At 47.1% G+C, this 144,179-nt stretch overlaps 2 long non-coding RNA genes across 3 annotated transcripts; one reads left to right on the top strand and one right to left on the bottom strand.

Moving 5' to 3' along the window:
* Positions 1-39,624: 39,624 nt before the first annotated feature.
* LOC111848941 (uncharacterized) lies at positions 39,625-114,833 on the bottom strand. 2 transcript variants are annotated; one of them, XR_002839426.1, is made up of 3 exons: positions 114,752-114,833; positions 80,170-80,313; positions 39,625-39,692 (listed from the first exon to the last, which is right to left on the bottom strand). It is a non-coding gene; the product is annotated as an uncharacterized lncRNA (long non-coding RNA). The 2 variants fall into 2 exon arrangements; XR_011993659.1 differs by lacking the exon at positions 39,625-39,692 and adding an exon at positions 77,644-77,743.
* Positions 114,834-126,438: 11,605 nt separating this feature from the next.
* LOC111848916 (uncharacterized) lies at positions 126,439-135,482 on the top strand. The gene is made up of 4 exons (XR_002839419.2): positions 126,439-126,537; positions 134,768-134,867; positions 135,201-135,280; positions 135,383-135,482. It is a non-coding gene; the product is annotated as an uncharacterized lncRNA (long non-coding RNA).
* Positions 135,483-144,179: the final 8,697 nt, after the last annotated feature.

The raw sequence follows: 144,179 nt of genomic DNA, 5'->3' as shown, positions 1-144,179 counted from the left end.
GATGCTAATCTGATTAGCATATAGCTTTTTAATTAGAGGATGAAGCCACCAACAGGTTTAGTGCAAATAACAGGTTTGTCTTTGTGTTTGTCCTCATGGTAGGAAAGGAGCATCAGAAGGGCTTGTGTGTGTGATTTACACTCATGCCCAGACCCTAACGTACACAGGCAGACACGTGACAGAAGCCTCCTAACAATTCCCTGTACTATGTGATCCCCTGTGTTTACCTGGGTTTATGTGCCAGCATCCACATTTACCATGTAGCCAAGATTAAGTACAGTCCTGGTGTGAGATCAGAGTCTGGAATGGGTTAGAAAGGCTTTAAATCGAATAAGGACAGGCGAGAGCGAGCACAGAGCACAGCCAGGATAATTGTCTGGCAGCACTGACAAGACAGGTAGGCTCTGTGTGGTGTCAAAACGAGAAGGTATTACTGGCTGGGTGTTTGTTTCATATGCAAACCGACAGTCGTGGAAAGGTGCCTGAGCCAATGTGGGAGCCTAAAACACACACACACACACACACACACACACATTGACGAAGCAATAGCCTGCAATTGGAGCATATTAATCAGTTTGTAGCTCAAGGTGAGGGATTTATATTACCGTGTCTGTGTGGCTCACCGTCAGCTATCTCAGAGTGGGTGCAGGCATGAAATACTGCATCTTACACAACCTTTGACATTGACTTTTGTATCCTAAGGGGATACCCAGTCATGGCACAAATAAAAATAGGCTGCGCTTTTACAGCAAGGGAGTAATTCTGAGAGCTGTGAGTCACAACTTCAGAGAGATTTGGAATACAGCTCGGTATAGAACTGAACGGGTCACCCAATCAAATAAGCAGCGTGCATCAGCACGAACACAGTGACAGCCAGACATCTTGCTCCCTGTTTAGGTCCTGGCTGGAATGGGATTGCACAGCCTGTTTGGAGAAGGGCACAGTCACACCGGAAAGGGGCGTTCTTACCAGGGGCACGTTCCGGAATTTCTGCAAATGATGCGTTCTGAAACATGCTGGGAGCTTGTCTGGGAGTCACACAGTGCTGCTGGATCACATGCTAGTAGGATGCTTTCTATAAAAGGGGAGGGAGCAGCAGGGGTGGGCTGCAGCCATTCATGAAATTTCGCAGCAGAACTTGCAGAAGGAGCAACCACTGGATGCTTTTGGCAGACGTGCCAGCAGTGGGGATGCACTCTGTGTTTATTTTCTGATCTGACCTCTTTTTTCCCCTTTTCCAGAGGCTCGGAGGAACACTGTAAACATCCAGCATGCCTGACCTTGGCCCTCATGCCTGGACACATCTGGGGGTATGGGGGACTCCACCCAGCCCCCCAGGACAGGTTAATCACTCATTTAGCAGCAGCTGAAATAAACAGCTCTCTCCGGTCCCTTCACACATCTTCTGAGAACCTTAATTTTATCACGGCACTTTCCACCACACCCTCCTCCTCTGTCTGTCTTTTTTTTATTTATGTCCATGTTCATAGACTGAGTAATGAAGCTGTATTTTAATTGACATTATTCTTCAGATGGGGTGTAAATGAGGAGGCCATAGAGAGAGGTAATTAATGCTAATATTCATTATTCTAATGCAAAAATCTGACCACTTTAGTTAGATTGGGGCTTTAAAAACATGCATTATAATATCCTTTCTTGGTATGAATTTATAATCCATCTAGTAATCTAGTATTTTTTTGCACAATAAGCAACTCTGAATGTAATTAAAAGGGACACTCATCTTTGGAAAAAAACGCAAGGTTGCGATCCACTGGCCAAATGGTCTTGTATTCAAATTTGTAGCATTTTCAAGGGTGGGTAAAGATGTATAAATGTTCAGCTGAAGATAATAATGTGTGATTTCAGGTACAGACAACTTATTTGGCATGAGGTGAGGGAGAGTGGCAGAGACAGAGAGAGCAAAAGAACATGACAAACAATGCAGCAGACAAGCTGAGAACATTAGTCATAGAGACAGAAGTCTCAAAGCCAGGGATCTGAAGGATAAATGACTCTTTCTGATAGTACAAATATAGAATAGCTATCTGAATAATGTGGAGGTTCAGTTAGAGGTAAGCATCGCTGCGTTTCCTGCTCAGAGCTGAAGCAAACTCATTGTTTCTACCTTTAGATCACATCAGCCACCCTTTTTAGATTTTACTATCCCTGGCTGTTCTGTAAAAATCCAGTGGTGGCTGTGCCCTGTGTGGTCTCTATTCCTTTCTTAAAATCCATTGTATTGATTTACAAAACTACAACTATGTGAGATATTATTCTGTCGTCCTAAGCGTTACATTTCTTTCCCGGAAATCTGAAACACTTGATAGCGACGTCTGTCTCCGAACAGTTTAAAAATAAATATGGAGAAATAAATTCCTTATTTTGATGTAGAGAGGAGCGCACTCTCAAAAAGACCAGCCTGCAGTGTGCACATCAGAGTGTAGCCCTCATGGGGAAGCGGGGGTTGGCGGGGGGGAGTGAGGGTGGGGGAGGCCACAGGCCCATAAATGTCAGCTTTCATACATCTCCTGGGTGAAACTAGCTTGAGAAGAAAAGCTCGAAAACAAGACTCCAGTGAGTGTTTCACTCCAGTTCCAGGCACTCAAAGAATCAGGCTCCACTGTCCTGAAATGTCCTGAATACAGAAATAACAATCTACAGCCCCCCAGCCTCTGGCGAGCAGCTCGACATAACGGTGTAAATTCAGAGGCGGGGCCCTGGCCAGCGGTGTGTTTCGCGTGGTGAAAGGCCGAAGGGAGCAGTGTGGCTGCAGTCTCCACAGCTGCCAGCAGTTCGCACTGGACCTGCGGGTCCTGCAGTCTTGGCAACGTACACTGGAGCATCTCGGTCAATGATAGTGTCTCCAGGATGCTATAACAAAGCCCAGACTGCCACCTGCATTGACATCCTCACTTCACCAGCTGGAGGAATACCAGATAGGGCAGCAAGCGAGTACCCCGACAGCCCGTGCGATTCCAGAATACCCCAGTGCATTCAGGCGAAGGCTTGAAGCACAATAATGCTGTGTCTGAGTGTGATGCGGACCGTATGGGGAGAGAATGAGAGGGTTAGGGTTGCTGGGTGAGTGATAGGGGTTTGGGTAGCAGATGGGGGGGTACACCTATGCAGTGTGGCTGGCTGGGCAGCAGGAGCATCGAGTGCTGCATCGCTGAGGGACGAGGCCAGTCACACAGCGTCTGTCTTCATCACATGCATGCAGGTACAGGGAGGTTAGGGGAAGTAGGGAATGGGGGGAAACTCAAGATTAGCAGCAAGGAGAGGATGAATGGAGAGGACAGACTCCGCTCAAGGGGGGACTCCTGATGTCGGCTGTAACACCCTCGATCTGTCAATTAGCAGAAGCAAACACAGGCCTGGCACTGTGCTTGGTGGCCTAAACCCAGCTCCGCAATGCCAGGGCTGCTCCACTGCTGCCCGCAAGAGTACTGGGCCCCATGTCGCACTAATGCCGTTACATAAAAGGAATTGGAAGGGAACAGTCATGACAACCCATTACAGACATTTAACAGCAGTGTTAACGTCACAAGCAAGAGGCTTCTAAAAAAATCTAAATGACCCCCCATCGGTCACCCCTTGTTCCAGCTGACACACTTCTCCCCTTATGTTAAGCCCCAGACACTCCCGGGTGCTTACTGTGGAAGCTCCTTCCGCACACCCCAGCCTACGTCTTTGTGCCTGCGATGTGCAGCAGATCACCCTTGATTTGTGATTAGCAGGAATAGGCTGTCCCCGGCACACTGCCCACCATTAAGAAACCCAGTCGGCCTTTTTAAAATGACTGTTGAACTACAGAGCTTTTAGCAGAAGCCCTGGAGTTTACTGAGCTTAGTCTGTGTGTACTCTCTAGTTAAAGTCTTAGAACCCACTATTAAAATTCACGCTCTGCACACATTAATGTGATGAAGAGAAGGCAAGAATCCAGCAATCTTACAGGGAGTTTGTATGCTAGTATCTGGTGCTGTAGGGGTGAGGAGACAGAGCTGGGGACTGATAGAAGCTGCAGTGAGTGGGAAGGACGGGCAACACTGGCATCTTCCTCTTTGGATATAACAGAAAAGGCAGGCATGAACTGCAGCACACTGAGTCCATTCTCCTTCCAAAGCCCGTCAGTGTGACCTACTTGCTCATATCTCACCCCGCCTGCCGATGTCTGTGAGCCGTAGTTGTCTGCCCCCTGTCCCCACATGGCTGTGCACATGCACAGCCTTTGTCAAGCATGGCTGAATACATAATTAACACACGGTACGTATCATGCGTTCACTGCAAAGCAAAAACCTGAAATGCTTATAAGGCACTTGGGGTTAAAGGAATGTCATTTCTGTGGGGCAGAAAATGCACATGATGAATGGCAGGATTTTTGGGTTGTGTACACAGGAGCCTGTGTATATGTGAGTCCTCTATTCCACATAGAGCACATGATGGTGACTGAAAGGGCGACATTTTGGACGTACTGTCACTGTGCTTCCATCTAAGTGCCACAATACAGCCGGAAAAAGCTGGAAAGCCAAGGACAGGACTGAACAGGGCAGATGCGGATCTCCAGGGAAGGCATCTACAGTGAGCAAGTACAGTGGACGTCCCGTATGCACAGGAGGCCCAAACTGCAGGTGGCCATGACACGTTAGAGAAGCCTGCAGCTGAGAGAGAGTACCTAACACAGGAGGGGCCCCATTAGTCAGTGGGATAGTGTGTGTCATGGAGCCATTAAAGTACAGCCTTGCAAGGGCTTATCTCTACAGTCTAATTAGCTAGACCAGTAACATTAAAGCTGAAATACATAATCCAATGGTACAAATAAAGGAAGGATCAGAAGCAAATAAGTCTACAATCCCAACAAACATGAAATAAAACAACACATCAGTTAAAGTTAATTAAATAAATGAGGAAATCAAACCAGCCGCTGCCTTTCATCCAGTATGTGGCCAGTTGAGGTTGGTGAGGACACTATCTGGTTAGTTCTCTCAAACAGCACTGGACATTGAGATCCTGAGCTCTGATCTGTTCTTCACTCTACTCTGGATTGTATTGTAAAATTCGCCAGAATGAATTTGAGCTCATAATTGCAATGTGCCTGGTTCTCATCAGTTCGTTTTTGCGTTCTGTCCCTTGGCTAGTATATGAACTGCCTGCCTGATTGACTAACGGACTGAGTGACTCCAGCACCCAGCTGAAGCAGCCAGCACAAAACAGAAAGTGCATAAAAAACAGTGGCACACGCTTTCCCCCAACGCCGACTTTTTAACAGAACATAGAAATATACACAGACATATAAACACAGCTACAAAAGTCACGGCAGTTAGCAGTATGTGTCAGCTATGAAATGGGTCTAACAATCAGCCCTTTGATGTGTGAATTTTCAAATCAACATAAGGAAACACATGGAATTCCAGAGGCTAAAGAGTTGGTGCCTCAATTGCTGTTGCATCAGTCACAAAAACTGAAAAAATGATTCATTGTCAAGGGGAACCAACTCAGAAATCATGACAGCGTGTGCTAAACAAAGACAAACTGCATCAGCAAAGAAGAACAAAGATCTCAAGTAAAGCTCACTGACCATGACAGATGGACATTTGACAGGATAGTTGCTAAACACCAGAAAAGGCCTTAAAAATTCCCACAGAACTGAATCAGCACCTCTTTCTCAGTCTCAACAAAAACTGTACATTGTGAGCTTTGCAAAGCTGGAATTTCTGGCAGGGCTGCCATTCTGAAACCACTTATATCCAAGGCCAATGCAGAAAGACCCATAATCTGGTATAAGGAGCACAAAAGCAGGAAGCCTGAGCAATGGGAAAAGTGATACCGCCTGATTAGTCATCGTTCGTCCTTTTTCACACATCTGGACGGTTCACATTTGGAGAAATCGAAAAAATTACTTCAACTCACAATGTTTGTTGCCAGCTGTTAACCATGGTGGGAGATCCATAATGGTAAGGACAGCGATCTCATGGGAATTTTATTTGATGATTGATCTGTAGGGTCGTATAACAGCTAGGGGATATAAGACCATTTTACAGGACCAGGTATACTTTATGGTGCAAATATCATTCCATCATGATGTTCTCATGTGCACACCAGGGTGAGGTCAAAGCCCTACCATGGCTTCCCCCATGACCATATACAAAGATCATCAAGCTTTTTATGAAACTGTTCTGGTACTCAGAGTAAAAAGTAAAATTCTACCTCATTTATCCCTCAAAGAACTGGAGACTTTTATTTTTGAAGAAAGGACCAATATCCCAATACACACAGCTCAGACAAAGGGTGACTTACTCCTAATGAGGTCTTTGATATGACTGTATCGTTCGGTGTTACCATTATTTTGTCCACACCCTTTATATTCGCATATCAATACAAAGAGGAAACGGTCAGCTAGACCTGATGAAAGCAAAGGTGAGGGTTGCATCTTTAACACCAGGGTTGAAGCAATGGCATGACCTTGAGATGTAGTCGTAGGGGACAACAGGTCGTGTCACTACAGAATCCAATAATGAAATCTTGTGCTGACATCTCACTTTTGCCATGACAGGAATACAGCACCTTTCACTGAATGTTACTTTCAGCTCGACATTCAGGTCAGTAACACGAGCCTGATGAAGTTTGAAATAACTGTGCTGGATTAATGAAATGTGATTAAACATGATACAAATACATTTTCAGTACCTTGAAAAGACTTATTGATTTTTAGTTACATGATAATTATAACAACAGTGATGCCCCGTTCAAGACCCCCCCCCCCGTGGGAAAAGTCACACCACGAAGTAAAGGCTGAAGGCATGATTAATCTATCATGAAGGAGTTGGCTGGAATGGACTTTTGAACACTTGGCAAACATTTTCAAATATGCTTTTAGCTGTGGTTTTGACAGGATTGCAAAGAAACAAACAAGTAAACAATCAACCAAGAAATTAGCAGACATGTACATGTACTGAATGTGAGGCAACAGAATGGTGCAGTCATGTGAGTGAATGGATGAGGAGGCTAACTGACTCCTGAAGAAGTGATCATATTCAACCAGAATGGTGCAGTCGTGCGAGTGAATGGAAGAGGAGGCTAACTGACTTCTGAAGAAGTGATCATATTCAACTTTCCCATCTCTTTTAGTTATACTGCTAGTATAAGCCAGAAAATACTTGTATGCATCTAAGCTTGTATAACTAGCTGACAATGTCATAATACAGAAATACTGTGTTTGTGTTGATATCTGGTATTAGTTGAGATGTATAAGTTATCTAACAGACTAGATAAAGAAAGATCATCATCAACCACAGGTGTGTAACTATTACAATTCATTTTTTTTTTACAGACAAAATGATGGGGGGTGGGGGGCTTGGAGACAATCTTGTCCTTGAGCACAAGCAAGACACACGATGGGTGGTGCTCCTTACCTACCTGTACTTCCCAATGTACCTTACCAACCTTACCTTACCTATTTGTGTGACCGGACACCCTCAACACCCTGGCTGCGCCTAGAAATTCTGTCCATAAAGGTTATGAACAGAATCGGTGATAAAGGGCAGCCCTGGCGGAGTCCAACTCTCACCGGGAACGAGTCTGACTTACTGCCGGCAATGCGGACCAAGCTCTGACACCGGTTGTACAGGGACCGAACAGACGTTATAACACAGTCCGGCACCCCATACTCCCGGAGCACTCCCCACAGGACTCCCCGAGGGACGCGGTCAAATGCCTTCTCCAAGTCCACAGAGCACATGTAGACTGGTTGGGCAAACTCCCACGCACCCTCCAGGACCCTGCCGAGAGTATAGAGCTGGTCCACTGTTCCACGGCCAGGGCGAAAACCACACTGCTCCTCCTGAATCCGAGGTTCGACTATCCGACGGACCCTCCTCTCCAGCACCCCCGAATAGACCTTACCAGGGAGGCTGAGGAGTGTGATCCCCCTATAGTTAGAACACACCCTCCGGTCCCCCTTCTTGAAGATGGGGACCACCACCCCGGTCTGCCAATCCAGGGGCACCGCCCCCGATGTCCATGTGATGTCGCAGATGCGTGTCAACCAAGACAGCCCTGCAACATCCAGAGCTTTGAGGAACTCCGGGCGGATCTCATCCACCCCCGGGGCCCGGCCACCGAGGAGCTTTTTAACCACCTCAGCGACCTCTGCCCCAGAGATAGGTGAGTCCACCCCCAAGTCCCCAGACTCTGCTTCCTCATTGGAAGGCGTGTCGGTGGGATTGAGGAGGTCTTCGAAGTACTCCTTCTACCGACCCACAACGTCCCGAGTTGAGGTCAGCAGCGCACCATCCCCACCATAAACAGTGTTGATGTTGCACCGCTTTCCCACCCTGAGATGCCGGATGGTGGACCAGAATCTCCTCGAAGCCGTCCGGAAGTCATTCTCCATAGCCTCGCCAAACTCCTCCCATACCTGAGTTTTTGCCTCAGCGACCACCGAAGCCGCGTTCCGCTTGGCCCGCCAGTACTCATCATCTGCTTTCGGAGTCCCACAGGCCAAAAAGGCCCGATAGGACTCCTTCTACAGCTTGACGGCATCCCTCACTGCCGGTGTCCACCAGCAGGTTCGGGGGTTGCCGCCACGACAAGCACCGACCACCTTACGGCCACAGCTCCGGTCAGCCGCCTCCACAATGGAGGCGCGGAACATGGCCCATTCGGACTCGTTGTCCCCCACCTCCCCCGGGACATGGGCGAAGTTCTGCCGGAGGTAGGAGTTGAAACTCCTTCTGAAAAGGGATTCTGCCAGACATTCCCAGCAGACCCGCACTATATGCTTGGGTCTGCCAGGTCTGACCGGCTGCCTCCCCCACCAGTGGAGCCAACCCACCACCTGGTGGTGATCGGTTGACAGCTCTGCCCCTCTCCTTACCCGAGTGTCCAATACATGCGGCCGCAAGTCCGATGACACGACCACAAAGTCGATCATCGAACTGCGGCCTAGGGCGTCCTGGTGCTAAGTGCACATATGGACACCCTTATGCTTGAACATGGTGTTCATTATGGACAATCCGTGACGAGCACAGAAATCCATTAACAAAACACCACTCGGGTTCAGATCGGGGGGGGCGTTCCTCCCAATCACGCCCTTCCAGGTCTCACTGTCATTGCCCACATGAGCATTGAAGTCCCCCAGCAGAACAAGAGAGTCCCCGGGAGGAGCGCTCTCCAACACCCCTTCCAAGGACTCCAAAAAGGGTGGGTATTCTGAACTGCTATTTGGCGCATAAGCACAAACAACAGTCAGAACTCGTCTCCCCACTCGAAGACGAAGGAAGGCCACCCTCTCGTCCACCGCGGTAAACCCCAACCTACAGGCACCCAGCCAGGGGGCAATAAGTATGCCCACCCCAGCTCGGCGCCTCTCCCCGTGAGCAACTCCAGAGTGGAAGAGGGTCCAATCCCCTTCGAGGAGACTGGTTCCAGAGCCCAAGCCGTGCATTGAGCCCAACTACATCTAGTCGGAACCTCACAGCCTCGCGCACCAGCTCAGGTTCCTTCCCCACCAGAGAGGTGACATTCCATGTCCCTAGAGCTAGCTTCTGCAGCCGAGGATCGGACCGCCAAGGTCCCCGCCTTCGGCCACTGCCCAACTCGCACTGCACCCGACCCCTATGGCCCCTCCTACAGGTGGTGAACCCATTGGAGGGGGGACCCACGTGCCTTGTTCGGGCTGTGCCCGACCAGGCCCCATGGGTGTAGGCCTGGCCACCAGGCGCTCGCCATCGAGCCCCACCCCCAGGCCTGGCTCCAGGGGGGGGCCCCGGTGACCCGCGTCCGGGCAAGGGAAATCGTGAATCCGTGTTTGTCTGACGAGCCGCACTTTGTCTGGTTCCTCACCCAGGACCTGTTTGCCTTGGGTGACCCTACCAGGGGCTTAAAGCCCCGGGCAACTTAGCTCCTGGGATCATTGGAACACACAAACCCCTCCACCACGATAAGGTGTCGGCTCCAGGAGAGGCTTGATATCATTTAGCAATATGTATTGTCTTTTTGAAGATGGAACAAACTATATGTACAGATGCACAGTATATTGGTTAACATACCAATATTGCTGGTCAATATTTAGGCTTAAAGTTGATCAATATTCAAGGTGCGGTAAAGTAGAACTAAAGACACAACCACTGAAATAATGGAGATGATTACACTGGACGACCAGCCATTTTCCGTAGTGGACAACAAGGGATTTTGTCGGGTTAATCACCACATATTAGAGATCTCAATGCACCAGCCCATGATGTTTATAACCCATTATTAAATCTGGCTCATAGATCAATTTCTAATTTTACACAGGATAAAAAACAATGTTATGTCATTACACTCATCTTTTATTTGAGTAACATTTTGCTGTGGTATCTGTACTTTTACTTGAGTAAGAAAGTTGAGTAAATTTTCACCACTGCCTCAATGTTTGTGTTGCACTTGTATATAGAAGAGTATATGCCCACTCATTATGTCATCAAGTTTCCAATTCAGGGTCAAACTATTTCTTCGTTCTCAAAGCGAACTGGTTTTTTGGTTTGGAACCTGTTTTTATTTTATCGGAAATGCAAACTGTTCAAAAATAGGTTTGCAAACTGGAACGGAACCGGTTTCCTGTCAGTGGAAAATCACTGTAAGTAATGTTGTGGCTGGTTCATGCCCTAGGGTCAGTGTCCTTAGCACACAGATACAAACTACTGGGTACCACTAACTGTGCATCAAAGCGGCACATGCTCTACACACCTATGCAGCTCCATGCACCCATGCATCTGTGATGCATCAGGACAGGCGTTTGCCCTGTGATTCTGGAGCTAACAGTAGACCCTTCCCCCACTCCTCTTCCTCCACTCCTCTTCATCCTCCTAGACCCTTTCCTACTTAGTCTTATTCATAGGCTATTGTTGTTTTTGCTGGTTCCCCCTCTCTGCACAAAGTGCCATTCTTTTAAAAAATAATCACCCCCTATAATTGCCCAGAATCCACATTTGTAGAGGTTATTATTATTATTATTATTATTATTATTATTATTATTATCATCATTATTATTACAATAATTATTATTATTCCTTGCATGCCCTGCATCGTGCCCTGGATCAGAGGACTGCAGCACGAGTTTGTCAGCGTGGGTGTCTCTGGACTTGAAGAATAATTCTTCTCTTCTCTTGCCCCTTAGAATTAGTAATCCGCTGAATATACATCAGAGTATTGCACTGGGTTTTTAAAGAAGATTAGTCAGTGAAAGGTGACGTGAAACAAGCTGACAGAAAGGGGGCGACGAACAAAGGGAATTACAAAAAACACCGTCTGGCTCAGTGTTTCCATGAGAGTCTCTCTGTGAACTGTAAAGAGCACAGCTGAGACTCCGCACCCAATTTCCGTTTTTTTTTTTTACCCTTTTTTAAAATTACAGTGAAGCAAATTTAACCATCACTATGCTTTAAAGGCGATTTAGGCTCAGAAGAATAAGCTGGTATCACCATTATATTTCTCTTGTATTTAAGGACATGTAACTGCTTCCCTTTGAAACACCTTCACAGAGAATGCTGAAAACAGTAAATCCTGCAGCAGGGTGACCCAAAAAGCATTCCTTGTCCAGGACTACCTAAAGTATTTCTGAGGCTCCGATTACGAGAGACCTTCCCCTCAGGTAATTACTGCATTTTATGAATAAAGCCTTCCAGAGGCTGAGGTGTTCCCCCTATGACATGTGTCAGGATGAGAGTAGCCATGTCATCATCCTTGCCTACAGAAGCAGGAATGTAATCACACAGAACCTGAGGTGTTCCCCCTATCACATGTGTCAGGATGGGAGTAGCCATATCACGCGACCAAGTGGCCAATCAAGCTCACACCTACAGTCTGTGCTGTAGTGGGGATGTTCAAGGTGGAAGGCCAATCGAGCTCACACCTACAGTCTGTGCTGTAGTGGGGATGTTCGAGGTGGAAGGCCAAGCAAGCTCACACCTACAGTCTGGGCAGAAGATTACAGACACTCTATAAGATAGCTTTATCTGTGTAAAATCACGAGCAAGAACACCTCAGCAGTCAAATCAGGTACGGAGGAACAGTTAAGAATTCACTCAAAGCGTTTGTGTGCACAAACACAAATGCTGGAACAGCTGAAAACTTTGAGGTGCAGTGGAACATCTCAAATTAACATCAGCCTTATATTTCATATTTCCAGTTGTTTTAAAAAGATATAGGAATGAAATCTCCTTCTATCCTGTCCCAGGAACACAGCGTGATTCCACTTAGTTTACTTGTATTTTATTAAAGGTTTAAAACTTATGGCCTGGTTGAATTGTTCTCACTTATTTTGCACAGTTGTTCTGCCGTCTTTTACCCTGTCCTTCAATACCGTTGAACGTTTTGCTAGAGATGTAGGCATATCAGCATTTAGGGGTACTGGAATTGCACAGATGAATGCAGTTTAGACTCTAATCCAAGCCAGAATGAGTTCTTTCGGGACACTTGGGTTGGGCGAAATTGAAAATCCACCTGCCCGAGATTGGTAACATATTGCAGATGGAGGAATTATTCAGATTCACCAAGCCGAAGAGAGCTTCAAAAATCACATCACCGAAGAAATGGTTTGTCTGTGTTTCTCTTGAGGTGAATGAACTTGGCTTTCTCTTGCATTTCTGAAATTTAAACAAGCATTGAATGTAGATTATGGATTGTCATAACCGCGTATGTCTTTTACAGCCCCAAGAGTAACAGATGTTGGTCCACTAACAGAAGGCACTGACAACACTACCTGTTAGTAATGGTGGCTCGATCAGGAATAAGCTTGCTAGTAAGGAAAGGGATGTTCTGTGGGAAATACTAGTTAAGAGCCTGATGTATCTTGGGGCTGTTCTCCACAGTTCAGATGGATGTTGTCCTTGAATAAACAGTGACACCTCACACCAGTGTGAGGGACCTACACGAAAAAGGTCACGGCATTAACATTTCCTGTGTACAAAAAGTTGTATTTTTTTTCAACTCTTTAATCAGGATCTTCTTGATAATGTTAATTACCACTCTGACCGTACATGTGAGACTTGGTGAGAGGTCAAATGTGGATGGATGTTATTTGTAGAATTGAGAGCAATACCCTGTAGCATATTGCTAATAAGATCACCGCTATGATGCCTGTGGATCAAATGAAAATAAGCGTGAGGCTTTGGCATGCGTTGAAAATTTCAAATTTAATAAGCCGAAACGGCCTGAGGTTCGCCATTACTCTCCTGTAAAGTGAAAGGCATCCTTTGGAGACCATGACTGACAACGGTTTTAATTACCTTGAGTGACGGCACCAGTGAAATGCTGATTAAATGAAAAATGACTCCCACCAAAATAAATACTTACTTTAGAGTGAGCCATGTCATCACTGGAGATTAGGACAGGAGATAGTGGCTGTCTACATCATGTCATTTCAAGGAATGCTGAGCTACTTGAGCTAAACAGAGGTTGTTTCGAGTTCTTGTAGAGATCTACTGGTTAGATGCAAGTGGGCCTCCAGGGAAATCTTTAACACAATTTCTCACAAGAAAATCTGCTAAATGTGACCCAAAGCACTAGATCACAAATGTTTGTGCTGTTTTTGCTTTTCCAAATCCAGAGATCTCACTATGCTTTGCAAAAATACCCCACATATCATTTTGTCTGAGAAATCCCACAACATTTGGAAAGAGGCATTTTATTTTCATAAATCGATCACAGATTTCCTGAGGTGGATAATTGAGGTCCAGAAAGGAAAAAAGTTTTTGTTTCAACCAAACAGTTGAGTACTCTCTTTGACTGTGACTATTTATACTCAACTAGTTGGTTGAAACAAAATCTTGGTCTGGATTTTTACTTTCTGGACCTGAACTATCCATTTCTGCATATTTCAAAGATTACAGCTGTACATTCCCAGTATTAGTGCCCACATTTTTAGTTGTCCCACTCGCAAACTATTTTTCCAGTAATTTCTGCGGCGACCTCTTGCTGGAGTCGGCTCAGTGCACATGTCCTTGTTCTGCTTTGACTCATGACCCTGCCATCCTCAGCACTGCAGTCCACCAACAGATCTTTGCCTTCCTATATACCAATTAAAGCACGACTACAATACTGCTAAATCCTCAGCTGCTTCCCGGTGTCCTTTGTGGGATCTAAGTCTCTGTTTCTGACCTAACAGGGTGAATCATCTGAAGTCATGAAATCACCTTCATGGCTCTTTTTTTGTACATTAGGCCGTTTGAAGGTGAGGATCAAAACTTGTCATAAAATCAGGCTGCTCAACTCAGCTGGCCCTCTTTAATAGATGAGTTATTCTCAGTTATCTGTTTTGTCTCATTTTTTCCTCAAAATTTATGCCCTGGGACAAAGAGAACTGCCCGTGTTTGATTTCCCAAGATGGGAGAATCTCAAAACGAAATGTGCTATGGACCCATCTAATTGGACGCGCGATCGGTCACCGCCTGCTTCAGATTGCTAATGTGCCATTAAGATCTCACGGGAGGAACTCGGCAAGGCTCACACAAAGATGATTTCAAGTGCATGGGCGTGTTTTTTTTTTGTAACAATTCACACATCTGTCATGTCCGAAATCCTTTGGACCAGATCACATTTTAGTGAGAAAGACCATGTGTGATTTCCATCACGTTCCGCAGCCTGCTTTTTTGTTAAAACTGAATTTGCTCAATCGATTCGTGCATAATTTAAACCTTGATATCTGTTCCATATCTTTGACAAGCAGTCCTATTGTAATTAGAGGCTGCACAGTTTATTATGATTACAGATTGTGGGGGCACAGGGGGGGGGGTACATTCACTGAATCGTTCCAATGATATGCTTAGAGGGGAGATATACTCACAGATCTTCTCATTTAAATCCAGTGTTGTCATTTATGGGAGCTCAAGACGATTTATTCAGCTGACAATGGCGAGAATTTAAAATGCATATCGCAACCGCTAATGAGGTGAAGGGTAAAGAGAGCCTCTGCACAATCACGCCGAACATCAGACCGTTTGCTCTATTCTGATGCATAGATTAGAGAGTACAAAAAAATCTCGATCATCATTATTTTTGATGATTTTCCCTTCTTCTGTCTGAATTCCATTCCTTTGATTATTCTCCACGTTCCCTGCTCTGCACTGACTTTCAGAAACAGGAGTTTAGGAGAAGACGTAACCCAGAGAAACTGTTTTCTCCCTCTCTCTGGAATTTCACCTCTTTTTCCTAGTTTGAGAAAGAGGAAGTCTGCATAATGGCCACATCGGTTCCCTGATGAGGACTTGGAGACTGTTCTCTCGGAGAAGCCTTCTGCAGGAAGTGATTAGTGGCATGCACACTTTGGCGGCTGATCTAGCCTGATCAATAAGAGCTAATTACACTGGCAATTGATCGAAAAGGTTTGATAATTTAGGGCTGAACTGCAGGCAGACAAAGAAGCCCTGCAGTAGTGCAGATCTGAAACACACTCCTAACATCTCACTTAGTTAACATACCCTTTCAGTTATTTTTACATAGTTGCTGGGGCAACATGGTTTTTGCTCCCACTCTTTCACGATCTTCTCCCTCCCTTATTTCTCTCATTGCCTCTTTACCTACTTTTCATTTTCATGTTTCATCCTCTTTGTTTTCAGTCACACCCTTCTCATACACAACAGTATAACCACCCCTGGTTCTTCACTCCCATCCCTTGTTCCGCACCCAATCGATAGAGACCTTCTTCTACGAATACGCCATGGGTGTCACACACTCCGGTTGCAGACAATCCTCCTTCTGTGACCCGTGTGGTTTTGAGAGTCCGGAGAATGCTTTGAAACCTACTTGGGATGCTTTTGCCAGGTTGTACTTACTTTGAGGAAAGGAGCTGGTGTATGAAAACCTTAGACAGCGCTGAAGCTGCACATGGGCTTTCTCCCCTCCAGCAGGCCTTTGGATGACGCTGCTCCCAAAAAACAACTAACAGACATGTGCCCCACAGCCACGTGCCTGACAGATGTGTGCCTCACAGACATGTGGTTCATAAATGCATGCTTCATAAACGTGCCTCACAGATGCATGTCTCATAAATGTGTGCCTCACAGATGCGTGCCCTATAGACACGACTCATGTGTCCCTCACAGATGCAAGCCTCATAAACATGTGCTTGTCAGACATGTGTCTCACAGACGCAAATCTCAGAAATGCCTCAGACACGTCTCATAAACGTGTGCCTCACCGATGTGTGCCTTACAGATGTGTGACTCATACACATGTGCTTCACAACCACGTGCCTCACAAAAAAGTGTCTGTTAAACATGAGCCTCACAGATGTGTGCCTCAAACATATGCTTCACAGATACATCACAGATGCGTAACTGATAAACGTGTCTCACAGACACGTGTGTGACAAATGCATGCCTCATAAACATGTGCCTCACAGACATGTGGCTCACAACTGCATGCTTCACAGATGCGCGCCTCACAAACGTGTCTCACAGATGCGTGCCTCATAAACGTGTGCCTCACAGATGCATGCTCCATCGACCACCACCCCCTGCCCCCTCCAGGGGTCCCTGGGGCGTGCACCTGGTGGCTCTTCCTAGAGGGCCCATCGGGACTGCTACTAGGTTGCATTAGGTATACGTGATCTAGGTGTATCTCTGCAAATGCCCTTTGAGTGTGTAACGTTTCATGAATGAATGCCCCCCCCAGGAGCAGAGCAGGAGCAGTGGTGAAGAGGTAGGAATCATGTTAAGAAGGTGATGACCAAAAAAAGTACACCTTCTAAGCACACGTTCAGTGAAATGTACATTTTTTACACATTTTGTCTTTGCTAATGAGAGATTCAATTTTTCAATAGTTTAACTTAATAAATCACCATGGCAAATACTTAAGCTACCAGTGGTGCAGCTCACTGCTTTTATTAATAACTAAGATGTATATCAGATTCATGCATATTCATCCAACTTCAGTGGCTCTGTTCTGTGTTACAAGCCCTGATGGAGCTGCAAATGCGAGACCAAAAAAATATATTTAGAATATATTTAGGTGTAGAATAGGGTCCCGTGGTTCCCCAGCCCAGAATGGACCGTGACCGCGATGTGGCATGTACGTGTCTTTGAAATCGAGCATCAGCATGGCAATCATGACGGATACTGCCGTCATTATGCCTGGACGATGGCCATTTGTTAGCAGCTCAAAAAAACTGCACTCTTTTAATTTGTTGATATTCAATGGCAGAATTCACTGCAGCATCATTGCTCCCTCTGCCTCCACACGTCTTCCTTCCCTCTTAATGTAGTGACACTCTGCCCCTTTGTTCCTCTTCCTCCTCCATCCCCTGCCACACATAGCCCCCCCCCACCACCCATGAGGAGCGGGCCCCAGGACCCAGGCACTTGAGTTGAATTGAATCAAGGCGCAGTGCAAGAGATTGGCGGTCCCTCTAATGACAACTTAGTACCTGCTCCCACTAATGGGCTGTGGTGGCCCACCATTATGTACCGGCTGAATGCCCATTATCAGGAAAATGCTCTGCAGTTCGGGACACCCTGCAGGGCCCAGGAGCCGAATGGAAATCAGAGAGCAGTCCCGGGGAACGGGCTGATGAGGAGGGAGTATGAGTTCCAGGCTGTGATTGGCTGGCGGGGCTGGCATGCGAAAAAGGCCCATCTCCACCCTCTCACCAGGACGCCCCACAACAGAGCAGCCATTTCTAGTCTGCTTAAAGTGACTGCATTAGGCAGTATTGAGCTTGACATTATACCCAGCATTGTTACTTAACTTTTTTTATAGCTTCGAACTGAACTCAGAACTTTCCATAAAAATCCAAATCGGGTTCACCGCCCTCGGCAGTCCTATTAGATGGCCAGAATTTGATTCACTGGGCACAATTTATTGCTCATTAAGCCGGCACGGTTTACCATATGGGCTAAGTCCCATGTGGCCGCACACCAAAAAAAATGTGGCCATCTAACTGAGAAATACAGTGATGAGAGAGGACCGTGTGGAGTACAGTGGTGAGTAAGGTCCGTGCTATGGACAGTGATGAGAGAGGACTGTGCGGAGTACAGTGATGAGTAAGTTCCGTGCGGAGTACAGTGATGAGAGAGGGTTGTGTGAAGGACAGTGGTGAGAGAGGGCAGTGCAGAGTACAGTGATGAGAGAGGGCCGTGTGGTGGACAGCGGTGAGAGAGGACCGTGTGGTGGACAGCGGTGAGAGAGGGCAGTGCAGAGTACAGTGATGAGAGAGGGCCGTGTGGTGGACAGTGGTGAGAGAGGGCAGTGCAGAGTACAGTGATGAGAGAGGGCCGTGTGGTGGACAGTGGTGAGAGAGGGCAGTGCAGAGTACAGTGATGAGAGAGGGCCGTGTGGAGGGCAGCGGTGAGAGAGGACCGTGTGGAGGGCAGCGGTGAGAGAGGGCCGTGTGGAGGACAGCGGTGAGAGAGGACCGTGTGGAGGGCAGCGGTGAGAGAGGGCCGTGTGGAGTACAGCGGTGAGAGAGGACCGTGTGGAGGACAGCGGTGAGAGAGGACCGTGTGGAGGACAGCGGTGAGAGAGGACCGTGTGGAGGACAGCGGTGAGAGAGGACTGTGTGGAGGACAGTCGTGAGAGAGAGTCGTGCGGAGTATAGTGGTGAGAGAGGGCCGTGCGGAGTACAGTGGTGAGAGAGGACTGTGTGGAGGACAGTGGTGAGAGAGGACTGTGTGGAGGACAGTCATTAGAGAGGGCCATGTGGCGTACAGTGGTTAGAGAGGGTCATGCAGAGGACAGTGATGAGAGTGGGTCATGCAGAGGACAGTGGTGAGAGAGGGCTGTGTGAAGGACAGTGGTGAGAGAGAGCCGTGCGGAGCACAGTAGTGAGAGAGGGCCGTGTGGAGGACAGTGGTGAGAGAGGGCCGTGCAGAGTACAATGCTGAGAATGGCCTGTGCGGACTCACTTGCTGGGAGGATGGCAGAGTTTCACTGTAGATCCCATTAAGTCTTTTGCTAGATGTACTTTATGTTATTGAAATTCACTTCTTTCCCGGTGTGGTGATAGGGTGACAGGGATAGCATTGGAGAAAATGGATGGATGTGGATAGAGACAGGGATGGCTGGCACTGAGTTGCATTTTGAGCAAACATATTACACTGCTGCTTTATATTTGCCCTCTGCTTGCCGTAGATAATCCACTTTAATTGCCGTGTCACAACCCTTCTGATTCAGTCCACTTAGGCGTGCTATGGGGTGCACTAGCATGTGAGTCCTGCTGTCCCCCGTCCCATAAAATTCGGGATCTTTCAGGGAATGTGTATTCCCCAAAACTGCCAGCATGAGCAGCTGGAAAGTGTTCACACTCATCCATCCTGAGGCTGGTTCTCTCACCGGGACAATTTCGGAAGGACACCGTTCTGTATGTACAACTAAACAAGCACCAGTGATATGTGCAGTCTGAATGTACTCTAAATATTAATGAAGATTGCTAATAAATAATTGAGGTAAAACATCCCTGCAGAGTGCAAACTTACTATATAGATTCTGGAAATACACTCTCCGTGCTCTAGAGGTAACAATACGAACACCTAGTCCAGTTCCTGAGATCTGCTAGCACTGAAGTCCTTCACCAGGTGAGACCCCCTCCCCAAACAAGGGAATGCATTTCCATATGAAAAGGCCAAAACAGCAAGGTGCACAGCGCGTAGATGCTCCCTGTCTCCAGTGCCATGGGGACCCCCTTAACGAGCAGCTCCGGCAGGCCCGAGGAGAGGGGGGTGCAGCCGGTGCACCGCTCCGGGGCCCATGACACCCAAGGGGGCCCATGACGCTCAAGAGGGCCCATGAAGCCCAAGGGGGGCCATGACGCTCAAGGGGGCCCATGAAGCCCAAGGGGGGCCATGACGCTCAAGAGGGCCCATGAAGCCCAAGGGGGGCCATGACGCTCAAGGGGGCCCATGAAGCCCAAGGGGGGCCATGACGCTCAAGGGGGCCCATGAAGCCCAAGGGGGGCCATGACGCTCAAGGGGGCCCATGAAGCCCAAGGGGGGCCATGACGCTCAAGAGGGCCCATGAAGCCCAAGGGGGGCCATGACGCTCAAGGGGGCCCATGTTGCCCAACTCGTCCCATCATTTTTATTATACAGTGATCCCCAGCTATACTGCGGTTCAGCTATTGTGCCCCTGCTGTATCGCGGATTTTTCTGTGGAACATATGTAATTTTCTATCGTGGAAATCTGTGGTGTTTATGTGATCGTTTTTTATTGGTTTTTGACAACTTTTTACGTTGAAATAAGCATTCTATGCTAAACTATTAATAACAACAATGTATTACTGTAATTATAACATATATATATATATATATATATATATATATATATACCTGTACTGTATATAAATAAAAATTCAGTAAGTGCATCCTACCTGTAGTGCACTTTGCAGCCTATTCATAACAAACCATACGGCCAGGAAAGCACCTTTGTTCAACAGACAATAAATGCTACTATAAGCATCTTTTACTATTATAAATATATTACTTTATTATTACACTTATACCTATACATACTTATCTAAATGTATCAATGTAATCTACAATTGTTAGAAATAAATAATAATATACATACATACATGTGTGTAGAATTTTGTATAAGGGCCCACACACCTCCTTCGTACCGGGGCCCGGATTTTCTCTTGGCGGCCCTGGGTGTAGGCAGGGTGTCCACCTGGCTCCGGACACAAACAGAAGGAGGCGGCCCGCTTAGTTCCCATTCGCTCATAAACTTATTTACTTTAGCTTTCTTCCCATGTTCTGCAAATGGAGCGGGGACTCTTTTCAAGGGCAGTCTTCGGGATTCGCCGTGGGACTGTCAGTCCCATTTACTTCAAGTAATTATCGCCAGCTTCATATCAGCTCAGTCCAGGTGTGTTTCTAGAAGCTGCTGCAATTGCTACGTTTGTTCATTTCGTACCAGCTGTACTTTGTTGTGCTGCACTGTGCTTTTTTTTGCTGATTTGAGTAGAAATTTCAAGCAAGCTGGAACATGATTAATATGTACTTGACAAAGCATTACAAGTACATTTGTATTCTAATGCAGGTTAAGTTCTCCTTAGCTGAGCAGAGGATCAGAAACATAAAGAGCCTCACACCTCACATCCCATGAGCTGGTCTGGGCGTGTAACACTGCATACTATAGCATCGTTAATTAGGTCATGTTTATATTTAAGCCAAATGCTTTGGCTATGCAGCAGGGAGAGCATTTTCACAGTTTTAAAAGTGATTAAATCTCGTGTTAAAAAGCCAGGGCCACTTGACTCCTAGTCACTTAGCTCACGACTGGTAGGAGTGACAGAAGGGGGCGCTGACACAGAATACGTGCTCCACGGTGGTGTAGGGGGGGTCAGCGCACCAGGCTGGGGACCAGCTGGCCGCCGCCTCTGACTGCAGCTCCACACCGCTAAACCGCCTGCTTACAATGAAGCGGCCCTCCACAGTGCAGACTCGGTTGCACGGACAAGGCAGGAAGGCGGCACATGGGCTGTCAGGTGGTCCTGAGAGGGGACGTCCGCAGCACACAGCCCTGCAGCACTCCTGCATACGCCTGCCTCCCTCTCATGCCCTTCAGAGTAATTATCGCATTCTGCCATGCGATTGCACTGCCGAGAGAATGCAGCTGCTTTGCCCCCCCAGCGCCCCCACCGCACGAAGCACAGCGTGCCGCTCACAGATTATGAGGGACTCTGTGGCTGAGTGCCGCGTGCACTGTGAGCCCGTCTGCTTGCTGATTCCTCCTGCTCGGATAATTAATGGTCTTCACCCACCAGTAACCCTTAGATACACAACACCCCTCCCCCAAAAAAAGAACAAACCGGACTAAATTAAAAGAGGTCACAAAATGGGGTTTAGCCACAACTGACAAGGGACGAGTGAGATCTCCATCATTGCTGGCTGGGCAGTCGGCCGCTTGCTACATCCCGCCTGTCTGGCCTCTAACGCTAAATGTCACATGGCCCCTTGTCAAAAGGCATGTGCTGCACTTAGCATCCGGCTAGCTGTGTATTAACCACCAAAGTCACCTTAGTTATCACAGCCCTTTGAACGCCAAGACTTCAGCACTGCAGAATAGCGTAGCTGTTATTCTCTTCAAATAAACACACGTATTTAGGATGGACTGGATCAAGGAGCCATTTTCTTTCATAGGTGACACAACAGCTGCTCTTTCTTTCTCTGTTTTCCTGTGTGTTTGAAGCTTTACATGGAATTCCATCATTGGCCAGCATTCATTATTATCCGGGGAGCTGGATATCAGTGCTAGTCTTCATCAATAAGCTTGTGATCCCCTAATTGTTCCAGAGGGGTTCGTTCAGCCAACCCTAACCCTAACCCAGCTGAATCTGCCGGAGGCACCCCTGCTTGGCTCTGGGGAGCCGGGCACAGAATAATTACACGCTACAAGCAAACAGATGCCATCAGTCAGTGCTGCTTTAAAGATGCATGGCACAGAGGCGCAACCCCCATCCGCGAAACATCAGCTTTAATCTGACGCCAACCTGGGGCCACCAGAAGCACACAGACATGTGGATCTCCTGCGGATTTATCATCTGCACAAAACTGAATCTCCGGATCAATATTTCCTGTGTTGTATTTATCAAAACAGAGTGTCCCTGGACCCCTCTCTCCCCCACACGAGGCAGCATGTTTAAACCTGTGGATTTGTGCGTGTCTTATGTGGGCAGACAAAAGAGTGAAAGATTAGTTTTGGACCTACTTTCTGTCACTTCACAAGCCAATCTAGTGTTTTCAGATACCAGTAGCAGTGTTAGCCACACAGCCTCAGATCTCAGACATAAACAATTTCAAGAACCAAGGTAATATGCACATAAGACATGGAAACACATCCCTAAACGAACCTACTGCAGGTGAACAGATATACAGTAATGTTCCAACATCACTAACCTGATCAATCACTGTTTTTGGTAGAAATTATATTCCTACATGGCAAATTTACTAGTAGGTGTAGTAGAGTAATGGAAAACCAACAGACCGAACAGTCATGACATGCGTGCTGCTGATTCTGTGTAATTGAATCATTCATTGAAAGGGGCGTATTCAAAATAATAGCAGTGTGAGGTTCAATTAGTGAGGTCATTCGTTCTGTGAAAAACCAGGTGCCAATTATGGGCTTTATTTAAGGAAGGAAGGCAGCAAATGTTGTACATGCTGGTTATAGTGTACTTCTCTCTGAAATTCTGAGTAAAATGGGTCGTTCCAAACATTGTTCAGAAGAACAGCGCACCTTGAATAAAAAGTTGATTGGAGAGGGGAAAACATATAAAGAAATGCAGAAAATGATAGGCTGCTCAGTTAAAATGATTGCAAATACTTTAAAATGGCAACCAAAACCTAAAAGACGTGGAAGAAAATGAAAAACTACTATTCGAATGGATCGAAGAATAGCGAAAATGGCAAAGACTCAGCCAATGATCAGCTCCAGGAAGATCAAAGAAGGTCTAAAGTTACCTGTGAGTCCTGTTACAATCAGATGACGCCTATGTGAAGCCAAGCTATTGGCAAGAAGCCCCCGCAAAATCCCATTGCTGAAAAAAAGACACATGCTGAAGAGGTTACAATTTGCCAAAGAACACATTGACTGGCCTAAAGAGAAACGCCGCAACATTTTGTGGACTGATGGAAGCAAGATTGTTCTTTTTGGGTCTAGGGGCCCCAGACAGTTTGTCAAATGACCCCCAAACACTGAATTCAAGCCACAGTACACTGTGAAGACAGTGAAGCATGGTGGTGCAAGCATCATGATATGGGGATGTTTCTCATACTACGGTGGAGGGCATATTTATCGCAAACCAGGGATCATGGATCAGTTTGAATACCTCAAAATACTTGAAGAGGTCATGTTGCCTTATGCCAAAGAGGAAATGCCCTTGAAATGGGTGTTTCAACAAGACAACGACCCCAAACACACCAGTAAATGAGGAACATCTTGGTTCCAGACCAACAAGACTGATGTTATGGGGTGGCCAGCCCAATCCTCGGACCTTAACTCAATAGAAAACTTGTGGGGTGACATCAAAAATGCTGTTTCTGAGGCAAAACCAAGAAATGTAGTCCAATCATCGTGGGCTGGAATACCTGTTCACAGGTGCCAGAAGTTGGTCGACTCCATACAACACAGATGTGTAGCAGTTCTCAGAAACAGTGGTTAAACAACTAAATATTAGTTCAATGATTCAAAGGAAAGCAAAATCTTAAAACATTTTTCAGTTGATACAGTTAATCTTTGAGTTTGTAAAGAAGAATGTGGACACTGCTATTTTTTTTAACAGCCTAATATTCCCTTTCCTTCACTTTCTGTAAAGGAGTAACACAAATGTGATGAATTTCTCTTCTTGTTTTGATTAGGAATAGAATTTGTAGTGTTCCTGATGCATTTGGTGTTTGGAAATAAAAACTATTATAAGGATTTTCAGCTTTATTCACTTTTTTAGACACACTGCTATTATTCTGAACACAACTGTATGTTATTGATCCCAAGAAGAAAATCTACATACAGCTAGGGAGTCCAGTGTGGACTCTTAGGACACTGTCTCCCAAAAGAAAATACTATGATTCATTAGAGGGAAATCTTTGCATTTAAATCAAAGCATTAATTTGTAATAATTTTAAAATCAAATCTTCTGCAAAGATTTTACCTAGAAACCACATTTCCAGGAAGCTTATTCCCAACCATTAGGGTGAAGAAATAATTACTCATTTCAGATATTTTTCTACACGTCAAATGAACAGGTTCCACAACTTCATAACACCAGAGATGCCTCTCGGTGAGATGGCCAGACAGACATTTCTGGGTGACTGTCGATACTGTGACTGCAGACAGTGACTGCAGACAGGCGGCTGGTGTGACAGCCCACCGTGCAAGTGCCAAACGCAATCCAGAGAGAACCTAACATGTGCCGCTCCTCTCGCTGCAATTCGCTAAACGCATTCTTATGTATAGTAACAGATTCCATTAGCGGATGCCGCGTGATTCCTCGCCTCGGTGACAATGTGATTCCTTTCCATTACAGGGATGTGAAAGTGACCCACGGAGACTGTGGCACATATGATGGACCACCGGGATGGATCCGGAGCGGGCGGCTGGCAGTGGACAGCTCATGCAGAGGAAATTACCGGGGGGTCGGGGGCACTGGAACCGGCTGATGGTCTCTTTAGTACTCTTCTGAAGCGCACACACACAAACGTACGTGGAAAAACGGGACACCCCCACTGGTTCCCCTGGTTCCCCTGAAAACTGCTCCAGCTCTCAGTGTGCAGCCACTAAATCCCAAGTCCTTAAGCTCCAACTTCGCAGATTTCTTTATAATTAGAAAAGGTCCCAAAAAATGGCAAATAAAGCATCACTGACAACAGGAGTAAATTTCAAAGAGCAGAATCCTAATCTGTTATATTTCAAATGTGTGGATGTCTAATGTAGCCGTGATTCTATATCCTGTAAGCAAAATCATTTTCTGGGTGTTTTATGAAGCTAGACATATTGGGGCACATTCACGCTTTGTTAAGTTTAAGCATTCGTGTTTTAGAGGTTTAGAGCACATTCTGAGTCTCTGTCTTTGAAGAAACGGTCAGACGTAATATCCAAGCCTGTCAGTTAACAATATATCACAGATGAACAGTAAGTAGTGGCATCACACAGAATGGACATGCATGGGAACAATGATCATTGCAGACAGTAAATAAAAAAACAATGATGCAAATTGACACAAAACATCACAAAACAGAGGTGGAGCAAATAACTGGAGCTGAGGTACAGAGGCTGATTTTCTAGCCCCCATGGACAGTGCTGGTCGCAGCCTGTGTGCAGCATTTTCACCTCCACATTTGGTTTACCTGCTTCCCACTTGGGGGTGGGGGGAGGGGGTGCTGCTGGTTCTCTAGGTGGGTGCTGCACCTACTTAGTATTTGATCCGACCTCCTTTTGCCTTCTTCAGCGACTTGATGGCATCGCACAGTCCTTGCTTTCATGCTTGTTCATGCTGCCAAATGCAGTATCATGCTCATAGTCATCTGGCGAATTACGCATGCATTATTAAGTGCTACATGTGCATTATGGAACTTTATGGCTACATCTATAAAGCCTTATATAGAGCCTATTCATAGGGGCTGTTAAATTAGGCCTGAATTCCAGGTCATCAGCATGTTACGCAGGTTCCCTGCACATCGCCTCCTGCTTCACCTCCTAAGCAGCTTATTAAAACATCATCTGGAGCAGCACGGTACCCCGGGACACTCACACGCTGCCACTTACCGCCGACCGGCGCTAATGCTGCCCTTGTCACCGTGTTGGCATGTAGGACAGAAGCCAAAGTGGCCCCTCCCTGCAGAGATCGGCTCCCGCTGCCTCTGACACAAGGCACCCAACATGACAAGACGGAAGCAAGATCCATCTATTCATATCATCCCCTGCCAACAAAAGGTCTATTTTGATCAGCTCTGGGCTCCCATTACATCAGTATTAGAAGCGAGACACTTAAGACGGCTCTGTGATTCGAAAGTGCCGACATTCTGACACGTTGCACTGCTGAAATACAGAGCCTTGTCTCTATGTCTGCCACTGAACCCCAACAGGTAAATCGCAGGCATCAGAAAGGGGCTGGCTGAGTGGCTGTGGGGAGAACGGGCTGTCAGCTGGGGGGGTGTGGCCATTCTTTTACTCCCCCTAGTAACGCCTTAACTTAGACCCCCAGTGCTCAGCCACTGCGGTGTCTAATGTGTCATTTTCGGAGCACGGCCCTCAGCCCAGATGTCTGTATTAATAAAACAGCAATTAAAGCCAGCGGGGGTTTTATTTCCTGCCTGACAATTACATCTGTTAAAGTTTGAAAGCGTTAATGCTTAAGAAATATTAATTAAAGTGATTGATCTGAATGTTAAAATTCTATTAAACAAGAACCTTATGCCATAAAGCATGGGAGCTGATTAGCAGTAGATTATGAGCTGCCCGCTGCCCCCATTTACAGCGAGCCACGGCAGAGCGGCCAGCTCGCACAGCGGGACACAAAATGTCTCCTAAAAGTAAACATTCTTTGCAGGTTTCTCAGATTAACTTACACCCACACCCTTCTATCCTAAAGTGCTAAAGTTCACTCAACAATCGACAGCAGTGGTGTCATTATCCCACAGACTTCAGCTGTCACATAGTGACAACTGGGTAAGATAGGACTGAAAATACATAATAGAATTATGTCAAAGAAGCCGTTATTAACGAACGGGGACGCAACACACAGCTGTAATTATCTGAGGGGTCTCCTTAACAAGCCGTCAGTATTCCATAAGCGCGTTCTAGGAAATCACTCCCAAGCTTGTCTTTAGGATTTCTCAGAATAGGAGAAAAAATATAATAAAAGTCCAAAGATAATTTCACTTGATATGGGGAGTGAGACTCAACACACATATTAACACTGAAAAAATAGTTAGATATGCAAATCGATTAAAGTTTGCAGCATTTTTGAAGCACATTCAATTTTATTTAAATTCTCTGTAGTCTCTGTGTTATTTAAATTCTCTTTTATTTGAAATTCTCTGTAGCCAGGTGGTTAAACAAACATTATTTTTCCAGCCTGACCGGTATATGCAATTGTCACCTTAGAAGGAAGACAAAGTCACTTTCACAGCATTTTTCTCCTTGTATGTCTGTCTACGCTCCATTCGTTGGTCCAGGGTGGGCAGAGACACGCTAAAAACTACTCAAAGAAAAAAAGGCATTATAAAGAAATCATTTTCATGAGACATTTTCAGCCACCAAAAATGCATTCGCACATTCTTAAAAAACCTCACCCAGACCTCTCGTTGTAAACAATACATACATTACAACAATACAGTAACTCAGTTAGCTTTTTAATTGAGTTAGCGTTAAGTTAAAACATTAATCAGCATGGGTGGGAAAAGCAGGGACATTTTTGGTCATTCAGAGTATGACACATCTGTCATAATGAGACTCAGTAAGAAATTAACATGGCAATGTGGGTGGGAGAGTCTGCAAACGTAAAAGAATCAGAGTCTGTGTGAGCTCAGGCTTGCATGCATGCATTAGCTGATGGGCATCGGCCCTTATCAGAGTCTGTGTCAGCTCAGGCTTGCATGCATGCATTAACCAATGGGCGTTGTGGCAGAGTCGGCCCTAATCAGAGTCTGTGTCAGCTCAGGCTTGCATGCATGCATTAGCCGATGGGCATCGGCCCTAATCAGAGTCTGTGTCAGCTCAGGCTTGCATGCATGCATTAGACGATGGGAGGCAGCCTCTCTACGTATTTACAGATGGGGTGCAGGCTGCAGGAATGCTTAACAGCGATCCCTTCAGTCAGTCACCATGGAGACGTTTCTGTCATTAGACCAGCAGCTGCGGTTGGAGATTGACCATTATAATTCATGCTAGCTTTGAGGACATGTCTACAGCAGATTGAGGCCGGACTTCTGTTTTTTTCATTTTAATGTATATGCGTCCTTAACTGGAATGGAGTCAGTGAAAGGCCCCACCATGATGTCATGCCACCCGCCGGGGCCGCTGCTGCAGTGCCGGAGCCTCCACTTTGCCCTAAATGGCTGCACAGCTATCCATTGCTAAGAGGCGCTGCCAGCACGTCACGCTCATTCCATTTCTCATTTATGGACAGATAATCAGCATGTCATTCCGGCGGCCGAGCGGGGCCCGGCCCAGCGCTAACCGAGAGAAACAAAAGGAGGAGTGAAGCCAAGGGGAGCAGCTTGACTGGCAATCTGGACGAGAGCCCCCCCTCTCAGGTGTCCGGCCACTATCAGGTGGCACGGCCACAGCCAATATCATGAACCCCCCCCACCCTCTCCCCACTCATTTCCCCTGAGTGCCTCATGGCAGAACGACCTATCAACTCAACACCTCAAGTCGGAATGGGAATTTTGGGAGCATGTGGGGGAGTTGGGGGTTAGGGAGAGGAGTTAGTGTTAGGCAGAGGAGTGGGTGTTAGGGAGAGGAGTGGGGGTTAGGCAGAGATGTGGGGGTTAGGGAGAGGAGTTGGGGTTAGGCAGAGGAGTTGGGGTTAGGGAGAGGAGTGGGGGTTATGGAGAGGAGTTGGGGTTAGGGAAAAGAGTTGGGGTTAGGGAGAGGAGTGGGGGTTATGGAGAGGATTTGGGGTTATGGAGAGGATTTGGGGTTATGGAGAGGAGTTGGGGTTAGGGAGAGGAGTTGGGGTTAGGGAAAGGAGTGGGGGTTAGGCAGAGTTGGGGTTAGGGTTAGGGAGAGGAGTTGAGGTTAGGGAGAGGAGTGGGGGTTAGGGAGAGGAGTTGAGGTTAGGGAGAGGAGTGGGGGTTAGGAAGAGGAGTTGGGGTTAGGGAGAGGAGTTGAGGTTAGGGAGAGGAGTGGGGGTTAGGGAGAGGAGTGGGGCTGGTGCCCTGCGGGACTGATACGAAGGTAAGTTAGTTGTTTAGAACATAAAAATTAATTGCTATATGAGATGCTATTGATAGGCTGGCGAGATTAGCTATAAAGCCAGAGTACGAAAGAATCTAGTCATGCCTACTGGTGCACAGTAGTGGCACACGTTCCTCTGACAACTGCTTATTATCTCGCTCCACTGCTGATACTGCAGGCTTGCCATATAACTCAGGCTTGCTGGAAAATTTAACATTTTAAAAGGAAATGGACAAAGAAAATGCAAATCTACCTCTGGCTTGACTAACGACACAGCAGTATTGGGGTGCACGTGGCGCCCCAGCACATTCCGGTAACTGCGGCGACCCGCGATCCCGCACGTTCATGGAGCTCTATAACCCATCATTGCTGGATGATTGCGCTTGTAGCCGAAAGCAAATAACTCTGGGCTACATTTCATTTGCTGCTTAGCTCACCATTATCACATACACTTTTGTTCAATAGAATTAAAACCACGGCTATTTCAAAATGTGAAATATGCCATATGCATGAGCATAAAAGTGTCGCTTTTCATACGGGTTGTATTACTGCACGTTTTTCGGTCCGGCGGTCACCCTGCCGGCCCACCTGGCTTGGCGCCAGCCCCCCCACCCCCCATTTGGCCACGGTGATACATTTCCATCTCATTCATCACGTAAAGACAGATAATCAGAAAGTCATTACAGTAGCTTGACACCGCAGCTTGCTTCAGGAAGACAGAGTAATTGAGCAGCCTGAACCAGGGCCGACGGATAATGAATGTGATGTCGACTGGGAAGCTGGCGAAGAGGTGCGTGCGGTGGCGGGGGGGGGTTGGGGGCAGAGGGCCACACCCATAGAGCTGCAGACAGATGTCGTGACACTGTGTCGTGGAGAGGGACATTTGAAAGGCGGTTAATCGGGGCTGGGTCCTGGAAGACAGAGGAACTCAGCCAAGGAAAGATGGGCAGGGGGTTGGTGCCGACAGAGAAGGGGGGAGAGGACAGAGAGGGAAAAACCTGCAGCAATGGGGACAGGAGGAACGAACAGAGGGGAAAATAGGACAGATGTGTGATGTGATCGCGGCCCTCGGACTCTCCGAATGGAAAAGCAGCTCCGGTTTAATTTGTTTTCCTCAATCTCCATCACTGCCTCACGCCACATTCCATCTGCCTGTGGCATTTCGTCGATTTGTCGCTGAATTCCCGGCTCTGGTTTGTTTCCCTCTTTCATCAAGCTAGGCGGAGCGCTATCTGTCCCCCCCCCCAACCGCTGTCCCCGGAACCGCTGATGGATTAAACTAGGAGAGAAAGCCGATTTGGGGGGGCGGCTTTACAGCTTCCTGTAAATTATTTGTCCTTGAGAAACCTTGAGAGTGCTATTTGTAATTAACCGGTTTTGAAATTTATTTGGGAGCACAGAGGCCTCATGGCAGTCACCAGTCTGAGTGCCGAGAGACGTTACTGGTACTGGCCAGCTAATGGACCCCACTTGGCACCAGCCGACCCATTTCCCGCGGCCGTGATGAGCTTGGTTATTTTTCATGGCATTGAGGGTGTGTGATGCTCTGCAAGAGATGTGGCGGCTGGCCTAGCGGCAGCCAGAATCGTTACGCTACTGACAGATTAACGAGGGAACCATGGGCAGTGGGTTCTCTTACGGAATGCTCACCCGCACCTCTATCCCCGCGCCCTGTGCTGCTCCCCCAAAGCGGCCAATCGATTCTTTAGCCTATGGGGGTTTGGTTTCCTTCCACTTTAAGCCAATGATCTCTGAAAGGGTATCGTATTTAAGTTGATGTCTCATCAACTAAGGCTCAATATGCTCTGGGCAACATCTGGTAAAAAACAAAAATGAAAATAAAGAGACACAGGCGCAGTGAGACACAGAACTCCACAGCCCCGACTCAAGCAGCAGACCTGAGACTTTCTGATTGCTTTGTTGCTGGGGGCTCCTTAGTTCTACCTTGGAGAACCGATGGCTTTGGTGCAGCATTTATTTAATGACACAAACTGGCTTTACGTGTTTTGACTTGAAGTGAAATCCATCAGGATACGGGGGGTTTGGTAAAATCACAGCTGAAGTCTTAACTGGCCAGTTGGGAGGATATCAAAATGGAAACAGTGAGCAGTTTCTAGATGCCTTCAAATCCATTACATTTTGTAACTAGCTGAAAATCCTTTACAAAAGGTCTGGTAATTTTACCCATTTGCACAGTGTTCTACCTTTGCTCATCTCCGTGGGGAATTGTGGCAGTTTTCACGCATCCCGTCTTGATCTCCACAAGAGAGGCATATTCATCAGCCCTGGAACAGTCCTGCCAAAGGGCCCAGCGATGACACACCCTGCTGGTAGGAGATAAAGAACTGCAACATGCTCACCACAACCCACCGTCTGCTGCTGGATTACAGTGAAGCACACCTTAAGCTGCATGCAGCTTTAGGGAAATGTTCACATCACCATTATTGGTGTTATAAAGACTTCATTAATTGCACTGTGCATACCAGCCCAAAGGGATAACCAAGTGACCAATCTCCACAAAGCCAGATCAGGTCTGACACCTGTTTTATTTCTTTGTGTAACTACTCACTTACTCTCTTTCCCATTTTTCCCTCCACACACATCCCTGGTAGCATGGGGGCACTTTTCATGAATACATTTGGGCTTTAAAAAGAAAAGCTTGTTTTTAATCAGTGAGGACATATAATATGTTAGCCTGCAGTGTAGGAATGAAAAGGTAGATAGCTGGTTCTGGGGCATCCGACTTGGCCACAGTGTGTTTTTGGTACAATACACTCTACAATGAGCTTTGATGTATGGCTATTATAATTCAAATAAACTACAGTATATAGTATTATAAAGACTACTACTATGTTTGCAGCATTGCAGTGATGCTACAACAAAAACATCTACTAGTGCTATACAGTGGTACCTCAGAACTCGAATTTAATCCGTTCAGAACTCCGGATCGAATCCTAAAAAGTTCGAGTTGTGATCGAATTTTCCCCATAAGAAATAATAGAAAACCAATTAATTGGTTCCCGGCCCCAAAAAATTGCAGCTAAATATGTTTTTTTTTAGCTAAACACAAAACGAACCAGATAAAACAAGAAGAGCATATACTGTACAAAACATATGTAAGCACATTTATAAAAACAGTAATTTGTAAAGTAAGAAAATAAATGTATCCAAACAATGTGTCCTTCCCCGATCGTCCGCTCCTTCCGTGTGCCACGCCCCCTCGTTAACCCCGTGTGATCAGCTGTTTCTGGTTGTTTTCATTAGCCCTCCGTATTTCGTCCGCGTTTCGGTTTGTTTCCCCAGTCCGGTCATTGTATTGTCCGTCTGCGTTTTGCCTGCCTTACCTGTAATTAAACCCCGTATTCCCCGATACCCTGACATCTGCGCCTTCGGCACGACAATATTATTATAATTAAACGTATTAATGGTTTATTATTAATATCAGAATAATGAATAAGAAATCTTTATTTTTAAATGTATTTTATTATATAATAACAATTACTGTTACTGTCTATCACTGTCTAAATGTATTTTTACTGTCTAAATATATGTATTTAGTTAGTGTAAACATGCACAGTGCTATCACAGCTAATGCGAGGCTGAGACTGAAGCTTTACCCTTTGTTTCCGCTGAGAGACGTGCCGTGACTCATTTCTCCTCGCGTACATGTTATCTTAGCTCGGTGTTCACGATTTGACTTCTGAGATTCAGATCGAGCTCTAGGTAATTTTTTTTCGAACTGGTTGGATCGACTTTTAAGAAATTCGAGTTCTAATGAGTTCGAGAACTGAGGTACCGCTGTATATTAAAACATATATATGTCTAAATATACAGTATACAGTATGTCTCCCTGGTGAATGCCTGATACTCCCGCAGTCATTTGTCTTACTGAAATGTCAATATTTTAAATGATATTGCATAATATATGTATATGTTATTAGGTTCAATTTCATTAATATCAATGATGCGATTGGATTTTCCTGCCTGATTCAGCCGATAAACACTGGAGTCCATGGGGCCCCGTGGCCGTGTGTTCGGCTAATAGGCGGGATTAAAGCCCCCCTTTGTGTGGCTGCCAAGCGACACGCTGCCTTTCAGCCTCCAAAAACGTGTCACTTTGCAAGGCACCATGAAAGCCCCACAGGTAAAAATCACTTCTGCGTGTCCAACATCTTTTGTGGCACTTGGATTCCAAGGTTCTTCCCTGTGAATATTTTACTGTTCAAGACGGCGGCATTTTCCGCAAATAACCCCCACAGCACTTGGCATTGCTGAGCGCCGTGCGTTTAAGGATGCCCTCACGGATGGCAAACTACCCCCCACTGAGTATCCTCTCATTGCAGATGCATAGTAAAATCAGAGATTCTCCCAGGCAGCTGTCACACTCCTACCTCCATGAAGGGAACATGTAGTCCCGCTTAACAAAACTCTGCTCACTTCAAAAGTGGATTCTGACAGACACTCCCCTAAAAATACATTCTGACTTCTCCTACCATTTTGGTGCAGTCGCTGATTATACAATTATTACTACACCCCTTGCAATTTTCCACTAAGAAAACGGCCAAGATGCTTCTGACCTGTGCTGACCTTGAAGATGGCAGTGTCTCCGTGCTAATGAGCTACACGGCCCCACAGGCCTTGCACCAAACAAGCGTGTGCATTAGTGAGAGAATTGCGTGTATCCTGCAGCGATACGGAGAAGCCAGAGATGAGACATCAAAATACAGCAGGATGCCTGAGAAGGTAAGTGTGCGGATCGGCAGCTGTGGTTTCACACAGCCCAGTGCTGTCTCACTAAAGCCAGGAGGCCTTCTACTGCCACTGAAAATGGGCAGGGCAGAGCGGCCCATGAGGAATGTACGGTTCTCTGCAATACTCACACTCCAGACATCGTAGGTCCTTTACGCATGGGGAGAACCATGACCTCTCATCAAGATAAGATCTCATTTTTCATTCCCAGCTAGGTGAATGTGAGAAGATCTTAAGTCCTTTCTCCAAACTTGGCAAATCTGGATCACACTTCTTAAAGGACTTCATTTCCAATTTCATGTGGCAAGAGAGTTAACTTGTATTTTCAGAAGGCGAGGTCACCGACAGAGGACCTTTCCAAGCATACAGATGTGGGATGAATCTCTACACTACTTACACTTCTCTTTGGCTCTCTTTCATGTAGGGGTGCTGCTACAGCCTGACATGTACTGGTACAAATATTTGTTCAGAACAAGGCTACTGTTTTCGGCACCCAGGACTGATAGCTACGTTTTAATCTCTACAGGAGGGAGGAACTGTTGTCTCACACGCCATCATTTCATATACCTCAGTTAAAATGAGGCGGAATGAAGCCCTACAAGACAGATGGTCCAGATGAATGATAACTCCCTCGCATATATCAGGATGAATAGTGTGTAGAATTAGGAGAATGGCTGGTAATGAGACCCCCAACAGCGGTGGCATCAGAGTGCTGGACTTATATTTGTGTTCACAGCTTTGATAGACTGTCAGAGCGATGGACTGGAGGCCGGCAGGCAGACAGGCTTGCACAAATACTCGTTGCAGTGAGGGGTTAATTTCAGTGTGATCCGCTGCAAAGTGCTGACCCACAGACATGCAATCGATACAAGGACTTGAGGTAGTAATATGTCTGTCATAATAATCACTTGAAGGGAAGTTAAAACATTTGAGCACATAACTGGATTTTAGCTCATTAGACCAGATAGAAATAAACGCAATCACAACTAAATCAAAAGCAAGGCTCAGTCCCAGCTCTTCCGATAATGTATCAGTGCATTACATGGTTCAGTCCCAGCTCATCCGATAAAGTGTCAGTACGCTAACATGGTTCAGTCCCAGGTTATCCGACAATGTGTCAGTATGTTACATGGTTGTCTCAGCTTAATCACCAATGCGGCAGTATGTTACATGATGCAGTCCCAGCTTACCCACCAATGCATCAGTATGTTACACAGTTCAGTCCCAGGTTATCTGACAATGTGTCAGTACGTTACATGGTTGTCTCAGCTTACCCACCAATGCGGCAGTATGTTATATGATTCAGTCCCAGCTTACCCACCAATGCATCAGTATGTTACACAGTTCAGTCCCAGGTTATCTGACAATGTGTCAGTACGTTACATGGTTGTCTCAGCTTACCCACTAATGCGGCAGTATGTTACATGATTCAGTCCCAGCTTACCCACTAATGCGGCAGTATGTTAAATGGTTCATTCCCAGGTCTTCTGATAATGCGTCGGTATGTGACACGGTTCAGTCCCAGCTTATCCGCTAATGTGTCAGTACGTTACATGGTTGAGACCCAACTCATCCGATAATGTGTCAGTATGTTACACGGTTCAGTCCCAGCTCATCCGATAATGCATCAGTATGCTGCATGTTTCAGTCCCAACCCCTTCACATATTTAATCATGGTATGACACAGAACACACAAGCTGAGGTGTGTGCTGTACAGAACTGCCTGAGATGAGATTCGAGAAAAGGCAGCTTTATCTCCTGGGTGAAGATGCAAGACATCGATACCCAGAAGAGAGGAATCGGGAAGATTAGTGACGGCAAGGTCAGGGATGTAGAGACACGCGCCTGCTGGGGGGGGGGGGGGGGGGGCAGATGCTGCTCTGAATTCCCCAAAGCTTGTTTACGTTTCTTTTTCATTCGACCTCGCTGCCCAAACCTGACCTAATCCTCCTGTTAGGTATTCATCACCTGGGTAGCGGGTGATTGAAACGGCTGTTGGAGGTGGTTCAGGGGGAGAGATCAGCTGGAAGGTCTTCCTGTCAAACAAACACAATGGCCCCATGTCAGAGAGGGCTGTGTGTATGTCTGTATTGGGAGGCGGGCTCCATTTCTGCAGCCTGCCGACGTCACGTCCAGCAGGATCCATCACAGATCAGCTGTGGGATCCATGTGGGCCGGACTGCCTGCAGTATGTCTGCTTAAAGGAGGTGGAACCTTCCAGTGACATTCGACACCCCCCCGCTCTGCTTGTAATGGATAGAGGAACTGAGGATAGAGGAACTGAGGATAGAGGAACTGAGGATATTGCTGCTGCACTACTTTGTCTTCTATGTCTTCTGTGTATTATGTCATGTTTTGTCTGTGAGGGAGGGGTTTTCAAGTAAGAATTTCATTGTGCTCTGTACGCTGTACTTTGTACATATGACAATAAACTTCAAACTCAGGAACTGAGGATAGAGAAATTGAGGATAGAGGAACTGAGGATAGAGGAATTGAGGATAGAGGAACTGAGGATAGAGGAATTGAGGATAGAGGAACTGAGGATAGAGGAATTGAGGATAGAGGAACTGAAGATAGAGGAATTGAGGATAGAGGAACTGAGGATAGAGGAATTGAGGATAGAGGAACTGAGGATAGAGGAATTGAGGATAGAGGAACTGAAGATAGAGGAATTGAGGATAGAGGAACTGAGGATAGAGGAACTGAGGATAGAGGAACTGAGGATAGAGGAATTGAGGATAGAGGAACTGAGGATAGAGGAACTGAGGATAGAGGAACTGAAGATAGAGGAACTGAGGATAGAGGAATTGAGTGCAACAGTTCAATCAAGCCCAGAGCAAGTTTGTGTTAATGGCACTGCTCACCCTCACAACGATGGCTGTCACTCAAGCCCTAATCCAGCACACTTACAGACAGAGCAAACAGCCCCCAGCAGGACACGCTAATGCCAGTCACCAGCCACCCTCTGTTTGAAGCGTCATTCCTAACAACACACACGGCCTCTGGCGTAATTCCGCCCCCCCGACCGTCATGGCATGTGTTACGGCGACAAGCGTGCACTTCCTTCCACTTCCCGCCCGCCACATTGTCTCCCACTTTAGCCATTTATGTTGCCAGATTTACGCTGACCAATTTGTGATTAACTGCCTTTAATGCCCCCATCCTGAAACAGGGTGCACCTGAATATTAGAATTTTTACTCTACTGACTACTGGCCCACATCACCTAGCAGCAGAATACGGGTCCCCTCCAAACAGTTATTTTGTGGGCACTGGGCTGAGGCGCTGGGTTCCCAGTACAGCCTGCTCTCTGTCTTAATCGGCATCATTTGTCATAAAGAAAGTTCCACATTCTGACTCTGGCCATTACACTCATTTCCTGGTCTAATGTCTGTTATTAACATTCATTATTTATCATAGAAGGACTCCTGACTGCCTCACATTGCTATTCTAAGAACGATGAATCTGCCCAGGTGTTTAGTCTGTGCTTGGATCTAAAGATGCCTCTCTTTTCAAGTTAGCTGTAGTTATATGCTTATCTCTTTCGTTTTGTTGATGTAGTATCAGCCTTTGTGTGCATATTACAGAGCGAGTGAGTGTGGGAGTACGTTATGCAGACTATCATGCAGTTAATAAACCTATAAATTCTCAAGGTGCAGATGAAATGGAATTTCAAGCCAACGCATATCGGAGCCAAAATATCAAAGCTGTCCATCAGCACACCGAGTTTTACTGCTGGAGCCCCACGCTGATGCTGGTGAAAATGCCCCGGCGATGGGCCAGTGTTAAGCTGGACCCCTGATGCCATTCCTAGTAACATGTCAACACGGCCGTTTGGCCCGGTCAAACTCTGAAAGCAGCGGGGCGTGGACAACCTGCCATGTCTTTATGGGGGTGAATCCAATCACATATGCATGAGGAATCTGGCAAACCATGTGTTAGCTGTTCATGTTTCACCTTGTTAATCACCCAACCAATAGATATTTATAATGATCATTAATTGAGAGCGGAAATGACACCTGGCCTGTGAGGTCCTTTGGTATTGCACTGCATCATGGTGACTTTTCTTTATATAAAAACTTGGGCCCATAAGGGCTCCTGCTCAGGTTATGCTTAGAGAAATTTCTGAAGGGCAGCTTATTCCACAGAACATTAATGGCATGTAAACGGCTCATAAAACCAACGGGCATCTGTTGGAAGATTTGCTGTCACCGTGGCGACAAGGAGAGTAGTACAGTTAAAGCAGATCCATAGCCTGGTTCACACCTGAATGGCCAGAAGGTCCTAGATGGAGAGAGAGAACCATCTATCAGTCAGCGATCCTCACGAGCAAACCCATGCACAAATCTGCAGAACTGACAGAAACAGGCTCAAAAGCGCTCCCCTGATGCACTGAGGATTCCAGATGTTTCTCTACAGCTGTAAACACAATATGGTCACTGGTATCACGCGCATTCAATAAAACACGGGGCATTTAATGGCTTGGTTAGCTCTTTATCTGCATTCTGATAGTAGATGTTATTCTGCTAGCTAACACCATCAAGAGACCAGATGTTATATTTTTCCTGGGGATGTAGATAAATTAATCTCTTAAACAACAATCACGGACAAGTTTCCCCCGAGAACTTAGCAAAATGAAACGTCAGTCTTGTATATCATGTATTGTGTGCACGCTGCTTTCGCTGTTGAACTGTGGGTGAGGGGTATTGGCCAACATGTAGAGCTCATTCTTTGTTCTACTTCAGCTGAAAAAACTGATTTGTGGTTGTTTGCTTTTTTACGAAGTAACATATTACACTAACTCATTACGGAATTGCCAGAGGGTAGTTCAGTATAAAGAAGGATTTTGTGTGTTTTTTTCCTCCTGACATACAGAATTAAGCTGAAAATTGCTAGTCTACAACAAACTAGAAGCACTCAGCTCTGGACGACGTGGTGGCCGGCGTCATGTCTCCTGGGAACCTATTTGGTGGTTCCTGGGGGGCACATTCGGAAACTAAGCTAGAAAAAGCTACCTTTAACCTCCAAGCGATTACCACATTGATATTATTGCATTTAGATGGAAGTGCCTCACTAAGTCAAACAGAGGCAATACAGCCACCCTCTCGATGCTGTTGGAGCCTGGGAAGAGTGATCAGACTTCTGTCATCATGGGCCTGGGAGGAGAGAGTCCCTTGGTGAAATACCATGGAGTCAAGATCAAGGACATGATAGAGGGAGCGTGCAGTAAGGCTCGCCTTTAATTGTTTATTAAATCTAATTTTAAATGGTTGATATGGTGCAGCGAGCTTCAGAATGAGCGGGCGGACGGTGAGTGCACAGTGCATAACCTGAGACCAATTACAGCAGCAGAATTGTGACCATGTGCGACACTTACCTAACATCTGTTCCGGATAATTCCGGGGAGCCAGAGAAGCTCTTTTTCCTCAGATCACTGCTGAGAGCAGACGCACTGATGTCAGCTCCAAGGCTAACAGACTTCAAGTCAAAACTGGCCAGGCCCAGCACTTTCCAGCGTGTTGGCCCAATGCGTTTGGGTCCGTTATGTCCGTATGACTGAATGAAGCCCAGCAACCTACAAACACAAAGAGCTGGCTGAGTTTTCCGAGTGGCAGGCGCCAGGTTCCGCACCAGCGCTGAGCACTGCGAGCACGACGGCGGCTGGAATGCTGCTCACAGAGCCACATCCCGCATAGCGGCTTTCTGCTGTGTCAATATTTGCACCTTTTCTTTGAGAGCATATTGGCTGGGTAGACTGGAGCTTGGCAGAGTGCACCTGTCCTTATGAGTAAGGTCAAAGGTCAAACCAAGAGGAGCCAGCCGGCAGCTCTACCAAAGCCACACTGGCAGGGATAGTGCAAACTCACTCTGGATTCAGCAGAGTTAGATCACTGCTGAGAGTGGGTCCTGTTAGCAGGACCGGGACAAATTCCGGGATGAACAGCTATTGTAGAGGATGGCATGATACATGAGCGGCCAAACTATAGATGCCAAGCTATTAGAATGAGCTTTGTGTGATGTAAACAGCGAGCTCCTGCCGAAAGCCACAGGACACCGAGACGAAGAGAGATGACGAAACAAGACAATATTGCAATATTAATAATATAAAATATGAATAAAATATTAATGTTGGAAAATTGCACTTTCCAGCACAGAAGCGTGACCCCTAGCATAGCGGAGCATCGTCAAATGCCGATTTGGGGTACTTCTGTACTTCTGCACGACTGCGTAAACCGTCACGTTCCCGTCAAGTACATTCCGGATTCAGAGATAACACGTGTGCTGCATCCTTATGGGCACATTAGCATATGTTCTTAAATCTCCTATACAGATACCTCTACAAGTTTGAGACTGGTCAGTTCCTATCAGGAAGGACTGCTGGGTCACCGGGAGATGCTGAGGAGCCATCCTCGCTGTCTTCAGGTGCTACTTCGGCTGGGCTTTAGGGAACACCAGATGTGGAAAGCAGTCACAGAGTACTCAACTGGCTGGTCGAAACAAAATCTTGGTCTGGATTTGTACTTTCTGCACCTGAAATATCCACCTCTGGCTAATGCCATTGGATTCATGACTGAAGTGCACTGCTAAATTTGTATTTCAGTATTTCAGTCTAAGTGAAGGAGCTAGCTATTTTAGTAAGAGGAGTCTTGTAATTCCATCTGGGACGTGGCTTAACCACTGCACCATATGCTGGCCTCTATAAACTCATGTGCCACACAGGCGTCAACTGCTCAGCGGAGGCGAGGGTGTGAAGGAGGACGGAAGATGTGCCTCCTCATGTCTGGAGGCGTGTCCATATGGGATGTGGCGCATGCTGGCGCCTTACAGCGCGTCTGTAGATGCATGTGCAGGCGCCTCCAAATGGCTGGAAGAGCTTTCAGAGAATAACAGGTTGAGCAAAGCAGAGAGGATGGTGTGGGCCCGTCTGTTTTGCAAGTACAGCTTGATTGGCTCACTAACACCCAGGCTGAGCCAGTGCCGGGTTACACACTGAGATCACTTTGGTGTGTAATTGTGCTTTGAGAGAGTGAAACACAGGACCTAAGGAAAAACAAAGAAATGTGTCAGTTAAAAATGTTGTCATGGATGCCAGTCCTGTGAGAGGGGCCGTGAGCTTGCTGCCCACACACTGACATCGCCCCACCGATCGCAAATTCAGGGCTGCGCAAACATGAGTCTTAACCCTTGGGGTTTCACACACGCCAAGCTGGCCAGTCTGATCACGGCTCTCCGGCCTGCTCCAGGGGCGTGTAGACACAATGGGTGGGGTTGGGTGACGGGGTGCTCTGCCTTGTAGATTTGGGGGGGTCATTGAAGTAAAGAATGAGACATCAATCATGAACTCCATTGTGGTGCGTGATAGCACTTTCCTTTCTATGTTTTCTTAAACACAGAATGCCGCGCTGCGATAACGGAAGTGTGCTCAGGCCTGGAAGTGCTATGTGAGCGCAGATCAGTGAAGGAGGGGGGGTTGGGGGTGGGGAAAATCAGGCCAAGTGTGAGTACGCCCTTAGGCGAGACAGCAGGAGGGACCAGAAAGGTAAGCAGCTTTAGGAGACGGGAATCCCTCCTCTGAACAAGGCATGGAGACACACTTTAGTCTTACTCTGTTCCTGGATAAAGCACAGGTCCGTTTAAACTGAACCAGCATTTCCATTTGTGAATAGTATAAGAAATTAGTTACTAAAGAATCAAATATAGCAGAGCTAAAACCACTAGCATCAATACAATCAGGCTAACCAGGACAGTGTTAACAAAAACTGCTAAAAAATAAACATTTCTTTCATGGAATGGCATCATCAACCATGATTCCGATTTATCCTCTGCGGTAAATGGCACCTCCACATCCTCCTCTTGAAATAGGAACAAGGGTCATCATGACCCTTCTTAATTTCCCCCTCCCTCCCCTTTAATCCTTAATCCGCTAAATCCTTAATGAGAAATTGACAACTCTCATGAAGGAAATCAAAAGGGTTTACCCTGTCTTGCCAGGACAGTGTGCCATCAAGCAAATAATAATTAAACACACAATTAGCTTAGCGGCAAAGCAAAAAAAAAAAAAACATTAATGCAAGGATGAATTTCAGAAAGAGTGTGGGCAAATACAGTGAGGGGGGGCGTTTTTAATTAGGCCCTGCTGCGTTTCCTTCCATTGTCACGTTCCACTGTTTGTGTGTGTTTTCACCAGCAGTCCTGTAAAGGATGGCTTAGGCCTTAGTTTGCCTTTTCCAAAAGTGCTGCTGGAAGGACTGAATCGCCCCCTGGGAAACTGTCCTTAATTATGCATACAGGCCGCACCCCATCCTTCGCTGTCATAAACTGGGAATTCGTACGTGCCCGTGTTTGCCCAGGGCATTACACTGGCAGATTAGCCGCACGACACCAGAAGATCACACCGCAGTCCCCCGGGCAAAGTGGCAGAGAATGCCTTCATTATCGGTGATTCCTCCGCTTTCCCCAACTATCGGCAAGGCAGGATTATGTAGTGGTTAGAGTGGGGGGGTTAAAGTTCCTCCAGTCTTAAATGTTGCCGTCCAGGAAACACGCGGGGCAGCGTCAAAGCACTCGTCCCAAGCAGGTTGACCACATGCGCTGATTAGCTTAACAGAATGGAGAGGTATGTGCCTTAAGCAGATGGTACTGGTCAGACAGGGCACACTGGTCAGACTGGGCACACTGGGTACTGCAAATCCTTCAATAAGCACATTTAAAAAGATGTTCATCACAAGGAGCTACAGGCTGAATAGCTACCAAAAGCTGCATTGGATTTAAAGTTTAAAATCAGAGGAGAGAAACAGATTTTTAACATGGTAAACATAGTTGATTCTTTGAAGGGCAGCTTGGTTCCGGAAGGCCTCCGGACCAAGTATCCCCAAGGGATGCGTCTGGAGGGGGCCCATCACAGAACTGCTGGAGGGGGCCCTTCACGGAGCCGCTGGCGCGTGCCTTACCCATCCTCCTAGCAGAGTGCCATATAGGTGATGACTCGCCCCTTATTTGATATGAACAGACCTCTCAGATGTCGCCCCACTGCCCGGGATTTGGGTATCCATTATTTATGAAGGATTAGGCCCCTGCCTTGCCTGCCCAGGGTGGGACACAGCGGAGGCCTCATTAGCGCTCTCAGGCACTAAGGCGGGCGTGGCCCACAGGGATTATACGCCGTCGCCATCTGGGTGACACCCACAGACCCACCATTGCCCTGCTTGCCCCCCCCCCGATTAAAGGCCCTTGGAACACCCAGGATGTGCTTCACGCCCTGCGCCAAAAGCAGGGTGAGGCGAATGCTCCCCGAGCTCAGACCTGCTTGTTTTTATATCCATATAAATATTAATAAAAGTACTCGATGGGACTAAATCCTACCACGGTCCCGTAATCTCCCGCGATTGAAAAAGCTGGGAGGAAGCTCCTTTGTGATTCATCATTCCGGAAAAGTCTCAGGTGGAGATGTGCCGGCTAATCCATCAAGATCCGCTTTCTTATTAAATTCCTTCGGATACACTTCCTACCCCTTTAGTGCGGGCCGCTGTCCTTTCTGATGTCATAAATAAACAGATGAATGACGGAAGGGTGACGGCCCTTGACCAGCCGGGAGAACACGTATGTTTGGATGAAACTTTCACCCTGCCTTGGTTTTCAATCCTTTCACGAATACGGGGGGCCTCCACCTACCGCAGCACTTTGGACAGGGTTGCCTGCCAGTGTACGGTATGAAAATGGGGGAGCAGAAACACATAGCAAGACATAGCTATTTTCAGTTTACTGGATCATTTAGATCTCAAGATTAGACGCGATCGTTTTTAATTTCTGTTCTCCATAGGCTGAAGTAAATGCCTGCTTCAGAGATAACAGCATGCATCCCTCATTGTGAAAGACCCGTTTAAGTCCTTCAGTTAACTAGCAGCGAACTGAGCTGTCTCAAAAGCATCTCGTAAGGAAGACATTTAGCAAACACATTCCGTTCACGGTGCCTAACGAGTAGCAGTCTTTACTTATCACTCGCGCTAACAATGATGCTTTAATGAAATGCATCTGAAAGGTGTTTGTCACTTATTTCAATCTAACAGATTTAATGATAGCTGCAAAATATTTAAGGAGGTAGAGGAATAGTTAGATGCACTAGACTATAAAGGAATTCAAGAGTCACCTTAAGTACATGTTTATGGAAGGTGTTATTTAACAAGATTTATCAGGGCTCAATTATCCTAACTCATTACCCAGAATTCTGAGCAACTTTTCAACGAAATGAAATAATGGGAAATAGGGCTGTTGTCTTGCTTATTCATAGTATCATACAAATATACATAAAAAGCAAAAAAGTTTTTCAAGTAACGACATTGCAGAGGAAAAGAGCATGTTGATTTCATATCTTAGCAACCATTTTGATGCCCTTCTGCTAATGGAAGGGAATGGTCCATCCTTCCTGTTTTGCTCCATATATGTTATTAGACGACTGATGGACAGTAATAAATGACACTTAAGAATGTTTTATGCTGAGAAGCTCGAGAGGGAATGTAGTCTCTGCTAGTACACGGGGGATCCACAGAGGAAGGAAGCAGAACTGGGTGTGCAAGACAGTGAAGGCACAAAGAGGGAGGAGGCGCAAGAGGGAGGAGGCGCAAGAAAGAATGGGTGCAAGAGGGAGGAAGCACAGGAAAAATTGAGCGCAAGAGGGAAGAGGCGCAAGAGAGAGTAGGCTCTCGAGAGCAAAACTCTTGGCTGCTGCAATTATTGAAAAACTTCAATGGTGGGGATTTTATCCCATTCATAGGGAGTGAGCGGGCTGGTTCCTGGAGAATAACACAAGGGCCCACTCCGGCATCAGAGAGCACGAGAGGTCCCGTTAAGGTGCACGGAAGGTTTCCATGGATACCAGAAAGCATGCTGCACTGCACTGTTTACTAAAGAGGCGGCTGCTTCAGGGTGTAAAGGGAGCCCACATCTGGGTCTCTGGAAGGAAGGGATGTACATACCCAGGGAAGTAGATAATGGCTAAGCAGCAAAACCGCTGGCATCCTTCTGGAGCATTCACTCCTAGCAGAAGCAGATTGTCAGCGGCCATGGCATGACCTTGGCAGGGACAAGGTCACGAACATGCCTGTCGTGGGGAGGGTGGATTTGTACCAAAGCTGTGTGAACCAACTGGCAGTGCACAGAGCTAACGCTACACAGCTGTAGCTCACTCCCGAGAATCAGCCACCCTCCTCGCTGAGTGGCCCTGCACACCCAACCCGCTGATGTCTGTGAGGTAGGAAGCTTGTGTTTTTCACGTTTGCTCCTCACCAAAGATCCTATTGCCACTCTGTCCCAATCACTCACATAGCAGGTGGGTGTGAGTGCTGGCGAGAGACAAGAGATCAGGACCCACGATGCTCCTCTCAGATCCACCCACCCCCCCCCCCCACGCCAGAACAGGCACCACAAGCAAGACTTCTCCAGTTAATCTTTTTAAGAGCAGTTAATTTCAATTTAATATTATAAAAAAAATGGTTTAGCACAAATGACACATTATATCTGCTAGAGAATCCTACACTAAATAACAAATTCTATTAACACACGCACACCACTGAGGGACATTACTTATCTTTTGAACATATTAATTTGGCCTTTAAGACTAATGCCCCTGTATTCTTACACAGTTATCCACCTAAACAAATGTTCCTTCGTAGAAAAACTTTGCAGATTTCCTTAGATGATAAAGGCAGGGCTCTTAATTACAAGTAATACGTTAACGGCAATACTTTTCATACTTAAATTCCACACTTTATGCAGGATTCTATAAGGCCAAATTGTGACTGTCCATAAATCCATGCAACATTAAATATCTTGTCAGATCACTCCCACATTTTCTTCAAGGTAATAGGTTAGTTATAATATACTTGCACTTATGCAGTTAAACCAAAAAGCACAGCTCCCACACTTGAAGCGTTATCTGCCTCACTTGTATGCCATTCTGGACAAAGGCTTCTGCTAAACAAATGTAAATATAAATGTCCTACAAAGCCTTTAGTTTTCAGACTCTCTCGTTCCATATTTAATGGACTCCTCTCCACTACTTGGGCTGGCAGCTTCAACAGCAAACTTAAATGTGTCCTTGATATGACAGCCATAGCGAAGCTTAAAAGGTGGCTTTGAAACACGAAGGGCCTGAAGAAAAGGCTCCGATGAAAAGTGGCAGAAAATCAGAAGAGAAGCAAAACTTTCGATTCACTGGGTCCCGGCTGTTGCCATGAAAGCGGCCAAGGCTGCAAGGTGAGCTCGCTCTTCGCGAGACTCAAAAACATTCCACGAAAATAAACATAACCCTAAAATGCTTTTCACAGCAAGCGATCGGCTCATCACACCAGCCTCGGCTGTCGATTTTGGCAAGGAGCAGAACTCCCGGACCATGGAGCTGATTTGTACGGCTTCTGCACCACTGCAAAATCGGCACCTGTTCTTAAATTTAAAAAGTCAAATGAAACAAAATGCACTAATCTGTCCATCCATTTGTCTTCTAACTGTGTATCCTGGTCAGGGTCACAGGTAAAATCAATTCTATTCCTAATAAAATTATGACTCCTTATTTTTATATCTAAATATTATTCTTCCTTGCTATCTTTTAAGAGGACCGTAAATGTAAAGATGTAACTAAGGCTGAAAAATGATAAATAATACCAACAAATAATACCAGGAGTGAGATAAAACTAATAGCTAGACTGTATTAATTTTCTGGGTGAATTTGCATTGTGCAGCTGACACATAGATATTTAATGAAACACAAATATACCAACTGGTTACCCCCCCTCCATGAAAAGTTTTAGCAAACATAGCTAAGCCTCTGTTTTTGAGATTATTTTTTATTATTTATGCATAATCAAAAAATCTTTCATAGTGTGATGTTTTCCTGGACATTCTGATGACTGTAAATTACACATAAGTGCCGATGTCAACAGGGACACTCTTCTTGTTCGGTTAGACAGACGTTTTTCTTTTGATGCTGTAGATCATGAAATTTCAATATTACTTCTTTGGCTCGGAATGCTATATACGACCATGACAGCAATGATAGGCTGCCCCAGGGGACAGTGTTTCATACCAGCATTACTATCAGAATTTCACAAGGTTCAGCCTTATCCTTTTGCTCGTCTCATCATGAAAGACCTCTTCCATCCATATTCCATAACCCCTTATTCAGGCAGCAAAGAGAACAAGGTAGGAGACTAAAGCCTAAAGTGTCATTTTAAAAGCGGATTCAAGTTTTCAGGAACATGGGAAACCTCACCAAAGCATCAGCTTTTTCAATTATAAGCTGGAGCAGATCAATGAAGCATGTGTGACGAGGTGTGTGTGTGTCACGTAAGCGGTGTGAGTACTGCATGACACTGCTAAACTGGAGAAGAGAAGGCTGAATTCTAAAGCACAGTCAGACACCTGTCATTACATGCATTTCGATTCATGTTCATGTATTTTTGATGCAAACATGGGCTGCACTGTCTCTCACCCCACGAGGGTCAGGGCTTAGATGGCTGCCCCAGCCATTGTGTGAATAGCACCACTATTATTATTCATTTGTTTTGTTCTGTAAACAAGTTCTTCATAGACTTATGTAGCTTCCTGCAGCTAGTTACGAGAGGTGTTCATTTACAGAGGACACACACCAAGACACACCCCCATTTCTGTACACATGGCATCCTCGCCGCAGTCTTGCTGCACTCCGGCCACGGCCCCGCCAGGCCTGCCACCACCCCGCCAGGCCCGCCATCGCCGCACCACGGCCCCGCCAGGGCTGCCAGGTGAAAGCCATTAGCTGGCGGCGGCCACACGCTTATTCCTCTGCGTGTATCGTGCATCATTTAAACGTTTACCAAACAAGTATGGAAAAGGGGGCTTTTGGAAGACAAACAGCCCTGCTTATTGGTAGCCAGATGCCCGGCCCTCGATATTTCAGGTGTCCCTTTGCCATGTGACAAGCTTCTGACTCACTTCCCACCCGGCCCTTGTTCCGGCAGCAGAAATACATCGATCAGCTTGACTACCTTGAGCTCGCCAGCTACTTATCATTCATCCGGAAAGGTGCCCCCACATTACGTGAAGTGTTTACAACTGGAAACGCTGCGTTTGCCCACCATGTTAATGGATGGCTAGAGAGTAATAGAGACCCTGAAACAGGACTTGAAGATGACGACATCACCAGGGAGACACAATAAGCCCTTCACCTCCAGCCTGCTTTTTCCATCTGCCAGGCCATTCACGGGCACGGAAGACCCACCTGGGGAAGTAATATCCACTCTTGTGAAAAGAGCAGTTCAGGCAGACGTGGAAATACGTAATGAGAGAAAGCTTTGAGAATAAAATCCGGGGCCACTTTCCAGCATCTCACAAACGAAACAAACAGCGGACGTGGGATCAGCACCCTGGGGAGAAGGCAGTGTTTCAGGGCACCAGGCAAGATAACAGGAATGGAAATCCTGGGGTGCCATGTATATATTAAGATTAACACAGCAGCCCTGCCCATCACGGCCCCCAGCTCTTGGCCTCCTGCCGCCCCTCCCAAACACGCTCATTTGTGTATGATACCGGTGGAGTGCAGACTTCCTGTCACGGGATTAACTCTGATAACACACATACTTAAAAATGTTATCAGGGTGTCTTCATAAATGTCAGATAATGTCACCGTCATCATTTTTTTTTTTTTTAACAAGAAGCAGATTAGAGTGTGAGTCACACCATGCAGAAAAATCTGTAAGCCTGAGACTGAGGACTGCACCTAACTGGATGCATGCTGAATGAAAGATTGCAGGGTGCGCATGTTTTCGCTGCACCCTTATCCAAGTCCTGCATGCTTTAGGGTGCACTGTCAGTCTCAGGGGGCACTAATACATGTTAAGTTTTGCTGAGATTATGATCCAGAGCATTTCCCTTGATGATGTCCATCTTAAGACCCTACCCCCTCCCCCCTCCCAGTTAGGGTCTTGGAGTACCTCCGAGACAGAGCACAGCTGGTCCTGATCCACCATTATCTTCTGGAACGGCCCCTACTAATCCGGGGGCCTTCCGCCATTATTATCTGAAACGGCTCCTGCTAATCCGGGGGCCTTCCGCCATTATTATCTGAAACGGCCCTGCTAATCCGGGGGCCTTCCGCCATTATTGTCTGAAACGGCCCCTGCTAATCCGGGGGCCTTCCGCCATTATTGTCTGAAACGGCTCCTGCTAATCCGGGGGCCTTCCGCCATTATTGTCTGAAACGGCCCCGCTAATCCGGGGCCTTCCGCCATTATTGTCTGAAACGGCTCCTGCTAATCCGGGGGCCTTCCGCCATTATTGTCTGAAACGGCTCCTGCTAATCCGGGGGCCTTCCGCCATTATTGTCTGAAACGGCTCCTGCCAATCTGGGGGCCTTCCGCCATTATTGTCTGAAACGGCTCCTGCTAATCCGGGGGCCTTCCGCCATTATTGTCTGAAACGGCCCCGCTAATCCGGGGGCCTTCCGCCATTATTGTCTGAAACGGCCCTGCTAATCCGGGGGCCTTCCGCCATTATTGTCTGAAACGGCCCTGCTAATCCGGGGGCCTTCCGCCATTATTGTCTGAAACGGCTCCTGCTAATCCGGGGGCCTTCCGCCATTATTGTCTGAAACGGCTCCTGCCAATCCGGGGGCCTTCCGCCATTATTGTCTGAAATGGCTCCTGCTAATCCGGGGGCCTTCCGCCATTATTGTCTGAAACGGCTCCTGCTAATCCGGGGCCTTCCGCCATTATTGTCTGAAACGGCTCCTGCTAATCCGGGGGCCTTCCGCCATTATTGTCTGAAACGGCTCCTGCCAATCCGGGGGCCTTCCGCCATTATTGTCTGAAACGGCTCCTGCCAATCCGGGGGCCTTCCGCCATCATTGTCTGAAATGGCTCCTGCCAATCCAGGGCCTTCCGCCATTATTGTCTGAAACGGCTCCTGCTAATCCGGGGGCCTTCCGCCATTATTGTCTGAAACGGCTCCTGCCAATCCGGGGGCCTTCCGCCATTATTGTCTGAAACGGCTCCTGCCAATCCGGGGGCCTTCCGCCATCATTGTCTGAAATGGCTCCTGCCAATCCAGGGCCTTCCGCCATTATTGTCTGAAACGGCTCCTGCTAATCCGGGGGCCTTCCGCCATCATTGTCTGAAACGGCTCCTGCTAATCCGGGGGCCTTCCGCCATTATTGTCTGAAACGGCTCCTGCCAATCCGGGGGCCTTCCGCCATTATTGTCTGAAATGGCTCCTGCTAATCCGGGGGCCTTCCGCCATTATTGTCTGAAACGGCTCCTGCTAATCCGGGGCCTTCCGCCATTATTGTCTGAAACGGCTCCTGCCAATCCGGGGGCCTTCCGCCATTATTGTCTGAAACGGCTCCTGCTAATCCGGGGCCTTCCGCCATTATTGTCTGAAACGGCTCCTGCCAATCCGGGGGCCTTCCGCCATTATTGTCTGAAATGGCTCCTGCTAATCCGGGGGCCTTCCGCCATTATTGTCTGAAACGGCTCCTGCTAATCCGGGGCCTTCCGCCATTATTGTCTGAAACGGCTCCTGCCAATCCGGGGGCCTTCCGCCATTATTGTCTGAAACGGCTCCTGCTAACCCGGGGCCTTCCGCCATTATTGTCTGAAACGGCTCCTGCCAATCCGGGGGCCTTCCGCCATTATTGTCTGAAACGGCTCCTGCCAATCCGGGGGCCTTCCGCCATTATTGTCTGAAACGGCTCCTGCTAATCCGGGGGCCTTCCGCCATTATTGTCTGAAACGGCTCCTGCTAATCCGGGGGCCTTCTGCCATTATTGTCTGAAACAGCTCCTGCTAATCCGGGGGCCTTCTGCCATTATTGTCTGAAACGGCTCCTGCCAATCCGGGGGCCTTCCGCCATTATTGTCTGAAACGGCTCCTGCCAATCCGGGGGCCTTCCGCCATCATTGTCTGAAATGGCTCCTGCCAATCCAGGGCCTTCCGCCATTATTGTCTGAAACGGCTCCTGCTAATCCGGGGCCTTCCGCCATTATTGTCTGAAATGGCTCCTGCTAAATCGGGGGCCTTCCGCCATTATTGTCTGAAACGGCTCCTGCCAATCCGGGGGCCTTCCGCCATTATTGTCTGAAACGGCTCCTGCCAATCCGGGGGCCTTCCGCCATTATTGTCTGAAATGGCTCCTGCTAATCCGGGGGCCTTCCGCCATTATTGTCTGAAACGGCTCCTGCCAATCCGGGGGCCTTCCGCCATCATTGTCTGAAATGGCTCCTGCCAATCCAGGGCCTTCCGCCATTATTGTCTGAATGCGCCTAATGTGCAGGACTTCCATGGTTATTGTCTGATGGGTGCTGTTAACGCTACAGGACAAACAGATACTCCATGCTCATTAACAAATCAGTGCAGAACTCCTTTTAATTAATAATGGAATCAATTAATTCATAGCAAGAGCATAGAGCTGTCTGAGTGGGACACTTCCAGGCAGGGCTGGCCCCATGTGGGGGGTCTCCTGGTTGCTTTCGTCTCCTCCCACCAGCCAGACACACCAGATCAGATACCAAAATAACTGCGCATCTCTAGCCCATATAACTCACTTTGGGTAATATAAGTCTGCCAGACAAGTCAGCTGGTTCTCTGGGAAAATGATTGGGGTTAAAGACTTAGTACTATAACCCAAATGTTACTGGTTTAAGTCCCAAGAGAGCCTCTACTCTGCTAGCATCAGAGAAGCAGTTAGCCTGGTTAACCCCGGAAAAATATCCACCCCTGTCAAATTACTCGTAGCCGTTTCCCATTTGAGGCTCATTACATGTGACCCCTAGTGTTAGACTTATCAATGGTTCACACCAATTCCTTATGTAGTCCGCATTATCAGTGTATACAGTATGTGTGTCTGCCCTCACCCTGTTCCTTGTCGGTCATTGTTTATATAGCTGTTAGTGTTAGTGCTAGTGCTGTGAGTTAGTATTGGTGTTGTTACCTGTTATGCTTCCTATGTCTGTGGTTAGTCCTGGTTCCTCCTGGTTGCCTCCTATCTCCTGTTTGACCTGGTTTCTCCTGTTTGACCTCCTGTTTTGACACATGGTTATCTATAATCTCCTTCCTGAGCTCCTCAGACAGCTCTCTCCTCTGCTTTCTCTGGTCCATGTTCAGTGTGGTGCACACAGTGATACCATTCAACACAGTAGCATGTTCTTCCCCTTTAAAAAGGCTGAATGGCTGATGAAAAGCATGAAGGTACCTGTGATACTAATTAAGGTTAAACACTTAGTTTGAAACATGACTATAATGCAAGGATAAGTAGGTACCAGCAAATCTGCCCATACTGTTTTAGCATATCTTTGTAAAATAGATAACAAATGATTTCTTTTCACAATTTTATTCATTTACTCTATCACATACTAAAGGCATGCAGGTATATATTAGACAATTGCTTTTAATTGAATCACTTTTCAGGAGAAATGAAGCATTGTTTCAATGAGCTGTAGGGGTACCAACAAATTTTTTTTTTGATCAAGACAGAAAACGAGATCATGGAACACCTATACTGGCCTCATTGCATTGGCTCCCAGTCCAGTATACAGTTCAAAGTTTTCCTGATTATCTTTAAGGCTTTGAATGGGTCATGTCCCCCATATGTTACAGACAGCAGAGGTCATCAGACACACTTTTACTTTCTGTACCACAAGCCTGGCATAATGGGAAAGGTGACTATGCTGCTGCTTTGTACCTAAACTCTGGAATACCTTCCACTGGGGATTAGGTCCTCTCCTTCAATCTCTATTTTTAAATCATGATTAAAAATCCATTTTTATAGATTGGCTTTTAGTGCTGATTGTTGACAATCTTATTTTATTATTTTGACCCTTGGTTGTATTGTATTTTAACTATTTATGGTGTTGTGTTAATTATGTTTTGTTTGTGCTAATTTTGTATGGCACTTTGGAAAACTTTGGTTGTTTCAGAGACTCAAACCCTGGTCCCAGAGCTGTGAGACACCAGTATTAAGCACTGCACCACCACGCTGCCCATATTCATTATGTTATTATCAGATAGATGTCATGTATAATACAAATACATAACGATTCAGAAAACAAATTTTAATATACATACTTTCATGGTGCAGCAAACTAGCTATGACAATAGGACCTAACCACTGAATCACTTTCAGGAGAAATGAAGCATTGTTTCAATGAGCTGTAAGGACGCCAACATTGTGTGCATCCTGAAACCTTCTTGGCATGCTCACTGACTGCTCTGTCATATTTTAATTTCAGGTGGATCATCAATTGTGTTATGTTCAAAAACTAGACACTCCCCGGGTTACAGTGGTGTGTGTTACGATACTTCCACTTTACAACTGGTAAAGTTATGGAGGCTATAATCAAACAGAAAATGGTAGATTACCTGGACTCTAACATTTTGAGGGATAGCCAGCATGGATTTAGGAGAGGTAGATCCTGTTTAACAAATCTGTTGGAGTTTTTTGAGGAAGCTACTCAGGAAGTTGATGATAAGAAGGCCTATGATGTCATCTACTTAGATTTCCAAGAGGCTCTCACTTAAACTCAAAGCGGCAGGTATTTTAGGAACTGTAGCGACCTGGATTGATAACTGGTTAACGGATAGGAAGCAGCGAGTAGTTATAAGAGGCACAATGTCACAGTGGGCCTGCGTTCATAGTGGGGTACCGCAGGGTTCAATTTTAGGACCACTATTGTTCTTAATTTACATAAATGATATAGACACCAATATATACAGTAAACTGGTGAAATTTGCAGATGACACCAAGGTGGGTGGTGTAGCAGATACTGAACTAGCGGCTCAGCAGCTACAGCGGGATCTTAATTTAATTAGTGACTGGGCCGAAACCTGGCAGATGAAATTTAACATAGACAAATGTAAGGTACTCCATGTAGGGAGCAGAAATATAAAGTACAGGTATTTTATGGGACCTACTGAAATAAAGGTAGCTGATTATGAGAAAGATCTTGGTGTGTATGTTGATGCTTCCATGCTTCATTCTCGCCAGGGCGGGGAAGCAATAAAAAAGGCCAATAGGATGTTGGGGTATATCTCCAGGTGTGTGGAGTTTAAGTCAAGGGAGGTAATGCTAAGATTATACAATTCCTTGGTGAGACCTCACCTAGAATATTGTGTGCAGGTTTGGTCACCATATCTTAAAAAGGACATTGCGGCCTTAGAAAAGGTGCAGCGTAGGGCCACAAGAATGATTCCTGGTCTTAGAGGAATGTCATACGAGGAAAGGTTAGTTGAGCTAAATCTGTTCAGCCTCAAGCAAAGGAGACTGAGGGGGGACATGATCCAGGTCTATAAGATTCTAACAGGTTTGGATGCTGTTCAACCGAATAGTTACTTCAGCATTAGTTCAAATACAAGAACTTGTGGCCATAGGTGGAAATTAGCGGGAGAACATTTCAAACTGGATTTAAGGAAGCACTTCTTTACACAGCGTGTAGTCAGAGTATGGAATAGTCTTCCTGATAACGTAGTGCAAGCTGAATCCTTGGGTTCCTTTAAATCAGAGCTAGATAAGATTTTAACAACTCTGAGCTATTAGTTAAGTTCTCCCCAAGCGAGCTTGATGGGCCGAATGGCCTCCTCTCGTTTGTATAGTTCTTATGTTCTTACAATGGGTATTCCATTCTGTTTTTCATTTTCAGCACATTATACAGTATACTACTGGAGACATTCAACATTTTAGTATAAAATAGGCTTTTTGATAATGATTTTGCCCAATTGCAGGCTATTGTAAGTGTTCTAAGCATGTTTAAGGTAGGCTAGGCTATAGCGTTTGTTAAGTGTACTGTATTACAATGCATGTTCGCCTTACAATATTTTTGCCTTACGATAGGTTTATCGGAACGTAACCCCATCGTAACCCGGGGAGCGTCTGTATTACTGTTTTAAACAGAGTTACGGTTGCCAGTTAAAGCTATGGAGGACTGAAAAGATTTTAAATTGATTTTATAATTACATTTTATTAGCCGTGATGTTCCTTTACTAAGTTAATAAGAAAATTTAGTACTCCAAATATTTTTTTATGTGTATGCTTTCTTCAGAAAAATGTTTCTGTTACACACTTGAGTATTCTGAGTACTTGAGTACAATTAAAAGAAAAATCTGCCTGCATTTGGGGCTGTGTGGCGAGAGGAGGCGCTGTGTTGCCTGGGCTCACGGACTGCTCTGTCCCACTTAATTTTAGGAAGAATCTACAGCCACCACAGACTGCAGCTGTTCTTCATGATCCAAATCTCAGTGGCTGCACTCCGCTAAATCCCACCCCCAGGAGTGGTGTGTTAATGGCTCCACACACCTGGCAGTCAGCCTCGGTAACAGATACACGTTCCCTGCCCTGGGCCCGACGTCGCACTGGGGTCTTACACATGGTCTGGGGTTTAAGGTGGGTGGGGCTCCTACCTGCTGCCTCATACCCATTTTAGCAAAGTCAGGAGGTGTTTCTTTGCTGGTCATGTTGGTCATGGCAGGATTACAGTTAACCGGCGCTGTCCATAAGGCGGTCCCTAGCTGCTCTGGCCAGGCACTGCCCCGTTTAGCAAAATGCTAATTTGTGAGATTGCGACCCAAGGCTGTTCCTGACCTCCTTATACTCGTGGAGGAGACACACTTCCATTTCCTCAACTGTAGCTGACAGGGAGCCCCCCCCCCCCCCCGACTTAGTACCTTCCTGACGCCCTTGCGTCGGATTGCATCACCGCTCCCATGCCCTCCACACATGGCATGCGCTAACTGCTCATGGTGCCGCTCCTTCTCAGCTGAATGCGATTAGCGTGCTGCCCCCCCCCCCCCCCGCGCGTGTCACGTCATGCGGCTTGCACTGCATTTTCACTGCCGGGTCGCTCGCTTGACTGTGCTGTGAGTACTTGCTTCCTTGTGTATGTGTTACTACCACGTTATTAATGGTATCTCACCAATATGTTTTTTTCTGCTGGTTTTTTTTATGTCACATGTACATGGTTTTCTGACAGCTAGTTATATAAATACTGCTATGAACGTTACATTATAACTGCCAGGACACGTTCACCACGGTTCTGTCACTGTCGAGGTGGCCTGCTGGCATCACACCTCTGGGTTAGAGGTTCGAATCCCACTTCTGTTTGTGTGTGGAGTTTGTATGTTCTGCCTGTGTTGCATATGTTTCTTCCCACAGTTACAGTAGGTCATCTGGTGTGTCTAAATTGGCAGAGGTATGTACTTCTGCCTTATGCTCCAGGATACACAGTGACCCTGACTAGGATAAGATAGATGGATGGATGGACTATCATGGATGGATGGACTGTAAAGTAACAGCACTGTTACTGGGCTGTCATGTCTCAGTACAGTCTCTGTCATGTCTCAGTACAGTCTCTGTCATGTCTCAGTACAGTAACAGAGATCAGTGATGGTGTTACGTATATAAAGGTAAGGAGAGGAAGAACGGAGAGGTTAACAAAGCAAGGCACCCTGGGAAGATGGGGGGGGGGGGGGTGATTTATATACACCCACACCCCAGGCAGGAATTCCACATCCTCATAAATGTGCAGACTATTAAATGAGGAGCAGGGGCTGGTGCTGGATTGGGTAATTAATCATGGGGATATACAGGTGGAAGGAATGTGGGTGGGGAGGGGGGGTGTACCATGACCTCTATTCTGTACAGGGACAAATCCCATTTCTCCCTCTGGCCCTCCGCCCCCACCCCCCCAAACCACACTTGTGAAACTCCACTTCATCTCTAAATGCTGCAGGTCGACCGGTTTGCTGTTCTGTGTCGCTGACCCTCCCCTATCCACAGCCCCCCCACTCACTCCGTCTGATGTAAGTCCGCGCCAAGCGAGCGTGTCTGAGAACATCGCCCAAAATGGTCGCACTCTCTTCCGCCCTGCAATCCTGCACGTCTCCCCATGGGCTGCCGTATCTCCGTGGAGACACCACGCACGTCAGCTGCCCTGCACACTCACACGTGGGGCGCCTCGCCAGAAATGGGGGCATTGAGAAAAAATCAGACTTCAGCTCCCCACATATCCTCCAGATTCCAGTCCTGTGATCAATCCAGACTGACGCCGCAAGCAGAAGACAATGGGAGGGCACCTGCAATGGGCCTGCAGTCATGAACCGGCTCTTCTTCTTCCACTCGAAAGTGCTGCAGGAACACCTCCTGTCTCTAATGGCGCTTTTCCACTGCATAGTACGGCACAGCACGGTTCAGTACAGCTCACCTTGGTTTGGCTCAGTTTGCATTTCGACTGCAGTTTAGTGCCGCTTTAGAGTGGGCGGGATTATTCACGTGTCGTTATAGTTGCGCCGCCTCTATTGCCGTGACATCATCGTAAATGCGCCACAAACAAACACACAACAATGGAGCATATCGACGGAATGGTGTTCTTCATTTTCGGCATGTGGATGTTTTTAACAGCAAGACCATTTTTAGTTAAAACAAAATGGTGCGTCCGAACCTTCGCTGGCTGTGCTAAAAATCTAGCGGGTCTGTTGTGTCTCGTGTCGCAAGTTCAGTGACGCAGTAATGACGATTTTCTCCGGCCAATCAGTGACCAGTAGAGTTTACACGTCACGTTTTGGTAACGGTTCGGCGCGCTTGGAACCTCGGCTGAGGTGGTACTAAAAAAAGGACCAGGTACCAGGTACTGTTCCCAGTGGAAAACCCCCCAAAAGTGAGCTGAACTGAACCGTGTCGTGCCGTACTATGCAGTGGAAAAGCGCCATAAGCAGTCTCTGGTACCGGGAAGGGGGGGGGGACTGGCTGAAAAGGACCCCCTATTGCGGCTTGGCTGGAGGTCATCCTCCACGCTGACTGCAGGGTGGGCTTAATGCTCAAAGGACCCCCTATTGCGGCTTGGCTGGAGGTCATCCTCCACGCTGACTGCAGGGTGGGCCTAATGCTCAAACGCAAGGTGAGGTGAGGTATTTACAGCCCCAGTGACCTTCGTAAACAGACAGTGATTCTCATAAATGCTGTTTAGGAGAGGAGCTTCCTCTCGGCCTTCTGTAAAAAGCCAAACCGTCACAATCCCTCTCCCATTCTACTCTCGCCATCCTCCATCAGTCAAGATAAGAAATGTGACTTTGCCCTGGGATTACAGCACCTTCAAAGCACAATCATAAAACGACATGGGCGTGAAGCCAACCTGGACTCAGCTGACGCCAGAGAGGCCCCTGATACAACCAGAGAAATGCATCAGAGCTCATAAAAGGTAGACTGCGCACCAGCAAGGGCCCCGTTTGGCAACTTATTTCCCGCAGGGTCGTCCCCTACTGTAAACACGCCGGGAGATAAAATTAAGGTCTCGCTCCACAAATCTGCCAGATCTCGATCCATCATCTTGCATTAAGACAGGGGATGGGGCCAGAAGTGAAAACATGGCCCCCCAACATGGCACTTTGTGCTTACGGCCGTGCTTAACGGCGAAGGGCGTAAATCCTTCGGTGGACGGTGTCCTTTACAGAAGACAAAGCAGCAGGGCGTTTTACAGCTCGTTAGAGGACCTGTCAGATCACGAGCCCAGAACAGACACCCAACAGACACTGGGGCAAAAAACCGTAACTTTTATTTCATCCATTGTAAAAATTCAATTTGGGCTGAGATCCAATGCATCCCTGCTTTGACCAAGGCATTAATCACATTTTTAATTTGGTTCAGGGAGACATTTTAGAGCCGCAGAGTGTCCACACTGACGGCCATAATTCATGATTAAGGCCAAGTCAAAGATGACAATAAAGCAAAGCCGACGTCTCTGACTGCAGCAGCCAGACGTGAGAGGCTCTGTGACGTCACACGGTGGGACAGCGGCCCCTGAGATCTCATCCATCTGACTATCTTCTTTAATGATAATATTCTAATATCACAGGCATCTGTGCAATCTGCATGCCATTCTGCGTCTAAGAGGATGGTATATTCCACACAGACTGACTGTGCCGAGGCCCAGATTTCACTCAAATCGCAACCTTTGATTCTACATGAGGAAATATTACACCACTCTCTCTGTCAATACCGGTATGATGTCATGGCAACAAAGTGTGTCAAGCATTTGATTTGGCATTTAGTAAATCTCTTTCTTCTTGATGTGTTGCTCTAGTTAGAATTTAGTTATCAGAGGTCATTGTTGACACACCACAGCACACAACAACGAAATGTGTCCTCTGCATTTAACTCATATGTGACGTCGTGACATAGCTGGGGGCAGTTAATTCAGCGCCTGGGGAGTTACAGTACTTATTTGCTTATATATATATACACACACACACACACACACACACACACACACACACACACACATACTATCCTCCCTTCTTTTTCTTTTCCAGAGACTCCACTGCAAAACGTTTATTTTTCATTTTCATTTCTTAAGATACCAAGGACAAGGTTTAATTTGAGGGCGACCGAAGGCTCCCTTGCTGCGTCTCGGAGCGGTGTAGACACAGCAAAGTGCCACCACCGGCTCCTACCAGTAAATCTCACCCTCAGTTTATACTGCGTGTATTTTTGCTTAGCAGATCACTTTGGGCAAATTATTAGCTCTATGATATATGCATCCAATCTCAAACACATTAAAAGCATGAAGAGATTTAGGTAATTCATGCAGCTGTCGCTGGCGTTTCGGCACACCGATACATCCCGCACCACGCGGCTCTGATGGCTGACACAGGATCCATTTAACGCCGGCGTCTCATAAGAACATAAGAACATAAGAGGATGTCCTGTTGTTTTCATTCATCTTAACAGGACGCTGAGATGGGCATGCCTTTAATGGCAGGTGACTCATCGTTAGGAGTGCGAACTACACTCTTGCCAATGAGGACCAAATGAGGCACATACTGTAGATTGGGGGGGGGGGGCAGGGCAAGGACGGGGGAGGGGCAGGGCAAGGACGGGGGAGGGGGATGGAGCGCTCACAGCCCCTGTTGCCATCCCGTGGGGGCCCGTCATGGAGCAGGAAGAGCCGGACAGATGGAGCAGACACACTGGTGAGCAGAAGGGCAAAGAGGCGAGGGCATCAGGGGAATGTGTAAGGCTGCAGAAGTCTCTGTCCTGCACCACGCTATCATTGCGAGGCATTACCATGGGCCACTTAGCATATACACTGAACAGCCATAAGATTAAAACCAGTGACAGGTGAAGTGCAAAACATTGATTAACTCATTACAATGGTGCTTGTCAAGGGTCCTATTATATACTAGGCAAGGGAACAGTCAGTTCTTGGTGTTGATGTGCTGGAAGAGGGAAAAATGGGGAAGCGTAAGGATCTGAGAGACTTTGACAAGGGCCAAATTGTGATAGCTAGACTGGGTCAGAGTATCTCCAAAACGGCAGGTGGGGTGTTCCTGGGATGCAGTGATCAGTACCTACCAAAATTGGCTCAAGAAGGCCAACCAGTGGACTTCTACTTGTACTACTGTAGCACAAAATTAATGCTGGCTATGATAGAAAGGTGTCAGAAGACTTTTGCAGCTTGACCAGTCAGAGTGCTCGTGTTGACCTCTGTCCATTGCCGAAAGCTGTGAGTTTGCTCATGTTTTCTGTTGCTTCATGTGTGGACGGCCAGATGTGTGCATCATTCATCTAGGAAAGAGATGGCACCAAGATGCACAATGGAGGAAAGCAAGCCTGCGGAGGCAGTGTGATACTTTAGGCAATGTTCAGCTGGGGAACTTTGGCTCCTGGCATTCATGTGGATGTTACTTTGACACGTACCACCTACCTAAACATTGTTGCAGACCAACTACATCCCTTCATGGTAAGAGTATTCCCTGATGCCAGTGGCCTCTTTCAGCAGGGCAATGTGCCCTGCGACACTGCAAAAAGTGTTCAGGAATGGCTTGAGGAACATGCAAAAGAGTTCAAGGTGCTGACTTGGCCTCCAGATTCTCCAGATCTCAATCTGATCAGGCATCAGTGGGATGTGCTGGACAAACAAGTCCGATCCATGGAGGCTCCACCTCGCAGCTTACAGGATTTAAATGATCTGCTGCTAATGTCTTGATGCCAGATAACACAGGACACCTTCAGAGGTCTTGTGGAATCCATGCCTCGACGCGTCAGAGCTGCTTTGTTAGCACAAAGGGGACCTACATAATATCAGGCAGGTGGTTTTAATGTTATGGCTGTCCCGTGCATCTGTTTCTTTATATAACGTCTAGGTGGGCACGTGAGGACCACAACTCATGACCAACCGATGAACTCTACCTAGACAGGCCACGCTAGTGCAACCTTTAACCCAAGAGCTCAAAATCACTGCAGTGCAATGAACCACTGCCCCCTGGCAGAGCGGAGGTGAATTTCTTGGTGAGCCACTAAAGGCATCCAACCTTAACGGAACTCCGCTCCAAGACTCTCCCCATGATGTTCTTTCTGCTGCCCTGGTGCCGACTGGGGACAGATCCTTAATTATTTACCCAGATTAACCTGAGTGCTCAGTTGATGAAGGTAAACATATGCTGCAGGTATTCAAAGTATCCTTATCTGGAGAGACCAAGAAAATCAGCAGGAATTTGTTGCCCAGGAAGACAGATGGATTATTCCAAGTTTAGAATGAGCTTCCATCAAAGGGGGCTTACTTAAGAAAATGATGAACAGACCACAGAGAAATAAACAGTATTTTATATATAATATATAAAGGAAATCAAATCTGAGTCTTGTTGCATGGGTCTATTACAAGGGTAAATCCATTTTCAGTACCTAAGAAATAAATTAGATCAAAGGGAAAAAGACATCATGATCCTGCAGAGCTATCTGAGCCCAGTCTAAAATTAATTCAGCTTTTTGAGTTTTGCCCAAGGAAATTTCACAAATTAAAAGGTGCTGGTTTGAAGTTTGGGAACCACTGCCTGGGCCAGACAGGGCGCCTGCAGTGGTTGCCGTGCCGACAAGCCCATCGCGAGAGACTAGCCGGCATCCCCACTTTGCGACTGCGATAGCTGCTAACACCCGTCAGCACGAACAGGACGCACGCACCTGAAGCATTCCACATGCAAGTTTCTCAAGGTAGAGCAGAAGCAGTCAGGCTAAGCAAAGGAAACAAGCACATCAAGTAAAGCTTACCCTCACTCTGCTCGTCATACCTCTCAGCTATGCCATCGGTCCGGGACCCGTAGTACGAGGCAATAACTGCTCATTCCACAAGCTGTTATCAGGTGAGTTTTAGTGGTCGTCCTGATAGAACAGAGAGAGGTATAGCTAACTAAACATTAAACATTGCACAGCCTGGCTAGTGGCCACTACAGCTGTCCCTGTCCACCGAGTTTCATCACAGGCAGCGTTTGCTGCAGAGACGGGCACATAGACACTAATGAGTCCACAAATTACTCCAAATGAGTACAAATTTGGAAATAGCAGCAGCTCACCCAAACACGAACTTCCGGCCGTATGGACATCTGTCTCATTAACGATTCCCAAATCCCTCCCGAACTAAATCGGTGGGTGTTGATGGTGAAATGAACATTTATGCCTGTTTTTTAAAGAAAAGTTGTTCGTCCATCTTAATGGGAGGGGCCATTATCATGGTGATGGTGAGACGACAGAAGAAGGAAACAGGGAGAATCGAGAACTCAACATCTGCCCCCAGAAAAGACACAAAACACACACACACACTCACATACACGGAATAGGATGTGCCGTTAGCACTAGGACCAGGACTGCATTCAGTCAAATGCTGTTATTGCTAAACTGCACCCTCCATCCCCAAAGCTCTTTATACTAATTGCTTGATTTCTAATCAAATATTTGCATCCGGTTTGCTTAATGGATATTTTGCAGTTTATCTCCTGCCACTTACATATTTATTTTACCTGCTGGGTATTTTTTGGAGGAGGTTTTTTAAAATGTTAAAAAGGCTTGTTCTGTGAGAATGGAGGTGAATCCCTGGGATTTGCTGGAACAGAATGGCCAGAAGTAGGGAAAAGGCCCACTGCTAATTAAGTGTGGAGTGGGGGCTTGTGAGATGAGGCGTTGAAATCCCGCCTCTCAGAGGTGAACCACAGTGCACACTTTGTTTGCAGTTGGGCGCTCACTGGCAAACCGCTGCTCCACACACGACCTTGATAACTGAAAAGCTGGTTTGAATTCTACCCAAGAGTATTTTTTTGTGTCACTTATGATTGATCCAAAATAACACCAGTGCACTGCAGTATTTCTGAAGTGATGATTCTCCTCTGTGACCATGTGATCTCTTCACCATAACCATGATCCAAGAAGCAGAGTTACTTAAGACTGAGAGCCTCTCCAACAACCTCGTGGCTAATACAGTTAGCCTTGTTCCTGGAGAGCAGAGCTGTGTGTACCTTCCTCCTGTGATCCCCCAGTTCCTTCCTGTAAATCATTACAAAAGCACAGCAAATGACAGGTGTAGATCCAGCGATGTTGCTGCTCCACCAGCTGATTCATAGATCAGCTGGATATTTCCTTCCAGAAAGTTTTGAAAGCAGGAGGTTAACATTACTAACGGCTTTCCCTTCAGGTTATCGAAAAAGGGAGTTTTCAGTTCCCTCATTTGTTCCATTCTTTCATTTGGTTCTATTCCATCAGGTTTCTTTAACAAGGCACTAGCAAGCTGGTTCAAAAGCTGGCCAGGTCTACTGTATCACAGCGAAAGATTTCATTTCTCTATATCAGTCACTATTTTATGCATATGTAGCAAAAATAAAACTAAAAACCAGTAAGCACCTCATTTTCAGAATCTGCACTAGTTTAACATCCAAGCTCACTACTCTGGCTAATGAGGTTAGGAGACCTGTCAATATCTAACCCCCCCCCCCCCCCGCGAAGATGTGCAGGAGCACTTGTAGGAAATAACAACAACTCTGACACTAGTTCTATTTGATTAAGCTTCTCCATGGCTTATTGTAAAGCACAGGCATACATACACTCAAAATGGGCCTGCAAGGTACTACTGAACGTCCTTTGTGAGACCACAGCAGAAGACAGTGAGATACTGAGAGTGAAGGGAACATTGCCCAGCTGTCGCTGCTGTCACAGGAATATTCCGGACAGCATCCTGCCCGCCTGCTGCCATGGGAGCCCTGCCGAGCGAAGGGACATCCCCGACACAAACCCAGCTAATGGCCACTGGTCCCACATGTGGACGAGTGACAGGGAGGCTGACTGGGTCTCCAGAAAGCAGCTGCTCGCATCAGCATGGGCATCGCTGTCACCCTGTGTCACCCTGTGTCCGCCAGGCCCAGCTAATCTGATGCTCCCTCTGCTTGTCAGGCTGCCACAGCACGACCCTTTACAGATGTCACCGGCTGAGAGCACGCCGTTGCTGTGACACACATCCCCTCTCTCATCTGCCTTCTTACTTCATATGACACGTCCTTCTGCCCTCAGCGATTACCCTGAACACAGCAGCAAAACCCTGTACACCCGTTTCTCAGGGAGCCTCCTGCTTAGGAGATGTCCTTTGCATGCCAAGGTGGCTGCTGCCTTAACATTCGGTGAAGAACATCGGCGGCATGGCCTGGTGAACCTGGGGCATTCAAAGATTCTCCACCGTTCCTTTTTCTTAGGGGTTTAATTGTGCTCAACAGTTACACTGTGACCTATGGTACAATATAAATCTCTTTCTCAGCTTCTCTGGGGTTCCATCTGTCTTCATTAGCATATCTGTGATATGCTGTTTATTATTTTCTGACTGAGTTCCCAGTCTACTTCTGCATCATACAATGGATATCTTTAAAGGGGCATTTCATCTTACTGTCGCCCCCTACAGGACAAGTATGCATACTTAATCCCACTGATATTCCAGCACTCTTCATCTATTTGATATCCAAAAGTGCACTGAATCTGACTTAGTTACACTTTAAAATTGGAGCTGTGTGAACAGGCCCACTGAAGCTTGTTTAGGTGAAATACAACTCCAGTTCTTCTCCAGGGATTTGAACCTGCAACTTTTTATCCAGAGGTTCTACCTGTACCTGCTCCATCAAAACAAAGCTTTGCAGCATTCTAGATGCACTTATGAGTTTATTGAATTATTGCTCACCAGAGGACAGCTAGTTTAAAAAGCTGTCCTTTAAACGCTAACAAAATTTAATCTCACCCTGACCTCAAATCCCACAGACAGCAGACTACCACTGAACAAAGAGAGTGACCAACAGATTGTGATAAAATCCTACGGATGATGATCAACATGGCTTGTATGTAGCTTTGACTGTTTGCCGTTTTTCCCCAGCATGCTGTCTACTTAAACCCTCAGTTTCTGGTGTGATATGGCCTAGACAAGTGAGGGCTGAAACTGAATGTAGACTCATTTTTCAAAATCCCCCCATCCATTTAAAAAAAGTCACATGCAATATGGGGAAAGAAAAGGCACAGCAATGTGTTTCACACAGCGAGAAGCCATGGAGAAAGAGGCACAGAGAAACTATTGATAGCATGGTAGCCTTGGCGAGAGCATTGGCGAGGGTCTGAAGGGGCAGGGTTCTCAGTGGGCGGAGCTCCATCACCGGCTCCACAGGACAGCCGCAGAAACCCCGCAGTTAACAACAGTGGAAAACCTCTGCAGAGCTACTAGCAGACCCTGCCCTTAATTAGATGATTTTCATTGCTTGCTTAATGGCTTCCCCTGCACCGTAGGTACCCCACAGAGAGAGCTTGGCCATGACCGGGCTTCCTCATCGCGTTGGGGGAACGCGAGCCGCAAAGCCTGGCGCTGAGCCCCTCATCGTCGGAGGCCAGAAGGAAGCTTCCTCGTTTTCTCCTCCAGGTCCTTGACGGCTCTCTGCTGCCAGTTTTGTTTGGCATGGTAAGTTCCTTCCTTCATTATAGATTGATGGCAGCTTAGATACCCTGTCTCGCATCATCTTCCACCAAATCTCACCCACCCCAATGGGAAAAGGGCATATTTTGTACTTCCCAATTATTTTTTCTCCTTCGGTCAATGAGACCTTCACGCCAGCCTGGTGTACACACTCTATACGACAGTCCCTTCGTGGTTGTAGTCATTCTCAGTTATAACCAAACACACTCTTACATAGATGTGGTCCAAATAACACCCTTTAATTCTCTAAGCAGATAGACAGGACCAACATCCGGTGCTTACTGCTGTGATCCGGCCAACCTGCTGCCAGAACCTCTGACCGGCCCCCTGTTGAAATGCGGGAGGCATGTTTGGCTGCTGATGCCAGGGTGTTAACTGGGTGGGGGGACATTGCCACATTGCTGGTCAGGCCTGACCTTTTCACAGAAACACTGCCAGGAAAGGTGGCCTTGCACTTTCACACCCTGCCTGTAGGAGGCGGGGGGGAGCTGTGTGAGACTCAGTCAACTGTGACCTTTCACACTGGGTAGAGGTCAAAAGAAAATTAATGACGGGTGTCCAATTTGCTCTCTGGCAAGTGGGTGTTATTCGATGAGACGGATCTGATGGAGACTGAAGTTGAATATAACAACATTTACCAAGTGTCAAACACACCTTGAGCTGTTTCCCAAAATAATTCAAGGACACAGCAGCGCGTAGCTAATTTTTTGCCCGGTTCCATATTGGCATTTGACACTTCTGAAATTCTTCAGATGTAAAGCAGAGGGGGTATTTTCAACCCTCCCATCTTTTAACTGGCTTTGGGGCCTTGTAAAAAATGTCTTCCGAACTATAATTCTTACATGCATCAAACAAAGACTGCACTTCATGCAAATATCACGTAAAAGTCTGGAATAAAGGGACATCAAAAGTTCCATTTTTACACACATATTTTACACACTGATATGCCCACAATGACCATTCTTGATGTAAAAAAATAAAATCATGCCACGGCTTTTACAGGTGAGATAACAGATCTCCTGCACTGTCCTTCAGCCTGTACAATGTTTCAGATATACTGCAAACCATGGGCCATAACTAGTCTATCTTAGGAGGTATGTTGCATTCATAATTTCACTGCGTGTTATGCATTTTTATGCAAATTGTTTGTATAATCATTTGGCTTAATTACCGGCATTACAGGTCCACAGAAAATCCTTTTAACACGGAAGCTGGCCGATATCAGGAGTTGCTGCACTGATTAATGGAAAGACAAATTATAAATGTAATTCCTTTTCCATGCGCTTCAAATGTAAATCTCTTTAATAAAATTAAACAAGGACAACGGGGAAAGTGCAAACACAAGGTTATACTCTCTTATTTACATAGCAGAGATATATACAGTGGTACCTCGGTTCTCGAACTCACTAGAACTCGAATTTCTTGAAAGTCGAACAAACCAGTTTGACCTAGAACTCGATATGAATATCAGAAGTCGAACCGTGAACGCTGACCTAATATAAATTGTACGCGCCAGGAAATGAGTCATACTATAATGCAATTCTTACTTGAATGCCTTCTTCACAGAGTGGATGATTAACCAAATAAAGCAGCGCAACATTACAGTAACTAACAATAAATAAACCACTAACTTACGTGTACTATTAGAGCATTTATGTCATTTATTTAAACTTTATTTTACCAGGTAAATTAACTGAAAACCAGTTCTCACTGCTTTACGTGATATTCGGGAGAAATAGCAGATTACGCATGGAAACTGCCTGGGATACAAACGTCATGTGTGTGACTAAACTCTTCAGCCAATAAGGGTAAAGGTGTGTCCTCACGGAGGTGGTTCCAGTGAGAGGTCGCAATGCATCTAACCGTAATGCATTGCGTCAGGATCAGAATGCTTTAACCCAGCGCTGTAAGCAAGTCGAACGTACCCAATGACCGTACTGGGGAAACAAACTGAAACGCGGAACAGAGGATTAATGACAGCAACCAGAAACAGCTGATCACATGGGGATCCCACAAGAGGTTAACGAGGGGGCGTGGCACACGGAAGGAGCGGACGATCAAGGCAGGACAGGGGTAATGTTGGGATAAGATCTTTATCGTTTTGGAAGCCATTAAGAAAAAAATGCTCTTCTTGTTTTATCCTGTTCATTTTGTGTTTAAATGGTAAAGAAAGAAAAAAAAACATATTTAGGTGTAATTTTGGGGGGCCGGGAACCAATTAATTGGTTTTCCATTATTTCTTATGGGAAAAATTCGATCAGAACTCGAACTTTTTAGGATTCGATCCGGAGTCCGGAATGGATTAAGTTCGAGAACCGAGGTACCACTGTGTGTCTGTGTGTGTGTGTGTTTTTTCACAAAAAATAAGGTGAACACATAATACAAACATATTCTTCTCACTTATTATACACTAGACTGAAAGCTAGCCGAAAGCTGTGGGCAGGGGGGTGGTCTTGAGGGCGGGGATCTGTGCCCACAATTGGAAGGGTGCTGGTTAAAATCCCGTGGTCCTACTCCATTGGGCCCTTGAGGAAGGACCTTAACCTGTAATTGCTTCATTTTGGGCATGATGTTAATCTACATCCAGCCCTATAAGGAGGTCCTCCAGCTTACAGAGACAATTTGGGGGTTGGTGGCAGGTTTGGCACTGCAGCCACTGGAAAAAACTCTATTCTAAGTCTATTCAGACTAGTGTGGTGCTGAGGTATCAGCCACCGCACGGCTGCACTCAGGTTCTCATCCCTGAGGTGGTTCATCGTGTGGTGGATGAAGCAATGTGCTGTAATCAGCACATGCTCCTAACCTCTCCCTGAAAGCTTTAAAAACAATTAAATACCCATAATATTAATTTTAAACCACACCAAAAATGTTTACTTCAATATGATATAGACATTAGATAGAATAATCCATGGTTTCTCTAATACATGCGTCCTGCCTATAAGCCAACAAGGACTCCTGATTTTGTGTGCTCTCAGTTTTTATTATTTTATTATGACCATATTATTTTACATTTTTATTTGACTCAGCAAGGAAGATGAGCTGGTGCCCCTGGATAGGGAATTTGAGTGTGTGTGTGTGTGTGTGCGTGTGTGCATGCGTTTGTGCGTGTGGCTGTGTGTTTGTGTGTTTGGGTTTGTATAGATCACATTTGGGGACCAGACTGTCCCCAAAGTGCGGTAAAACCTGAAACTTCCTTATTTTTGTGTACATTTTTCAGGTCCTCATTTGGATAACCTCAATTTTATAAAAACCTGTGAATGCAATAAAAAAAGTAAAAATGCCAAAAGTCTTGTACATTGTTTGGTTACTTTTGGTTAGGGTTAGGGCTGGGTAGGAGTTAAGGGCGTCTTTCTTGGGATTAGGGTTTTGCCCATAGAAACAAATGGACGGTCCTCACAGAGATATACATACAAACATGTGCAGGTGTGTGTGGGGGATCTCTGATGAACTGGCATCCCTTCTTTCTGTCTCTGAGTGTACATTCTGGGACCGGCTACAGGGTTATCAACATTCATTGAGCAAGTGGTTATGGAACAATGGAAAGAGACATAAACACATGCCCATTTAAGACACCAGCAAATTCTTTCCTCTGATCCCCAGAAAACCCATACTGAGTCATTAATACACATTCTCTCGCCAGTGTTTTGTCTCTTACCGTTGCTCTGAATATATGGTGGGTCTATCACCCTTGGCATAATGTAAAGGGCAATCATCCCAAACAGTGCGATCTAAAACAGTCACTAAACTGGCATCAAACCACATTCACAAAGCAGTAGAAAACATTTAGTGGCACTGACAAGATTTTAAACCATGACCAGTCATTCTGTCCATGCAGTCCTGAATGATGCCTCTAGTGGTTTGGGCTGCAAAGTGTGGGAGAGTAGTCACATCCGTGATTAGCCACTGTATAGGTAAGGTTAGTTGTTGTGTGTGTAAGTTTAGCCGCTATAAGAGTAAGGTTAGTTGTATAGATACGGTTACCCATTGTGTGAGTAAGGTTAGCCACTGTGTAGATAAGGTTAGCCGTTGTTTAGGAAAGGTTCGCTGTTGTGTAGGTAAAGTTAGCCATTGTATAGGTTAGGTTAACTGATGTGTGAGTAAGGTTAGCTGTTGTGTAGATATGGTTAATCGCTGTGTAGGTAAGGTTAGCCATTATGTGAGTAAGGTTAGTCACCGTGTAGAAAATTAAAAATTTTAGAATTTAGAATTAGAATTTAGTGATCAGTGGTCATTGTCGACACACCACAGCACACAGTGCACAACAACAAAATGTGTTCTCTGCATTTAACCCATATGTGACATAGCAGGGGGCAGCTAATTCAGCACCCGTGGAGCAGTGCTTGGGGGCGGCACTGCGCTCAGGGTACCTCAGTGGTGCCTTGCTGGTCGGGGATTCGAACCTGCAATCTTTCAATTACAAGTGCGCTTCCTCGCTGTGTGAGTAAGGTTAGTTGAGGTTAGTTATTGTGTAGGTAAAGTTATTCATTGTGCAGCTAAGGTTAGGTTAAGTTTAGGTTAAGGTTAGTTGTTATAAGGTTGGGTGTTGTGTAGGAAAGGTCAGCTGTTGTGTAAGTATGATTAGCCCATGTGTAGGTAAGGTTAGCTGTTGTGTAAGTATGATTAGCCCATGTGTAGGTAAGGTTAGCTGTTGTGTAAGTATGATTAGCCCATGTGTAGGAAAGGTCAGCTGTTGTGTAAGTATGATTAGCCCATGTGTAGGAAAGGTCAGCTGTTGTGTAAGTATGATTAGCCCATGTGTAGGTAAGGTTAGCTGTTGCGTATGTATGATTAGCTCATGTGTAGGTAAGGTTAGCTGTTGCGTATGTATGATTAGCCCATGTGTAGGTAAGGTTAGCTGTTGCGTATGTGTGATTAGCCCATGTGTAGGTAAGGTTAGCTGTTGCGTATGTGTGATTAGCCCATGTGTAGGTAAGGTTAGCTGTTGCGTATGTGTGATTAGCCCATGTGTAGGTAAGGTTAGCTGTTGCGTATGTGTGATTAGCCCATGTGTAGGTAAGGTTAGCTGTTGCGTATGTGTGATTAGCCCATGTGTAGGTAAGGTTAGCTGTTGTTCATCTGTACAATGGAACAGTCTGGGTGTCATTAATGATTTAATCATATAGCCAAACATCACTATGACTAGAGGGGAAGCAAGGTCCACTACAGTTCCCATCAGAGGACTGAATCCCAGAGAAACTCTTTACCACCAGTCTCAGCCTTTCTCACACACTGCTCATCACAAGTCCAACATTATCCTCCAGGAAAATAAGGCAGGCATGAATGTTGGGGAAGGCTGGCCATGAAGGTCAAGGTTGAGAACACTTTGTGGTGTGGTCTTCCTCAAAACAAACATGGGGAGTGATACCGTGGCACCACAAAAAATGTATCTCACGTCACTCAGATGACAAACGTGCTCAGATATAAGGCGTAGTGTAATCCCACAATGCAACAGGAAGCTTCAACACAAAGACACGCACTGCTCCCCACTGCCATGTGAATGGTTTCTGCTGTTCGGTCAAGGGTGCTGCCCTTAAAATGAGATGGAGGACCCCCCCCCCACACACTTTCTCATATTTCTTCATCTAGGCTTCCTCATTCCTAACCGTGGATTTATAGTTATGTGTAGACCCTATGTCATAGGTATGGCATAGCCACGAACTCTACACCGTACCCTATGGCATAGCCTGACACGCACCTCCCCAGTAATGTAAATACATGTCAGAGCAACACAGACCGTGTTTACTGGTAGGGGGAGCCACACAGACCGTGTTTACAGCTAGGAGGAGCAACACATACCGTGTTTACAGCTAGAGGGAGCGACACAGACCGTGTTTACAGGTAGGGGGAGCTACACAGACCATATTTACAGGTAGGGTGAGCGACACAGACTGTGTTTACAGCTAGGAGGAGCAACACATACCGTGTTTACAGCTAGAGGGAGCGACACAGACCGTGTTTACAGGTAGGGGGAGCTACACAGACCATATTTACAGGTAGGGTGAGCGACACAGACTGTGTTTACAGCTAGGAGGAGCAACACATACCGTGTTTACAGCTAGAGGGAGCGACACAGACCGTGTTTACAGGTAGGGGGAGCTACACAGACCATATTTACAGGTAGGGTGAGCGACACAGACTGTGTTTACAGCTAGGAGGAGCAACACATACCGTGTTTACAGCTAGAGGGAGCGACACAGACCGTGTTTACAGGTAGGGGGAGCTACACAGACCATATTTACAGGTAGGGTGAGCGACACAGACTGTGTTAACAGCTAGGAGGAGCAACACATACCGTGTTTACAGCCAGAGGGAGCGACACAGACCGTGTTTACAGGTAGAGGGAGCGACACAGACCGTGTTTACAGGTAGGGGATTTTAATGTGGGACAAGATGTGTTTAGCATGTTGCTAGATGGTTGTTTTTGCCACGGTTGCAGCTGTTCACACTGTTGAAGAAACACGGTTGCAACCATTCACAATAGGCATTAAAGGAATTAAAAATCATTAGAATCAGAACTCAATTTATTTCCTGTAAAGTGCGAATATACCAGAACTGTTAATGTTTGTCCAGATTTTGAAACCGATTTTGAAACGTATACTAGATACAGTAAAACCGTGGATTGCGAGTAACTTGGTCTGCGAGTGTTTTGCAAGACAAGCACATATTTTAAATAAATTTTAACTTGATAAACGACCGATGTCTTGCAATACGAATATTATGCAGCAGGATTGTGGGTAATCGTCTCCCATGCTCGGTCTCATGTGGTCTCATCCGAATAAGGCCGTAGCAGTGCGAGCCATGAATCAGCCATGAAACGACAAAGCAATGTCACAATTCTGCGAAATCGAAAAGGAGGCAAATGCGGCTGTCATTGGAAAGGTTCCTTGTTAAAGTCGCATAAAATGAAAAAAAATTCAAGTGAGCCGACAGATAGCAGTGATTCCGTTATAGTGAAAGTCGTCCTACAAAATAACCCTCCTCTTCTCCTCTCTCATTTCCCTCACACCATCCACGATTCTTTTCAAAGGTAAAGTGTGGGTTAATTTGTTTTATGTATTTTTACTTTATATTTTGTATTAATCATTTTTATAAATATATATATGTGGAACGAATCATCTGAGTTTCCATTATTTCTAATGGGAAAATTCGCTTTGATATACGAGTGCTTTGGATTACAAGCACGTTTCCGGAACGAATGATGCTCACAAACCAAGGTACCACTGTGCTTGAAAATCAACAGATATTAAAATTGTAAAGCTTGCTAAATTTACATACAAAATTATTTTAGCAAACTAAAACCCACGGCGCACAGCCAACTAGAGTCTTGAAGTGTAACTGTGTAGTGACAGAGTGTAAATGCTCGCAATGACCTGGTCCATTTGCGGAGGCCACAGTATAAGGCTTGACGCAGAAGTACAAATCAGCCTTCAGCTCCCCGAGGACCCAAAGCCAGTGGCTGGGCCTTCTCTCCCTCGGCACCAAAGCCCCATGCCATTTCGTCATAGAGCCCTGCCCCCCATCTATGACCACATTCCCATTGCATGGCTTTCAGCCTACAGGGAAGGGCCGTTTTTGGTGGGGAGACAGATCCCTGGAGGGGACAGAAATTAGGTGGACACACTGAGAAAAGAACATCAGAATTGAAGGGTAAAAATGCTAGCTGACTTACTAACTATAAAACATTTATTATAAAAAAAACAATACTGAGATTTCACAAATAAAAGCCTTGTAGATGTCTAGGAAAATTAAAGAGGGTTGTTCTCAAGCAGGTACAATAAATTTCATGATTGTTAAAACCAAAAGCTTGTTCCTTATACAGGCCTTGTCCCAGTATGCTGAGCCACACATTTTAAAGTCGATTCATTAAATCAAAAAGCTGGACCCCTCTCAGTTCATCTCAAGAAATCGATTCACTGCGATGCCCTTCTTCATGTAAACCATCATCATGTGAAGCTTCATTCATGGAAATGCACTCCAGGCATCTCTGTCACAATTACACAAATTGTAATGTTCCTCCTTAGTGGTTAAACATGGTTAAGTGCGTAACGACAGGGTTCGAGGAGGGAACCGAACCCCGAGAAAGAGAAAGAAACTGGAAAGTGCGTCGCACTCTGCACTGCTGACTGCGAGTCCCGCACACGCCACAGCGTCTAGGCAGATTAGTGACACAACTGTAGTACAGAGCACACGCTAGCACTGTGTACCTGCCCTGATTGTGACTGGGGGCTAAGACACAGCACCCCACGGTCTTAAGGCTTTCATAGCTGGACTTGCACAGGTCTGTCACCAATCCGATAACACCGTCTGACTGAGTAAAACTGACCTCATCGAGGTGCCGTTAGGAACCAGATTGTCTCTGTGCTGGGAGATTTACCGCATCAGAATCATCGCCGCTAATGGAGGGAAACGAGTCTGTCAATTAGCAGGTGCCTCATGTCGCTGTTAAACTCCTTGTGAGGTGTCATACGCAGATAATCCGTTCCGGAGACACACCTGTGCATTCTGGCAGCTCCCAGGCTCTCCTGTTGATATGGGCACCTGTCCACCACATCCCAGCATCAAAGGTGATAGAGGAGATGTCTAGTGCACTGGGGTCAGCAAGGGACAGGGAAACCACACGACTGAATACTGGGGAGAGGCGGCGAGAAGGAAGGGAAGTGGAGGAGATGGGGGGAGAGGAGGGAAAGCAGGGAGAGGGAGGGAAATTAACACTGAAGGAGGGAGAAAGGGAGGGAAGATGAGGAATGGCAGGGAAGGAGGATACTGGAGTGGAGAGGAAATGGAACAAAAGAACAACACTCCAAGCTAATAAGAGCATCACCAGGAGTGCTCTCTGAAGACCTTGGAGTGTCACTGGCAGAGAAAATTGTGGTGAGGGCAACAGGCATCTGCTCACGTGGACCAGCTGAAAGGGGCACAAATGCGACATTTTCAGGCTAATGAGACTGCCCCGGTCATTAACTGGGCAGGAAACCAAATAAATTACAAAAAAGCACAGCTGTGATGACTTCAGGATAGACAAGGGCAGGGGTCACTGCAGACAGCAAGCACAAGACGGCGGGCTAGGGAAATGCCAGGCAGGTGGCCAGGAAGCCATCAGGGATCTGTGTCTGGGCTGGGCGGGGGGCTGCTGGTCCACAGACTGGACTGGGGGGCTGGGGGAGGGGGGGGGGGCTAAAGTGGTGTTCAAAAGAAGCAGATGGTCCTTGCTGGGCTTTGATGCAGTAGAATGGACAGCAGAACCCTGGAATATTCCAGGCACCGGACCTGACGGACATTCGGCGAAAGGCAAATTGTGAGGGGCGCCTTTTTATTGTTTTACTCTCATTTTATTTTTTTACAGTTTGTTTCAGCTGAGTTCTGAGGGAGGCTGATGGCCCCCGTCTGTCTGGGGAGATACCAAGATATGTTCTGGCAGCAGGTACGAGTGCTGCACAGGGGCCTGGCTGAATCTGCCATGTTCCTGCATACATGTTCCCATCTGCGTGTGTGTTCCTTTGTGTCTTCTTGCGTGCAAGCTCCTGGGTGTGTTCCTGCATGTGTATGTTCCTGTGTGCATGTTCTCATGTGTGTTCCTGTATGTGTTACCCATGTGCATGTTCGAACATGTATTTTCCTGTGTGCATGTTCCCATGTGCGTGTTCCTGCGTGCATGTTCCCATGTGTGCGTTCCTGCATATGTGTTCCGATTTGCCCATGCACATTCCTGTGTGTTCCCATATGCGTGTTTCTATTTGTGTTCCTTTGTGGTGTTCCTGCCTGCATGCTCATGTTGGCTCACCTGTGCCAGACCTGGTTTTCCTCATGTACGTTTCCACAATATAGAGTGTTTGATCAGGAAAACGATCCTGGGAAAGAAGGAATGAGGGTGACAATGAGCTGATGGAGCAAGACCCTGGGGACACGCTAGCCAAACGAAACAGTCCAGGACGACACAGCCCGCCCCAGCCCCCACTCCCATCACCATCAAATGTAATATTTAGCCACATGTAGGTAAGAAGTTAATTAATGGGAAGAGCTGGAATTTTAATGATTTCCTTGAATGTAGATTAAACACAAAAGGAGGAATGTCAGGGAGAACAGGAACACGGGACATTGAGAAATATGCTAAACATAATTAATATCAGATAATTATTTCATCACCTTTCGGCCCTGGAGTAGGACTGCCATGCGAGTGACGGTCTATATCTTTTCCAATAAAAACAATGTTTTCAATTATTATTATTATTATTATTATTATTATTTTGCCAGATACACCATATCTTGACAGAGAGGGAAAGCTAAACATTAAAAATGCAGATCTCCTTTGTTTCGGCCGTGAGATGGAAAGAAAACAAAGGGCACCACTGCGAGGGTGCCACGAAAACACACCTCGCGACAGTCATTGCAGCCTCCCCAGATGCGAATAGAAATGCCAAGCACGCAAGCCCCAAGTGGACTTAACGGGACCTGGCGTGCACAGATCGACAAGCCCCATGGAACCGCAGGCACTCCCGGCCCTTGCCAGACATCGGCTGGGGTTCAGACAGAGCCTACTGTAATTAGATCGGAGTCTGATTAGGTAGCGGGTGTCACCGAGAGGCCCCACCCAGGCTCTGGGGGGCAGCAATTATGACCCCCACCCCCCAACTGACACAACCAACCCCCACGCCCCAACTGACATGCTAGACCGCCCTGAGTGTCCTTTGCCCCCCCCCCCACACACACACACACATACACACACCACCCCTTTTCAACACCCCCCTCCCCTAATCCCCTGCCTTCCCATCTGCAATGCTGTAATGGGTCACTCCTTGAATTTCGAGGGAGGCCTTCGGACAGACATATATAATGACATCAATAAAAATCTCACTGGAGTGTGCTGAGCTCGCATGACTCTACATGACATCCTGCCGGGGTGGGAATGTGGGGGGGTTGACAGAGACGCCAAGGTCGCAGAGAGTGATGGGATCGATCGAAACACACACATTACAATCTGTGTTTAAACAGAGACTCCAAAATGGCTGTGTAGTCAGCAGGTGGTAGGAGGGATAGATAATGTGCAGCTGAACGTGAAACACCCCCACCCCCCGGGACCACCCCCCCATGTCCACTGTGCACGGGCTGACTGGTACCCAGACGGGAGAGAACAGCAGCGAGGATAGCGCTATGTGTCGCACGGAGCCCAGCTCAGATGGGCTGACGGGTGAGAGCCAGCATGGGCCCACGAACCCTCTGAGATACATCCCATCCTAGAACACTGCAAGCTCCATGGCGATTCTGATTGCAGGTATACCAGCAGGGTGTCACATCATCTTCCTTCCTGACCTTGAAGATGGAGTGGGGCTGGGGGGGGGCTTTTCCACTCCCACAGGCACAAACAGAACCGAGGAGGGAAAGAGAGCAACAGGAGGGGAGTTGCAGGAGAGGGCTGGCATCAATTAGGAGGGGCATGGCACTATAGAGGGGCGAGGGACACTGTGACACTGTGATCCACACAGACCACTAGGTGGGCTAACCTGTTTGCCACACCAACACCTCTTCCAGTAGCAACCCAGCTTTCTTAGTTGGTCTCCCATCGAAGTACTGGCCAGGCTCAAGCCTGTTTGGCTTCAGGTGGATTACATAGTCTGAACTGCAGGTGGTTTTGCTGCTGGCGACATCTATATGAGCACAAGAGAGGACATGCAAGAGGGTTTCAAGGAGGAGGAGGTGTCAAAAGAGGGTTTCTTTCACCTGCAGGAGACCGATTCCTCTGACTGTGCATCTTTCTCAGTCACCATCCCGCGTACACACTTTTCCCCTGGGGGGCAGACCAAAGGCTGGGGGGACAGGTGGGGGATCTGGAGCCCGGCTGTGTCCTTTTACATGTGATTCCCCTGCATGCAGATCGAGTGATGGTAAGAGTAGCGATCACATAGCAGATCCCCCCCTCCTACCCCAATGTCATGGGACACCCTCACATTGACTGATGTCCCCAGTGACTGCTGAACGCCCCCTCCATTTATCATCCGCCTCCCGATTTTCTCAGTTCACAGTTCAACCCCCACCCCCCCAGATTGCTCCTGTTTCTCCACCCCTGACTCACTGCTCTCCTCCCACCCCCACCGATCTACTTCTACAAGCCAACAGCCCCCGATCCATGGCTCTTTCCCTTCACCCCCGATCCGCTCCTCTCCTCCCCACTTCCCTCATCCATTCCTCTCTCTCCAGCCACCCAACCCACTCCTCTCCTCCCAACTCCCCATCTCCTATTCTCCTGCCACCTTCTGATCTCCGCAAAGATCCGCCTGACATACCACAGCTTCCATCTCGTTGCAATTCGGCGCTTATCACATAGCTAACAACAGAGAGGACAGAAGGCTATGGACCAGCCAGCACTGCGCCGACATCCGCCTGACATACCACACCTGAGCACTGTAATGCAACCCTCTCAGGCGATTCCACAAAAAGCCAGAGCTACCTCAGGGACCGATTCTGGTTTCCAAACTGCCATGATGCCCCCCCCCCACCTCCCCTGCACTTTCAGTGGATTCACTCCCCCAACACACCCTTCCACATTCCGCTCTCCCCGGGGGACGGTGTTCACCAGCATCCCCAAGTTTGATGAGATCCCCCCCGCCGCCCCAAGATGTGTCAGAGAGCCTGCCGCTCCAAGTTATTCTGTTCCAGCAGTCTCAAGGCCAATGTGCCCCCCCCCCCATGGTCACAGATTTCCCAGCCTCACACTTTGCACATCTAGTAACAGAATTTTATCAGCTGTTGAGCCGAGACACCGAGATGAAATACAGACCATCTTCAGGTGTGGGCGTAGGATGGGGTGCAGGTTACATCAGCCAGAGGCAGGTATGTCAGGGAGAAGCCGCAGTGACTTGCACAGATGGGGAGTGTGACAGAGCAGCAGGGATCCAGAGGGGCCACGCTCAAGGAAAGCGGGATTATTATTATTATTATTACTATTGGCGTCCCTGCAAACGGAATTACAGTCTCACAGCAGCTTAATTGGTGGGTAGGCTGGGTAAAATTGGAGCCTCGGTTGGTTTGACTCCACTGGCAAATGGTCTGTTGGCAAACATTCCGCCAAAGGTCTCCGCCCACTGCTGGCATGAAGGACCTTCTGCAGAAGCGAGGAGGGCCTCCAACCGAGGAGTGGGAGGCTGCCCCCATGTTGTGGGGATGGAGGGTGCACTTTGAGAGGAGCCGTCGCCACCATATGTTTACAACGCCTGTTTCCAGGCACCGTCAAGGGAATGTGGAGAGTGGAGCCCCACCAGGGGTTGTGGAGGCTGGAGATCCTCAGCAAGGCTTAAGGGGGCCGATGACTCGGAGATCAATCAGACCTCACCCATGACCGGAAGATTAGTCACAACCAGGGGAACGAGACCAAAGGAGAGCAAAACGTTTTAAAGCTAGACCACTGTCTTTATCTTGCATGCTAAAAGATTCATGAATCCAATACGCTACAGCAGGGGTGCCCAACTCCAGTCCTGGGGGGCCAGAGTCCTGCACATTGTTTCCCCTCATTTAACACACCTGATTCAACTCCTTGTGCTAATTACCACACAGCTCTTTAGCTGAATCATTTACGGTGGAACAGGGAAAGAACTAAGCTACACAGGGCTCCGGGCCCCCAGGACTGGAATTGGGCAGCCCTGCGCTACAGGCTGAAGAAAATCAAGGGGCCCGCAATGTTGTTCTGAAAGGCCGTTCTGCTGAATCTGGTCCGAGCTGGTGTTGAACCCTGATTAGGGTAACCCGGGGATGTTAGGCGAGACAGTTCAAATAAGAAGAGAGGTGGACAGAGAAACCAGGGGCCTCAGTGACAGATGCTGCTTACTCCTTCAATTTTTAAATAGTGGCCTTTTCATTAAGGTGAAACAGTAAGGAAGTATAGGATTTCAGTTATAATAAATATTAATACTATTAATTTCTTTAATCAATTCAAGGCCAGAACATTACTGCAGAAGGAAACTGGGTAGAGAGTTAACAACCCATCACCCTACGTCACTCAGAATGAGCAGATTGAGGAGGGTGAGCTACACGCCCTTAACCGCAGGATATAAATTACATACAAGAAATGAAGCCAAATTCATTATCAACCTCAGTTGTGTAATAACGACAACAATTAATAACGGAATTCCGACAAGTGCCTCCACCTGATAAGCAGTTAATGACGACGACGAATATCCTTTGATTGATTCGGTACGTGGAATACATTATGGTCATGTGACACCAGGCAGCCCTGGGTTATGTGACCACATGTGGGAGTCCAGGGCACGACCATAGACAGACCAGCCACACTCACCTGTGACGGACAGCTCCCTGGTCAGCCCGGGGAGTGGGGGCCAGAGGCGAGGGCAAGAGAGCCTCCTGCTGGGGACTCTTCCTTAAGCAAGCTAGTGTTGGAAACGAGGAGCTCCACACGGCACCCCAGGCAAGAAGCAGCAATCTGGAACAGAGAACAGGCCTGTGTGAGCTATGGCAGTGACCGTCCCTCTGAAGGTAACACAGCCCCCCTACAGAATGACGAGCGGTGTGCGAAGACTGGGATTACATCACGCAGTTACACAGGGAAACGGTGAACAAGACTGTGTGAGCTATGGCAGTGACCGTCCATCTGAAGGTAGCACAGCCCCCCTACAGAGTGACGAGCGGTGTGCGAAGACTGGGATTACATCACGCAGTTACACAGGGAAACGGTGAACAAGACCTTGGAGCTGCCCAATGACATGTCACAGAACCTATTAAATAAGGTGGTAAACAACCAAAAAAACCTCAAAGAGAACATCTCCCCCCTGTGCCCCTCCCCCCCATGAAGACATGTGGCTGTGGCCACTTCTGCCAGAAGGGATTTAAGCAAACTCTGACGTGTGACAGAGTCAGATTACCCCTTTTCAGACGCAAGATCTGGGTTTCCCCACCACCCTTATTCCTCCACTGTACCCATCATGTCTGCAGTGGCTTCACTCCCTCCGGACATGATGTCATACAGGTTAGCTACCGATATCCAACTTCTGTTTGAGTGACGAGTGTGTCTGACAGACATAGGTGTTGGTGAGGGGGTGTGGTGACTCAGAGCTCCCTGACTGCTACCTGATGCATTAATATGTATTGAGTCCCATCTAGGTAGGACAGGCCCTGTCTTTCACTGCGCTAAAGGACAGCACCGGCCTCGTAACAGCCAGAGAGACCCCAGCTCGCCAAACCAGTTCCGGGTATCAGGTGAGGTCCTGTGCTGCTGGTCTTTTTTGTTATCCTTTCGTCAGTGTAGGAGCCTAGTGGCATTTGTGTATAAGAAAGGGGAGCGTACAGAGGACAGAGGAATGTATGGGGAAGAGGGGAGCGTAGGGGGGACGGGAATGTAGGGGGGGACAGGGAAATGTACGGGGACCAGGGGAGTGTACGGCAGAAAGGGGAACGTATGGGGAAGAGGGGAGCGTAGGGGGGACGGGGAAACGTACGGGGACCAGGGGAGTGTACGGCAGAAAGGGGAACGTATGGGGAAGAGGGGAACGTAGGGGGGAAGGGGAAACATACGGGGACCAGGGGAGTGTACGGCAGAAAGGGGAACGTATGGGGAAGAGGGGAGCGTAGGGGGGACGGGAACGTAGGGGGGGACAGGGGAGGGTACAGAGGACAGGGGAACATACGGAGGACAGGGGAATGTATGGGGAAGAGGGGAGCGTAGGGGGGGACAGGGGAACATACGGGGACAGGGGAGTGTACAGAGGACAGGGGAGCATACGGAGGACAGGGGGATACATGGGGAACAAGGGAACGTATGGAGAACAGGGGAATGTATGAAGGACAGGGGAATATACGGGGGGGCAGGGGAACATACAGGGACAGGGGAGTGTACAGAGGACAGGGGAGCATACGGAGGACAGGGGAATACATGGGGAACAAGGGAACGTATGGAGAACAGGGGAATGTATGGGGACCAGAGGAACAAATGGGGGACAGGGGGACGTACAGGGAACATGGGAGTGTACAGAGGACAGGGGAGCATATGTGGACCAGGGGACAGTACGGAGAACTGGGAAATGTACAGGAACCAGGGGAGCGTACAGAGGACAGGGGAACGTACAGGGGTACACAGAGGGATGGGGGATGACAGTGTCATGGCTTCAAATGCGTCCCACAAACCTCCCTTGTATTACACTACTGATCCTACACAGCACTTGGCTTTCTCTGCCCCTTTTTACCTTCACTCTTACCCCTCCCCCCCCTCCCCCCCGAACATCATTCTCCATCATCCACCTTGTCCTCGCTATCAGACCTGGAGTGCGATATTCCCCACAACCTCATGTTTCTGATTTCGGGCTGCGGCCGAGTGCTGCTGTCAGCCTGTCGATCAGGGCCGTGTTCAGATGAGATCGGGACAGGCAGAGGACAGACTCCCCCTATCTGGCACGCGGTAGATAAGAGATGAGCAACGGAGACAGGCATCTAAGAACACCCTCAAAGTCACACGCAGCTGTGTCACGGGGGGGATGATTGAAAGCAGACCCCCCTCCCCCCAGCTGACAGTCACAGTAAAGAAGGCAGAGGCCCTTGAAAGCTGATTGGCTCTTGGGTGCCCCTTCTCTGTCATTGACTAAAGATATGGTTGGCCCCCTGCATGAATTATGGCCCCTCTTATGCCACCACCTTAAGAAAGCCTGGTTTCTTGTTTATATAAATGCAGAGATTTAAAAACAGTGCTCAACAATACTCTCATCAACGGTCATATTGACAGTCATTACTGTGGACAGAATCATTCCCTTTCTCCGTATTAGGTTGCCTGTTTTGAAACAGCTTGTTATGATAAACAAACAAATATTTCACATTAATAGCATTAAGATAATCACAATACACTTGGTTTATCATGCATTACCCCAACATTGTTTATGAAAAATTCTTTCATTACAAGTGTCTTTAATCAGAGCTGTGTTGGGACACACAGAAATTGTTCCGGTTTGCCCACGCATGTTTCATGACCCAAATCTGCCTCGTTAATCTTTGCCAAACTAATGACGTTAAGCATAGTACATGCTCACAGAGCAGGTGGAGGCTGTTTACACCACACTAGGCACTGCTAATCCCTACTGGCACTCTCTGAGCGCCCTGAAATATTTCAAACTACCTCAGAATTGAGGGAGATGCATTACAATACATTACAAAAGCAACATTTAGTCAAAATTCACAGTAGTGATGGCAGCCGCTAGCTACAGCAAGGTGCTAGCACTTAGCCACTAGCTACAGCAAGGTACTAGCACTTAGCCCCTCTCCGTTGGGCACTTGCCCCAGCCGTCCCAGTCTGCTAATTGGTAACAAGTTTAAAACAAGTAGAGATTATAATGAAGGGTAAAGGGGTGAGCGTTGAATAAATAGATAAGGTTGGTCGTTTGAAGTTCTAAGGCAGATCATTAATATACATTGAAAGGATGTCGGGGCTGGCTGAGGTCCGGTAATGAGTGAGCGCTCCTGTACGGCGGCAGTGCAGGCATCTCTGCCCGGTAATGAGTGAGCGCTCCTGTACGGTGGCAGTGCGGGCCTCTCTGCCCGGTAATGAGTGAGCGCTCCTGTACGGCGGCAGTGCGGGCCTCTCAGCCCGGTAATGAGTGAGCGGTCCTGTATGGCGGCAGTGCGGGCCTCTCTGCCCGGTAATGAGTGAGCGCTCCTGTACGGTGGCAGTGCGGGCCTCTCTGCCCGGTAATGAGTGAGCGCTCCTGTACGGTGGCAGTGCGGGCCTCTCTGCCCGGTAATGAGTGAGCGCTCCTGTACGGTGGCAGTGCGGGCCTCTCTGCCCGGTAATGAGTGAGCGTTCCTGTACGGTGGCAGTGCGGGCCTCTCTGCCCGGTAATGAGTGAGCGCTCCTGTACGGTGGCAGTGCGGGCCTCTCTGCCCGGTAATGAGTGAGCGCTCCTGTACGGTGGCAGTGCGGGCCTCTCTGCCCGGTAATGAGTGAGCGCTCCTGTACGGTGGCAGTGCGGGCCTCTCTGCCCGGTAATGAGTGAGCGCTCCTGTACGGCGGCAGTGCAGGCATCTCTGTCCGGTAATGAGTGAGCGCTCCTGTACGGCGGCAGTGCAGGCATCTCTGCCCGGTAATGAGTGAGCGCTCCTGTACGGTGGCAGTGCGGGCCTCTCAGCCCAACGCCCGGTAATGAGTGAGCGCTCCTGTATGGTGGCAGTGCAGGCCTCTCGGGCTGAGGCCCGGTAATGAGTGAGCGCTCCTGTACAGCGACAGTGCGGGCCTCTCAGCCCGGTAATGAGTGAGCGGTCCTGTATGGCGGCAGTGCGGGCCTCTCAGCCCGGTAATGAGTGAGCGGTCCTGTATGGCGGCAGTGCGGGCCTCTCTGCCCGGTAATGAGTGAGCGCTCCTGTACGGTGGCAGTGCGGGCCTCTCTGCCCGGTAATGAGTGAGCGCTCCTGTATGGCGGCAGTGCAGGCCTCTCTGCCCGGTAATGAGTGAGCGCTCCTGTATGGCGGCAGTGCAGGCCTCTCTGCCCGGTAATGAGTGAGCGCTCCTGTACAGTGGCAGTGCAGGCCTCTCTGCCTGAGGCCCAGTAATGAGTGAGCGCTCCTGTACGGCGGCAGTGCGGGTCTCTCTGCCCGAGGCCCGGTAGTGAGTGAGCGCTCCTGTACGGCGGCAGTGCAGGCCTCTCTGCCCGAGGCCCGGTAATGAGTGAGCACTCCTGTACGGCAAGAGTGTGGGCCTCTCAGCCCCTGTCTTGAAGGGCAGCATGAAAAGTTAGTTCTCGTTTTTATAATGCCATTTTGCTTCCTGGCATTATTAAATGTCCTATGTTAAAAGGGAAATTAAAAATTCAAAACATTCAAATCTAACATTGATAAATGTCCTAGGGGTACATGTGAAAAAGGAAAAAAAGAAAAATTCAAAGTAAATAGATGAATAAAATTTACACATGATTCTTAAAACATGAAATTTCCCAAAGCAGTTCCCATCCCCATTGAATTTCCATGGATTCTAGCTGCAACTGACTCTACGGGTCACTGGGGTGTAGCCCCAAGCTGCTCGGGCATCGTGTGGCGCGCCTTTTGGCCCACGAGTCGGGCTACATTAATGCGTGGGGATTAAGAGGGCCTGGAGCTGCATTTAAAGTTTACAAGCCAACCATTCTGCTGCGTGATTGGGCAGTTCAGCCCGGATAATCAGAAGTGTGTCAGGAAAAGCCATCACCAAGCGGCCAGAGCACGGCCCGCCGGAGCAGCCTGACAGAAAGCTCGCCTATGGAAAGAGGATCTTTAGATTTCCAGGAGTAATTCATGCATTGATGTGAAACAATTACAAAAATGAAAAAAGCATAAATAAGGAGGGAAAAAAGTAGCTCCTGTGAGCAACAGAGGTTTTTAAATATTTTCTCTTTCAGAAAAATGGATTTAGGTAACAGTGCAGGACTGCCTGGGCTGGTTGACATGGTGGCGAGTCCTGAGACTCAAGCTGAGTGCATGTTAGATGTGTCAGACCTAGTACCACTGAAAATAAAGGGGGTGTTCACTCCCTGTTCAGTAGATGGTGGTTCATCCAAAGAGATAAAACAAAAAAAATGAGATTTTAACATGTGAAGAGACCGGCATGCTCACATAAATCCCACCCAACCCCAAGCCCTTTCATTATCCCATTACCATTCTCTCTCCCACCTACATATGCACCCCTGCAAACACCCTCCCGCACTCATAAAACAAACGGGCCACATTCCAGACGGCATCGCCATATCCGAGCGGGAGCCCTCCTGCGCTCAAGGGATGATGATGGTGATGATGTCACAGTGCCGGTGATTGGACCAGGCTGGGGCCTTGCACCCAACCCACCCCTCCAAACATGTACCAAACTCCTGTGCTTCAGGAGCCAGGGGGACAAAAGGTCTTTTTCCATGGACTTGCTGGGTTGTCAGCTTTTGATCCTAAAGAAAAAAAATAAAGATCTCTGTCTCTCTGAGCCTAAGTTTGTTAATGATGCACATATAGGACTGGAGGAGCAAGACCTGCCGGGGGCGGCACTGTCCCCAAGCACCTCATCAGCTGGCATCGCTATTTATAGTGGCTCCCTGACGTGTGGACAGTCAGCGTGCGCCCCACCCCCTCACCCCTACCCCCCATCTCTCACGCATCGCTTACAGCCGCCCGTCCTGCAGGTCGGCCGGAAACGCTTAGGCTCAATCTCGCCGGCAAGGCCCGATACAGCAGGCCGGCACGTGGTACAGGGGAGCTAGCAAAACACAAACCTCTGGCATCAAATTCCCCATGCTGGTACCAAGGCAGCGAGATCCACCGGCCCTTACAGGGACTCCATCTGCAAACGCACTTCTCCCAGAAGTCGGAGCTCTGAATCCGGTGTGGGGAGGAGAGTGCAGCCGATGGGAAGTCTGACTCAATGTTCTTTTTTTCGTCAAGTGATACATTGTGATACAAGTGATACATCATGCCCTTAATAAGGAGTCAGAAGCAGTGTTTGCAAGACACTGCTTATGTTTGTATGTCTGTGTATTTCAGGACTTAAACCAGGTGAGCTGTGTTATTTTTTGCTGCTTTTTGTCTTTTGAATTGCACCCTCCAACACCACCGCCTCTCTCTGTCGAGCAAGACATCGTGCTAATTACACAGTTCGAAGTTGTATTTTCGTGGCTCAACAGGATGATTTAAGCCATGCCGGCAACAAGGTTCAGGAGGCGCTGATTGATGAAACGTTCGCATGAATATTTCAGTGGGCCTCTTTTCTATGATGGCCTGGGAAAAAAACCTCCAGCAGCACAAGGCTGGGAGAGGGAGGGGGTGAGGCTGGGTCATGCCCCAAAAACTGAGGTGCCTCTCGGACCGTAGCGTGGAGCCACTGCCTTCCGCAGACACACTGGGCCTCGAGCCTCTGATGGACAAGAGAAAGGGATGCAGCATCTATCATAACAGCACCCCATGCTGGACTAATCTCCTCACCGTGGCTCCCCATGGAGAAGCACTTGAATTAACCATGGAAACAGAGACAACGTGACTGGTAGGATGTCATTCATCTTATACCCCAAAAAGACAAAAGCTTTCCAATTTCATGTCCTTCCCCCTGGTGCTCTCCAAGGCCATCCGGGGCTGGTGACGTCCCTCACACTTCAGCCCCTTTACCCCATTGCTGTCCAGCTTGGCAGCTCTGCACTTGTGGCTGGGTGAGCGCTGTCTCAAACAAGGAGAGGCGGTGGCTTCATCCAACGAAAGGCACTTAAATGTCTGTCGGGTTCCCAGCCACTCGGAGGTGAGAGTCAGCATCTGATGGAGGTGCCTATCAAGTGACTGGCTAAATAGGCACACAATACATGAGATCGGGCAGTGTGGTGGAGAAAAGGAAAAAAACTGAGGCTCTGCATTCTTTCTGGTTATGAATAGACAGCACATTCTCACCCCTGCCCTCCCTTCCAGCATGACAGAAATAGTAGGTGGACATGCTGATGTACCTGCTGCTATAAAGGCGAATGTCAGGGGAGAGAAAGATATTTTCAAACCCACTTGTCCTCTGCCTATAAAAGCAGACAGTGGAACTTAAATGGCAATATGTCTCGAGCATTCCTCATATTATTTGCACCCATCTTCACCAAAAAAGGGCAACCTATGGTCTTTATAATAGATCCAAGTCTTTAATAACATGCGATATCCATGTCACACCCTTTAAAAGTGCCAGTACTAGCAGGCTACTTGGGGGGGAAAGCTGAGCACGCCCCCCCCACAGAAACAGCGAGCTGGCCTTGTTTGTCTCCCTGCCGAAGCATCAATAAAGAAGCACATCACGTCTTTGTCCCCCTCAATCACTCATCCACATGATCCAGATTACAGTTACTCATATCTGTTGAGTTCCTGTTAGGTGTCAGCAGCGATGCCACCTGCAGTTCAGGCTGGGTAATGCAGCTAAGCAGGCTTGAGCCTGGCCAGAACTTGGATGGGAGATTAATTAGGAAAGCTGGGCTCCTACTGGAAGAGGTGTTGGTGTGGCCAACAGGTTAGCCTGTCCTGTGCTCTGTGTGGGTCCCAGTGCCCCAGTGCAGCAACAGTGACACTGTGCTGTACAAATGGTGCTGCCTTTTGAATGAGATGTAAAACCGAGGTCCTGATGGGTCCCAGTGCAGCAACAGTGACACTGTGCTGTACAAATGGTGCTGCCTTTTGAATGAGATGTAAAACCGAGGTCCTGATGGGTCCCAGTGCAGCAACAGTGACACTGTGCTGTACAAATGGTGCTGCCTTTTGAATGAGATGTAAAACCGAGGTCCTGATGGGTCCCAGTGCAGTGACAGTGACACTGTGCTGTACAAATGGTGCTGCCTTTTGAATGAGATGTAAAACCGAGGTCCTGATGGGTCCCAGTGCAGTGACAGTGACACTGTGCTGTACAAATGGTGCTGCCTTTTGAATGAGATGTAAAACCGAGGTCCTGATGGGTCCCAGTGCAGTGACAGTGACACTGTGCTGTACAAAATGGTGCTGCCTTTTGAATGAGATGTAAAACCGAGGTCCTGATGGGTCCCAGTGCAGTGACAGTGACACTGTGCTGTACAAAATGGTGCTGCCTTTTGAATGAGATGTAAAACCGAGGTCCTGATGGGTCCCAGTGCAGTGACAGTGACACTGTGCTGTACAAAATGGTGCTGCCTTTTGAATGAGATGTAAAACCGAGGTCCTGATGGGACCCAGTGCAGTGACAGTGACACTGTGCTGTACAAATGGTGCTGCCTTTTGAATAAGATGTAAAACCGAGGTCCTGACTCTCTGAAGGCATAATAGATTCACGGGCATCTTTCAAAAGAGGAGGGATGGTACACTGATGTCCTGGCTAAAACTGCCCACTGTGGCCCTATCAGATCTGCCCTCCTAATCATCCCCTGTATCTAACTGTATCTCCCCTGCCCCTTCACCACCTAAGCTACTGTGTGTACTGGTGCAGAATTGCAGCTGCCCCTCATCCAAGTGGGTGCTACAGAGGCAATGGGGACCATCACCACTGTGTAAAGTGCTTTGGGTGTCTTGAATAGTACAATTTAAATGAAATATTCATTCATTCATTCATTCATTCAGTTCCACACCCCCCCCCCCCACATGAAAAGTCTTACTAACAAATTTGTCTCCTACAGGTGATCTGGTACACAATGCATCACAAAGAGAGATTTCAGAAGAATTTCACCAGATTCCACAGAATGTAACAGAACCAGTGTGGCCAGCTCCATCAAATGACCCATGCTACTCCTCAGGCTTCCAGGGGAACCAGAGTTCACTGTTCCCTCTCTGCAGAGCACCGTGCAAAACATCTACTTTAGTCTGCAATCCACGGAATAGTCTCCTTAATTAAAAGCAAGACCAATCTGTTAATGAGCCAACGAGCTGGCAGCCCGTCTGTCTGGACGCTCAGAGCAGTTGGGAGCCTGCTCTCAGCGCAGGCCGTGGTGCACTCCACACTCACCGGGGGGCGTCTGTCATAAAGACCTCAATGGTAAAATTGTGAAGCTTGGATAAAAAAATTGAAAAGGGCAAATAGATTTTTGAGAAACCCTCTGCTGTGGTAAATCAATATCCATAGATGGATAGAATAAGGGAGCCGGCGGGCTCGTCCGCTCCTGCCAGTCCATTACGCTTGCTTCCTGTCACAGAACATCGCACATCTCAGCAAAGTGCTTCGGAGGGGGGGGGGGGGGGGGCTTCTCAGGCAATGCTCAAGGGCGTGCCTGTCATGCACAGCCCTTTGCTGCCTTACCTGACCCCCGTACTGCGAATGCAGCCCCCCCACACGTGAGGGTAAGCAGCGTGATGCTGAGCTGTTCTGTGTGCCTCACGCTGCATCGCTTCCAGAAGGAATTTCTATGAACTCCCTTCACCCCTCAAACACCAAGCAAAAGAATGGAGTCAGTATCAGGTAAACATCCCCACAAACACACATGCTCCTCCAGCAGTGGCAAAGCTCATCAGTACTGCCATGTCTTCACTAGCCAAAATAAACTTCCTCTCCTTCAGTCCCCTAGTTAGTCACTATAGCAACAGTTGCTGTTGCTGTGATACAAGCTGACTTGCATACAGGCCCTTCCTTCACATGTCCTCATTCTGTACGCCACTCTGCTCTCCAGATCCTTCATATTTCCCCCATATTTTGTTGAAAAATATTTACGGCCATTATACTGCGGGTCAGACTTGCCTGCACAGTTCACATCTACAAGATATTGTCAACAAAAACAGGCTTCACTTTTTTTGCGCACTTAGGGATTGCAGTCACATTTATACATCTATATTCCACAACATAACATGCTTCCTTCTCCATCCTTTGTCCATCTCCTAGCTGCTTATCCTGCATGGGACTGCAGGGAGTGCTGTAGCACAGGGCAGAGGGCTGGGGATGACACCCCTGTCCATCGCAGACACAATCAGACACTATGGGTAATTTAGAGAAGGTAATGAGCCTTTGTAATGTTCAAAGACATTAAAAACTCATATTCTGCTAAATATTTAATAAAAATCAGCCTATTTACCATTTAAAAACCTCACAGCCAGGTTTTTGCAGGTGTCCTTTCCATGCTGGTCTCAGTCAGAGCCAAGCAACAGACCTGATACCTGGGCATCTGTGTGCACTGGAGGCTGCCGAGGTGTCTTTGGACAGCAGCTGCAGGGGCCTGAGGATGCCACGCTGCCCTGGATCTGCTGCCCTGGATCTGCTGCCTGACAGAGGCCTTGCCAAGTTCCTCCATCCTGCCATCATTGGACCAGCACCCTCCCCCAGCCCAAAGGACGCAAGGATCCCAGTGCAGCTACAGAAACATGGCTGAATGCCAACAGACAGTCGAAAACTGGCAGCATACATTTATGTCACCTTATACACATTACCACAGATGGGCATTTTAGGCAAAATTAATATTCAAATTATTCAAATAATATCATTGGTCAAGAAATTTTAGTTTTTGTTTCACAAATCAAAAAAGGAGAATCTTACAGTACTGTTTGTGCTAATTCAAACATCTAATCAGAATTTACTCATCATGCAATGATTTTGAGTGAGAGAAGAGAAAAAAAGGAAAGGAAAAGGAAAAAGAAAGAAAAAATAGGAAGAAAAAAAAAGATTGAGTGACATTCAATTAAACCTTACTCTATACGCAAAGACAGAAGTGTATGATTTTCTGCTGTGCTTGGCATCAGGAAAATCCCACTTAAGGGTCCAGCAGAAGTCAGCCAGCATACTGGGACTCCACTTGCTTTGATATTGTTTTTCCATATCAGAAAAAGAGCAGGACTGTCTCAAGTCCTAAAATGTTACAGCCTGTAAACAGACTTACAGTACATTGAGCCCTTCTGTGAAGGCCTAAAAATATTCAGAAATAGGAATAAAATTTTTCTTAACTCTTAAATATGCCCATATATTCTTAATAAGGAATTACTCATTGCAAAAAAAATAAAATAAAGCAACACATCAGATCTCAATGGGAAAAAAATCATGCTGGATATCTATACTGATATGGACTGGGTAAAGCTGGGTAAAGCGCACGAAAGGATGCCACATCGTTTGATGGAAATGAAAGTGATCAACCTACAGAGGGCTGAATTCAAAGACACCCTGAAAATCAAAGTGAAAAAATTACGCAGAAGGCTAGTCCATTTTGCCGAGATTTCACTGCAGCAACTCAAAATTGTACTCAGTAGTTTGTATGGCCCCAAAGTGCTTGTCTGCATGCCTGACAACATCGGGGCATGCTCCTAATGAGACAACAGATGGTTTCCTGGGGGATCTACTCCCAAGCCTGGACCAGGGCGTCACTGAGCTCCTGGACAGTCCACTGCACCATCGTAGGGTTTGACAATGGGTCCAAGGATTTCATCCCAATACCTAATGGCAGTCAAGGTGCTTTTGTCTAGCCTGTAGAGGTCTGTGCGTCCCTCCATGGATATGCCTCCCCAGACCATCACTGACCCACCACCAGACCGGTCATGCTGAACAATGTTACAGCATAATGTTCAACACAGCTTCACCAGACCCTTTCACGTCTGTCACATGTGTTCAGGATGAACCTGGTCTCATCTGTGAAATGCACAGGGCACCAGTGGCAGACCTGCCAATTATGGTATTCTGTGGCAAATGCCAATTGAGCTCCACGGTGCCGGGCAGTGAGCACAGGGCCCACTAGAGGATGTCAGGCCCTCAGGCCACCCTCATGAAGTCTGCTTGCTCAGAGACATTCACATTAGTGGCCTGTTGGAGGTCATTTTGTAGGGCTTTGGCAGTACTTATCCTGTTCCTCCTTGCACAAAGGAGCAGATACCGGTCCTGATGATGGGTTAAAGACCTTCTACGACCCAGTCCAAATCTCCTAGAGTAACTGCCTGTCTCCTGGAATCTGCTCCATGCCCTTGAGACTGTGCCGGGAGACACAGCAAACCTTCTGGCAATGGCACGTGTATTGATGTTCCATCCTGGAGTAGTTGAACTACCCGTGCAACCTCTGTAGGGTCCAAGTATCTCCACATGCTACCAGTAGTGACACTGACCGTAGCCAAATGCAAAACTAGTGGGGGAAAAAAAGTCAGAGAAGATGGAGGGAAAAATGTCAGTGGCCTCCACCTGTTAAACCTGTTTTGGGGGTCGTCTCATTTTTGCCCCTCTAGTGCACCAGCTGAAACTGATCAACAGCCCCCCATGCTACTTAACTGACCAGAGGTGAGTTTCCCGAAGCCTTCTTAATGCTACGTCGTTCGTTAGGTCTATCTTTTAACACAGAACGTAAGAACGACGTAGCGTTAAGAACACTTCGGGAAACTCACCCCAGATCAATATCCCAGACGTTTAACTGACTTGGTGCTATACTCTGATTAAAAAGTGTTCCTTTCATTTTTTGAGCAGAGTATTATATCAACATAACCTAAAAATGAAAAGGGTGAGAGCAAAATTCTGAGTGCATTTCCTAAATCAGCATTAAGACGTACTGTACAAACAAGACACCCCATGAAAAAACGGCCAGTGTTATGTGAAACAGCCGTGTTTTAAATATTTTATGATTGTTGTAACAGGACTGGCCATTTCTCAAAAACCATATGCGATGTGAAAATTTTGAAATTATTTCTGTGACTGGCATCACAAAATGTATTGCCACATCAAAAATTGTAAAGGAAACAAAAACCTTGTAATGCAGTGTTTTTGATTAACCACAGCCCTACCAGAGACGGAGAAATGTGTATTAAGTATGGATCAAAATATTTATTTTGTGTTCATACAAAATGAAAGCTCAAGTGCAGTGGCATACAATGATGTTTAACAGCCTGTGCCTGGGGCAGGTACGTTGAACGGTGATTTTTAACACAATCCTCATACTTATCTTGTTTAAAGGATGCATTAATGTATTTAAATAGAAAATTAGACCTCACTCGTTGGTGCAAATTGACAGCTTAAAGCGTTAAAAGCAGGCTTGAAACTAGGGCTGAACTATAATAACAAAAGTTCACACTGCGATATCTATAATCTTTGCGAAAAATACTGTAGCGCCGGCGGGGCGTAAATGTCCCAGCATGCCACTTGTATTTATTGTAAATACTCGTGATGTGTTTCCCTGTTGTCGCGTGTGTTTGGTTCTGTTTTGTGTAAACCCTGTACGATCCTCGCGTGTTTCTAGTGTTGTGTACCTGATGGTCCAGCGCCTGACCTCCCTGTGTTTCCCTATGTTTGGGGTTCGATGCTGGCTGGGTTCTTCCCGGCAAGGAAATCTCTTCGTCCTTCGATGCTCTCGCGATGCCTCTGCCTGGTGGTACAATATTACTAAACTGTTTAACAAAAACAGTTAAAAATTTAGCCAAAATAAATCATAGCCAAATAGACCTATATATCTACCTAATAAAGTCTGTCTTTACTGGGAAAGGCAAGTAATTTGTTCACATTGTGGCTAACTGGCCAAAAAGTCTCTACTGGTACACTACCAACTCACTCTAAATGTACATGTAAAATTAACAGCAGCAGAATCAGATTCTATTACACGTGTTTCGCTGGGTTCCAGTGTCCACCTGGGAGAAGCAGCTGACTTATGATCTATAACAGCTAGGTTCATACATGTAAGTGTCATGCTGCGTAACAGCTTTGGAAACATAAGTTTATGACCAGACCACTATAGGCTAGGAGTGCAACGGTGCACGTATTCGTACCGAAAATTTTCGGTACCGGTCTTTCGGCTCGGTACACACGTACCAAACTAATGCAGCAAACGCAGAAACTTTGTGTGTTTGTGTTTCCCCCGAAGAACATTCAGAAAGGGACAGATGAAGCCGCGCCACTACGAATGCACGGGTACGTACGAACACGAAACTGGAAGTTGTTAATGTGAATACAAGTAAAAAAAAATTTTAATGCTGTACCATATTGGACATTTATTGTATGCTTTTATTTTTTGAGTCAATATTTGTGTTGCACAGTTCTAATATGAAGCTGAAAGCTGCTGATGTGAATGCAGTATAGATTAGGTACAGTTAATTTTTTAAAAGTGTATCTTAATGGATATTTAATTTATTTTTATTTACTTGATTTACTTTTAAGTAAATTTTAGTTTTTTATTAGTAGGTTGCAGCAATATTGACAGAGACTTTAAGAAAGAGTCTGTTTGGTAAACCTTCTTTAATGAAGAAAAAAGGAAGCAATTTGTTTTTCTTTTACCCAAGTTGTTCCAAAAAGGTACTGAACCGTGATTTTTGTGTAGTGTTACTCCCCTACTATAGACTATCCTCAACAGTGCTGAACCTACATTGTAATTTTCACAGATTTAGAGTTTTCATCAATTTGGCAAAACCATTTGAGTGACAGTGAGTGGCGTCCTTGACAGGGCACACAACCAAATGCCGGATCACGTACTAAAGTAAAGATTGCCACACATTTGCCTGCTGTGTGACATCAAGTTGAGGAGGCAGGAGAAAAATGTGCCAAATACACAGGGGGAGGACCCATCATTGAGCACAACCATGCTCACTTTCCAAAACACCAGTAGAAAATGTAATACGATGTGTGTGTCTTTGAATGCCGACCTTACATTTCTGATCAGAGCAGTTTCATACAGGCCTGAGTCTGCATATCACCACAACAAGACATTGATTAGTTTTGCAAAGGAGGGGCAGGGATTAAGGCTGTACTCCCCTGTGTGGCAGTTTGTATCCACAATGACGTTGCTGTTTCAGGCATCCTAGTCTCTGACAGTTCTGCTATATTCCCTTGTCTCATGAGACTCTCACACCACTGGTACTGGTGTGGAGTGACCTGGTATTCATGTGCAGTCTTACATTGGAAGTGTTTAACATTGATTTCATCAACAGCAATGCTGTGATAAGCACCAGGAAATCCCACGTGGTAAGTAATTATTCTGTTAATTAAGCTAGTCCTGGACCTGTTGCACTGGCTGCTTGTGCCTGTGCAGGTTGTGCCTGTGCAGGTTGTGCCCTGGGGTCTGGGTTCTGATTTAAATGGCTACAGCTACCTTCTGCCTTTTTTGGCTCTTTCTACATCCATACTTCCATACAATCAGACATTATCTAGCAATCCACAGTAAATTGGGCTCTCCACCAGGCCAAAAACAACCAGGATGATCCCTCTAGGGACTCAAAGCCAATAGGGACATTTTTTATTCTTCAGGCACACAGATTGTCAGGGTTGGCCCCCGTTTGGCCTGTTCTGTGTGTATTTCCCCCATTTGACCTGCAATTCCCGCTGGTCATCCCATGTAGTGTTGTGTAGGTCAGTGGATTAAGTGTGTGGCTCAGAGGCTGACATCCCTCTTGTCATGAGTTTGAGGTCTGCCTCACCATTAATAAATAATAATAATAATAATAATAAAAATACCCTTTAATGTAAGACCTCTGGTGTCTATATGCTTATGTCATGTCTTGTTTATGCCTTGTCTGTTTTACTTGTGTTCCTTAATTTCTCTTAGTGTTGATAGCCGTCAGTGTTAGTTTCCTAGTCTCTAGTGTTAACTGTAATTTACTCCAACTGTCCCTTGTTGCTGCATGGCCTTAGTGATTGGTTAATTTGGTTATGGTTCTCACCTGTCCTGGGTCATATCTTAATTTGTTTGTAGTGTATCTAAGTTCTTGTTCTGTTCCTCAGTGCTTCATTGTGACTGTTTCTCTGTGTCACTGTGTGCTTCTTAGTTAGTTACCCTGTGTTTGTTTGTAGTTTCCTGTGTTCCTATGTACCACTGGTATTGTTGTTCCTGGTACTGCTCCCTGCCTTAGTTTAGTTTTGACCCCTCATTGGTCCCTTTGTTTTCTGTTTCTCCCTTGATGTTCTGCATTGTTAATAAAACCCTGTCTTGTTGGAGCTGCTACATGGATCGTCACTTTCTTTGTCGTGCCTGGCCACAACAGATTCTGATAGAAGGAATATACACCCTCCTGCATCCTCAGCTCATTGGTAAACTCCTTGGCAAACTTTTCTGGTCACATTGTCCTCTGATTTGGAGCTCAGCTTTTAGCCGTTGGAGTGCAAAGAATTTGTCTATATTCCTACCCAACACCACATGCAACCCCCGATTCCGATCAGGTCCCCCCCAGATGGCTTTGCATCTTGCATTCCATGCCATCCAAATTTGAATGCCACGTTTTGCTGGCTTGTAGAGCATGTATCGCCTGGAGGGACTGTATCTTCCGAACAGAACAAAGTATTCACCCACCATGACAAGAAAACTGGGATGGTATTACACAAAACAGAATCGCCACCCACTTATCTCATTCACCTCTGGTGGCAGCTGGCTTGTTTATCGAGCAAGTATGACATCACAGTCCTCAAAATGAATCATCCTGCAGGTAACATGAAAATGTGCCAAGCAACATGGTTCATGCAAATACTGCCCTTCAACTCTCTATAGTCCAAAGACTTGCAGATCCTTCTGCTTTTGATTATCACCCTCCTGGTACCATCAGCAGACCTGTGAGTCAGTAAGCTTCCCTCTTCAGTAAAATAGAATACACATGCTCATCAAACACCATGAACTCAAGTGACTGCAGTTTGTGAAGGCTGCTGCACCACATTAATTGTTCTGGAAACAGACGTTCTATCTTGGCTTTGTTGAGAGAACAGGCCATTCTGAATGTCAGAAATTCAAAATACATTAGTATGAGACCCAGAATCACAACCCACTCTTTGAATAGAAATGGATGGATAAATAAATGACATATTCCATCAAATAAGCATGCTGATTTTGGACTTTGAATGTTTACACACATGACCCTTAAAACCCAAAGGTCAATATGACCTACATCAGCAACTTTGTACACAAAGTCTGTCCTGAGTTTATAATACTGTGCTGCAAACATCACACACCCAGCAAACAAAGCTGGAAATAAACCAACAAGCTTTTACCTTATAAAGCCTATAAATATATACGATAACCTAAAGAATGTTTTCATGTCTAATCTACAGTTACAATTCTGGTGTGACCAGCTCTCAGCCTGGTCCACTGCACAGACTGGAATATTGAACAATTGCGTTAAATAACACAATTCTGGCTAGGCAATTGCTTCTTTAACAAAACCACTTTAGGGGTGGGGGTGGAGCAGATAATAAAACCATGTTCCTGGAGAGATTGGAAATCTGCTGCGTAGAAGAAAAAAAAAAAAAGAAATGGTTTGCTGATTACAGCTCTGTGTTAATGTGCTGAGCATTAGGAGCTGGGAGAGGAGGCCAATCACCACCAATCAGCACCCCCCCCCTCCCCCGGAGAAAGGGGAATCATATCCAAGACGAGAAGACGAGAAGCCAGATTAAATAGCAGTAATTCTGAGCCTACTAGGGTCACTACCTGCTGTACTGAACAAGCAGAGTTATTTACCGAGCTTCATACGACATAGGCCAATGGGGCCGGGGGGGAGGGGGACAGGGCATAATTAGGAAGATGTGTCTTTCTGCCCTGGTGGTTGCTGTGCTCCCTGCAGCTGTGCCTGTTGAGAGACCAGGGGTGAGGGAGCGCCAACGCCAAAGCCGGTGGGAACGTTAGCATGTAGCGTGTGTCTGCATGCATTTCCAGCGTACCAAGTCACTTGGTAATCAACACAAAACCACCACCCCCCCCCCGATGGCTCTCTCACAGCCAGTCACACCTGTCCATCTGATCCTCAGCCAATCAGAGCAGACGCATCACCCCCAGCCTATCCCTCGCCTTTTTAACCTAAATGACCTTTACATGTTACATTCTTTGGTAATTGTCACCTACCCCAGTTCTCAGGGTATTTCACAAATGGAAGCATCCAGTTTCTCACCGTTTAGAGGATGAGACCACAAGGCGGCAGGGAGGCCAAGCACAGGTCCAGATGCACATTGTGAGGAGGCTCTGATGTTTCCCTAGTAAGTGGCATCACAATGACATCACTCAAAATTACACTCATGTGTGGCACTTGGAAAACTGCAAACATACAAATAACGACCTAAGCAATCTGCAGCAGCAGGCTTGGGCAGGCTGGCCTGGTGACGGCTGCATGGGCTTTGGGATTCTGCCACATCCTGACCCTAGTTAATTAAAATCATTAGGGCAGAGAGCACTGCACGACTTTTACAGGTGTGAAACTCAATTTGGCCCTTTCCCACTGCAGAGGATCCACTCAGCTTGACACTGGATGTAGCACCTTCGGGGGGGGGGGGCACATTTGTACCAGATTGGCATTCTTGAATTATTTTTTCCACCCCCTCCCATTCTTCTTGGCAAAGAAGTTCCACTAAAGTTTTACTACAGTTCTCTTGGATTTCTTGGAAAAGCTTTGACTAGAGTTTTATTGATGCAATCAAAGATATAACCATAATTTTACTTCTACAAATTTACACCAAAACTTAAGATAAAAAGACGCATTTTCATATCTTTTTTACTATTGTGGGGATCAAATGAAGCAATCTTTATCAGTACAGGCCAGCAGTGAGCCAGGAACCCATCACCAGTTAATGAATGCGATGCTCTCATTGACCCATCGGTTGGACTGAAGTGTGGTTAAGATGAAAACTGGAAAAATCCTACTGATTGGTTCACTGATTCATCGACTGCACATAGATTCACGACAAAACAGCAAGAGATTCCCATCAGCTTTATTTTGAGTAAACAAGAAACCAGTTCTTCACTGAAGGGCCATGAGACACCATGTCCTCACATCATGAACCGAACTTGTGGGGCGGTAAGTGAATCTAACTTCCTTTGAATCTGTGAGATGAAGCTGTGTGACACATGATCAAACAGACAAACAAAATAAATAAATAAATATGCGGGACAGTGGAATGAGGGCCAAGCCATATGGCGCTGTAAACAGACGGGCACTTCAATCGAACCCTCGTCCTCCCTTTGTTTCACAATGCTAATCCTTTTCTGCCATCTGGAAATAAGGCATACCCTAAAAGAAGCCCTTACTGCTTTAACTGGCCAAAACACAGGGTACAGAAGTGGCCTAAGGATGAGTACTTCAAGGAGGTACAGCCGACGGCTCAAGCGTGTTTCAATTTACCCACTGTCTATTAGGCTGAAGAGACAAAACACTAAATAAGTGATGTCACTGAGGGGGGGCAGGGTAGGGCATCTCCAATCACAGGCTCTGGCTTTGGCCCACAGCTGGGTTCATTTTCATCTCAGACCATCCCGTTAATGAGGGGAAGGATGCCATCGATTTGTACACTTGCCTTATTTCCATGCGAGCTCATTAAACGAAGCCTGGCGATTTTATGGCACCCCCCCCCCCCGGATGGCCTACAGTATTATTGGGGGGTCGTACCTCAGTGCCACTCATGCCAAAAACAGTAACATCATCATTGAAATGTCAAAGCAGGCTTTATTCAAACTGGTCATCTTCCTACGAAGACTGACCCCCCAATCACCAGTGTGGAGGAGCAGCTCAGACCCAGAGGCCAGAGGGCTCTGGAACCTTATGGAGAAATGAATTATCTGATCAGGTTACACCATCATGGCACTGGAGGGGAGGGGGGTGCCATAAAATTGCCAGGCTTTGTTTAATGAGCTCACATGGAAATAAGGCAAATGTACAGATCAATGGCATCCTTCCCCTCATTAACTGCATGGTCTCTACCAGCACCTCATAAGCATCTGCGACATTCTCCTAGGATGGCTGGAGGAGGGCACGGGAGTGACATAGTGTGGCAGAAGTGCAAAAGCGAGGGAGCACAGGAGCGAGGAAGTGTGGGAGCGAGCAGGCACAAAAGCAAGGGACAATGGGAGTGACATAGTGCGGGAGCGAGCAGGCACAAAAGCAAGGGACAATGGGAGTGACATAGTGCGGGAATGAGCAGGCACAAAAGCAAGGGACAATGGGAGTGACATAGTGCGGGAGCGAGCAGGCACAAAAGCAAGGGACAATGGGAGTGACATAGTGCGAGAGCGAGCAGGCACAAAAGCAAGGGACAATGGGAGTGACATAGTGCGGGAGCGAGCAGGCACAAAAGCAAGGGACAATGGGAGTGACATAGTGCGGGAGCGAGCAGGCACAAAAGCAAGGGACAATGGGAGTGACATAGTGTGGGAGCGAGCAGGCACAAAAGCAAGGGACAATGGGAGTGACATAGTGTGGGAGCGGGCAGGCACAAAAGCAAGGGACAATGGGAGTGACATAGTGCGGGAGCGAGCAGGCACAAAAGCAAGGGACAATGGGAGTGACATAGTGCGGGAGCGAGCAGGCACAAAAGCAAGGGACAATGGGAGTGACATAGTGCGGGAGCGAGCAGGCACAAAAGCAAGGGACATTGGGAGTGACATAGTGCGAGAGCGAGCAGGCACAAAAGCAAGGGACATTGGGAGTGACATAGTGCGGGAGCGAGCAGGCGAGGCCAAACAAGCGCGTGAGTGAAGGAGCACAGGAGCAGCTGCCACCTCCAGCAAGGCTACTGCTGGTTTGCCAATCTAGACTGCAGATTATTAAGTTGTAGCACCCCCCCCCCCCCAGTGCGCAGATGGGGTAGGGGGGTGACAGGGATGGCGTAGGGAGAGCTGGAGATGCAGCCACAGCGCGAGGCATGGGGCAAAGGCAGAAGTTGTCTGGGAGTACGGGGGTTGGCGTGCGACTCCGCCAGGGAGCAGTCTGTGCTCCCCACATGCCGCCCACTGCAGGAGAGCCCGCACACGCAGGGGGCGCCAGTCACTTTTCAATTAGCAAGTGATTAATTAAGCCTGTGGGGAAGATTTACTTCTAATCCAACTAGCGCGAATAATGAAGCGACTGAGGCTGCAGGGCTGAGGGAGTCAGCAGACTCTGGGTGAGTGTGAGGGCGTGGGGTCCCTGCCCCCGTGCGGATCTAAGCAATACACGGGGCAGACTGATCATACTGCCAGAGAGCGGCGACCCACAGCCAGCCAGCCGCCCAAACACTCGGACAATAACAAGATAGTCACTTACCAGTGTGGAAAGAAAATTTGACATTGGTAGGCCTGGGAGGGGAGGCATATTGTTATGTCTTAGACCTTAGGCAAGAAGAGATTGTTTTGACTACTGTGTGTCCTTGCCTCATGATAGCTGCCTGAGGTTGGTTCCGCAGACCCTGAAGAGATGAACAGGGGAGTGGGGGGGGAGAAACCGCCTGCAGGAAGAGATTCGAAGCCGCCCCCGCAGGTGCACAGACAGTTATAGTAGTGGCAGTCTCCAGGTCTAACATACTCTGTAAAGGTTTAAGCAGATAAAAAAGCAAACAGCTCAGTCTACAAGCTGACCAGTTGTCACAAGTTGACAACTTTTGACACGTTGGCATTAATCTACAATTAGCCAAAGATGGACAGGTGCCAGCTAATGTTTATGTTCCACTGAAGCAAAAGCGAGACGACATTCGTCTGCATCATCATTCAGGTGCGTGTTGTGAATATGAGTAGTTGTCACGTTCATACAGATTCTGAGATTATAGGTATCATACCGTACAGGAAGCATTTCAAACTATATGGCTACCATTCATATCGATATACCTCATCAAGGAAGTATATAATTATGTCTTAAAGCCTGACTCAGTTACAGTTCTGTAGCAAGGTTAAAAACTGTGGTGATGTGAATAAAAATGACTCCAATGATAAAATCAGGGGTGTGGGGGGGGGGGGGGGTTAAATATTTAAACCCATAAACGAGGATTCCACAAGCATTTCTCAGTCACAATGCTGAGGGAAATGCACATTACTGTGCAGAAAAAAATGTTAAATAAATAAGGCTGCAATTTACCTGTGTCAATGACAGGGAGGTACCCAAATGCATTATTTAAAAAATAATTTGCTAGAGAAGACCTGCTGTGCTGGACAGCCTTCAGCATCGTTAGAAATGAAACAAGAAAAATAATTCTGCAATTAGAGTGGGGAAAAAAAGATGTGTAACCGAGGGCAACACTGCAGTGCACAGCCAGGCGAGGGGAGATTAATACCACAGAGACGTGGGAGCTCTAAGTGGGATCTCTGCCCTGCAGTGGGGCGAAAGCCAGGGCCGTGTGGGGAGGGCCAGCCGGCCAGTCCGTCACTGCGTCACATGCCAGCAGCCTGGCTCTGACAGGCCCTTTTAATTGGAATGAGGCCTTTGTTACGGCGCCTCCCAAGGGCCACAGAGAGGAGCAAGGGCCATCAAAAGCAGGGGAGGTTTGCACCAGGGGCTCCAGCAGAGCCTGCACTCCACTCAATTTAATAACAAGGTGAAAAACATACAGCAGCTCCTAGCTTGTGGACAGGGAACCAACCCTGTGAGAGGAAAGGCACAGCGGAAAGGCCGTCACAATGCAGAGCAGGAAGACCACCCACACACAGAAAAGGCTTCAAAAAGCAAAGAGGGAAGACCACCCGCACACAGGAAAGGCCGTCACAAAGCAAAGCGGGAAGACCACCCACACACAGGAAACGCTTCACAAAGCAAAGCGGGAAGACCACCCACACACAGAAAAGGCTTCACAAAGCAAAGCGGGAAGACCACCCACACACAGAAAAGGCTTCACAAAGCAAAGCGGGAAGACCACCCACACACAGGAAACGCTTCACAAAGCAAAGCGGGAAGACCACCCACACACAGAAAAGGCTTCACAAAGCAAAGCGGGAAGACCACCCACACACAGAAAAGGCTTCACAAAGCAAAGCGGGAAGACCACCCACACACAGAAAAGGCTTCACAAAGCAAAGCGGGAAGACCACCCACACACAGAAAAGGCTTCACAAAGCAAAGCGGGAAGACCACCCACACACAGAAAAGGCTTCACAAAGCAAAGCGGGAAGACCACCCACACACAGGAAACGCTTCACAAAGCAAAGCGGGAAGACCACCCACACACAGAAAAGGCTTCACAAAGCAAAGCGGGAAGACCACCCACACACAGGAAACGCTTCACAAAGCAAAGCGGGAAGACCACCCACACACAGGAGACGCTTCACAAAGCAAAGCAGGAAGACCACCTGCGTACAGGAAAGGCCGTCACAACGCAAAGCGGGAAGACCACCCACACACAGAAAAGGCTTCACAAAGCAAAGCGGGAAGACCACCCACACACAGAAAAGGCTTCACAAAGCAAAGCGGGAAGACCACCCACACACACAAAAGGCTTCACAAAGCAAAGCGGGAAGACCACCCACACACAGGAAACGCTTCACAAAGCAAAGCGGGAAGACCACCCACACACAGGAAACGCTTCACAAAGCAAAGCGGGAAGACCACCCACACACAGGAGACGCTTCACAAAGCAAAGCAGGAAGACCACCTGCGTACAGGAAAGGCCGTCACAACGCAAAGCAGGAAGATCACCTGCGTACAGGAAAGGCCGTCACAACGCAAAGCAGGAAGATCACCTGCGTACAGGAAAGGCCGTCACAACGCAAAGCAGGAAGACCACCCTACATACACTGTTACCGTCAGCGCCTCGTCTGATGTGATTTCTTACGCTACACCCCAGAGCAAATACCAGAAGCCACTGCATAATGACAGAAGTTTTCAGAACTTGAATAAGTCCTGTGTCAGATGTCCCAAGCAAGCCGTGTGTCAGTGAAACCATTGGCCATTACTCACACAGGCATACCGAAATTGAACTACTCTTCTGTAGTTATTCACACGTTTTTTGAGGAACATGAACTGGTATAAATGAGGCAGAAATGGATCCTAAACTGCAGAAACTTGAAAGAGAACTACAAGTAGCCCAATATTTTGCAGAATCTGTATTACCTACTTAGGCTCTGAGGAAAAAATATAGATCTAGTACCTCTATTATTGGAGTAATAAACAGTGAAGCAGCAGGAGGAGAAACACAGAGTAATATAGTACCTCTATTAATGTAGTAAAACAGTAGAGCAGCAGGGGGAGAAACGCAGAGTAATATAGTACCTCTATTAATGGAGTAATAAACAGTGAAGCAGCAGGAGGAGAAACACAGAGTAATATAGTACCACTATTAATGTAGTAAAACAGTAGAGCAGCAGGGGGAGAAACGCAGAGTAATATAGTACCTCTATTAATGGAGTAAAACAGTAAAGCAGCAGGAGGAGAAACGCAGAGTAATATAGTACCTCTATTAATGTAGTAAAACAATAGAGTAACAGAGGTAGAAACGCAGAGTAATATAGTACCTCTATTAATGGAGTAAAACAGTAAAGCAGCAGGAGGAGAAACGCAGAGTAATATAGTACCTCTGCTAATAGAGTAATAAACAGTGAAGCAGCAGGAGGAGACACTCCCACCTCCTGTTTGCCCACCTAGCAGCTGTTCTCCAGTCTAAGGGGCATTTCTGTCCTCGGAGCAGTTTAAGTTACCAGTCTATTAAGTCTATCCCCGTGTTACCAGATGCCAGGAATAATTCCTTCTTGCCGTGATTGGCTTTGCCATGCTAGCAGATCTAGAAAGGCTGGAGTGTGGGCCATGGCTTTGTTGGGGGACGGGTAGACATGCTAACGTTTTGATTCACAGAGCTGGTCTGAGACCCAGACTGCTATTTTCCCACCTGCGATCTGGGTCAGAGTAACAAGTTTTGTGTGCTTCAAACTTCAAAGGCAGGGGCTCCCGGGGGCTTTAAGTGGCAAGAGCAGCCATTCGTCTGCAATTAACTATGGTTCTGGGCACAGCATGGAGAGCACCCTGATGTCGCTGGTGGGATCGCAGACTCTCCTGAATATTTTAGCACTACTCCACTGCCTTGTTGCAGCAGGTCAATAGCAACACGGCAAGGTTAAAACACCCATTAAAGTGATGCAGGGGCATGGGGCAGCCACACAGGTCATCTTCTTCTCCTCCTTCCCATTCTGTCTGCCTTCCTTCCTAACAATTTATCATGGAGAAGCCCAGTACAGTAAGAAGGTACTCAATGTTATATTTACATACAGGCCCCACAGACGTAACAGTATCTGTTTGTTTCTTCATATTTCTTACAAAGGCATAATTCAGCAGACTCTTGTAGGTCAGTAATGGGACTTGCTGGTAGCTGTGGTGACTGTGCTGTGTGATGCTGGACATCATCTCCTTCTAGACAGTGTCCCAGGACCCGGTACACCCAGTCCAGCACCTGCCCACTCTCCACCTCAGGCACAAACATCATCTCTTTCTCCAGTTCCACTTCTGTTCGGTCTTCAGTTGCCGAAGTCTGGGACAAAATCATTTCAGTGGGGTCCCCACATGATGATCACTGTCTCTCCTGGGCCCCCCCCCCCCTGCCCCGGACAACTTTCCCAGTTGTCCCCCCCCAGACGCCGGGCCTGACTGTGAGATACACTGAGCCACACTAATGGTTAAATTACACTGAATTATTAATTTGTGTATTCACTGCATACAACAAATCACAGGCGTTAACACAAACACACACACAGACTAAGCCAAAAGTGAGACTGACATGATCGGATGGAGAGGATCTGCACAGACTCAGATAGGGGAAGATTGTGGAATTGTATGTGAAAATGGAAGGAATCCCATCCCTCCAAGCACCCTCTGAGTCCAAACATCATCAAAGACTCCCTTTGATCAACTCTTCAAAGGCTCCACTGTCATCAAAGTCTATCAGGATGAAAATTGACAGGAGCAGCCCTCAGCTTATGGGAAAACTGAACCGGATTAATAAAAATGTGTTGGTAGGGTTGCTAATTGCTAATTAGCAAATACTCCCGGAGAACAGGTATAAAGGCAGACTTGGCAGATCTACATACCTTGGAAGGAAAAGGGGCTACAATGTTGAGCCATAATCAAAACATTATGCAGAAGCATCATGGGCAGCCACAAAGACACATGGAGCTGAGAAGTTAGACGTCAGTTATGGAGGGCCTTGAAGTGAGTGTCCAGGTGTTTTCAAAGCCCTCAAGCACCTGAAGAGCTTTGGGATGGACATCCAAGGAGCTCAGCCAAGCCTCACGGAACATTCCACTGCCCAGAGCATGCTTGACATCTTGGGTAAATGTCATCGGATGACTTCTCCCAGGAACTCTGCTGTGGTGCAGTCAAACTGGGCATGTTCTTCCTGGGAGAGCTAAGGGTTGTCAATGGTCTCTCCTGGAGCTGCCACATTAGGGCCCCCCTGAGCACTCGCTGGGGGTGCAGTGGCTCTCCTGCACCAAGCCAGGGGGACTCAACCAGTCCAAGGTGGGAAGTGGAACTGAGGGGTGCGTAATGGGGAGACTTCACTGCCTCAACGCTATTGGGCCAAATGTGGGAGTGTCCATTAATGGCAGAGTCTTTCAGGTAACCACCATGGCCTGAAAGAAGGAGGGAATACAAAGGGAGGGGAGCAAGGCCTTTTCCTATCCTACTTCATGTGCACATCTCAGCTGCTCGAAGGAGCTTCGAACTATATGTACACAGCATCTTGAAAAATTACAATGGGGAGGGGGAAAAAAAAAACAATAGAAAGATTTAAGGTATTACATGAGGAGGGGTGGGCTATAAGTAGCCAGGGTGGGGGGATATGTATGGAGAACATCCCCCTCAAACAGCTGTATCAATATGCACCAGCCCCCAGCACCCTGGTTCTGCTAAAGGAGACAAATTTACACATAATGTGTCCCTGACACTTAGTGTCACCCCCGGCAGCAGCTGCGACGACTCAGGATAAAGAGGGAGCAATGGGGTGTAGTTAGTTGGGGGGGGGGATCCTGACATGCGCATTTGAATGAATCTCTCCCGGGGAGACTTCTTTGTAGAAATAAATGATCTCGCAAATGCATAATGGAGGTTCTGGTGTCCGGGCAGAAGGTTTCTCCTTTTTATGCCCCTTTCTTTTACATTTCTTTTTTGACTCTTTGTACTTAGCACAGTATTAAATGGTCCCGGGATGCCCTGTAGCGATCATGCACGTATCCATTTGTTTAAGCATCGATATTTCACGGCGTGGGGAGGCACGGGAAAAGGTTCTAGAAAAGGGCCAGAATCACGCAACAAGATTGAGGGAATGAATTACAGGGGAGGGAAAGACTTTGGTGCAGCCCGCCGTGGGGTCCTATCTGTGCCGGGCGACGGGGCCCAGGAAGGACAGCAGCCTCAGGAATATGAACCACATTCCTCAGTCAACTCACTTGGAGCTGGGGGGAACACACTCTGTGAGTGTATATACAATCGCACACAGCCATCACTCAGATAAAATAATTACGGTCACGCCTGTGCTCTGAGGATGAGCACCTGAGTCCACAGACTGCTGGCTCCAGATGCAACTAGAGACCCAAGAGTATTGACTGTTCCTGCGTGAAAACGGTCACGGCATGGTCCACAACAGCACAGGTATGACAATAGACCAACTGAACACGCTCGACCTTGAAGAGAGGACGCGGCTCTCTGTTTTCAACATGGCCATTATTTTATCTAGCAGAAACATTTCTGTCCAATAGCGCGGTTCGATGGCCCCTGACTCCACACTGTCCACGGGGGCCCGTTTTAGGTGCCCTGCCCTTCACACACGAACACACACACAGAAGGGCCGTGCACTGGAGACAGAGGAGACACAGCAGTGTGAATGTCTGCTCGTATCATACACACACCTACCCCCACCCACGCTGGCATCGCTCCCTGCTGGTGAGGGCCAGTAACTGCCCCCGCTTGTGGCAGCCTCCCCCTCACAGCTTGCCATGCGCATCTGGCTGTTTATAAAGCCCAACAAGCACCTCCCCCCCCCCCCCCCCCATTGGGGATTCATTGTGGAGCCAGTTCCCTCGAATCCAATTCTGCTCTATTTATGACAGCTCCTATCTGGTGGTGAGATGATAAGTGTGAGACACAGCACACTTAGGCTGACGCCTGGTGATAAGAATGCTCTCCGCACAAGTGCCTCCTTCAACACGCACACGTAACCCATTCTCTCATTCCGTGACCCCAGAGTATTTACATGTCTTTAACCCAGTTTTTTTTTATCCACTTTTTTTCTCTTGAATGTTACACTGTTGTAAACATTTCTCCCCTGTCTTAGTTTGGGCCAGACGGCACTTTGTAACTTTGATGTCTCATATAAGCCATTTATATAGCAAAGTCTGACAAGCAGTACTGGGGCGTTACAAACTCCCTGACAGAAACTGACAGTCATCCACGCTCTTCAAACTCCCAACAGAAAATACCCAACAGGCAAGTTCCATTTTTTCTGCGATTCGGTGGAGGCATGTATGGCCAAGATTCTAAGGTATGATACGGGGTACGAGGAAATTGGCTGTGCCAGCTCCCTCCATTTGACAGGAACGGTAAGGCAGGAATCAGGGGCAGATTATGAACTTGCTCGCCAGGCCTGCTGGTTAGATGGAAAAGGAGCTACAGGCAAATGAAAGAAGGAAAACTGAACTGAACAGAAATATAATATAACACCTTTGACAGGAAAGCCAGACATGGTGAAGCCCATTCAGAAGTCCTACCAGGTTTGAGCTGGTCCTGGTTCCTACTGGACTACAGTACAGCACGGGTGGCTTTAAAACAGCCAGGTGAAGGTGCATGATAATGATGATGATGATGAAGAATAAGAATAGTAATAATAAGAAGAGGAATCATCATCATTTAATGCTTTCAGGAAATTGCCTCAAAATTAAGTCACTTAAAGTTTTTGTGGGTGGGGTTGTTAACAGCCTTATTGGAAAGTGTCACACGGATCCTCTGGGCCTTGCTGCTCGCTCCCTAGTGACTGAATGCCTGAGCCAATCCTGTTTCCTGGTAAGAGTGGGGGCGTGACTGCAGACTGGCTCAAGCGTCCCATCACAGCAGAGCCTGTTCACACTCATACCACGAGCTGTGCTCACTCATTCACACCTCCACCACACGCGTGTGCAAGAGCAATCCAGAACACAAGCCGGCTACAGGCACAGCCAGCACAACTGAACAGTGCGGGTCAGCTAGCTCATTTCTGCGCCTTCCACACTGCCGCCACAGCCCCCTGGAACTCGAGCACCTCTCTGCTCATACCTCACGATAGCAGATAGGAAAACAGTCAGCTCTGCCTCACCGCATGCTGAGCCAAGTGAGGTGGGGGGACTGTGAGCCAAATACAGCCACACCTCCAGACAACATATTGTCCCAAAAAGAAAAAAAAAACATTCCATATCCCTGTGCGTCAAAATTTACTACGCGCCCTCCCCCTGCCAAGCTCAATGTCCACCCCCCACAACCTCACCTCCACTCAATATTGCCCCAGCTGCTCACCTACACCCTTTAAATCTCTTTCCTCCTTCCCTATCACGCTCCCGCCCCTCCCCACCCATCACCTTTGGTGTTCCTCTACTGATAGGAAGATTCATGGAAAATGAGAGATCCTGACCTTGAGTGAACCCATCCTTTTTGGATGGGCTTCCTGATCACTGGTGCAGTTATACAGCGGCATACAGCGAGCTGAAATGCCGCATGGGTAAGACATTCAGGTAGACACAGCAGGCATTGCATATCTTCCCTGGTCACATATCAGAAGCTCACGAAGTTGCATTTCATCCTGCTCTCAGTATACACACATTTATTCATGGCAGGTACCCAAATCGATACTGCCATTCCGCTTCTGAGTGACAAAGAGTTTGCATTCTGCTGCGGTTCGAAGTGTCCTTAAACGTGGAGGGTCTCACAGATGATGCCCGTCAAAGAGAGTCGCAGTGCTGAGGGAACAAGGCTCGGGAATACTAAGCTGCTACAGTGCACCATCTATCAGGGGCAGATAATCACTGGCACGTCTAATGACAGAAATCAACATAATCAGGCAACATCTACAGACAGCGCAGGCGTTGCTTTACAGATCTAATATGGGAATGCAAATCAACATGATATCCAATTAAAACCGGGAAAGATTTAAGATTTATTAGCCCCCAAGATGCTATCAATGTTCCATGTCCAGCGTATGGAGAGAACATTACATCATACACACGGAGCCAAAATGTAAAGCCCGCAAAAATCTCATAGTGACACTAAACTCAACTAGCAGAAGCAGCATCGCTGACATGGCCCTACAAGTCTTACGGAGCACATCTCCAGGGAAAGACCCGGTATCAGTGACCTAGAATTGCAGGAGACACGAGATCTTCTAGCACGACCAACGTCCCATTTCATTTCACACAATACCCCCGGCGGCCTTATACAAAAGGCTGGAGTTTAACTGGGGCTGAACTGTTGTGATTTAGGCCTAAATATTTTTTTGCAATTTCCCCCCTTAAAACCCCTTTTATTAGCTTACATACGGTACTAAATAAAAAGAGCGACCTCCACCCCCCACTCCTCAACCTGAAGGCAGAAAACCACCTTAAATATCCTAAACCCCTTCTTAAGACAGCTTCAATACCTAATGAAATATTACAGGTTCCCACGAGCAGTTAAGGGAAAAGGATGAAAAGCTGCAAGAGAATTTAAATGAATTCACAACGGGATGGTTTAATCTACTGTACCTTTCCTATCCAGCTGCAACTGTATATTTAGTATCACAAATTAGATTCGGAAACGATGACAAAAATACCTTAACTGGGCAAATTATTACCCGAGCATAATTCAGCGTGCTTATTACGAAATGACCAATTATTGAGATATTGCTGAAGGAACAGAAGAACGACTGTGGCTATTGTGGGCCGACATTTGCATTTCCAAAGAAAACGAAAGGGAGATTATTACCATCTTTTTTAAATTGGACACAGACAAAAAAAGATTAAAAGTAAAAAATGGCTTTGTCTGGTGAAACATTCAGCGGGGACCACAAGGTTGTCAAGGACAGCTTTAATAATAAAGGAAAATCCTGGCAGAAACATGGGATATTGGAAAACGGGGGCGTGACACAGAAATGCTTTTTGAGTGGTCCGGAGAGCGGGGTGCAGACGACATCCTTGACTGCACAGCTCCCTTGGGCGGGGGTGTAAATACTGTGAGGGTCCTGGGGGGGTGGGTGCGTGCGTATCCTGCATCCACCCTGCTTTCCTGAGAAAGTTAAAAAGCAGTCTCCTTACGATCCTCTCCTCTGCCTTTTGTTACATCTGTAGTTCTATTTATTACACACACGTGTTTCTGCATGCATATAAATACACACACACACACACGTTTCTGCATGCATATAAATACACACACACATGTTTCTGCATGCATATAAATACACACACAAAGACAGATCGCTTTAAAAGCTTAGCCTTCACTTTATCACCATGCAAACAGATTGCATATAAAACAGAAAACAGAGCCGGGCTTACACCTTACGTTGGCTGTGTCTCTATCGTGCTGCAACATTAAACCGGCACATTTACAGCCCATAATAAGTGTGTCCTCCATAAACAGTTTGGAGGCTAATGTGTTGGAGGTTTCTGCTATCGACAGCACTTATAGTCTGCGAGCCTCTCTCACTCCTGCCCTCCGTGTCGCCTTCGCCACAGAGCAGAAGGAGTATCAGAGTACAAGCTGTTCCTACCCCCCATCCTATCTGCCTCCAAGGGCAGACAGCCCCCTCCATCATGTTCCATGACACCCAACGTGCTGTGGTGCTGCGTTATCGTGCCACATCACTAACCCCTTCCTCCTTCTACCAGTCGGTTGAGAATCCACCCCGACCCCCACACATCCATCTGGGGGTGGACCACTCAGGTGGTATATTAGAGACCCCGCACCTTCAGAAGGTCTCAAGGGATCTCCACATGTGATCACATCATCTACACCCCAAAAATCCTCACACAAGCTCCACACTCAAATATTAATGCACCCATAAACAAACACGTAGTGTTTCTATTCCACTGAGAAAGGGGGGGAAAGCATTTATATCATCCTCAGTACAACTGAGAACATCTCACTCAAAAAACAAGACAATCCGTCTTCTGTTTTGGAGTGCTGATGTGTATTTTCTGACTAAATAAGCTCCATCCTGAAAATGCAAGGTATTAAGAAAGCAATGAGACGGGGATTAAACGCCTAAATTAATGTTAACGCAGCATGTAAGACTTTCAGAGACTTTCACTGCAGGTGTACTGGGACAGGGACAATCAGCCTGCTGCATTTAAGCACTGAAAGTATTGTTTGATATCTTATGAGAGCCGCCACGTCGGGCGTCTTTCAGGCAAAACAGGTTTGCGTTGAAAACAGAAACGCATCATCGTACCCGTGCATTAAAACAAAAGGCGCTATGAATAATGCAGGACCTCATTAATGTCAAAATTATGCCAAATGGCTTGAGCGCCTCTTCTGAAAACTAATATTTGTTCCTCTTTGTGTCATCAGGCAGCGCACGTCTACGCTGAGCACAATCCGCGATCGTGTGAATTTTGAAGTCCCTCCTTCTGCATCTCAAGTCACCTGTAGTCACTGATTCCATAGATGTCATGCATTCGAAAACACCCTAACATAAACTACAGGTTAACCCAACCAGACATGTATCATGCTTAAGTACTCGGAACGCATAAAATAGATATACTACGTGCAGAAGCTACTACAATCCCACATCAAGCAAATGAACAACATATAAGGAAAGCTACAAAGAAAAGCTTTACGAGATTCCTCTGTTTCGTCAATACATGCAATACCGGTCAGAGTCCGGCGAGCCGCAAGGGAACATCACCGCCGAGACAAAGTGAAACCGATGTTGGCGGCCCCCTACGTCGCTAGTAGAATTGACCGGCCCTGAATACTGTACATTTACATTGACATTTTGGGACATCATGGACTTCAGGATCGCAACTTTCCACACCTCCACCTGCGGTCTGCATTATCATCGCTCAAAATTTGTTTTTTATTACACTTTTATTCATTTAGTCAAATGCGTTCAATTTTCGCGACTATATATGATCGCATGTCTGGAAGTGTTTGGGATCGTGGGCAGCCTGAGTTTTGCTGTCAAAGCTTCGCCCACACAATTATCTGTGAACGAAAAACTGTTTCCACGGCATTTTGCCTCAAAGCGGTTATGACGTTTACTGGCCATCCGTTCAAGCTCGGGGACACTAAAGGTTACTCTGAAATAATCAGTACTTCATTTTGCAAATGTTCATATTTAAAACAAGCAATATATCAATACAAGTATATTTATATTTCCAAAATGGCACAAATTAGGGAGCCCTGTACTCGATCACTGCTGCATTTTTCCTAAGAACGAGATCGGCTGGTGTAATTTAAATTTAGTTTGCTGGCATGAAACAGCAGACAAGTACATAATCATCAAAACTATATTCACAGTAAAATTGAAACTTTGTCCCATTTACTTATGACATCTGCCAGACTTAATATTAGGCTAAGTGTTTCAATATAGCTTAAGTGAGTTTTCACGATGAAGACATAATGCAGTACCGGTAGCGACTGAGTTATACTGTATTGCGTATCACACCCCAACATCCCATAGTAATGATTAAAAAAAACGTAGTGCGTAAATTATCATTCATTATTTTTTGAGTACAGGCTAGGCTTACTTGGCCTTTTTCCATAACTGCAAATACTGGAATCTACAACTGGCTTTTGACCAATACATAGGCTGGGCGAGTTACCGTGAAAAGGACGATATTAGGCCCGATCATTAGCAGCCGAGGTTGCACGGAAGCCAGCAATTCGGACACCATCTGCGCTGCGCTTCGCAGCGGGCGGCTCAGAGCAGCATCGTAGAGCCAATAACTGCTGACGCGTGTCCTAACGTCTCCTAACCTTTCCACATTCATCCGACATATTAGCCACCTGAAATAGCCGCATGACTTTTGTCACAAACTAACACGCCAATCAGTTCAACGACAAATATGTAATTCAGTATAACCCGGATCAGCAGATTGTACACCCTCCATTACATATAAATATAGCATTACAGTAGGCCTATGTTGAGTCCTGATATTCTTTTGCTAAGTTAAATCATACAGAGCTTAAGTCTTAAATGGTTAGTGAAATAACAGCAGTAATAGAAATTATTTCTTTTGAAAGGTAGGCCTACAATCATGAATGGCCTCTACCAAACATTTAAATCACTGCCTAAACACAATCATGGGCCCCCGCCCGATAAACACGCCGGCAATAGAAGTTACGCGGCACCGCTGGCCCGCGAGCTCCGCGCGGCTCGCGCTGCTGGCGTCCGTGTGAATGTGGAGCCGTCTGTTGCACTCGCCGCCGCATACCGTAAATCTATCACACTCATAAAACTGAGAAATTCACTTCAAAACACAAGGTCGGCTTGTTTGTTTATTTTTTAATTTTGTCATAGTTCACATATGTGGAAGCTGTATTCCCGAACGCTTCCCTAATGTTTTTCGGTAGGAAGAGATACAATGCAGATATTTTGTATGCGAAAAATGAGAAAGTAATGAGAAAAAGGCAACAATCTGCAAAAGAAAAACAAAACTTTATGTATGTTTAAAGGGGCAGGCCACTCGAAACCTGAAAAATATATGTTTAGAGGGGCTTTATGGGTATCTATCCATCTTGGTTGTTCTGCTGGGAGATGCCTAGTTTTAGAGAAACTGGTCGTAGAAATATAGGGCTTCTACCGAATATAACTGGAGTGAATGGCATTCTTTCTGTGGTGATTAAAGCACCAGAACAATACATTTGAAAAATTCAACAGCAATGTCTCTTACCAGAAATAACGACCCGGTTACTGAAGATAAACCAAGACTTACTAGTTACCAGTTTAATGTAATGTATTTCCTTCTACCGAACTCCACCCACCAATCGTATCGCTGCGCAGAAGATAGTACTGAGATGCTCGTGCTCGTATCTTCTACGCAGTGATACGATTGGTGTGTGGAATTCGGGTAGAAGAAAATAGTTCCTAATTATATTGCTTAATTAATTAACTGAAAACAGAACGACGTAGGTGGATAGATACTACTAAAGCCCCTCTAAAACATCTTTTTTCAGTTGTAAGGTGAACTGAACACTGGACGTCACCAGTGTGTCTCCCTCCAGGCCACAAGGGGGCCGCAGAAGCGCAACTGTGTCCCGTTTTGTTATGAGCAGCTGTGCCACTCTAATACTTTTCTTTTGGGAAGTATTAATAGAGTCCACACACCAGTACTACCAATAAGAAAGTACTTTAATATAAAGGAGTAACCGTCTCCAGATACAACTCATAAAAACAGAGAGTGCAACAACGCACTTTACCTTTATATAAGGTGAACACAAGTGTCTTAAAGGTGCAGTGGCCTTTTTTTATTTGTAATAACAGCATGAGCCCCTGCAGAGGTTTAGTGGTTACAGTGACTAACTGAAACCTAGCTTCTATTGCTAAAAGTGAAATGCGGATTTACACGGTGTGCCTTAAGATGACAGAATGAGAGAATGGTGAGTCAGGTGCCCAAAGGTGATGGCTGACTGGCTCATCCTAAAAGAAAGACCGTGTCAAAGCAGCCAGCACTGTGTAGGGCAGTACTGCTGGCCGCATAACTGCCAGCCGGCTGCATGCAAACAGCTGGCAAATTTAAACAAAGCAAAATGAGTATGTTTTGGGGCTATATGGCTTTGTGGGCCAAACATACAATAAATGGTGCAGACATCCAAAATCTACAATCTACCCACATCCTCAGTTTCCCCCTGGAGCCCCTCCCCCCATTGTTTGCAAAATCACCAGCAAATTAATTATATATCCATGATTTTTCTTCAGGATGCTGACATTTGCCCAAGGCTGTGGGGATTTAAAAAGCTCCTTTTCAGGTGCACATATGTGGGGGTAACACTAGTCACGGCTGGTACTGTCACTAACTCAGCATTAGGAGGGTTTGTGAAGATGTGCAGAACCTGGGGCTCCAACAGACCATCCTAAAAAGGGCTTGAAAAGGTGCCAGAGGTGAAAGACGAGCCGGGAGTGTGCATAAGAGCAAATAGGCGCTGTGTGAGGGCTGCAGGCACAGGGGGGCTCTGCCGAGATGTTTACAGGAATTATGAATGAATAAAGAGGGACTTAGAGCACGATGTACGCCCTTTCTGGGAGAATGTCACCCCCAAGAGAGGACAGAACAGCGTTCTCTGCCTCTGAGATCCGGAATTTGGCTGACGGCCTCATTCCTGCCAAGAGGGACCAGAGCAGAGTGTCATTTTTCTCATATTTTTGTAACACTCTATAATTCAGACAAAAAAAGATTCATGAACCAGCAGCTGGTGTGTCTGTGCAGCCGTATGGAAATGTGTTTCATGGATAACAAAGGAATCGAGTGAATGAGCTGAGCGAGTACAGCGAGGCGTCCCCTCAGCCTGAGAGGGGGGCTGCGGTGCCGGTGCTGGGGAGGGACCCGGTCACGTCAGTCTCAGATAGGACTGGCGGTCCAGCAGAAGAGGCTATCAGCATCTTCTCCATCCATCCGAAATTCTCTGTCTGACACCTTGTCTCTGAGTCAGCATTCCGGAATATCACCGATTGATGGGTGGCCAGGCACACTCTCACTTATCATGTGTGCCCCTGAGTTCAAGATGTTTGAAACCAGTGGGAAAACCACTCCATTTGTATGGTACCTACAATGTGATTAATTCTCCCATTCTGACAGCAGTTGCCTCGTTGCCAGGGCACTTGAGAAAAATTTGATAATGCTGCATATTTATTAAAGTCTCAGGTTGTTTGGCTCCCGTTTAGTTCTTATATCAGTGCCATCCCATCGGAATACGTACGTGGCCCAAATGCTAATGACTAATTCAGCCCCTTTAATCATATTGGATTGAGGGAGGAGAATTACAAATGAATTGTCTCATTGGTAGGAAGTGATTGAAACACTATGAGGAGTGAATTGACAAAAGGCATACTTAACACGGAGCGGTGCTGTGGAGTTTAAATCCCACCTCCCACTGTGGGGGTGCAAGTTCTCCCTACCTACCCTGGAGGTGGACTGCCGTCCCGTATAGCTGCGTACCCTGGCGGTGGACTGCCGTCCCGTATAGCGCGTACCCTGGAGGTGGACTGCCGTCCCGTATAGCGCGTACCCTGGAGGTGGACTGCCGTCCCGTATAGCGCGTACCCTGGCGGTGGACTGCCGTCCCGTATAGCGCGTACCCTGGAGGTGGACTGCCGTCCCGTATAGCTACGTACCCTGGCGGTGGACTGCCGTCCCGTATAGCGCGTACCCTGGAGGTGGACTGCCGTCCCGTATAGCGCGTACCCTGGCGGTGGACTGCCGTCCTGTATAGCGCGTACCCTGGAGGTGGACTGCCGTCCCGTATAGCGCGTACCCTGGCGGTGGACTGCCGTCCCGTATAGCGCGTACCCTGGCGGTGGACTGCCGTCCCGTATAGCGCGTACCCTGGAGGTGGACTGCCGTCCCGTATAGCGCGTACCCTGGCGGTGGACTGCCGTCCCGTATAGTGCGTACCCTGGCGGTGGACTGCCGTCCCGTATAGCGCGTACCCTGGCGGTGGACTGCCGTCCCGTATAGTGCGTACCCTGGCGGTGGACTGCCGTCCCGTATAGCGCGTCCCCTGGCGGTCATCCTATCCATCAGAAGGGTCAGAGAGATTCCATCAGGGGGGATGGGGGGCATGGGGCACAGCTCAGGTCAGTCAGGTCAGAGGCTGAGATTATCAGGTACACTACCAGCAGCATTTTAAAATAACATGAACAAATTGAGGAAAGAGACCAATCGAATAGCAATCATAGCTTTCATTTAACTTAGTGCTGTTATCTGTCAAATTAACACAGAGCAAAGAGATAAAGGACAAAGGTTTTTAAAAATCATGATTGGCACAGAAGGTATTACCTCACACTGCTTGGGTTGGTGGTTTGAATCCCATCTCATCCTCTGTGATAACCACAGATCCCAGACATGCACTTGAACTGATTGTCATCTCTGAATATCCTGTAATAAGTGATTGTGTGTGTGAATGTCCCGGACAGGGTATACCCCTGCCTCACGCCTGTCCCAAACAGGCTCCTGGCCCCCAGTTATCCTGTCCTTATAAAGAGGATTGAAAAACTGGAAAAGTTCAAAAGGATGTCAGCTTTAACAGAGACACGATCTGCATCAGAAGAAGAATTCCCAAACTGCAGAGTCTGCTCACAAAGTAATGAAATCAGGCTGGAAGCTTGTTTTAAATTATCTACATAGCTTGGAAAGTGTTTCCCCACCACAGCACCTCTACTGTCGAAACCTGCCCCCCCTTTATGGTGTCAGGTCTGTGCCATTTCTAAAGGCGTGCGTGATGCAGGGCCCTCATTACTGGAAAAAAACAAGAAAGCGAGCTAAGAGTACAACCTGGACTTCCCTATCATGGTGCCGTGTGGGAAATGCGTATTTTCAACCATCTCATACATGTCAAAAAGGGGTTTGACCCTCTGCCAGGGGGGAGGACAAACGATTGTTGGCATTTGTGAAAAGTCAGCCTCCACGGGTATCAGGTGCACCTCCCCCCCCACCCCCCCCACCAACAGGTGCTCAATGCTCTTCCTTCCTAATTAGCGTCAAGTAGAAGCCTATACCCTTCAAGGCCAAATTAGCTCAGCAGCGTGCTAGGCTAGCCCAGATGGGACGCACGCCAGTCTCTGTGGCGATTGCCGCAGCGTCTGTGACAGCACGACACACCCTGACGGGTGCTGCTTTCAACATTTAAAGGAAGTGTGAGGGCTGGGCCACCAGGTGGGGGGGGGGGGGGCAGGGCAGGAGGAGGACAGCATGGAGGCAGGAAGAGGCCTCCCACGCCCCCTGCAGGCATTAGCTTCTGTCAGGTCTCGTGCATCGGGGGGGAGGCCAATGTAAACAAATTAGATTGTCGTTTGCCAGTCGAAGGGAGGAGCCACAGATTAACTGGGTTAATCTGCCAGAGCCCCGAAGGTGGCGCCATCCCTGTCGCTACCCTGTCCCGCTCCCCGAGAAGCTGGCGTGAAGACACATGACAGCCCGCATGCTATAATGGCCCTGCCTTTCTGTGGGCACCCAGTCCCCAACACAGAGCTCCGGCAGGTTGGTTGCCCTCGGAGGGGACCTGCCCCCTCCCTGGTGGGTCTTGCCGCCTGAGCACACGCTGGCTGTACACACCCGCCACCTCACACGTCTCCTATCCTCTGGAGTGGCTCCTCCTCAGCCCCCGAATTTGCTGTGAGGCGGGAGCCGGCCCACAACATATCCTTCGGAGCGGGATACTCAGGGAACCCTGAACTGTCACCTCGGTTTAATCCCCTGGATGGCTTTGATCACTCGCCTGCCATCGCTGCCAAAACCACCACATATGTGAGATCCATTTGAGCGGGTGCCGTAATCCATTTCAATTATCACTCCGCACCCCTCGACCAGCCCCCTCCCTCGCCTGGCCTTTGTTACGCAAGGTTGATCGCCACATTGAAGGCTAGCAGCAATTCAGTGGCAAAATACCAGCTTTCCAGCCAGCCATTGCACAGTTTGGGCTGCAGATGAGACTCCCTCCTAGTATTCCATCACATTTTAATTGGACGGCCCAGGATACACTTGAGTTCTAAGGTAAACACACACACACACGTCTTCTAGGGTAAACTCACACATTTTCTGGGGTAAACATACACATACTTATGTTCTGGGATAAAAATACACACACGTGTTCAGGGGTAAACACATACACATAGACAAGTTCTAGGGTAAACACACACATGTGTTCTGGGGTAATCACACACACGCATGCTCTCTCTCTCTCTCTCTCTCTCACACTCTCCTATACATGGATGTTCAAATTCTCAGAATTGTCACACAGGATTTTCCCCCCCCTTGGAATATCAGTGTAACAACTTTGAATTTCTAGAAAGTCTCACAGGACAGCCATCTAGGACAGGCGTGGGCAATCTTATCGACAAAGGGCCAGTGTGTATGCAGGATTTTGGGAGAACCATAAGGTGTGAGGATTATTCAGCCAGTCAGTCCTCTAATTAGTAATCGAAGTAGGGAGTTGCACCAAAAACCCGCATACACAGCGGCCCTTTTTCTGGATAAGATTGCCCACCCCTGAAGGAGGGAACAGGAAAATTTGGGCACCCATAAATTATAATGGTTGGAGAACCCAGCAACACAAAAATAACCATTGCTGTCTAACCCAAATCCTCATGAGTCAGTTATTTCTCCTGGTCTCCCTGGGGGGTGGGGCTTGTGCCCCTCACTTTACATGCCATTATTCTGAAATCAGATCAGTTTAATTTAACTCCTTATTGCAACATCATGTAATGAAAATGTCTAAGAAGATTACGGAGCATTGTCTGGGTCCCTGCCACTCGCTGGGTGTCCACCATAACCACCACCCCCCCACACACACACACACAGACCTCTTGCAGACTGTCTTAGCAAAAGGAGCATCAAAGCCCCAGTGATGGACAATGGCGAGGGGACAGCAGGAAGGCTGGAGCTGGGGGCGGAGCCTCTGACAAACAGGCCCTTTAATGAGAGCGCAGACCTTGGGGATCAGTTACTACCCTTATGGGAGATTCTGGGAGGTAAAATCACAGTGCCGTGATGTCCCTCCATTAAAGACAGGGGACCCGTGGGGGGTCCAGACAGAGCTGCGACCAGGGGAGGCAATTTATCTGCCCTCAGGGGGTGCCCTGAAGAAAGGGGGTCGTCCGGGCATGTGCTGTCAATGTCATGGAGGAGCCATGATCAGATTAAGGTTGTCTGTGCATCAGGGGTGAGTGGTGCACTGGGGGATCGGGGAGGCTAGTGGTGACGGCAGGGCCCTTGCTCGGGCACCGCCTTACCGGCTTGGAGATGGATGGTTCGGGCAAGTCATGGGACAGCGCTTTTCATAACCGCACTGCCGCAGGCATGCAGCACTGCCTTATCTGTGCAAACAGCGCGCAGATAACCAGCCTTTTCATATCCTATTTGTGCAAACACCCCCCAGGACTATCCGTCAGGGCGTCCCAAAAAAGCTCTGGAGTTACCCATTGTAAAAGTTGTCTTACATTCATTTGCTCACGATAAAAATAATGACAAGGCGGGGGGGGGGGGGGGGCCTCACATTTCCAGCTGGCTTATCTCAGGTACGGAGGAGGGTGTGGAATATGGGATGTGAGGTGCGGGTGGGGGGAGGTGGTCTCTGATCAGGAAAGACAGCGAGAGTGATGCTGACATCATAGAGAGCGGTTGGTGGCTTATTAACGTGCGGTCATATCCACTCTGCTCCCAGTAACTGGGTTATATATAGTGGCATGTAAGGGGGTAAATATCGTCTCTGAATGCAGCCAGCAGCCCAAATGCGCTATTAGCTCTGGGTCCTGATCATACAAAATAACGCACATATTTCCCAATAAGCCATATTTTTACAATTTTTTCATCTGCAAAAGGATTTTAAGTAGGCTGAAATGATTAAACACTTTATATCACTTCATTTTGATTTAGTGACTCTACACATTAACTTGCATTATTAGATTATTTTAAAGAGTACAAAAATTGTTTCATGTGTTGAAATTATTTCTAGAAGTAAATCATGTTATTAATAAAGACGCTTGGAATAATAATAAAAAGCTAAGAATCCCATTTGTGTCTTGCATTGCAATCCATTCAGTATGAAATGTGTCTTGCATTGCAATCCATTCAATGCAAATATATTTAATAAAAATATAACATGTTAATATTTACAGAAACTCTCCACATGATAATGGAAACTGGGCTTCTGCCTCGACATCAAAAGCAGCACAAGAGCGTTCAGTTAGCCGAGTGTGGGAATGCCAGCAGGCTTGCTTATTTTCTAGAATTTTCTTTCTCTTTAATTATACAGAGTGTGAAAGGACCCACTTAGTTGATGTTGGTTGTTTGGCGTGTAGATGAATCGCACTGATGGCTGAAGTGGAAAAATACACCAAACTTGACCTGAGTGCAGTTATAATGGTCATAAGTCTACCTTCACATGAACTTCCCAAGTAAATAGTTTCTGGCGATATGTAATGTTGTCATGATGATTGGCAAAACGATTCCATTTCACATCCCCTCCTTGTTATAAATTCCCCTCATTAATTTCACCCTACATGAGTGCCATGGGTGACCCTTATCATTCCTACGGTTGACCGTATCCCGCCGGGAGGTTCGTAATGTGACGCACAGCCATTCCCAGCCTCACTGTCCGTCACGCCAAGTGAGGAGGAAGTCTGCAGGCACTGAATGCCAATTACGTGTCTGGCTGACAGGAAGAACAAAGGCAGGGACGCGAGCTGGTGACAGGAGGCCCGAACGAGCATGCACAACAGCGCTGGACCCCTGCGGACACTGCCAGGCCACATCACTCCATACCTTCTGGAATCGGCCCCTTCCCGATACCTCAGGTCGTCGGGCGGGCACCGAGAGGGACGGACGGCATGGCCGTTTGATACCGAGCTGAAATCTGGCGTTCATGTGCCTGTCAGTGGGCAGCTTGGATGCATTTCATAAGCGGGAACTGGGACTAGTCCAAAAAAAGCAGGGGAAAACAAAACAGGCTTCAAAAAGGACTGCTGCTGAGAATCACTGGGGCTTTGGGTTCTGGGCAAATAAATAAAAAAACATCATAATGCTCTTTTATACATATATGGCATAAAATGAATCAGTATTTCTGTCTCCACACTGCGCTATTCCAGAAGATCCACCACAGGCCATTCTATCAAACTGTTTAAAGTTATGCATAAATTAGAAAGTGGATATTAGGCTGATAAGTGTTTTGATTCGGCGTCTGTGCGAATAAAGTGACCCTGTCATGGGGCTGCATGTGGACTGAATATGATGACTGAACCACTGTGTGGCTGCCTGCATCATAGGCTGTAGAAAGACCCAGAATTCTGCATTCCCATTACTGCAGACACATCACCTGCAATACACATCACCTATTACTACCACAATAGTCATGATGTGATGGTACTGATACAAGGAAGCACAATAAATAGTAAATGTGCTCTTTATAAACAAGATACTCACCGTTTCCTAGTGCTTTTCAACTAAACTCTGCCTGAAGGAGGTGGAGGCCCGGATCGAGACTGCTCAGGCTGGGGGGGGGGGGCAATTAGAAATTCTGGGTGGGCAACTTTTCACACAATGGACTGTACCGCAGTGCAGAAGTGGTTTGTGACCAGAGAAATATGTAGGCCTCATGGGCATATTCATATTTTATGTTTGAACTATTTATGAGCTCTACATCATGCTCTTATGATCATCTCTTTACTCAGAAAAGACAAATTATTATTATTATTATTACGTGATTCCTGTAAGGTGCTTTGGATAGATGTGTCTGGCAACCAAACATAAACTTAACATAAACATCAGCTTATCTACTGGCATATTAAAGACAAATTTGGAACTCAAACTCATGAACTGATATCTAAGAACTTAAGAGCAGAGCGTGTTGTTTATATTTCTGTAGGACTAATTTAAGTAAATTATAGCATGTAGTCTATCTAACCACGTAACTTGATGGTAGTAAAACTGTTACATACGTGTGAATGCGTGTGCATGTGTGTCCAGACTTGTCTCGAATTGAAAAATCTCATTCCATCCAGTTGACCAAAGTTGACAACACTGTGATATTGACATTAGAAAACTGTCAAATGTCAAATAGTGTAGAGCACCCATATCCACAGGGGATGCGATCCAATACCTACCGCGGAGATCTGAAACTGTGGATAGTAGCGAATACTATAAATTACTTGTTTGTTGTGTACATACATACCTATGATAAAAATTTAATTCACAAATTTAATTACATAACATCTAATTACCAAATCAGCTGATATGGGGGTTCCACTGTACTGTTCTAGTGAGCTTCCTAGCCTACAGTAATGTTAGCTAGCTAGCTAAATAAGAGTTAACTAAGCCACTACTGTCGTAACATGCAGGGCATGGACCAGGGAAGCAGGCGAAGGAGACGCAGGATCGGGGAAAGAGAACTTTAATCGGGAGACGGAGAGGCATACACGGCAACACAGGCCTTCGATAACACAGAGACGTCAATGACAGGACTGGGGAAACTGAAATACACAGGACTCAATAGGAATGACAAGAAACAACTGGTAACAATCGGGATTTCATGCGAGGTTAATGAGGGGGCGTGGCACACAGGCGGATTGGACGAGCAGGGCATGACAGAACCCCCCCCCCCTCCAAAAGGCGTGCACTCTGGACGCGCCTCAGGGGAACAAAGAGACAGAACCGGGGACAGGAGGCCTGGGAAAAAAAACAAGACCTTTACCGGGGCACCGGGAACAGGACGGACACACAGAACAGGTACAAAGGAAGCAACCAGGACAACAACTGACAAATGATGGGGAACGTCGACAGGCACAGGGGCACCAAGAACAGAGAGACAGAGGGAACACCAACTGGAGGAACAAAAGGACCAGGAGTGAACACAGGTGAAACAGAGGGACGAGAAGCAGACACAGGGGGCATGAAACCAGGAGGCAGGAAGGCATAGGACGGGGAAAACAGGGAGCCCGAGGGAACCCCAGCAGGCAAGAGGTGGAAGCCGTACAGGCAGTAGGTGACCTCAAGGGCGGAGCCGGAGGGACCCTCGACGGCAGCAAGGTAGGAGCAGGAGGGTACCTCGTAGAGGGAGAGGAGGCAGGCGGAGAAACAGGCAAAGGAGGAGGGGAGGAAGTTGGAGGGGGCACCAGGGGAGGTGAGGAAGAAGGCAAAGGGGACATAGGTGCAGAGGAGGAGGCAGGTGAAGTCGCAGCAGGGGACGGCGCAGCCACAGCCGGCGAAGGCGCAATGGACTGACGAGTTGGAGTGGGGGGACCCGCAGACGACCGACAAGTCAAAGCGGGGTGACCTGCAGGCGACCAATGAGGTGCCAGAGGCAGGGCCACAGGCAACCCAAAAGGTGTCAGAGGGGGACCCGGAGGCAACCGCCAAGCCGGAGCCAGGGGAACCGCATGCAGCTGCCGAGCATGAGCCGGAAGTCCCGCAGGCATCCCTCGAGCCACAGCCAAGGAGACCAAGGGCGAGCCAGGGGGCAGGGCGGGCGAGACACGACCCCAGCGCAGGTGTCCCCTCCCTTTCCGGGAGATCGACAAGTGGGGTCCCGGCCGAGATCTGCCATGCTGGGGTGGTGGTGAAGGAGTTATTGGAGAAGTCAGGGCAATCCCTGAGGGGTCCCATTCAAGCTCCTCCTCTATCTCCACCAAGGAAGGAGGAGTGATGGTCCATCTGTTGGGAACCTCCTCGGGGACAGAGGTCTGGGACATGGGAGTAGGGACCAGATTTGGAGGGTCAGGAACTGGGGGAATAGGAGCTGGGGGAACTGGATCTGGAGCCGGGGGAACTGGAGGTTAAGGTTCGGGAACCTCAGGGACAGGCGGAATCACATGGACAAACGGAATCTCATCAGGAACAGGCAGGTCAGGGACATCAGGAACTGGCAGGTCAGGATCATCCGGAACTGGCAGGTAAGGAACCGCCGGGGGACGGAGAATCGACCACCGGTGCAGGAACCGCGGGGGGCGTTGATTGCCGGTGCAGGAACCCCAGGGACTAAAGCCGGGGTCTGCGCCTCAGCAGCAGCTGTTGCCCCTTTAAGGACCTTAGGGACCCGCGGGATGGCATCCAATATTTACCTGGCCCCTTTAAGAGCCAGGCACGTTCTAGCAAAGGGGTGTGCTGTTCTGGGCATACAGCAACTGTGGATATATCAGACATTGGATATAACTAACTGTTTTGCCAGGTCCTTTGAAGTTATAATGGGAACTAATGTATAGTCATGTTTATTACACATTATGAATGCTCTCTGAAGCTCTCATCTACAATGCACTATAAATACTTTCATAATGCTTTATAATGGCTTGTACTGACTATTATGAAGGTATCTATAATGCAACATGATGACTGCTTTAAGTAAAGTGTTACCCAGTAACTTTTTAGTGCTGCTAGTTTTGCATTTCTAATGATGCGTCCAAAACGTAGTGCTCCCAGTGCGTACAGTACTGTAGTTACTTTGTACATACAGGGGATGGTTTGTATTTATAATAATAATAATAATAATAATATATTTTATTTGTATCGCACTTCACATTTAAAACAATCTCAAATTGCCACAGAATAAAAACATTGTCATAAAAAGCACAAATATATCTAAATATAAAGATATATCTAAATATATCTTTCATATAAGAAAAGGTCTAAAAAGGAAATGACTTAGCAATTTGTCATGCAATTGTACAGCACAGTACTTGTAATATCTGTTTAGAAATTGGTAATAAAAAAGTCGTTTTATGTTATCACTCAGGCTAGGAGTTATGGGTTGAGGTTGGGAGGGGGGGGGGTGTCATTCGCAAATTTTCACGTTCACGGGGATTTTTTGCCTCTAACCGTCTCGGTTGTTAAAGTAAATATCATTCATATTCGTATCAAAACTTCCCACTAACGTATGACATGTCCTCCATTTTGTAATCTCATCCCTCCGTTTCCCAGCATTTCTCTTGCTCGTCAATGTTTTACACACCTCAAAGGGCGCTTTTCCACCACACCAGGTACGGTACTTTAGGTTTTCCACCGGCGAAAAACTGGTACCGCGCGGAATGAGATCACAACGCGAGGCGGGGTTTTTTTTTATTTTTTTTTTTACTGAATTCAAAAAATTGCTTTAGTGTATTATACGACTGGACGTATACTAATACCAACATCGCATGTTATGCACATGCAGTTCTTCGCTATCGAGCTAGATTACGATCAGGCTTTTTCTTATTTTCAATTCTGTATACGGACATTGCAGCGCAGGGAGTTAAAGTTTCGTTAAATTATTTTTACTCTGTCATGGAATAAAATGTATCGAATTTTAATTATTATTCCTTTTATAGATTATCTATGTTGAAAAATCAGTTTAAAGGATACCTCCACTTCTTTTGCATGAGCGCTGCATGCGTTCTCCGAGACAATCATAATGATTTTCATCCTTAATCCTTAAATCACTCGAAGACGGGTTTGCGAGAAATACATTAACTCATTTTTTGTTTTATAAATAGCCCAATATTTATTACAATAAAATCACATCGCCATATTTCCAACAAAATCACATCGCTGTCCTAGTATATTAAACAAAATAGCGTGCTGTCCTAGTATATTGAAATACTTTTTACATTTCTTGTTATGCCATACTTATCTTATTATTGTATCTGTTCTTCTGACCAGATTAAATTTTTTTTTACGTTGTTTATCTTTCTCTGAGTTTTCTGAGCAGTTGAGTTCGCAACTGCCTTCAAGGTGGCGTTTTATTGTGTTTCAGAGGCAGGCTATTTGCATAACCAATCGACAAAGTGTTTCAAATCCCATCCCGAAGTACCAAAGAAGTACCCCAGCGGGTTTGGCACTTTTAGTACTGGAATTTGTGTACTTATACCAGAGCGGAAGTCAATGGAAAAGCAAATGACCAAAAGTACCATACCAAAAGTAAGGTACTTCACGCAGTGGAATCATGGCCCACACACTCTGACCAAACTCCTGTCCTCCCTCCCACGTCTCTTCCTGCACGACCCTCCACTCCCCATCACTTCAGCCCCCCCTCACTTGGTTGTCTCCCCCTTTAAGTGCAGGAGAAGCCAAACTGTGATCTACCAGAAAAGCGAATGTGGAGATCCCGTGACCCGAACACCTGCTGATTTGTTCTTACCCCCCGCCATCTCTGTCAGGGCTTATCTCATCAGAATTTGAAATAAAAACCCTTGCAAAGTTTACTCTACCTAATCCTCGCTTTTTATCCCCCTGCTGACCTCCTCCTTCTCCACTGTACCATGTGACTTCCCAGAACCCGCTCCACACCTCGTGATCAGTGCCACCTCCCTTACATTCCACCGTTCCGTACGGTTACCCGGTTCCGCTCCACACCTCGTGATCACTGCTGCCTCCCTTACATTCCACTGTTCGATACGGTTACCTGGTTCCGCTCCACACCTCGTGATCAGTGCCACCTCCCTTACATTCCACCGTTCCGTACGGTTACCCAGTCCCGCTCCTCATCTCGTGATCAGTGCCACCTCCCTTACATTCCACCGTTCCATACAGTTACCCGGTTCCGCTCCACACTTCGTGATCACTGCTGCCTCCCTTACATTCCACTGTTCGATACGGTTACCCGGTTCCACTCTACACCTTGTGATCACTGCTGCCTCCCTTACATTCCACTGTTCGATACGGTTACCCGGTTCCACTCCACCCCTCGTGATCAGTGCTGCCTCCCTTACATTACACCATCAGGTACGGTTAACCAGTTCTGCTTCACATCTCATGAGCAATGCTGACTTCCTTACATTCCACCATTCGATATGGTTACGTGGTTCCGCTCCACACCTTGTGATCAATGTTGCCTCCCTTACATTCCACCGTTCGATGCGGTTACCTGGCCCCTTACCTTCTTAGCTAAAATATCAGACTTTGAGTACCAAAATCAGCCCTAGGCATCTTCTAATTCCTTCTGAAATTTCTTTCTCCCTTCCATCTCAAATACTTACATTTAAGATAATTTCCTCAGCTTTGTTTTCCTGTCTGACACCCTTGATCTTAAGCACTTAATTTTCTAGACCTTCTACAGCAACTGATCTCCACTGAAAGTCACCAGCGCAGTGCTGAGCTTAATAACCTTGTAGTACCTCAGGGGTTGTGTGTCCCAGGACCTCTCCAGTGGGACCTGCATCCACCTCCCATGACTCTCTCCAGCGACAGTTCCTCAAGGCTCCAACCATGGCCTTCGTGACTTTCCTCCACATCTCATCCATTAGCCTTGTTTTCCCTTTTCCGTGTGTCTTCCAACAGCTTCAATTCCTTTACTGCCCCTTCCACATCACTATACCCCCAGGAATCAAAAACTAAAATACCTTAATCTGCATATTCATTTAAATCTTCCTGCTCCATCATAGCAGATAGCCATCCTTTAGAATGGAAACCTTTGTGTTTTGTAAAATCTATGAATTAGACAAATATGCTTCACTGCATGCTGAATAACTCAACAGAGATAAGAACAACGGTGTTTGCATTACAAAATGAAAGCTCCTCAAATTTCCTGAAATATCCCTCTCAGTTATTGTTCACTGATTTATTTTTAAAATTCACTGCTTTATCAAATGCCCGGTTACATATACTGGATATATGGTAACTTCGTTGTTATTGTATTATTGCTCATTCATTTAATTAATGATTAATCAATCTTTTTTTTGGCATTTAGTACCACATCTTCTTATGCTTGGTGCATTATATATGCACCTATCCAAATTTCTGTCAGACTCAGTAAGTTTAAAAATGTGACTGGTAATGTTACTGTCAGTAACTGAATTCCTCCCTTCCCAAATGATAGAGAATGAGAAACTCTCTGTTATGGAAGACAGGTGTCAAGTTGTGAAAAATCCAGAAACCAATGGCAGTCAATACAGATAATAAACTGAGGAAGTGCTATTAGCCCAGGATGACGTGGCAGTGTGGAGAATAGGCACAGCCCTGGTGGACGGACCCGGTCAGGCGTCGATAAGGGATCCGACAGAGCCAGCGCAGATGAATGTGTCTCTGCGAGCCAGCGCTTTGTTTACGCTATCGTACTGGGCCCTTTGAGAGCGTGAAGGTCTTATCGTGGCATGAGATTATATTACATGGCGTTGCATGAGAGGCCTGCCTTGACTGCACACACGGCTAAATTCCAGCCCTTTGGCTGGAGGGCAGGCCGCGACCGACTCCATTTAAGAAGGTCTGTTTGGGAGGATGGTGCTCAGTACTCGTGGCGATACCCTCGAACTGGCGCTTAAATGCCCTGCATGTACCTTCCAGCTGCCCCCGCTTCACTTTCTCGATTTCGGAAGCAGTGAATCACTTAAAGGGCATCCTGGCCATTTGCATATTTGGGCCCGGAGCCTGTGACGGCGATGGTCCCCAGGCCTCCTGAGGTACAGTACACAGGGGCTCAGGCGGCGATTTGTGCCGTGCGTCTGATCTGGAGCAGCTCGGAAGGGGGGGAGGTGGGCTTGGTGCTGGGGGGGGGGGGTTTACATGGGGGTGGATAATCAGACAGCCGTGCCCCCCCAGGCTGCATGCAGCTCAGAACGGGGTAAATAGAATCCTATTGATGGCTGATTTTCGTTTTCTCGCATCATTTGCTGGGCCGGAGTGATTTCCCCTCCCCCCGCCTCAGATAACCTTCAGCAAGGGCAGTGCTGATTGGACGTCGGGGGGGTTAAAGTCACACCCATGGGTAGCGGCTGGTGCCCCAGTAAGGCCCAGTCTGTGTTTTCCAGTTACATCCATGGGTAGCGGCTGGTGCCCCAGTAAGGCCCAGTCTGTCTTTTCCAGTCACACCCATGGGTAGCGGCTGGTGCCCCAGTAAGGCCCACTCTGTGTTTTCCAGTTACATCCATGGGTAGCGGCTGGTGCCCCAGTAAGGCCCAGTCTGTGTTTTCCAGTTACACCCATGGGTAGCGGCTGGTGCCCCAGTAAGGCCCAGTCTGTCTTTTCCAGTTACATCCATGGGTAGCGGCTGGTGCCCCAGTAAGGCCCAGTCTGTCTTTTCCAGTTACATCCATGGGTAGTGGCTGGTGCCCCAGTAAGGCCCAGTCTGTGTTTTCCAGTTACATCCATGACAAGCTGCTGGTGCCCCAGTAAGGCCCAGTCTGTGTCTCCCAGTTACATCTATGGTGAGTTGCTGGGCTCCTGGCCAAACACGTGTTGTGTTGAGTATGTGTTGAGTTTATGTTGAGTTCACTTAGTCCTTTGCTACAGGCAGTTCCAAAGAGTCACATGACTGGATCTACACCCTTCAAATGCATCCCCTTTTTCTGTGTGACAAAAGCGGGGTAATTTGGCTCATACGCACATAGTGCGACTGCAAATGGCACATTGTAGGATTACCAGCAGCAGAGTGTGCTGCCCGATGAAGCAGGAGCCTGACTGTAAGGATATCTGTCCATTCTCTTTAACCTGCTGCGAGATCACAAACACTGTCTCTGTCCCCTACTACAATACAGGGGAATTCTCTGCAACAAGTTTCTGGAGTGAGAAAATGATGAGGGGCACTGGCGAGGTGGCAGGGCGAGCGAGCCGTAGCGCCCGGTGTCACCACAGTGATGCTTGACTGCCATGTTGACTGTACACAGAGCTCAGTGCTGTCCATGAACGTGTGGCTTAACGCATCTCAGATGCCTGAGGAGGACAGCGGGGGGGTCAGCCAACTTCGGAGTGCTGCCCCGCATGGAGTCCTGATGAACTCAGCCACTCTGAATGTCGTGGGACAAATGGGACTGTGAAGGCACGATTCCTCACCAGGATGTCAGTCAGTTGCCATTCCTACTGAGTTTACAAAAAGAACACAAATAATCTTCACCCTCCCTGTCACCAGAAAATAATGATAAAGGAAAAAAATCTTCTTAGCAATTTCTTCTGTTTGCAGACAATATGAAAACAAGAAGGCAAGACCTTTAATTTTCTCTAACACACACACACACACACACAGGCTTCTAATTATGTTTGTGAGAGCTCTCTGCTCTATGGGGAAACCCTAATCCCAACATGACGACCCTAACCCCACCCAGCCCTGACCTGAACCATAAGTAACCAGACAACATACTGGAATTTTGGCATTTTTTTGTTTTTTGATTGCATTCACAGATCTTTGTGGGGACCTTAAAAATTGTCCTCACAACCTCAGAATGACAGGTTTTTGTGGGGGACATTTGGTTCCCACAATGTAATGTATAGACCACATACACACACACAGACACAAACACACAGCAGATAATCCATTCACCCATAAATCACAACAGCAGACTGACAGGGACAGTAATGAAAGGTGACACAAATTACGCACGGTGTTCCTAGCACCCCCCCCCCCCCCCCACCTCCGTCAAACCCCTCTGCATTACTGGTCACTGACAAGCCCGGCTTTCACATGGCCTGATCTAAGCACATGCGCACAGCCAGGAGACCATTGTCACTTTCGGCAATCTTCAGGGTCATCCTGCTCAGTATTACAGTCAATTTCTAAAGCTTCTGCCTAGATTGTGTCTTCAGCCAGAGTGACACTGACAGGCAGCTCACTCTGCAGGTTCAAAGCCCCCGTCAGAGATCATGGGCAACGATGGTGTCACACCTGAAAATGGAGCAGCCCCTCCCACTAACCATGTCTGTCTGGTAAAACATTAAAACAGGGCTGGTGCGTAAAAATATCTTTTCTCTTTTGTTATTCACCATAGCAGAAAGATTTGAAGAATTTGGAGACGTGATTTGAGGGTCAATGAAAGAAGGTGAAATAATCACAGAGCTGTCTATGATAGTTACACGCCCACCCGGGGGGGGGCAGGGTGGTTTGCTAGGGTCCTTACAGACAGCCACATCCTTTCACGGTGAGGACCGGGTCCTGCTGCCGGTGCTGTGGGTGTCGGGGGTGGGGGGGTTGTGAGTGACAGGCTACCACCCCGTACCCAGAGTCTTGTCAGATTACTTTTTCTCTCTTTCTGACTGGAGCCCCCCCATTTCTATTTTGTACCTGTATTCATCTGCAGGGCGCGACTCCATCTTTACAGACAGATCCTGCCTCTGGATGGGGGCTGCGATCAGGGGGGGGGGGGGCAGGCTCCTTAATGCTGAAATAAAATCCCCGAAACCAAACACAGGGCAGAAATAAGGGCTTTTGCCACTCTACATTGGACAGCGCTTCATCCCAGCCCACCATTCTGTACCGACCCAAGCAAGCCTGTCCTTTGTTTAGGCAGAGAAAGAGCCCCCCCCGATTGGCACAGTTATAATGACCAGCAGACCGATATTGCTCTAAACAATTCAGCCGAAGATGGTTTTACTACCTGAAAGGCCCTCATTCTCGTCTTTGGTGTTTTTATCTTTGTCACGACTTGGGACTATCTGCCTCTTGAATGCAGTTTCCTGGTCCTTTTTATTTTTGTACTGACGCATTGAGAGGTGGCATCATTAAAAGTGTCGCCATGGGGTCGGCGTGCCCAAAGTGGCCATTACGGAATCACAGAGACTGGCAGAGCCAAAGGTCAGCACTCATTTACCCATCATGGGGGCTCCTCACCTTGCCAGCCATACACCCTGCGAGACGTAGGGGGCAGTGCTGCGTGCCTGTGGCAAGGGAGGTGTTAGAAATTAACACTCTTTTTCTATTTTTCCCATTTGATGAAAATCTCCTGCTCGCTCTAATTACCCTTACCCCAGACCGCTCACCTTATGCCCCCCCATCAATCTGCTGGCTGGTGCTATCCCTGCTGGGGGACTTTGTGCTGAGAGCCCATTAAATTTCTGCCCCCAGGCCATTGCTCCCTGTCCTAGTGTGTCCAGCCCTAATGATCCAATCAGGCCTCACCTGAAGTCCAAATGCCCCTCAATCGGAACCCTCGGTCCAAATCAGCCCCTGGACCACATTTACCCGCTGTGTGCGTGTTTTTTAATAAGACATTTCTTTTTTTCTGCTAATTCATTTTCCTGCCTCCCCTCTCCCTGAGCATTGGCTCTTGTTCAACCTCACCTCTCTTAAGTCTGGTATTCCTGCCCCACTACCCGCATTTAACTGGGAAACCTGCACTCTCCTGTGTCACCGTCCATCCCATTCTGAACACGGACTCCCGGGACGGCTCCCATCACCCCTGTTTCTGTCGGCGACCCCTGTCCTAACCCCCCTCATCAATAACCCCAAGCTATTTGGCTTTATGCTCAGACAGATGAGGGGAGCTGAAACAAGGGAAGCCTTTTAAGTAAATAACCTCGTTAGCTGTAAGATGGACAAGCGTTTGTCACAAACATAGATAATGACACAGCCTTGTTTGTCTGGGGACCTTCAGCACAGATGTCTTTCTGAGAGCTGATCCTGGCCTTGACATTCTGTGTGTGATGACATCATGCCGTTCTGCCATCCTGGCATCATGGAGGATAGATTTTGTTGTCTATCCCACTCACCTCATAGGCTAATTTGCTAAACACTTCCCTATAATGGGCTGGTAATTAAATACTAACAAAAAAATGTGTTTCATTGTAATTCATTGAAATTATCACATTAATAAATCCAGAATTCTTGGCTCCCTTGTAATTCTGTACTTTTAAGGAATAATCACAATTCTATGCAAAAGGCCTGAATAATAAATAGTAGGCTGCAGTAAACTTTGACTGGAACTTTCTGGAAGCTTGGAGATCTGACCACCCCCAAGAGTCATCATGACTGTCTCATTCGTCACGAAGGCATCAGAATGTGCCGACGGCCTTCAGACCCTAACGACCACCTCCTTGGCGACTTAAACGCTTCTTGTGTCTCTTTAATGTGTTGAATTAGAAGCACTAACTGTGAGAATGTGGTCAGGCCTCATTTGCTCAGGTAACTCCTCCTGTTGGAGGAGGACAGCAGGAGGACATGGCACAGGAGGCAGGAGGCATGACCAGCGAGGCACTGGTGTGCACCTTTAGCACCAAGTACATCAAGGGACCCAAACACCCTGGGCAGGAGCTGCCCCCCCCCATCCACCCCCGACCCCTGGAGACAGGTCCCAGGCCTTGTAGCATCACAGCGTCGACTACAAGATTCACAAGAGTCTGCTTCCGCTCTTTTCGTTCTCCTGAGTAAACAGTCCAGTGCACTTTCAGCAAATAGCTGATGAATCATCTGGAGTGTTGAAGGGGGCATTCTATAAACACAGACACCCAAGTATAGAGACACAAATCCCCGAGGCAGCCATTCTAGGTTCATACCTCTGTGTGACGTATTTGCTTCCCTGCTTTACTTTACAGGAGTCTGTACAGCTGCAGAAATCAAGCCCACACCCTCTTCTGCTGTGCGTTTAAAGCACATTTCAGCACAAAGAGATCGAGAGTCTTCATGGTTTATAAGGTATCGAAGCCATAGACACCCCTTTGGAAAATCTCAGACTATGAGAACCCGACCGGCGTTTTCCCTCTCATTCTCCCAAAAAGACCAAAGGGATGAGACAGCCCCCCCCCCCCAAACACACACACACTGAGATTCAAGCATTGATGCTAAATGTCTCCGCGTTAAATAAGGGCCGCAAGGAAGGCGGGACACCCTGCATTCTAACACAGATCTGTGCTTCACTCAAGGTCACCGACTCACAGGCTCCGCAATGTTAGCAGCATCATTAAGGGCCATAATGTGTAGTCTTCGGTAGGTCACACACCTGAGGTCTGCCATTTCTAACCCTTATAGGACCACAAAGAAAGTGAGCTGCAAACACTTCCTGAAAGAGGTGGACAGGCGGCAAGGAACAGATGGAATACACCATCCTGGTAGGGATAAGTCCGCAGAATACTGCAGGCCTTCTCCTTCCATATTTAACAAGAATCGTTCCCTGTTCATTTGCTTTCTCCCTTTATTTGCCTTTCTTTCAGCTAAATTGCTATTTTAAAAATCACACACCAGAAAGTGGTCGGGAAACAGAGCCACGTTCGTTTGCCCAAAGCTACAAACAGCAGGGAAAACACAGCATATAAAGTTATACATATGGCTCGATTAAAGAGCGCTTAGTATTCTTTATGCCTTTCTAACTCGAGAAATAAAAGAGTTTTTTGTCTAAGAAAAAATGGTGATTCACTCATGTTTGAGGTACCATGCTTTCCAGGTTGATGGAGCAAATCAATAGGTATGCAATCTAGATATTTCCATGGCCAATACCATGCATGTGGTCTGCGTGTACCTACATGATGTGGTGGTATAACAACATACACACCAGATTAAGGGAAAGGGTCATTCCCATTATTAAACATAAACGAAAGCTGACATTATTACCGGTAAGTAAAAAGACTTTCAAGAAATAGTTAACTGAGAATATATCCATCCATCTTGCATAACTGCTTCTCTGGTACAGAGTTGCTGTGAAACTAAGGCCCATCCCAGGAATCACAGGGCATGTGACAAGGGATAAAGGGCATGTGGCAGGGGACAATGGGCATGTGGCAAGAGACACAGGGCATGCGGCAGGGGACACAGGACATGCAGGAGGGGGCACAGAGCATGCGGCAGGGGGCACTGGGCATGTGGGAGGGGACACAGGACATGTGACAGGGGACACAGGAAATGTGGCAGGGGGCACAGAGCATGCGGCAGGGGACACAGGAAATGCGGCAGAGGGCACAGAGCATGCGGCAGGGGACACAGGAAATGCGGCAGGGGGCACTGGGCATGTGGGAGGGGACACAGGAAATGCAGGAGGGGGCACAGAGCATGCGGCAGGGGGCACTGGGCATGTGGGAGGGGACACAGGACATGCAGGAGGGGACACAGGAAATGCGGCAGGAGACACAGGAAATGCGGCAGGAGACACAGGAAATGCGGCAGGAGACATAGGGCAATCACTGTCCCTTTCTGCATGTAGCAGAGAATATCATAGAAAGTCAAAGCCCTACAAACCAAGCTTAAATGATTCTCAATCTATTTTATCATTTCAGTTTGCTCATCATCACATACAAACGGCTTGCATTGCTACCATGCATTAAAAAAGACATTTGGGTGTTTAGCATTAAAAAAAAGGAAACAAGTCTTTATATGCTGTGTTATAAAAAAGAGAATAAGTTCTTAGTGCCATTTCAAGAATCTCAGTCAGCTGTCGCTTTTTCCATGAAGCGCACGCAAAATCGAACTACAGGTACCTCTGATAAACCTGTCACACTTAGCGATAGTTAGCATAGCCTCTTGATATTTCACACTAAATGTTAGAGTTATCTGCGATGGCACATGGTACAGTATAAGTGTTAAATGGATGCCATGAGGATTGAGTAAGCACACTCCAAAATGTTTTGTTATTTTCCTCCAATTTTGTACTGTTAATGCAAGTTAAAATGTATTTGGTGCTGAATTCTAACTTATGGTTATAGTGTAGTTTATCGCACTAATGGCTGCTAATTGACAAACTGAAGATGAACGCTTAGACAATTATTCTCCCCTCTTCTTTAAATGAAAAGTCCCTGAATATCTCTGGGAGCAGAGTAATAACCACTGTTCCCGATTCCCGTGTGACGGGGCATGCACGCACCAAGACACAGCCTGTGATTATCTCGGTGAAAGACTGTGTCTTTGCTGCTGAGGTCCCGAAAAGAGACCCAGGAGGGAGGGGATAATGGCACCAACTGACAAACACCGAAATAACGTGAATTATACACAGAGCACCCTAACGCGAGGGCTCAGAAAAGCGGGAGAATTTTCCAGAAAGCATGATTGGACAGTATCATTGGGTGTCAGCCACCGCTGACGGGAAGAAGTCTGACATTTAAGCAGGTGAGGCCTGAGTCAACAAAGAAGCTCAGATTCCATTTCCTTTCATGATGAAAACGGGGGTGTGATGACTTGGGGGGGGGGGTCACTAAGCACGGATAGGCCGTTGAATAACTAGCGGGGCCAGACCGCATGCTATTTTCAGCGGCGGCTCCACAGCGTAATGAATCCTGCAGATGGAGGGGCTTCCTGTTAGCATCATACAAAATTCAATTTCATCGGAGTGGCTGAGGCTGCAGGGCGAACCCTCTGACCAATGGCAGGCATGCACTGGCCAACAGCAAAGGCCCACATGCACCTGTCAGACAGGCCTCAGGTATAACATGTCATAAACGTAATAACAAACAGGCAAACAAAGAAATACATTCTCAAAGGACCATGACTCTACTAAAATGGAAATTTGTTGGAATCTTCTTTGAAATTACTATTACAAACTCTAACTGGACAATAATGCATAAATTTATGCAGAATGCTCATTTCTTTTAATGAGATACATACTCCACAAATGAAAATTATTTTACACGCAGAAGCATATCCATACATTTTGGTCTCATGTGGAAAATATTATTTTTCTTTTACCGGTAGTATAATTAGGAAAGCTAATTGTTTTATAGGAAACTGATTGTTTACTGATTAAGACTCACTGACAAATTTATGTCTACTTTTGGAACTGGGGAAAAGAACAGTATTACTCTGGTTCATCTCCTGCCCGAAAAGAGACACATGGACACATAGTTGCAAAGATGTGGTGAACTGCTGAAATTAACTTTCCATCTCAAGCACTCAATATGCAACTTCCTACCTACTACAGACCATGGCATTACCTTATCCTATGATATTACGCAGTGGTGGGCACAGCTAATTGAAAAGTTAGCTTCGATAACGGCTAATCTATTATCTACGAAGTTCAATTTGATTAAGTTTACACAATAAATTGCTAATGATAAATGCTAACTGCTAACTTTTATTATAAGAATTTAGCTTTGGTTTGGTTTTGGGCTCTGAAACCCTTAAACCATGCCTATAGAGCGCTAACCTATTTAGCATTTTAGTTCCACGGGGCTGCAGTGATTACATGAGGGTATTTAGGACTTACCCAACTGACAATCATTTGATTCTGTAGAGCCTCCAGAATAAATTTTCTTTCAACGATTTTCCATTTGCGAGATGTAAGCATTTTTGTTGGAGGTCCTATTCCACGACTGGCTCATGCTGACATTTTGCCCTCTGTGAAACCACCTGGGGACTACAAACATGGCGCCGGTTACCCAGAACTAGGAAGGAGGGTCTCAGCTCTTTATTGGTCCATAGCTCTGTCAATCAGAACCTGGAAAATGAAGGAAAATAACCAGGGACCAAAGCAGGATTCCTGGCTTAACCAGCTCTCCCTGGGGCAGAATGTGGCTCAGTGGCCTAAGCCTCTGTGCCTGTGATCAGAAGGTTGTTGCTTCAAGTGCAGCCTTGGCACATCTGTGGGTCCTTGAGCAAAGCCCTTAACCCCCAGCTCCCTGAGCACTGCAACAGGTGGCTGCCCTTCCTGGTCAGCTTGATCTCACCTACAGAAAGCAAGTTGGGGAGGCGTAAAGAGAATTTGAAACTATTTAAACTAAGACATACAAGTTATATGACTAAGCATGAAATCCAGCTTCATGACTCAGGCCCCAGTTCTCCACTTAGTTCAGGGTACCCCAGTTTAAATGGACCTTATCTTCATTTACTTACATTTAGCCCAGACTACCTTAAATTCTAAAAGTTACTGCACAATCTCATCATGTGTTTACACGTAGTCAGCCAACAGTGTGACAGATATACTGTTGCAGATATGCTCACAACAGACTGGACAAATATGTGTGATTTTAGGATTTACAAACATTTTTGACCGTTAAACTTTATTTACTTTACCTGCGAAAAAAAAGTTAGCGGATTTACAGTTAGGGGAACTAAATTTAGCAGAAGCTTAACTGGTTCGCTAACAAATTTCAAAGTTAGCAGAAACACTGATCCACTAACAAAAAGCTTAGCTTCGTTAATCAGCAGTTAGTGGATTAGAGGAACCCTGCCCATCACTGATATTATGTGTGTATATAGAACAGCCATAGAACAGGAACTGTAATTCCTGTTTAATTATTTACCAGTAAACTGTTTCTCAGCAATGCGGTAATTCTGCCTTCCATATCTGATTCACAACCATCAGCGGGGTCCCTGTCTGGAGGTCACAGGTACTACCCTGCCATTTCCCATGGATGCATGAGGAACATAGAGATAAAAGACAGGAGCTCCTCCCTTCCTCTGAAGGAGCAGACTAAGGGCTCGATCATGGCCTGAAAACAAGGCTACCCCATGATGTCAGAATCCTAGGGTCCTAGGGTTGGTCGGCCTGACATGGTACCAGATTTCTCAGTAAACTCTGCATGTCTTGTTCTCAGATTCGTAAATGCAATGACATTGCTGTACGTGCAATGTGAGGATTTGACTTCCTGCCCACTAGATCACAACCAAATCGCTTGGGACTTTATAAAACAAATATTTTTTTATCTGTTTTCATCTGTGATTTAAAAATTACTTATTCCTATACCAAACTCTCTCCAAAGTACCACACATGCTCCAGCCTCAGGTATGAGAAGAGTCATGCTGAAGTAAGAGTCTCTCCTTGAGTCTATTCACAACTGTGTTGTGGTTTTTACTCTGGGACAAAAACAGCCGGTATTGATAGGCTTAGAACGTTTTATTTGCACACTATTTTTAAACAATGGCAGCGGTTCAAATGTCTGAGCTTTCAAGAGAACCACAAAAAGGATTATGCTACACATCCGGGGAGCACTATTTATTGCTTTTAGGGCAAGGGAATCTTGCCTCTGGCATAGTGAGGGAGAGTGCAGGGAAGAGAGTGCTTGGGCAAAGTGAGGGAGTCACAAGGGGAGGAGGTGGGTCGGCACGGAGGAGAATGCCTGGGCAAAGTGAAGGAAACACAAGGGAAGGATGCAGGCCGACAGGGAGGAGAGTACCCGGGACAAGTGAGAGAGAGACAAGGGGAGGAGGTGGCCGACTGGGAGGAAATTGCCCGGGCAAAGTGAGGGAGAGACAAGGGGAGGAGGCAGGCCAGCAGGGAGGAAAGTGCCCCAGCAAAGTGAGGGAGACACAAGGGGAGGAGATGGGCCAACAGGGAGGAGAGTGCCCGGGCAAGTGAGGGAGATACAAGTGGAGGAGGCGGGCCGACAGGGAGGAGAGGTCCACGGGAAATTTGAGGGAGACACAAAGGGAGGAGGCGGGCTGGCAGGGAGGAGAGTGCCCGGGCAATTTGAGGGAGACACAAGGGGAGGAGGTGGGCCGACAAGGAGGAGAGTGCCCAGGCAAAGTGAGGGAGACACAAGGGGAGGAGGTGGGCTGACAGGGAGGAGAGTGCCCGGGCAAAGTAAGGAAGACACAAGTGGAGGAGGTGGGCCAGCAGAGAGGATAGTGCCCCGGCAAAGTGAGGGAGAGATCAGAGAGGAGGCGGCTGGTAGCGAGGATAGTGCCCGGGCAAAGTGAGGGAGAGATCAGAGAGGAGGCGGCTGGTAGCGAGGATAGTGCCCGGGCAAAGTGAGCGAGAGATCAGAGAGGAGGCGGCTGGTAGCGAGGATAGTGCCCGGGCAAAGTGAGGGAGAGATCAGAGAGGTGGCGGCAGGTAGCGAGGATAGTGCCCGGGCAAAGTGAGGGAGAGATCAGAGAGGTGGCGGCAGGTAGCGAGGATAGTGCCCGGGCAAACTGAGGGAGAGATCAGAGAGGAGGCGGCTGGTAGCGAGGATAGTGCCCGGGCAAAGTGAGGGAGAGATCAGAGAGGAGGCGGCTGGTAGCGAGGATAGTGCCCGGGCAAAGTGAGGGAGAGATCAGAGAGGAGGCGGCTGGTAGCGAGGATAGTGCCCGTACAGCTTCCACTGGAGATTATGGGGTCTGCGATGTGGGATTATCTGTCTTACTTGTGTTGCTTCTCATTGATGGGAGGTAGATACCGACTTCTCACCTGTAGCTGCTGCTTAGCTCCCTGGCCATTAGGCACTTCTACAGCATCTGTATGGCTGTGCTATACATGCAAGGAAGCACATTTATATATTTTATTATTAATTCTAAATATTCTTGTTTGTATGCTGGGTATTTGAATGATTAATAGAAGTGTGAAAGATGAGCAGATACTAGTGTTATATTATATATATATATATATTAATATTATATATCTTCACTTCATCCCAAACTGCAAGGTGGCGTAACAATTTTTCATGGTAGCCATGTGGGGTGCAGTACACAAATGTGCTGCAGTACACGTATCCTTACAGGGTAGGATGACAGTTAAAAAACTTGAACCTTGAACATCACTGTACTTTACATCTTCCCCTCTGCCTCGAGCAAGCAAGTTGTGATGGATGACCAGATTTGGCCTGAGGTTGCTCCCATTTGTAATTAACACACACAAGCTCTCTAGGTAGTCACCAAACCATGAAACTATAGAGAGACCCTGCTGACACACAACGGCCTGGATCTGCACAACATTGTCGTGATAAGAAGGGTTGTGTCCTTTGCCGGAACCTAGATGATCTTTGGTTGCATTGTGATGGAAATTCTTCAGTCTTAATGTGGCTCAGACTGCAAAGTGTTGTTCACATGCTTCCAGAATGCTTTGCAGATGACTGTTCCTGTGTCCCTGTTCAAGTTGCATGTGGCTCCTAGGCGCTCAGGGGATGAGGAATGAAAGTTAAGGATTTCTCTTATTTAAGCTCCATTTAACATTTACATTCCCCTGCAGATAGGCTAACGATAGCGAATCGAATAGACCCAAGACCTTTCACTCGCTGCGATTACATCTGCAATGGTCTCAGATTATTGGTGCTGAGTTTGTGCTGAATAAAAGCACATGTAACACTTTGGGACAAATGATTTTTAGATTGGTGAAATATTTTAAAATGTCAAGGCATGTCAGACTCCCCCGAAAGAGGCTGAGAGGCCTCAGACTCCCAAGGTTTAAACAAGCCGCAAGTCTCAACTGGACAAACAGAACAGAAAATGGATGGATGCATAGGTGCTCATTCTGACACGATGCCCTTGAAATATCGTCTTTCTGGGGGCCGTTAACGGTGGTTTTGGGTCTTCATGAGTTTTGGGCTTCCAGCCTCAAGTGACAGTATTATTTATGTGTGTTCTAAGCTTGTACTGCTCCAAGTATAAAACATCCTTATCCACACTTTCAAATCACAGCTCTTGCATTTATTTAGCAGACATGTTGCGAGAGACATTATACAGACATGTTGTGACAGACATGTTGTGACAGACATGTTGTGACAGACATGTTGTGACATCTTTGCTTTCTTTATTAGAAAAGATACTGGCAAATTTTACATACACGCTCAATCATGCCACCAGCTTCATTAGATTTTTACAATGATGGGCTGTTGCTTCAAGACAGGTCACTCTTTTGGACTTCAAAGTGGACACAGAGGACCAGTAGAGATCAACAGGCTTCTCCAGAGACAGCAAAAACTGTGACCAGGCACTATTATTATGAACATATGCACACTGCCTTAATTAAATTCATTTAGTTAATTTCAATAAATTTAACATGACACTAAGATACAGGAAAGATCCAGCATATAAATGAATCTATAGGGCTAGGAGCGTTTTTAATTTAGCTAGAAAGACACGCAGGGGGGGCTTTTATAATCCTGACCCCAGAAAGCACATCATCATAAAGTCTGAGGCAGAAACCACCACGTGTCCAGTCAGCTTTTACAGGGGCTGCTCCATGGCCTCTCTCTCCAAGCGGAGCCGTCTGGGGAGCCCAGCAGAGCCTTTCACTGAGTGAAATGGCACCTCCTTCATGTCCTGTTCCTCGTAAACTGTTTCACTGTCTCACAGGAGGACCCAAAGAATTCCTATACTGTCACCGTCACACTTGTCTTCCACCCCATCCCCAATCCACTTTTTTAAGGTGAGGGGGCTTAGGAGGAGCCATAATTCATACAGTTGAGCCAACATATGATATGTTTTGAATCGGTGAGTGACCGGGGGCCAGGAGCCAATGAGGTGTCAGCTGGAGCCAAGGCCCCTGAGGCCCCGCCCCTGAAGAGGATGTGGCCCTCCATGCCCTCTCACCACACCCTCGATTACTGTCCTCTGACTCAGCGGTTAATAGCCAATCCTCGCATCACGGTGGACCCTCCCTTCCAGAGGCCGCCCCTGAGCCGACCGTACATCTCCAGAATGAGACAGCAAATCATTCAGCTCACCTAATAGAGAGCCTGGGCATTCCACACACGGGGTGGCCATCTCTGAGAGCTCTCTTTCCCCCCAGAGTATGTGCCAAAAAAGCCTTTTTAGGCTGCATCAGCACAAGACATCGGCTGGCTGAATAAAACATGCATACTAAATCAATTTCACATAAAGTGAACGCCATAAACTTCAGGGCAAGGCAATTTCATATGAGGATGTGTCCAGTCCAAATGGATGCCACGCGGGAACAGTGAAAGGTAAAACATGCCTAAGTTTTTCTGGTATAATGCCGGAAGGTCATAGCTTCCATGTGTGCGAGAAGTCAGGGTAGCATTTGTAGACTAACGATGAGGGTCTCAGTCATCGAGACACATGTAATTTACTTTTCTTTCTCTTTCAAACAGACGTCTCCCATCTCCATCTCTGTTGAGCTTTCTGCTGGGGTCACTTAGAAACACTTTGCTAACTACCTTGCGAGATAATAGAATGCTAACAGCATCCTGTGGGCTTTCTCCAGCCCCAACATCCTCATAAAGTCACATGAACTTGGCCAGTGTCTCTGCCCTAACTGAGATCCACATTCCTGTTCAGTGCTGGATAAAAATGCTACTGAATGAAGCCAGAACAAAGGTAAAATACGATGAACTTGTTAGAGTATGGATCAGATAGCTATGGCCTGCA

Source organism: Paramormyrops kingsleyae, chromosome 10, assembly GCF_048594095.1.
Source record: "Paramormyrops kingsleyae isolate MSU_618 chromosome 10, PKINGS_0.4, whole genome shotgun sequence".
Lineage (NCBI taxonomy): Eukaryota > Metazoa > Chordata > Actinopteri > Osteoglossiformes > Mormyridae > Paramormyrops > Paramormyrops kingsleyae.
This window is presented reverse-complemented; position numbering and strand designations above follow the sequence as displayed.